The 144,179-nt window shown below is 35.5% G+C and overlaps 8 protein-coding genes, 1 long non-coding RNA gene and 1 pseudogene across 12 annotated transcripts in view; 5 read left to right on the top strand and 5 right to left on the bottom strand.

Moving 5' to 3' along the window:
- Nucleotides 1-2,256, bottom strand: part of dbx1a (developing brain homeobox 1a) — a 2,952-nt gene extending 696 nt beyond the window's left edge. The window contains exons 1-3 of the mRNA XM_019107274.2: nucleotides 1,765-2,256; nucleotides 1,574-1,675; nucleotides 157-359 (exon numbers count right to left, since the gene is read on the bottom strand). Coding sequence (XP_018962819.2) covers nucleotides 157-359; nucleotides 1,574-1,675; nucleotides 1,765-2,113 — 654 coding nt within the window. The 5' untranslated portion in view covers nucleotides 2,114-2,256. The remainder of the gene's footprint in view (nucleotides 1-156; nucleotides 360-1,573; nucleotides 1,676-1,764) is intronic.
- A 30,742-nt stretch (nucleotides 2,257-32,998) lies between these two features.
- On the top strand, nucleotides 32,999-34,532 carry LOC122145769 (zinc finger protein RFP-like). The gene is given in 4 exon segments (XM_042761340.1): nucleotides 32,999-33,187; nucleotides 33,271-33,403; nucleotides 33,731-33,757; nucleotides 33,878-34,532. Coding segments are annotated over 4 exon segments (831 nt in total). The 5' UTR covers nucleotides 32,999-33,043; the 3' UTR covers nucleotides 34,405-34,532.
- Nucleotides 34,533-35,322: 790 nt separating this feature from the next.
- LOC109085358 (oxidoreductase HTATIP2-like) lies at nucleotides 35,323-38,148 on the top strand. 2 transcript variants are annotated; one of them, XM_019099920.2, is made up of 6 exons: nucleotides 35,323-35,455; nucleotides 36,096-36,279; nucleotides 36,685-36,792; nucleotides 37,198-37,335; nucleotides 37,469-37,530; nucleotides 37,694-38,148. In XM_019099920.2, exons 2-6 carry the CDS (start codon nucleotides 36,097-36,099, stop codon nucleotides 37,908-37,910), a joined length of 708 nt encoding a protein of 235 aa, XP_018955465.1. In that variant the 5' UTR covers nucleotides 35,323-35,455; nucleotide 36,096; the 3' UTR covers nucleotides 37,911-38,148. The 2 variants fall into 2 exon arrangements, with proteins under 2 accessions (XP_018955465.1, XP_018955464.1); XM_019099919.2 differs by having other exon boundaries at nucleotides 35,348-35,546.
- Nucleotides 38,149-38,790: 642 nt separating this feature from the next.
- On the top strand, nucleotides 38,791-84,641 carry LOC109085353 (protein arginine N-methyltransferase 3). 2 transcript variants are annotated; one of them, XM_042759568.1, is made up of 16 exons: nucleotides 38,791-38,821; nucleotides 39,046-39,148; nucleotides 40,133-40,215; nucleotides 40,301-40,350; nucleotides 40,439-40,544; nucleotides 41,215-41,371; nucleotides 42,770-42,914; nucleotides 44,510-44,575; nucleotides 45,102-45,223; nucleotides 48,498-48,597; nucleotides 59,272-59,350; nucleotides 63,829-64,016; nucleotides 67,117-67,203; nucleotides 75,871-75,921; nucleotides 77,641-77,728; nucleotides 84,205-84,641. In XM_042759568.1, exons 1-16 carry the CDS (start codon nucleotides 38,806-38,808, stop codon nucleotides 84,312-84,314), a joined length of 1,551 nt encoding a protein of 516 aa, XP_042615502.1. In that variant the 5' UTR covers nucleotides 38,791-38,805; the 3' UTR covers nucleotides 84,315-84,641. The 2 variants fall into 2 exon arrangements, with proteins under 2 accessions (XP_042615502.1, XP_042615501.1); XM_042759567.1 differs by lacking the exon at nucleotides 38,791-38,821 and adding an exon at nucleotides 38,906-38,960.
- A 2,104-nt stretch (nucleotides 84,642-86,745) lies between these two features.
- Nucleotides 86,746-100,039, top strand: LOC109092549 (sodium- and chloride-dependent glycine transporter 2). 2 transcript variants are annotated; one of them, XM_042759565.1, is made up of 16 exons: nucleotides 86,746-86,883; nucleotides 87,685-88,137; nucleotides 89,344-89,488; nucleotides 89,862-89,993; nucleotides 90,135-90,308; nucleotides 91,172-91,319; nucleotides 91,413-91,545; nucleotides 92,019-92,153; nucleotides 92,272-92,375; nucleotides 93,057-93,181; nucleotides 93,389-93,501; nucleotides 93,619-93,750; nucleotides 94,039-94,138; nucleotides 94,745-94,845; nucleotides 94,983-95,150; nucleotides 96,218-100,039. In XM_042759565.1, the coding sequence occupies exons 1-16, from the start codon at nucleotides 86,881-86,883 to the stop codon at nucleotides 96,374-96,376; spliced, it is 2,325 nt and encodes a 774-aa protein (XP_042615499.1). In that variant the 5' UTR covers nucleotides 86,746-86,880; the 3' UTR covers nucleotides 96,377-100,039. The 2 variants fall into 2 exon arrangements, with proteins under 2 accessions (XP_042615499.1, XP_042615500.1); XM_042759566.1 differs by lacking the exon at nucleotides 86,746-86,883 and adding an exon at nucleotides 87,449-87,582.
- Nucleotides 100,040-113,852: 13,813 nt separating this feature from the next.
- Nucleotides 113,853-115,735, bottom strand: LOC109069908. Its single transcript, XM_042761341.1, has 6 exons — nucleotides 115,674-115,735; nucleotides 115,164-115,514; nucleotides 114,991-115,080; nucleotides 114,675-114,824; nucleotides 114,505-114,539; nucleotides 113,853-113,996 (listed from the first exon to the last, which is right to left on the bottom strand). Exons 1-6 carry the CDS (start codon nucleotides 115,714-115,716, stop codon nucleotides 113,853-113,855), a joined length of 813 nt encoding a protein of 270 aa, XP_042617275.1. The 5' UTR covers nucleotides 115,717-115,735.
- A 6,212-nt stretch (nucleotides 115,736-121,947) lies between these two features.
- LOC109089856 lies at nucleotides 121,948-124,872 on the bottom strand. The gene is made up of 3 exons (XR_006160407.1): nucleotides 124,542-124,872; nucleotides 124,392-124,444; nucleotides 121,948-123,290 (listed from the first exon to the last, which is right to left on the bottom strand). It is a non-coding gene; the product is annotated as an uncharacterized LOC109089856 (long non-coding RNA).
- Nucleotides 124,873-126,321: 1,449 nt separating this feature from the next.
- LOC109089855 lies at nucleotides 126,322-128,310 on the bottom strand. Its single transcript, XM_042759569.1, has 6 exons — nucleotides 128,227-128,310; nucleotides 127,731-128,087; nucleotides 127,537-127,647; nucleotides 127,221-127,370; nucleotides 127,051-127,085; nucleotides 126,322-126,600 (listed from the first exon to the last, which is right to left on the bottom strand). The coding sequence occupies exons 1-6, from the start codon at nucleotides 128,267-128,269 to the stop codon at nucleotides 126,493-126,495; spliced, it is 804 nt and encodes a 267-aa protein (XP_042615503.1). The 5' UTR covers nucleotides 128,270-128,310; the 3' UTR covers nucleotides 126,322-126,492.
- Nucleotides 128,311-131,331: 3,021 nt separating this feature from the next.
- On the top strand, nucleotides 131,332-132,822 carry nitr3r.1l (novel immune-type receptor 3, related 1-like). Its single transcript, XM_042759570.1, has one exon. The coding sequence runs from the start codon at nucleotides 131,813-131,815 to the stop codon at nucleotides 132,563-132,565; it is 753 nt and encodes a 250-aa protein (XP_042615504.1). The 5' UTR covers nucleotides 131,332-131,812; the 3' UTR covers nucleotides 132,566-132,822.
- Nucleotides 132,823-141,865: 9,043 nt separating this feature from the next.
- LOC122145770 overlaps nucleotides 141,866-144,179 on the bottom strand; it is an 8,632-nt pseudogene continuing 6,318 nt past the window's right edge.

Here is a 144,179-nt window from a genome sequence, read left to right on the forward strand (position 1 = left end):
GAAGTTGAAATAGAAAGTGTATAAAATGTGCCTATAATTTATTTTATATATTTGAGTTTTGAGTTTAGCGTAAATCATGTGAATTATATCATATGCCTATTTTTATTTAAATTAGCCTATTAGATGAGTATAATATTTTTCCACTCTTATATTCACCTGTGAATCTTTCAGTCCGAGTTTCCCTGCGAGTTTTTTCCTTTCTGGCTTGCTGATGTATTTTTGCTTCTGGAACATTTTCTCCAGAGCTTTGCGCTGCACATCAGAAAACACTGCCCGGCGAAGCATCCCTCTTCTGGGCTTCCCTCTCGCTGCAAGAGGCCAGGAAAAAGTTCCAGGAATGGGCACAACCGATGAAGGCGCTGTTACAAGAGACAAGTACATAAAGTAAATAATGCATTCATGCACACATTCATGGGCACCACAACACTTTCAAAGAGTTTTATTTTGTTTCGCCCAGGAGGCTAAAAGTTAACGTTGCGTTACTAAGGGCAATTGGGTGTTGCTTTTCCCAGGGACAATTTAGAGTGCTGAATGATCAGGGAGAAAGAAATCTTTTCTTCATTATAATCATTATTTTGAATTTATTCTCTTGAAATGTTTTGAGTGAAATGGCACGAGGTGACTAATTAGCACATGGGCCGGTTCCACGCTGCATTGGTATGGTAAAAAGGCAGAGTATCCTTTTCTATGAGCCTCCCACTGAAGGACAGAGGAGTTAATATACCGTGAACGGTAATTGTGTAGTAATGAACTGGCTGAGAAAAGACTCCGGACAGACGGCTAAGGCCATATATTATTGCCACAAAAGGGAGATTTAGGCTACACTTTCAAACTGAACGCAACTGCATGCCGGAATACTGATGACCGGGGACCGCGTTTTTTGCCCTCAAATAATTTTCATTAAATAAACACGAAAAGCAGTTGAGAGCGCTCAAGTTGTTTTGTAAAGGTATTCAGCGCGCGCAGTGAAAAGAGTCGTGCTCTATTATCATTTTGCGTCGATATAAGAATAGACTATGCCTCAAAAGAGCATTTTTAAGCTCGTATTTTAAATAGCCTGCTATGTAGAGCGCGTCCAAACCGAAGTGTGTCTCGCGCGCAGTGAGCTGAAGTGGATGTTTGGCAACTGCAACTATACATTTTCAATGCTTTTTGTCGGCGATTTTGTCGATTTTTCTGATTTCTCGCTCTCCATTCTAAACGCACAGCTCTCGATATTGTTCTTTTGCAACTCTTTCCACAAACACCAATCACACTCTATGCGGTCTTGTGAGAATATTGAAACCGCTCAATGGCTCCTAATGGGCAAATTAGTCCATGACTGGTAAACGCCCCTCTGTCGCTGGTTAAAAGTCTATCTTTGGCGGGTTTGTGGGTGGTTTGCCCCGGAGGGAGCTGACTAGATTGGTCATGGTGCTGACAGCATTGTTGGAAGTCAGCAGGCCGAAATGCTCCCTCACTGTGGGAAAGACCTGCGCCCAAAGCGCTAGTAATTTGAGGACTTAAAGAGGAGTGTTGACTGAATTCAGACCACTTAAATGAACTCTACATGCATTTAAATCTGAATACGCACCAGGGAAGTATGAGGAACGGACGAAAGGGCAGAATGAACCATCAAAATAAGGCACCGAGAATCCTTTGGGAAGCATGCCGTGAACGGAGAGTGGAGATGTGGCTAAACAGAGAAGCAAACAGAAGTTAGTACTGTATTAACTTTGACATTATTATTGGAAGTAGCCTATTAGGTTCGTTTAAAACACTCACCTTTCTTTGGTGACGGTGCCAAGATGGCATTCACCCCAAACTTGAGGTAGGTTGGATCCTTGCTAGACACTGGCGTTTTTGGGGAGCAAGATCCATGTTTCTCAGTGATGCTGGGGCTGACTCTGTCCAATAGCCTGGAGTGATCCGGGATGGAAAGAGGCGTTGCAGTAGGAGGAGAGGCGCATGGCGAGTGCGCGTCCTGGTTCAGGTAACCGCTGGGTCTGTTGATGCGCAGGAGGTCCTCCACCAGAAAGCTCGGGTGAGCCGGGAAAGGTGAATGCAACGATGCTGCAGGATGCATAAATGCTGAATAAATTGCAGGTGGTGCAAAAACACTGGGGATCATCATTGTCCCGACTATTTTAATGCGAAAATACAGCTGCTCCTGTTAGGATTAGAAAAGTCTCTTCTGCCAAGATCTGAACTGAACGAGAGGCGATTTGCTTCTGGACGTCTCCGTTTGGGAAGGGGTCCTTTATATCTAGGCCCCTGTAAGGGTCCTTTGAGGACTGACAGCCACAACAATGAGACTCAATAAAGTCCTCCGCTTGAGTCCCATTGAATGATGCCTCGGAGGTGCCTGATTGGTCCGATAGAGCAATTTATGATTGGATTAGACTTCATAAGATTTGAATGGCCGGGGCATGCCGCTTAACAAAGAAGATGTGGTCATAAATTTTGCATATCGACAAACTATTTACTTATTTATTTACAGCACAAGTGAGATTATCTAGCCAAATTACTCGTGTCGTAAATATATAGGCTACTCGGTGTTTGCAAATGTATTTTTAATTTACGACACACAATATAAACACAGAGTAATTTACAAAATTGTTTATTTTTTTAATGTGAGCATTGTTTTCGGATTCATATCAGTGACTAAATATATAATGCATTTTTTAAATAGAATTGCTAGAGTCTGAAACGTGCTTAGTAGATACTTTATACTTAAAAATTTAAAATTTAAAATAAAATAGGCAAATGCTCTTTAGGTTGTGCGTATAGACTGTGTATTATATGCACAGTTCTTATCCTGTTTTATGCCGTTCCTTTGGCTGTCAAGAACCTCTCGATTAAACCCCCATTTAATAATCATTTATGCTGTATGCTGTATACTTCTACTGAAATCCAATCTGGGCTCTGTCACGGAGTACAGCTTTAAATGGATTTGTGTTTGAATCGCCATGACAGATGTGTTAGATATATCCCCCGTGTTTGAAACCGGGCAAGTCTTCATTCACGTTTGCTGGGGCCCTCACTTTAAACACGCTCGCGAGACGTGTGCAGCTCCGTTTGAACCGTGAACTGTCAGCCTCAGCTGCTCGCGCCTCGCTTTCTTTTACCCTCACAAAGATCTCTGACACAAAAACACACCGATCTCTGTTTCTATAGACGACTAGGCTTATTCTGCCAGTTTAACCGCTTGAATAAAAGTGCATATGTGATTTGAAACGCATGTGTAAGAGGTGCGTTTAAATTCGTATTTAACTGATGTGAGAGTCTGGACACACGCAAGTTCTTCTCGTGAAAGGATGACTCAAAGCTTCATATTTTAGGGTTGAGCCTATCAGATAATTAAGACAAAAATAATATAATAAAAAAGAAATAATAATAAAATAATATAGTTAACATATATACAACGACACGCTGCTGCTCAGTGACCGAAAACGTTCGTTCGTTTAAAACTCTCATCTCCGGCGTTTATCTTCAAGAATCTTTTTTATTTATTAATTTATTTTTTAATCTTTTTTACTACGTGTTGCAAAATTCTTGAAAGTTTCATGTGTTTGTAACACGCTTTTATAGGTTTCACTCCTCCAAGCTTAAACTCTTTTTGAAGCACTCAAGCTTATGGGCCTCTATGCCTCTCATAGAGCTTATTTTGAATGTAGTAGATCGTATTTAATTATAACAACTCACCTTTTAATCTTTATTTTTAAACTTTAACAGTTCAGATGTAAATATCACATATAACAGTAATAGATAGATAGATAGATCTTTATTACATTAATATTACATTAATAATGTTTAGCATGCTTAGTTTAACTATATCAAACTTTATCAAATGACTCCAAATTGCCACCAAGATCATATTTATCCCTTAAAGTTGTCTGTATCCTTTTACCATTAGGATACTTTTTGTGAATCATTTTAACTGTACCTGTAAGGATTTCCACCAAGTAAGATTTGTCAGTTAATTATTATTATTTATTTATTTATTGCTCCAAAGTACAAAACACACGCACACACAGATGTGTTTACAAAGTTATCTAGTTAGGGACTTCCCATAAATTTCTATTGTACTTAAATTAAGCTAATTATAATTACTAGACCAACTCTATCCAGGACTTTTAGCATTTTAAGAAGTGAATACAGACCTTATTTACTCTCCTTACAAAATAATGATTCCTTAGGGTATATACAAAATGAGTTTATTTGAGAGTTAGCAAAGTTGTGTGGACCAGCTTTTTTAAAAAAAAAAAAAAAAGCACACACACACATACACACAAGCACATAACCTAAGCAAAAGTGATGAAGCAAATTACCAAAACAAAGCCTTTTCCATTATGTTAAATGTTTTTTATATAACTCCATATTTCTGTGCTCAGGAAAATCCTTCTATTGTTGTGGACTAGCAGATGGTTAGCTGGAAACATGGCTTAGTCTCGATGACCGAAGCTAATTTCTAATAGCTGTGGAAGCTTGGCACATTTTTTTCCTTTTAGCAAAGGCTAAAAACAGCTGGTGGGATTTGATTAAACCCATTAAATGCACATTTCCAAGACATTATGCCCCTCCGGAACACCTTAAGTGCAGACAGTGGAGAGGGGAGCAGCTACGGTGCCGTCTAGATTCTTTACACAGTTCGCTTATTTCACAACAATTTACTAAATAGATTAACTTGTGCATTATCTGGTGTCAATATTGCCTAGTTAAGAGAAGGGCTGAGTAAATATATTACACATGCATGAAGGGTTCTTTTGGGATAGTTTTACTGGGTGTTGTGTCTGGCAGGTGGTTAGGTTTTACTCCTTTTTTTTATTAGATTGGCTTGCCTTAGACAAACAGGAAGTCTTCAATTTTTGTGCTTCGTAAGTGCATTAATTCTTCAAATTGTTTAAATCTAGCAGGACAAATAGAATTTTTAGTTCTTTGAAATTAAATGTTGAAGTTACATTCCATACAAGCTTCATATATTGTGAATAATCAGTTGATATAGCAGGCTGTTTCTACCAAAGCGTGATTTTTTTTCCTTATTTTTCTAAGCGTTCAGAGGATTTGCATTGGCAAAAAATATATAGAACCGCTGACAAGCATTAAATTGATATTAACTCGGCATTTAACATAACCCTACAAAAAACGCACATCTACTGAACAAAGCCTTTAGTACGCCTGGTCTCGGTCCACCTGTTCTTTGATATGTCAGGCAGCCAACCCGCGTTTGGTCACAGCAGGGATTAACGTTTTTCTTTGGCCTTCAGTCTTGAACCCTCCATTGGTTGTCACCGTACGCCGTGTCTGCAGGTTTGGATGAAGAAAGGACTGGGAAGGCAGATACAATTTTTCTGAGATTATTAAATTCAGATGTCCCTCCTATTTGGCTGGCTGCATAACAGGTGCTGTTATAATCCTCTTTACATGGAGGTATTGTTCTCCAGACTCAAAAACAGGAACAAGCCAGGCTATTCACTGTTCTACAGGCCAGTTTTTTAAATTTCACTGACAGCTTAGGCCGTCCCTGAAGCAGGTCTTTTGTGCATAACTTCTGTCCATGACTGAATGCAAATTTAATTGCTCGTTGATGACAAAATGTTACTGATAGAGTTTGACTTTGATTTTTTTACATTATGTAACTTAACATAATTGTTTATCAATCCAGAAAGCATAGAAACATGTTTTATTGTGTTAAGTGGCTACAGCACCTTTTTTTGACTGAAAAACGTCTCATCACAAGCCAAATGATTTTTCAAAGTTGTAAATAAAACAAAGATTATTAGATTAGCTACTTTTTACAAGGAAATACTATTTCAGAGTTTTTTCTTCAATTTTTTTTACATTTAATTCAATGTATTACTTGCTGTTTCTTTGTATCAGTTGTAAAATTTTTCAGGAATTTCTGAGTGAGAACTCTTCTACAGCAGAATGTTTTGTTTTTCAGTGCATAAGAGTCTGATGTGCTCCAGTGTAGACTTTGTGAGTGATATATCAATATTGCCTCATAATAATTGCTTCATTTAATGCTTGTGGTGTCTGCTGATGCAGAAATGTATAATTTATTCTCCAATAATGATGATTGCGTCCCAGCAGAATAACTGGAGAATTAATGATTGCACAGAGCAGGATTTAAAAGACAGCATCTGCCAAATACATTTCAAACATCTCAAACAGTTTCCTGTTTTAATTTGTGAACTGTGTCCAAGTAGGTGGTAATGTTAGTGTGGATGTGTCTGTATGGATGAGGCCCAGGAGAAACGGAAAGCCACTTAAGAGAAGGACAGAGGGACTCCAGCGCCTGTTGCCTGGTCTGCGCTGACACATTTAATCGGATTTTGAGTGAGTGTGGGTACTTATGTCAGTCTGCGTTTTGTCAGAGCCGCAGAGTGCTGGCTGGTCACAGTGCCTTAATCTCCCCTGCTTTACCTTCTAGAGGGAAAAAACCCCAGAAAGCCTCATTTAATTCACATATAATTCTCACTGAAGCGCTCTGACGCATTAGCATAACAGCAGGAAAGCATTGCCTTTTCAGTGTTTTTTTGTGAATGTGTGCTTGACTGTCCTTTCTAGTAAGGCTTGGTGAATGTAAGTTTTACTTAATAGTATAGAATTTTGCATGTTCTGAAGAAAAGGTTAGTGGTTGTTAGGGTGTTGCTAGGGTGATCTGGGTGGTTGCTAAGTTGTTGCTTACTGACACAAATAAAAAAGCCCACCTCTTAAGTCCTATATCTATCTATCCTTGTCAACTGAAACATTCAAGTACAGTATCTATCTATCTATCTATCTATCTATCTATCTATCTATCTATCTATCTATCTATCTATCTATCTATCTATCTATCTATCTATCTGTCTGTCTGTCTGTCTGTCTGTCTGTCTAACTATCTAAAGATCTAACTATCTGTCTGTCTGTCTGTCTGTCTATCATCTGTCTGTCTATAATATATCTGTCTGTCTGTCTGTCTGTCTATCATCTATCTATCTATCATCTATCGTTCTGTCTATCAATTGATCGGTCTGTTTGTCTGTCTGTATCTGTCTATCATCTATCTGTCTCTGTCTGTCTGTCTATCTATCATCTATCTGTCTGTCTATCTATCTATCTAGCTATCTATCTGTCTGTCTGTCCGTCTATCATCTATCTGCCTGTCTGTCTATCTGTATCTGTATCTGTCTATCTATTTATCTATCGATCTGACTTTCTGTCTATCATCTATCTGTCTGTCTATCTGTATCTGTCTATCTATTTATCTATCTGTCTGTCTGTCTGTCTGTCTGTCTATCTATCTATCTGTCTATCTGTCTGTCTGTCTGTCTGTCTGTCTATCTATCTATCTGTCTATCTATCTGTCTGTCTGTCTGTCTGTCTAACTATCTAAAGATCTAACTATCTATAAAAATTGCTATATTTCTGTGTTTGTATTTATTTTTTTATTTGTGTGTCTATCTATCTGTCTGTCTGTCTGTCTGTCTGTCTGTCTGTCTGTCTGTCTATCTGTATCTGTCTCTGTCTCTATCTGTCTATCTGTCTGTCTGTCTAACCTATCTATCTATCATCTATCTTTCTGTCTATCAATCGATCGGTCTGTCTGTCTGTCTGTCTATCTATCATCTGTCTGTTTGTCTATCTATCTATCTAGCTATCTATCTGTCTGTCTGTCTGTCCGTCTATCATCTGTCTGTCTGTCTATCATCTATCTGCCTGTCTGTCTATCTGTATCTGTCTATCTATTTATCTATCGATCTGACTTTCTGTCTATCATCTATCTGTCTGTCTGTCTGTCTGTCTGTCTGTCTGTCTGTCTGTCTGTCTATCTGTATCTGTCTATCTATTTATCTATCTGTCTGTCTGTCTGTCTGTCTGTCTGTCTGTCTATCTATCTATCTGTCTATCTGTCTGTCTGTCTGTCTGTCTGTCTATCTATCTGTCTATCTGTCTGTCTGTCTGTCTGTCTGTCTGTCATAGATCTATCTATCTATCTATCTATCTATCTATCTATCTATCTATCTATCTATCTATCTGTCTGTCTGTCTGTCTGTCTGTCTGTCTGTCTGTCTGTCTGTCTGTCTGTCTGTCTGTCTGTCTGTCTGTCTGTCTGTCTGTCTGTCCGTCTGAATTCAATGAAAAAATATGGTGTAGGATTTGCAATTTTTCACTCAGAAATATCTTGTAAATTTCACAAATAATTACAAAGAAACAGCAAGTAACATTTTTACTTAAACATGAACATTTGAGAAAGAAGGACTGAAATAACATTTTCAAGTAAAGTGTACTCCAATAATCTTTGTTTAAAATCATTCCATCAGTAAATTTTGAAAACAACATTATTTACAAGTAGCAAGCTTCAGATCTTCTTTTCTTATACGCCGTCATTTTCATTTACCTGCACCACAAAAGAAGAAAAGTGCAACACACAAAATCTGTCTATTTACCAAAAAATGCAAAATCTTTTTTTTTTTTTTTTTTTTTTTTAATGGAAGAGGATATGAACTTTTGAACCAGGATATGGACAATTTCAGGTTAAAAGCTGTGAGCCGTAATGAACCCTGCGGTCACTGCACAACATTAGATTCACGGGCGGGTACTTTAGTCAGGCTAACGGTCCTAATGAGCTCTGACTGACTTTGCACTCGGGCACAGCAGTGGGCAGCCCCCTGATGACAGGACGCCAGTGTGACCAAAGCTCTGCCTGCTTTACAGCACAACAGTCATTCATGTTCATGAAACTGGTCATGTGCATTGACGCAAGTTTATATTGACTGATCTTGTTACGCATTGCTTTAGTCAATGGCCTCAGTGATTCAAGGGTTACCAGACGTCACTGGTAATTACCATAGAATGATAGGCCTAATATGTTTAAAGTGTTAAAAAAGGATATCTGTTTTGCTTTTGTTGATCTTTAGTTTTTAAGTCCATTTCCACCACACAATTAAAAAAAGATAATTGTGACTTATTATATCACAATTCAGACTTTAAAAAGAAAGAGAGAGAGGGAGAGAGAGAGAGAGATAGACTCTGAATATTATATTATAGGTTGTGCACATTATGTGTGATGTTTCTTACATATACTGTTTTTGTTACTCCACGTGACCTCGTGAACTGTCCTTAGGGGACAAATAAACTGTTTGAAATTGAAACTGGAATTCTGGAGTCCAATTTTGACTTTTTTCTTTGTATTCTGAGTTTATATCTTTTTTTTTTTTTGTTGTTGCTTTTTTTTCTGCCACAAAATAATAATAATAAAAAAGTATTTCTTTTAAAAAAGTACTTATTTTTTAACACATGGAGGAAAGAAGCTTCCATAATTTTTGATCTTGCATTATTTGCACAAGCTTTCTTGCTACATTAGGCTGCACTTTGCTTTTCCATTTAAACAGTTACCAATTACCTTATTAAGAAACATTTATTATCATTATTATTATTTTATAAAGTTATCTTTTTAATTTTTTTGTACTAGGAATCTTCTAACAGTATGCCATGACTCTAAAGTATTGTCACTATCCATGACTTCTATAGTTTCTATACTGAGCTAATGATATTTTTACCATAACAGAAATATTACTGCATCAATGAGGTATAAACTCATTCTCATATATAAAAAAGGGTATAAAACAATTTTTATGTTCAAATAGGTTTTAAGTGGACCTTGTTACGTCAGACATTTTTACATGCATATGTCACTTAATAGCTCTCGAGATGTATATTTTGGACCATGCATTTTGTTCAGAGATAAATATGTCGACAATATGTGACTCTATCTTGAAGTATTGCTGAAGTATATATTGTAGATATTTACTTTATTGTGACCCACTCCATAAATCTTTTAACTGGTTTCCTTTTTTTTTTTTTTTTTACATATCTGCTCTCATTACCAGTTCCAGTTTGCTTTTTTTCAGGTCTTTTTTAATCCACTTTATCCCAATAGGTGAATTGTTTGAATAATCAGTGGAGTTTCAAAAGGTCAGTGGTGTTTTTTTTTTCTTCTTTTAACGTGTCCTTATCCTGGACCTTAGCTCACCCCAAATACTTTCCCATTGGCATCTCTAAACACACAGGGAAGGAGATTTCATGGAGCTTGAAATGCACAGAAGTTTGGAAGCGAAAGAGAGGGAGCGACCCTAATCTGAGGCAGGCAAGCTGACTGTTGTGTCACAGTTCAGTCTTTGAGGAAAACTTAGTTAACTTTATGAGCTGTATCCAATGTTCTCATCGCACTGTGACACAACATCATGGTGTAATCACCTGTTAGAAACATGACATTGTTTACCAAAGTCATGCAAACAATGTTACTTTATGTTAAACTATATGGCTTCTGCCAAAATAACCAGCACAATCTGCATTTCCTTCAAAAAATTAAAAAATGTAGTTCAAATAATTATGGAATAAACAGAAAACAATATAAATACATATAAAATAAATAAATATATAACAAATTATGAATAATGAACAGAAAATAAAATTTTCATTTAAAACTTGAATTTACAAGCTCAACACTGTTAGTGCTGTTATTTTTATTTTTTGTCTCAATTTCTAATTTTATTGTGCCGTTTTATTTATTTCTTTAGAAAAATAATAGAACATTCGCTCTCCACATGCTACAGGATAGTCCATCAAAAAATTAAATACACAAAATAAATAAATCTGTCATCATTTACAGAATTAATTTTGGCTTGAACTAACCATTAAAGGTGTGATTTATATGCTAAGTTTTCAATGAGCGATAGTAATAGTGATGATTTTCTCATGATATTTCTAGCAGCAGATTCTTTCAGCAGAGTATCTGTCTCCCTGTTCTTTGTCCCTCGGCCTCACTGAACAGATTTTTGAAGGCTGTGTGTGTGTGTTTGTGTGTGTGTGTGGTGTGGGGGGATTCTGGGGTTGTATCAAAGTATCCAAACACTTCCCTGCTTTTGCATAAGAATGTGAGCCTGGTGCCTCTGATTTCTCTGAAGATGCCCGTGGCACTGACATCTCTAATCCCTGAAATATTGTCCGGCCTGTCTGAATGGCAGTGCATCAGAGCGCAAGTGTAATTATTCTCTAATACGTCTGAGGCTATTGCATGTTCTCACACATTTACTGAGAGGATTGAGAACAGCCTCTCTGTGGAGATGAATGGTGCTACACAAGAACAACCTGCTACGCTCACACGCTACACACTTAGCCTTTGTAAACTTTGTAAACTTGCACGTTGAGCACTTTCAGGTTGCAGTTCTGATATCAAGTAAGCATTTTTAAAATGATTTTCTTAACACAGACTCAGATACATGTGCTTCAGAGCACATAAAGTGAGATTTGGTTTTTATTTTCACTTACAACTGCTTGACTGAATTCAGATTTTCCTCTCAGCATGAAGTTTTGACAAAGATATTTTTCTTAGTCATCTTTACACAGCATAAGCATGAAAACATTTTTTAAAATTGTAATAATATTTCACAATATTTATGGTTTTTCTCTATTTCTGATCAAATAAATGCAGCCTTGATGATGTGCATAAGACATTTCTCACAAAAACGAAAAACCTAATTGACCAGAAACTTTTGAGCAGTAGTGGAATTTGAGATTTAGTTGAAAAGACATTATAGTGGGAATTTTCTTTAATCAACAGAAAACAAAATGACAGAGTTTTCCAGTGATGTTTGCATGTATATTGCAGAGTTTCAAAAGTGCAATAGCTGAAGAAACACCCATATATACCATGAAAAGGTGCAAGTATATAGATTGTTTATTGCTATAAACATAAGAGTATATTTATTTAGAATTTACAATTCCAGAAAAAAGAAAATGAAATATTTAATCATCAATATAGAAACATGAAATGATAAAAATCATGTAAATGATAAATTCTGTAATTTATGCTCCATTATATTTATACATAACTAAACCTGTATTTAATATTCCCCATAACAACCTTTAACAAATCAACCCTAAAAAAATGCAAAGCTGAGCTGTTTCTGTCCATCGGCTTCTATTAGTAATAGCAGCAAGATTGTGTTGCGATCATATGTAAACAGCAGCATGGAGGGGTTTTCAGGGCAGTTTTGCCAACCAATCCTTCTTCTTGAAGCACTCTCTTTTTCCCCTGGTCTCTGAACCCAATAATAAACCCAACACTGCCACAAAGAGCCTCAGTTCATTAGACTGACATAGAGCCCTGAGGAGTCTTCAGCTGACTCCGGCCATTCTTCCACACAGAGTGGAAACTAATGACAGTGAGCCTGTCCTAATTAGACAAAGAAGGCGGCTTTAAAATTGGCTTCTGTCCCATTATAAAGCACACCGTCATTGTATCTAATGGGATCCCTCCATTGACACCAGGAGTGTGAGTATAGAGGCTTTCCAACATTCAAGTCAATTGTGACCCTCATCAGACTGAGGTTGTTGATTGGAATTGTTCAGGGGTTAATCTGCAGGAGAGGAGCATGATGGGAAAGTGAAGTTTCTAATTAAGGCCCGTCATTACCTTTATGCACACTTTCACAGGCTTTATTGTGGCACAAGTGTGCTGAAGTGAATTTGAAGTTGGGTAATCTACGTTTTATTGAACACAGACACTGCAAACGTTCTTCTTGGCTCTTCTAATTAAAAATTCCAAGGGCCTGAGTGTAGGACAGTTGCAACTTATATGTGAGCGCATTTGCAACATTACGCTGATAAATTTTGCTTCTTCTTGAAATGCGATAACTTATGAAAACCTTGTTTACATGATATTTGAAATGATCTTTTTATTCCCTCCAATTTTGGTGTCCAAACATATGCAGAATAAAGGTGTTTACATGCAGAGAGAAAATGGGTTACTGGGCAAAATATGTGAAGTATTTACATAAACTTTGTTGGGTAATTATTATTTTTTAATTTGGTTATTTGTTATTTATTTTTACAACTTTTGCAGTCTGGAAGAGTTTTACGCTAGTTGGTGAAAGTCCGAGCAAGTCTGCAGGTTTTTTGGTGTTGGAGTAAACTGATTTTTCAAAAAATCATGTTGTGATAGTTTTTGTATAACATTATATTACCATGCATATTTTTATTATTTAAAGACTAAAACAACCCAAGTATAGTTGATATTTGAGGTTTAATGCTATAGAAAAGCAATAAAAGTTTTTCAGTAGTGTTATTAGGTTATTTTCATATAAAAATATGGCACGCAGTTGCTTCAAACAATGGAATAAAGTTATTTAAAACATCATTCAATGTAAATTGTGATAATCGTAGTCAATTATCGCAATTACAATTTCAAGGGAATAACTGACAATTATTTGTCAATTTTGTCATAATCTTGCAGCACTAACTTTGATTATAATTATTCATGAGATCATACAATTCATTATAAGGTGCATTACAAGGCATAATTAATTCAGTAAAACTACTTTTATAATGCAGTATATTTAAAGGCTTTAAGTAAACTGTAACCAATACATCTTCCATGTACATAACGATTTCAATACCAAGTTGGTCGCAGAAAGTCCTTTTGAACATTGATAATTATTTATTTATTTTTCACCTTAAAAGAAATATGTCCCACAATTTGTGTGCATGTCTGAGTGTGATTGCATTACTTTACTTTCATAAGTCAGATAAACTCAATCCTCAGACTCAAGTCCACAGAAGAACAAGGGGTCTCTGGGATATATTTGGCTCAGTCGTGCAGGTTGGGGGATTGGATTAGGGCGAGAGTGGCCGGGAGGCGGGCCGTCAGGAGTAAGTCTATTCAACAGTGTCTGAGGACCGCTATTGTGGACTTGAGAGTGAGTGTCAATAAGGGGGCAATCAAGCATGGGGGCAAGGGTTTTTCAGAGGAGCCATCCCTATTCTGCTCTACCTGTGACAGGCCCTCATGTGCCTTCCTCAAGCCTCGAGGAGCAGCTGAGGACAAAGAGAGAGAGAATAACAATCCTGCTATGTGCCGCTCATCTTAAAGGATGTCCGTGGAGAACGTGACCTTCCTCACATTTATACAATACACATATATGCTCATTACTAAACACAGCCAAAATTCATCAAAATAAGCTGTTGCTCACGTGCAGCACAACACTTTTCTCTCTTTCCTACTGTTTTAGTTCATTTCAAACACAATAAACTAGATTTGCGTTTTTTTTTTTCTGAAGAAAATGTGAGTGGCACTTGCTAGTATGCATGACTGACTTTTAAGTGTTATTGGTGTTGGGCCAATAAGTAAACTAGCTTGATATATTTAAGCTAATGAATTGTTTCTATTGATAAACACGTTATAGAATTTTCCATTTAACTTGTATTAAGGAACGTTGACCATAGGCTTGTGTATATGTTCCAATTGTTTGATTGTCAGATTGTTTTCGACTCTACATGATGTTCGTTGTCATTTGAAGCAGATAGAGATCTGGACTTCTAAGGTGAGCATTTTCATGTGTGTTTGTTTGTGGTCAGTCTTATTGTTTATGTTGGTCAGTGTATCGATTATTGGCTTCTAAATATAGATAATTTCCTGCTATTATATTGGCCAACATTTCCATATTGGATTTACAATTTTACAAAATAATATTAATTATATATATATATATATATATATATATATATATATATATATATATATATATATATATATATATATATATATATATATAAAAAATATATATATACATATATATATATATATATATATATATATATATATATATATATATATATATTACTTTCTATTCTTAAGAATGCTGAAAAACATGTATGATGGATTCCACAAAAATATGAAGCAGCAAAATTGTTTTTAACATTGATGATGATTCTTTAGCAGTAAATCAGCATATTAGAATGATTTCTGAAGGATCATGTGACACTGAAGACTGGAGTAATGATGCTGAAAATTCAGCTTTGCATCACAGGAGTAAATTAAATTTTAAAATATAATAACATAGTGAACATTTGTTTTAAATTGTAATAATATTTCATCATATTACTGTTTTCCTATATTTTTGATCAAATAAATGCAGCTTTGGAGAACATAAGAGACTTCTTTTAAAATGAAATAAAATATCTCACCGACCCCAAACTTTTTGAGGGTAGTTTATGTCCTCTTCTCTTTCAAAAATTGATTGATTGCTCAGCAGATAACAGCTCCTCAACAAGCTGCATGATTTATTCATGCCTGTTACATGAATGGTACAAGTTTCACACAAATCTCAGATTCTGCAATAAGTTCGACAAACTGCTTTTAGACCTATTGTCCAATTTTCTGCATGTTAAATTACTCAGTTGCACAGTTTTCACAGTTAATGCTTGTGCGTTTTGAGTATGCTTTAATGTCTGAATGATAGTGAAAGATGTTATTATTATATCGTTTCATAAACATAAGCTCTCCAATAGAGTGCTCAACATACAACTGTGCATCTGTTTCTTGATTATGTTTTCTTTCATGTGTGCAAACATGAGGCATCCCATGAAATTCATCTTTGAAAAATTATTCAGAGGACAGCGTGAGAGAAAGTTAAATACACCTGTGCATATGGCTTGATTCCTCTTAGTTGTGTTACATCTGGTGTTGAGACGGAACCAGTTTAACTGTGTCAAAGCAAGCGAATCATAACACACACAGACACACACACACACACACACACAAGCATTTATATTTGGCATTTTTCTTTGAAGCATTAGTGACAAGTCATGATTTGTAATCATTGTTTGTTTCATTTGGTGAGGGGCTGTATTTCTCTTTCCCTCTCTTTCTCTTTCTCTTTTTTCCACACACTCACTTGCTCAGCTGTCGCATGAGAGGAACGTAAAGGGGGGAAAGACGTAGCTTCTCTCCCTTTGAGTCGGGTCACCGAAAAGAGTCACTGAGACAAGAGCGAAAGAAAGAAATGTGCGATTTAAAAGAGATTTAGAATTTAAAAGAAACTGTTGAAAAGTGTGTGTGTGAGGGGAGGGGGCCGAATTATCATTTATATATCGCCTCAAGAAGCAGATAGTTATAATCTTATCAAATATTTATAATCTCAAATTCATGGTTTGTGATCTGAAGATCTCAGAGTTCACAGTTCTGGTTCATTGAACAAAACTTATTTATATGCATTTATGTGCATTTCCCCCCAAACTGATATATAGATTTTATCATGCCAGAAGAATTAAGTAGATTGTAAAATGTAAAAAAGTGGCAGTTTTTATTTATTTATTTATTTATTTTTTACCTTAAAGAGGTTAACCTGAACCTTAACAATTACTTTTGTTGATGTAAACTAATACAGTGTTATTGATTAAAACACATAATTGATTTTGAATAAAACCAGTTTAGATACAACATTTTTGTTACCTGACCATCTTTGTTTATATATTTATTGATTGACTGATTTACTTATTTACTTGAATGAATGATTTCACTAAACTGTTTTATCAAAAACAACCTAAAATGTTTTTTAATGTGACAAAAGCTGGTTTTATTCCTATCAGAATTAGCATTTAATATGAATGAATCAATCTGAATCCATTGCATTTTAATACAATTATTTTTAAGAGCCAGATCAGGTAGAAAATTGTAAACAGCTAGCTCTCAGTATGTACTTTTACAGTCTAGTCTCCTTAGTCTCTTCTCCATATGTCGTGTCCCCTGTTATTGGGACGAATGGACATCTTGCCACCAAGCTGGTTCTTAATTCTCCATGTCAAATACAATGGCAGCAATTATATGCTAATCAGTGCTGGCCTGCCGTAGCCCTCTCGCTGCAATGTGCCTCTCTGTGTGTCTGAGCTGGTACCCGTGAGCGTGTTTAGTCACGGCCTATTACAGCACCATTACCACGGTCACGCTTTAAATCAGGCTTTCTCCACGCAGACGCTAGCGCTTTCAGCCTCTGTGTTCAAAATCATATTAATGATAATGATATGTAGTAATGATAGGTAATAGTCATCATTAGGACGATAGTGAATGTAATTGTATGTAATGAATATGATGTTTCCAAAAACTGTTTTGGCTTTTTTGCCATTCTGAATCTGTTTTTTCATGTAATGTTGCATGCACACAGATTGATAGCTTAGCACATCAAAAAGATGTGCATTGATGTTTCACATTTAGTTTCTAAAATATTCTATATTTTTGTAAAAACGAATTGAATGGCTTTAAATTTTTTAATATCCTTGTATTTGAGATGTACTTAACTAAGCACACGGCTGTGTTTTGGGATGTGAGGTAAATGCATATTTTTATTTTTTATCTAAATTGGCAACAATAACACATTGTCACTGGGACATATATACCGTAAACTTTGCATGACTTTAGAATAGAGTAGACTATTAAAATACTGAGAACTGAGTTCATTTAGAAGAAAACATATATAATTGCAATAGAATTCATTACTTAACATGCTTTTAAAAAATGGACATTGATGTTTGAAATAACATTTCAGTAGTGTATATTTACTTTATTTGATATGTTCTGTACATCAAGGTTATTATATGTAACCTAACCTAAAACTAAAATAATAAAAAAAAAAAAAAAACACATATTCGCTACTTTAAATAAAATAAATTAAAAAAACTGAAATAAAAAAAAAAAATTTCAGCTAGTTGAAAAAGTAGTTTTTCATTTTCATTTCGAAATAGAAGATTAAAATAGAAAGACTGAAATAGTATTTTTTTTTTTTTTTTTTTTTTTTTTAGAAATCTTTGTTATATTCATTTTTTGTTTTAGGTTTGAAAAAAATTTTTAGAGTGTAGAAGTAGACCAACAAGTGACTGAATAATATAATGCCTTTAAGGTGACATTTGGTTACCAAAAACAAAACAACAAAAAAAAAACTGTGATTTGTGTCCATGATAATACAAATCCTTCCCAGAAAGTGCCCCCTGTTTAAACCACCAAGAGGGTTTTGCTGAAAACTGTATGTTTTATCAGTCTTTCTAATTTTGATGGTAATAAGGGGAGCAAATTGCTGTTCTCACAAAATGCAGGAAAACCAAAAGTTTGCCGATTAGCATATGTGCTGCATGCTGGCATCTCCTTCGCTCTCTTCAGTCATCGAAACAGCGCAGGCTGGCCCCGCTTTTAGCCCGGCACACACCCACAAGCGCTTCAAACGCACAAAGCAGAGCCCAGGCTGAATGGTCACTTTGACAAATGAATTGTTTTAAAATGAAGCTCCCTGTCTGTCTGTTGACTGCACCTACGCCCCGATCTCCCCAGCACCCCCTGCAAAAAACTTTAACACACCCCCAGTGGCCGCACCTCCCACCCCTAAAAGCAAAGGCCCCTTTTGTTAACCTAATGTGCATTTACCAGTTGCTTTAGCTGGAGACATCTGCTGTGTGCAACCAGTCAATATTGTGAGGCCAGTTCAAAGCAGCCAGTTCATTATTCCTGTCAGCTTAACAGGCAAAAAGTGGCAGACTGCGGGAGTGCTGGAGCACAATGCCAGGCACAATGAAGGGCTCATTACGCCATGATTTATCAGGACAAGATGCCCGTTTTCACCTCGGGTCGGCACCGGTCTTTAGGTCTGCCCCTTTCCGCATCGCCACCCCTCACAGTGAGATCTTCAGAGAGAGATGATATTGTAAAAGGTCACACTGACGTGGAAAGCACAGTGGCTATGGTGAAGTGTGTCCGCCGAGGGTGGCAGCTCGGTTGGAGGCAATGTCACTCTTCAAGGCTTTTATATCAGGCCTGTGATTTTAAAAGACTTTTTATGACATCTTTGTATACGACTGGTCTGGTTCTTATAAGCATTAGCTGCACATGTTTGTCTTATGAACTCAGACTGTTTACTTTTGTTTTGTAAAGTAGCCAACAAACTTTTCTCTTTTACAGGTAACTTAAATGATGTGGTAACATCTAAATAAACTGGTTTGGATATAGTCAGAAATAATTTATTGTGACTGATTCAACATTTTTAAGGCTCAGATTGGGCAAAAATATATTTTTTTTTTACTTTTGTTTCGTAAAGATTTGTCTGTGTTGCTAAACTTGCAACAACCTTTTGACAAAAGGGTTAAATTACATTTTCTAAGGTCTTTAAATGATCAGCATGATCAAAACGTTGTTGAAAAACAGGTTGTACGTCTTTTACATGCCTTTTTTCATCTGATTGATAGTTTATACTTTTTGGAAAAGTAAAATGCCTTAATTATAAAAACTGTAATTGTAAAAAAATCATATATATATATATATATATATAATTTTTTTCTACAATTACAAAACATGTTTGAGCAGTTGTAAAAAAAAGAAATGTATGATCCTATTTTTCTAAAGATAATCATATGTATATGATGATTTTAAGAGTTAATATGTCACTGGATTAAAGCAAGTCTTTGATTTTATCAGACAGGACAAAGTCAACTTCTTCTGCCTCACTATCATTTTGACTCTCTAACACATTATTTTTATGTTCATACACTGGGTTAAACCATAGAAATTGGTACTTAAAGACATGATCCACCTCTGCCCTCTATGAAAGCCAAGTATAGGTTTCATAATGCTCAGAGGAGATCATGTGAGGTGTTGAGTATGGCTCATTCATGCATATGCAGTGAGATCATAGCGGCTCTTCTCCCTTCAGCACACTGCACACATACAGAGCCTAATTGCTATTTAATGTATGGAGGAGACTAAATAGGGCAGAATAGAGAAGATTCAGTCTCAGCTCATGTGGCGTTTTGTTAAGACGCCACGGCCACACCTCTCTCTGAATGAATTTGCCTAAATCACAGCGTCTCCAGAGGCCTGCTGGATAATGTACCAGCCAAGCCTGGTAAACTGTTTTGTTAACAATGCATTATGAAGGCAAGAAAGGGAGGACTAAAAGAAAGGAGAGAGGCAAAAAAAAAAGAGGTGGACACTTCTGAATGCCAAACAGTTGGGTGGGTGTGTTGGGCCTCTCTATTCGGAAGAGCAAGAGGTGACACCCCTGTCTCATCGCTCCACTCACACACACATATACGCACGGCCCATTTGTGCCAGGCTCTGCTTAGTCACACCACCTGCTCTATCCATTTTTCGAATACACACTCGTTCACAACCACGATGGCAGCGACAGACAGTGTCCCACTCAACCACAAACCCCCACCCCGTCCGCCGGCACCCCGGCTCTCTGTCCTGTTTTTACCCATCATGCTCCTCCCCGAGCACAGGGTTCAATAGAAGATGACAGCAAAGATTGAATGGCCGTCACGGAAAAAGCAAAAAGACATAATGAAACGATCAATAACTCTGAGATCAGAGGACTGTTTAAAGTCTGTTGTGTGTGTGTTTGAGTCCTTATGGGTCATCCGTCATGGTTAGTGTTTCCTTGTCATGACAGGTTATAATAAATGCTCTTTATTTACTCAGCAGCATCTCACCTCTGCTTCAAAGGGGGATTAAATGTATCCCAATCTGACACAGAATCATATTCATTTTATGAGTGCCAGCAGAGTCTGAGGTTTATAATGACCGTGATTTTGACTTTCATTTGATTTTAATAATTTATTATAATTTTTTTTTTTTAGAAAATAATATTAAGCAAGTATGCATTAAACTAAAAAAATGTGAGAGTAAAGACTTTTACATTGTAACATAAAAACAGTATTTCAAATAAATGTTGTTCTTTGGTTTCCACAAAATTACATTTGAAAATGTAAAATAGAAAATGGTTATTTTAAATTGTAAACATAATTTATTTATTATATATAATTTAAAATTTTAAATACTGTATTTGTGATCAAATAACTACCTTGGTGAGCATAAGAGAATTCTTTTAAAAAACAAACATTTTTTTTTTTTTTTTATGGTAGTGTAAATTATACCCTGGTTTTGCTTCAGGAACCATAATTTTTATTGGTCATCAAATGGTAGCACAGTACCAAATAAAATTTTGAAATATAAAATCTATTAATATTACCTTCGACTAACAATATGCACATTTTTAACACAGTATTGGTGGAATAGGATAATGCACAATTTGTAACAGATGACAAAATTGGACGTCAACAACAAAATATACAGTATGGGAATTGTTTTTTACTTAATTTATTTTGATATCCTAACATGATTCATGATAATATGGTTAGTTGCAGTTTATTATTTACTATTATTTATTATTTATATTAGCATTTTTCACCTGCTGCTCTTGACCCTAACCATCCTGCAATCCAATTTATGGGCTGCAACCCACCATTTGAGGACCACTGTCCTAGACAGCATAGGTGGACCGGACCTGTTTTATACTCCAAACAACGTTGTTTACACTAGACACGTTTCTGGACCAACATCCCCTTCTAAACAATCTTTAAATTTTTTGATTATTTTTAAAAACCATTTGAAATGATACAGTTTGCAACAACATTTTTTTTTTCTAAATTATAAAGTACACAAGGTTTACTTGTCCTGTCAAAACTCTGGCTGATCTCTCCCAATATCAGTCCGATATCTAATTCAACAGCCACCATTTAGCGTCTCACCATGTTCCACACTTGCGCTCTCCCAGGACAGCTATCCCCAAAAGGACTCGAGCCTCTATGAGGAGAGTAAGTCTCTCTCTGATTAGCCATTAGCCCCTGCACCGGTAGGGTTTAGTGCCCCAGCAGTGCAGCTTCTGCCCCCCTCCCCCTCCCATGCCTGTCATTGTCTTTCGTCCTTTCTCTTGACTAATTGGCACAGAGGGGTATCTGACAGGGTTGCAGCCTGTGGGAATAGCCATTGATATCTGATCTGTTGCTCACTTAAAATCAAAATCAGACTAAACTGCACTGTCGGGCCTATGAGCTCCCGTGAGGATGGAGATCTTGCCAGCAGCGGCTCAAGGTTTGGGACACTGATGTTAACACTGCAGACAGCACATGAGAGATGAAAGCATGAGGACGGACCATTTTCTCAGTGTCACTTATTAGTTGGCAACATATCAATGTCCAGATGATGACTGAGTGACAAGGGAAACCTTGATCTTATCTCACCTCTAGAACACGTAAATGCTGTCATATCTTGTGTAAAAGCTTCATCATGTATTCTTACCCTACACTTATATTACATTTTTAATATTACATTTAGTAGAGAATATGTAGTACTGTTGTGGAATTTTTTTTTTTTTTTATGAAAATTTCATATGCTCACTTTAGGGTTGTTTTGTTTTTATTATGTTTTAGAGTTAATTAATATTATTTAAAATAACTTTTTTTATTTTCAGATATTTTAAAATGTAATGTATTCTTGTGATGGCAAAGCTGAATTTCCAGCATCATTACTCCAGTCTTTAGTATCACGTGAACCTTCAGAAATCAGTCTTATTTACTGATTTTATGCTCAATAAATATTTCTTATTATTATCAATGTTGACAGTTGTGCTGCTTGATATTTTTAATGAAAAAAAAAATCAGGATTTCAAGATTCTTTCTATTCTTTGACAAATAGAAAGTTCAAAACTAAGCATTTTTTTAAATACAAATAATTTGTAAGATTATCAATGTATTTACTATCACTTTTCAATTTAATCCATCCTTAACATTATTAACATTATAGCTTCAGTTATGTAGGTGTGTGTGTGTGTGTTTATTATTTCTTTTTAAGGATTAAACTCTTGCATGTACCATCTGTCAAATGTAGTAATTGTTCTAAAGTACTCCTTGTTTGTTATTTGTATTTGCTGAAATTTCTTTCATCATTTATTCATGTCGTTCCAAACCTTTATGATCTGTGGAACATAAAAAAAAAATATTTAAAAAATGCTGTTTATTTTTGTCAAAATACAAGTCAGTGAAATCCAATGTAATCTTAAAAAAAAATCAATGGTTAGTAAATACAGAACTATTTATATTCTCTGCACTCTCAGAAATAAAGGCACAAATGCTATCACTGGGGCAGTAGCTTTTCAAAATGTACACTTTGTACCTTATTTACCCCTAAAAGATGCATATTGATACCTTAAAAGTACATAATAGTACCTTTAGAAATGGTACTGCACCAAAGAAAACTTTTGTACCTTTATTTTCTGAAAGTGTGGTATATTCTGTTATTCACTCAATATAATGTCTTCAAATCAAACTTGAATAATTTCTGAACTTTCAATTTTTTATTTTTTTTTTCAAATATCATGTGGAATTTAGTGCACATCTACAACTCTGATGATAGTTTTATGGTGCTTTTTGGAGCTTGACAGACCCAGTCCCCATTTAATTTGACCATATAGCAAAGAGCATTCTTTATTCTTTGGCGATCCAAAAGAAAGCAATTTACATGTTTGAAATGACTATTTATGATTAATTAGTTGATTTTCATGACCGAACTGAGTGAACTATCATTTTAAGAACCATGTAATATTGTTGCTGTACTGATATTGATCTAGGAACAATGTAAAGGTTGCAGGATCAGTCTCAAGTAAGGGTGAACCAGGTCTTACAGATAACTGAAATCACAAAACTCTTTATGGCCATTGCACTTTTCTAATGTTATATCACGTGCATGTATTTCTTCCAATTTTTGGTAGGCTTATACAGTAAATAAGACCAAGTGGCCTCATTGTTTCCTCTAGCAGCCCAGCATCTTTCTCTTTTCATCTGAATCGTATCCATCCAAATAAAATTTGTAATAAAAGTTCTCATCCCATTCTTGCTGTGGCATCTCTCTATCATCCGTTCTGAAAAGAAACGGAGAACAGAAACCATTGTGAGACTGAACATCACAGTAGGTCGACTCCTAAGCAAACATCTCGGGCCCAACGACTTGCCCATCTTCTCCACCTCTCCAATTAGGTTCAGTCACGGGGGTGAGAGAATGTTTTAAAGCCTTCTAATCTCTAGCACACACACGGCCCTCTTACTAACATGGGCTAGAGATAATCATCGAACCACCCAGGCAGCGAGAGTGAGAGTGTGGAGGAATGAAACGAGCCCAATCCCTGCAAACCTTCCTCATCAACCAATAAATGGAGAATATGCAAATGCTGATTTGGTAGGAGGAGTACTGTAGGGTTTATAGGGATTAGCGCTTGTTCGGCTCAGCTCCCTGCAGAGCTAGCACACTAATACAGGTGTTGGTAAATTGTTGTTAGCCTCCAGCTAATTTGGTTCCTTTCACTGTGGCTTTGTGGTAGCAGCCTGGCCATTTGTAGTTGTGTTTGCTCTTTGGCAGGGAAAAATCTCAGGGCTGTGGTGGGTCTGATATGATCCTCCATTTGGTTCAGAGTCCACACTCTCGGCTACTTTGGATCATCTTAAAGCCAAAGTCTTGCTGAGAGGCCATTGCAAGACCTGTAAGATGCTGATTCCACCTTTTGTTGAATAAAATCTCGTTTCTTAAATGCTAATGCTCATGAGCTTTGTTTAGTATGAATTTTGGCAGAATATCTGACAAGTGTAAGGAATGGTGCTCACATTTCGTAAGTAAAACTGAGAAACCATTCTTGCTCAAATCAGTCATGACTGATGTGGGAAAGAGTGTAGAGGTTAGCGACTTAGTATGTTCACAAAGCTGAACCTCAGAGAACATCGGCAGTTCAAAGAAGTCATTAGGATAGTCCAGACGTGCGACAAAAGGGAGATTTGAAGTCTACAAACAGGACTGATGGACAAAACCTAAATCAAACATAGATATCCTCTAAGAAGCTTTCTCTTATTATAGTATTTCATAGAAAACAAAAGGCTCAGTGCTTACTTTTCACTTGGGAAAATCTGGGAATCTCCCAAGCCCTAAAAGGAAGATCTATCTATCTATCTATCTATCTATCTATCTATCTATCTATCTATCTATCTATCTATCTATCTATCTATCTATCTATCTATCTATCTATCTATCTATCTATCTATCTATCTATCTATCATTATTTTTAATGTATCTTAAATGGTGAGTGTTTAACCAGAGCCGATCCTAGACTTCTCGGGGCCCTACGCAAAACTGTGTCAGCCGGGGGTGGGGGGCAGGGGGTTTAGGGTGCCAGTATGGTTGTGCTGCTCTGAAACGAGGTGTGTTCAGGCGCATTGCTGACGCATTGCTATTTTGAGGTAACTAAAAAAGACTGCGCCATTTACCAACAAAAACCTGAACATAGTCAATGGTGCAGTAGTTTTTTTTTTTTGTTATTTAAAGAGCGCGTTAGTATAGGTGGGTGCACAGCGTGCGTTCATGCTTATTACACACACAGGAGCACAAAGACATGCAAAATATTACAAATTAAAGGACTGCAATGTAAAAGATTATTATTGTGTATGCTACATCAATTTAAAAATGCCTACATGTCATAATGGATAGTCATCGCATGTATCAGAATTAGGCTACCTATTTGGTCGTGCACGAGCAGCTGTTTCATCTCTGGAGACATGTTCAGTCTTTGCACTTGGAAATTCCGCCGTGTAAATAGCAAATCCGCCATGGCACGAGCAACTGGCTCTTAAAGGGAATGTGAGATGAGACTCTGATTGTAGTGGGGTATGAGTGATTATGAACGAATGAATGAAACGAATGAATCACGCTCGTGGAAAGCGGTTGAGAAACAGTGTCTCTTCTCGATACACTTTCAGCTCACTTTCACCTTTTTTTTAGTCTCGAGCAAGACTGTATGACATTCACAATACATGATTTAACAGATTTTTAACAGAAAGGCCGACAGAAATGCCAAATTCAAAAACTAAACTAAAATTAAATCGTCTTTGAGAGCAAGGGAGCCCCTGGTGTTTCGGGGGCCCTACGCAGCTTGGTTATTTTGCGTATAGGGAGGATTGGCTCTGTGATTAACAAATGGCTTATATTGGATACTGAGCATTCATTCCCTCATTACTGATTCAGTTGATGTCAATGGCATATCAGATCTCTCGATTCCGATGTCATGCATTTGCATGGTAAGCATATATATTACTACAGTATGTGTCTACATTTTGTAGAATTAGGGTTTGCTTTTGCATCTTTCCTTCAGATTCACAGCCTGAACTATTTTTTACTCATGATGTTAGGATGTGATTGATTTTTAACATTCTTTTATTTGTGTTTTATTACTTACATTCTGTTATATTTCACTATATTTTTATCTATAGTTTTTTGTTTGTTTATTTTATTTATTAATAGTGTATATAAAAATATATTATATTTTTAATTACTATTTGTGACCCTGGACCATAAAACCAGTATTAAGTCACTGGGATATATTTGTAGCAATAGCCAAAAAAACATTGTGTGGGTCAAAATTATAGATTCTTCTTTTATGCCAAAAATCATTAGGATATTAAGCAAAGATCATGCTCCATGAAGATATTCAGTAAATTTCCTACTGTAAATATATCAAAACTTAATTTTTGATTGGTAATATGCATTGCTAAGAATTCATTTGGACAACTTTAAATGCGATTTTATAGGTATTTAGATTTTTTTTTTTTTCTCATTTTTTAGATTTTTTTATAGTTGTTCAAATAGTTGTATCTCAGCCAAATATTGTCCGATCCTAACAAACCATACATTATTTATTCAGCTTTCAGTTTTGAAAAATTTACACTTAAGACTGGTTTTGTGGTCCATGGTCACATTTAAGAAATTTTTCACTCAAATTTGTAGTACTGATAATATGATAATTATTTTTGTTTATATATATAAATCTATCTATCTTAGCTATTTATATACTTTTCTCAATGCACTTTCATAAAAAAGCCCTCGCTGTGCCAGTACCTTTTCAGAAGGTATGAAAATTTAGGTATTAATACCTTTAAGGTGAAAAATATATAAGTGGTAAATAAGGGTAAAAAAGGTACAAAGATGTACCTTCTGAAAATGTACTGCCCCAGTGACAAGTTTAGTACATTTATTTATTTTATTTTTTTCTGAGAGTGTACATTTTCAACAGTGGAAAATGTGAAAACTTTCTATTAGACAAACGTTGTTCAGTACCTCCCCCATAGCAGAAAATAACTTAATGTAAATTCAATTGATGAAGCCGCCCCTACAAGAAAACTTGGCCAGCCCTTGCTGTAATACACTTCACCCCTCTCCTCCCATTGTAAGCTAACGTATCTGCCCTTAACACAGCATGCCAGACAGATGTGCTAATGCATTTCCAAGTATTAGCTGAACCTGCTGTGGCCTGGCAGGGGCCTCATCTACGCTCCCATCTCCCTCTGTGTCGAGCTGCTCTAATCTGTTTGTTCATTTAATTACGCCATTGTTTTGGATAAGTTGGCAGGAAGCCTGGTCAAAGCAGGTCTGAGACCAGCTTAGCTGATGGCATTTGGGCCACAAAGGCGAGCTGAGCTGCATTGATGCTAAGCCTGAATCAGCCACTCTGCCAGCACAGAGACTCAGTCCTAGACGAAGCTACCTGTTTAATGAGGAATGGTGAGGTTTTTTAGTTATGCAATTAACTTCACAAAAACTGTGCAAAGGAGCCAATATTTTCCCTAAACCTAAATGACGTCCACATTAAAAATGGATGAATAAGGATAAATACGGTACATGGGACATTTTACCTATATATATATATATATATATATATGTATATATGTATATACGTGTATATATATATATGTATGTATATATGTATGTATGTATGTATATATGTATGTATATATGTATATATGTATGTATATATGTATGTATGTATGTATGTATGTGTGTGTGTGTATATATGTATATATGTATATATGTATGTATATATGTATGTATGTATGTATGTATGTATGTATGTATGTATATATGTATGTATGTATGTATATATGTATATATGTATATTTTTTTTCACGCATATTGCTTGTAATATAAAATTGTAATAATGCTTGTAATATATATTATATTGAAATTATATTATATTAATTAAAAAAGGTATTAAAAACTAACTAAATTTAATTTAATGTAATTTAATTTATGAAATTTGTTTATATATATATATATATATATTTGTTTATGCATATATTCATGTAATTTATTATAATAAATTAGTTTTCAAGTTAAAGTTTTTGAATAATATAGAAATTAGCATTAATAATAGAATAAGCATTATTGCAAATTGTTTAATAGTACATAAATTGTTTCATATTTATTATAATATATTACAAGGAACTATACACTATAATATATTAGAAGCAAATAAATATTTATTTATATGTATATATTTATTTATTCCTCTTGTAATAAGAATATATGTAATAAAATATAATAAATGTATTATAACAATATAATTTATTATAATAAATTAGTTTTTAAATGAAAGTTTTTGAATAAATATACATTTAAATGACATCAGGTAAAGTGCAAAATGAATAATACAAAACACTACTCACTGCCTGTTCTATTTTACTGAATATTACTTTACTGATTATTCTCATCATGTCAAAATATGATGTAAAATACAGCATTCTGCTAAATACATACATACATACATACATACATACATAAAAATTGACAAATATATTAAAATCCTTTGCAGATCTTGGTCTGAAATGTCTCATTGGGCGTTAGGCCAGCCGCCGTTAAGATTATCTGACATGCAAATGAAAAATATAACAAGGCAAACAGTCAAGTCTAATGATGTCACTCCTGTTCAGCTCTGGGATTGTGAAGCCTGTGATTTCTGCACCTCTGGGACCACTGAAGAATTAAGCCCACATTATTGGACAGGCCTTTTTTGACAGTAACTGACAGTTGCTTTTGACTGTAAAGGGTATTGAGCTCTAATTAAGCTAATCCTCACCCGGGGATCAGCTGGGATCGCCCCGCAATCCACAGTCCCTCTGTGGCAGCTCCCCGGTTCTGTTCTTGAAACCTCCCCGTCCCTGCGCAACCACTTGCCACTTGATTCGTCCTGACGTCCCAAGCCTCCCACCTCCTCTTTGGCCCCTTGCAAGCTGCAGATCCTGCAAAGGTGCTACAAAGAGGAGCAGATTGTGCTGTCAGGCTTCATTAATGGCCATCATTAGCATCACACTCAAGAGTCAGTGGCTCTGCTGGCTAAGCCCTCTGTGTCAGTGGGCAGGTTTCTGTTGGCCAGGATATGGGGCATATTGCACTGCAGTGGAGCATTAGGCCTCCTGGCTCTGTGTATTCTGGATTAGACATCCATTTTTTATCTTAAGGATCTTAGGGTTAAAACAACCTCAGAGTCATTTGGAAGCTTTTAATACTTTTTGTGTGAAAATGCTACATTAGATATGATGAGATATTTTAAGTCTAATTTAAAGTTTTAGGGTTTTGAAACATATTAAACAAATATGTTTGTATTAATAATAACATGAATATGAAATATCTAGGACACAAATTTCTAGGTCACTATTCAGCTTTTTAAGTGATGCAGTCAATAAAGCAAAAGAGGGACCAAATAATATATATTTTTTAAAATAATTAATAAATGTTTGCATTTATACTCAGGACCATTAACTTTTAGAACCCACAGTATAACACATTTTACATACATTTAAATTACAATTTATTTAAAAAGCTAAATATTTAATTGACAACACAGCATGCCAAAATTTAACTATAGACCTACTTTTCCATTTTATTTATTTGTTTAAATTGTTCATTTATTTATTTATTTATTTGGAACACACTGTATAAAAGACATTCAAACTTTTTGTTGTGATTAAAATAAATTTTAGTTTAAATTCTAGTTTTTAAAAATGTGAAATTTGATTTCTATTTAATTTTAGTTTGTAGTTTTGTAGTTAATTTTAGAAAAATGAATTAAAAGGTCAACATCAAAACATTTAAAATCAATAAGCTTACATTTCCATTTATTAATTTACTAAGTCTTATTCATTCATTCATTCATTTACTTGTTTGTTTGTTTAACAGTCCTTCCTTCATTCATTATTCATTCATTCATTTGTTTTTGTTTAAAAGTCTTATTAATTCATTCATTATTTACTTACCTACTTAAATATTTGTAAATATGGTTGGTACTACTGACTTTATGTAACCTTTTCGAATGTGCCACCTGTAAAGAAAGTCGTCAGTCAAAAATATTAAAATGTTTAATACACTTACCTACACTTAACAGTTCCCACTAGCTAAGGTTTATCTGTAGCCTTCTGTTTCTTAGAATTATTCATTGTGAAGTGTAGTTAAAGATCTGGTTTTGCTGAGTTAGAATTACAAGTCAAATCTATGACTTCAAGAATTCAAGTCCACATATCAAGCTGTTTTGACATTTAACAGTATGCCTTTAAAAAGTGTTTTTAATGACAACCCTCCCCTGAACCTCAGCATGGCCTCAATCACATTTCCTACATACGTTCATCCGATCGAAGTCAGACCACAATGACTCAACATGTGTGTATGACAGCGGCCTACACAAAGCCATCTCTCCTCCGCAGGCTGCCACAAACCCCCACTAAGATGGGACAATAGGTGGCCCTTTTGATTCCACTCAGTGGTAATTAACAGACTATACTCGGCCGGCATCTCCAGAGCTCACCGCGGTCGCCCTGTTACCGACAGGACAGCAAGATCGAAGGCTTTTGTCTTAAGTTGCAAGGGGGATGTGGATTCCTTCATGATGCATTTTGCCATTCTTTCCTCTCCTCGACGAGATTGGTTTAAGCTCAATAATAGAAAAAGAGCAGCTTTTCAGAGGGAGGTTTAAAGTAAAAAAAACCAGCAGGGAAAATTAATTCATTGCACAGGCAGATCCAGATGCACTGAGGGTTGCTTTCTGAATAACACTTCCTTGTGCTTTACAGTCATTTAATTCTGCAAGAATAGCTAAGGAATGAACTCTGTGGCTGCATATATTAAAATATGGTTTATTAGACTTGACAAGCTTATGCAAAAACATTCTTCTGTCTTTAAGAAAGAGCTATTTTCTGTTTCCCTAATTATTTTAAAGAAGGAATAATGAAAGCTGATATCAATAGCCTTCTATAAATCTCCACTGCATTTGTTCAGTAACATCTGAAAGAGGATTGTCAGCTGACATATGAGTCTATTCATAGCGGTTTGAACAAGAGGTGGAATTTAAACAGTTGGACAATAAAATCTGCTTTAAAGGATCGGAGCATATGGTGTGGCCTCATCAGCTGTAGAGGAAAATGGTTTCATTCACAATTTTGATATGTTTAATGATACAGTATGGTGCAGGTTTGCTCCATTTGAACACTTGAAGACTCTCTAGTGATCTTATAAAATGTGTTCATGTGTGAATTGCACTTTCTGGTATGAAAGCGTTTCCATGGCTTTACTGAAATGAAGCACAAACAAAACAATAAACAGAAGGAGGTAACATTACTGGATGTATTTCACCATCAAAACCACTGGAGCATCTTCAAAACCGAGTTCAGAGACAGTGATCTTGGATTTATACTGGCACCTACTGGTGAGGAAAGGGCATCACATAGAAGTGCTTTTATTTACAGATGCCATTGTAGAAAGGGCCTATTTGCAGCATTAATTCCTTTATTTCAAAAACATAAATGGCTGGTCATATGATCTCAAAATGTTGGCCGGCCAGCATGAGGCAACACTTCATGTGGAGCTAAACTAATTCGTTAATCTACGCCAGTAATATGACAACTTATTTTATTTTTTTTTTTCAGAAAGGAGAAAATATAGGAGGACTGAGAGTTTTCAGTGAAAGTGAAACTAAACTGATACAACAACCTGGAGGGTCTTTTGAAACACGATGATTTTGGACAGTAAAAGTGAGCACAGCTGATAGTCCCTGACAGGTACGTGATGAAAACAGAGTTTCATTAAACATGTCTGACTGATATAGCTTTTTAAACATTATACAAAAGCATACCACAAGGCATACAAAGAAATCCGGCACTTCAGATTATGAGAACTCTAAAGCAAGAAGTGATCCGGATAAGTCAGACCTGTTAGTCTGCGAACTCTTCAACTAAATGCTGAAAATACAATTGCACTGATTTGACTGAACAATTTGAGGCCTTTAATAAACCAAATACTTTACATTTGATGCAATACAATGCAGAAATCTTAAGTTTCTGTAAGTTTCATGCTGGGAAATGAGATATGTGCTGTGACTTTTTTTTTTTTTTTTTAGAAAGAGTAGAGCAATGGCAGGGTATTTACCAACACCACCAAAACCAGGAAAGACCAAGAGATGGAGTCTGGATGAGACTCCAAGTCTGTAACCCATAGAATGAATTAGTGAATTAACAAATGCTTACAGTGAGTAATAATAGTTTTTCTTCCCCCTCTGCTGTATAACTCAATCAAGCTAGATTGTGTTGTTTTACAGTATTTTTTACTACATTAACTACATACACAACATCTTGGAAATCATGTATGAGACGCTTGAACCGTCAGTGAGTCGAAAGGCCATCTAGCCCATGTTTGTATAAAAAAACTATCAAAAAGCACAGAAATGTTCCACGACAAAATATAAACCATAATGACTCAGGGTGCTTAGAATATGATAGAACTGTGATATAAAACTAATTTACTCTAATACTAATCTAATCTTTCTTTCTTAATAACATTACTTGTATATTCAGTATTATAACAAATATATATTTAGTTATATAATCTGCATTCCAGCTGAAGTTCTCTGTGATGCCTGTGAAGAAACAAAGCTGAAAGCCCTGAAGTCCTATCTGGTGTGTCAGACCTCTTACTGTCAAACTCACCTGGATCTTCATCAGAAACTGCATTTAAACAAACACAAACTGATGGACCCTGTGGAGAATATAACAGACTATATATGCCAGAAACACGAGAACCTGGAGCTGTTCTGTAGAGATGATTAGACGTATGTGTGTGTGTTTTGCACTGATGGAGACCACAAGACTCACAACACTGTTCATCTAGAGGAGGAGAGTAAAGAGAAGAAGGCATGAGTTGCTAACAACATTAAAAATACTTTAATAATCTGATTTAAAATATCTAGCAAGTAATTAAATGTGTCTGTGTGTTCCTGTTTGTCTGTAGACTCATATGATGAAGACCCAAAAAGATGTGCAGCAGATGATCCAGGACAGAATCAAGAAGATTCAAGACATCAGACACTCAGCAGAACTCAGAAAAGTGAGAGGATGTTGATTATATTTAATGGGTAATGTTTAGATTTGCCTTTAAAAAAAATCTGATTATTTAAAATAAAACTATATTTTGCAGAAAAGCACTGAGCAGGAGAAAGCAGCCAGTGTTGAGCTCTTCAGTGATCTGATTTGCTCCATTTAGAGATGTCAGGCTGAGCTGCTGGAGATGATGGAGGAGAAGCAGAAAGCAGCAGAGAAACAGGAGGAAAAACTTATTCAAGAGCTGCAGCAGGAACTCACTGAGCTCAAGATGAGAAACACTGAGCTGGATCATCTCTTAAACACTGATGATCAGCTCCAGCTCCTACAGGTCAGTGTCTCTCTGTCTGCTCACATTACAGGACAACACTCACACTCCTCGTGCTGAGGGATTTCTCCTCTCTCCTGCTGTAGATCGATCCATCCCTGTACAGTCCTCCACACACCAGGAACTGGCCTGAGATCAGTATGAAGACTGATGTGAGTGTGGAGGCTCTGAGGAGAGCTCTGACTCAACTGCAGCTAGACCAGAAACTCAATGAATCTGGTAGGTCAATATAAATACAGAACACAAAATTTATTTTGACAGCAGTCATGCTTTATCTAGCGAATTTTCAGCAGCTATTACTCCAGTCTTCAGAGAAACATGATCCTTAATAATACATTGTATAATATAATATCTCATCATTCTTATCTGCTGTTTTGGTGCTCAAGAAACATTTCTAATCATCAATGTTAAAATCAGTTTTCCTCAGTATTTTTACATTTTTTCCTTGCTAAATAAAAGTATTAATGACTTATATGACAACAAAAAGGCATCTTGAATGTGGTTTGTCCACACCTGTTGATGTTTTATTATTATTTGCCTCCACAGTGTTGAGAGTGATGCAGCATTATACAGGTAAAATTCAGAGATGACAGCTGACCATATAATCACTTGTACCAACTAGTTTTTGTTAAACATTTAACACATCTAAATCTTTGTACTGTCAAGATTCATATGCTCTGATCTCTCTCTCAGTGGATGTGACTCTGGATCCTTATACAGCTCATCCATATCTCATCCTATCTGATGATGGGAAACAAGTGACACATGGAGACATCAAACAGAAGCTCCCAAACAACCCGGAGAGGTTTGATTACTATCCTGGTGTCCTGGGAAAAGAGGGATTCTCCTCAGGGAGATTTTATTTCGAGGTTCAAGTGTAGGGAAAGACTGACTGGAATTTAGGAGTGGCCAGAGAATCTATTAACAGGAAGGGACTGATCACAATGTGTCCTCAGAATGGACTCTGGGCTGTGGCACTGAGGAATGGGAATGAATATTGGGCTTGTGCTGGTCCATCTGTCTGTCTGTCTCTGAGAGTGAAGCCGCAGAACGTGGGGGTGTTTGTGGATTATGAGGAGGGTCTGGTCTCCTTCTCCTCTCAGATCTGCTCTTTCACTGGTCAGTCTTTCACTGAGAAACTCTACCTATATTTTTGTCTATTTAGTAAAGGGGATAAAGATCAAAACTCTCCACCCGTAATCATCTCACCTGTTATCTAAACTTAATGAACATGGAGTTTTACATTTCATGAAGAAGCCATTGTGTTGATGATATTCTTGTGCCTAGAAATTATAAGGTTATGTATCACATGATTGTGTACTATTGTTGTCCATGCTGTCACACAAAGTAAATTTTATTTGTTTTTGTTTTTTTCAAATGTTTTTTAAAGCAGCTTTACAGAAAGTCATGATGCTAACGTTTATTATATCTTAATATTTTTTATGCCTTATAGTTGTAATTAGCAGATTAGAGCTGGGGGGCAATAGTTTACATGGTCAGTATTGTTGTAGTTGATAATATATTACTTTACATTCTTAAAAACTAAAACCTGTTTACAGAAGTAAGAGCATTAATATAAATTATTCATGCAATTATTTGCATAACTGGATCAGTGAAATAATTGCATAAAGTGTCCTCCAGGAATATTGTCACCTTTGATATACAGGACAAAACTGTGACAAAAACGGCTTTATTGTTTATCCTCTTGCTGTTTTATTCAAAAAATGATATGTGGTTAAGAAATGTATTGATTCATCAATATTTTGTTCTTTTTTTCTGAATTTCACAAGTTTAACGTTTACTATATCAAACCATGCCATTTAACTACAGATTGTAAGAGTGTAAGGTGACCAGTGGTGAGGTAAGGTGAACCAGTGGTTAAGTATAGCCACATATCTATGCAATTATGCATAGAGAAACTCGAAAGAATAAGCTCAGAGTAAGAAAACAGACACAAACCTGCACCACCACCACATTAGCAGCTCTCCGGGCACAGCTTTGTTTTGACCGGTGTTCATTTGCTCTGCCACAGTACTTTAGTATCGTGATTTTCAACTTCTGAAGTATTCAAGTGCCAGTAAAACCAAATGCAATCGTGCTCGTGCATATGATTTTCCAAACAGCTGTAAAGTTCGCTGCAGTGTGTGTAGGCGTTCCGCGCAAGCGCAGTGTGAAACACCGGACGCTATAACAGGAAGAAGCTCCAGCGTATCAACTACCAAAGTCGTCTGTTTATCGAGCTTGGCATGAATATATTTGAGAGTAACTGGGGTAAAACCTTAAGCTTCTTCACTGTTTTTGTTGTGGCGCTCGCCGCTGTTTTTTACTATCTTGAGAATTCAGAGATTGACGAGATCCCGAGGTGAAGTATACGGACCACTATACGTTCACTTTATTACTATCCTACTATGCAATATTGTTGCTTTGTCCTGCTTGTGCTGACAGTATTTATTTTTTCTGCAGTACGTGATCTTTTTGATTCTTGCTCACAGTATGAACGGCCACACCTCATAAGAAAGGCAATTTTCCCTCTTGATTGTATTTAGATAAATAACATTATCAGATAGAGAAAAAAATAAATAAATACAGAAAGCATTAACAGGTTAGACCATTTGAAATAAAGAACAAAATAAAAAAGAACATAAAAATAATGGGAAAAAAATGCACGCATGATGAAATATGCTGTCAAGTGGACGTGACTGGATGTAATTAATAATTCAATTCAGTAAAGTTGCTATTAATATTTCTCAGCAGCACCCTTGGTGGAACCGACTGTATTGTCACGTGATACTTGATACTTTTCTCAGCATTACAGTTTATCACAGTAGGCTACACCTGTGCAAATTCTGCACTGTCATGGTGTTGTTGCGAGATTCAAACAGTTCCGCACGCAATCATTTTTTCGTTACAGAATGGATCTGAACGCGATGGAGGAGAATTACCGGCAGAAGAACAGAACGTGCTTCATTCTCGGCGCTTCAGGTGAGACTGGAAAGGCGCTACTGAAAGAGATAGTGGAGCGCAACATCTTCTCCAACATCACTCTCATTGGACGAAGGCAGTTAACCTTCGAGGATAAAGCTTATGAAAATCTGGTAATGTGTCAAATGTAATGTCACTGTAGTACATGTGTTTGGACACTTAAATGGATAGTTCACCCAAAAATTAAAATTCAGTCATCATTTACGCACCCTGAAGTTGTCTCAAACCTGTATGCATTTCTTTTTTTCTGCTAAGAAAAAAAAAAATCCACGAAAGAAGATACTTTCAAGAATTTTGGTAGCCAAAGAGTTGACCCTAGCTATTGACAGACTGAATTTTCATTTTTAGGTGAACTATCCCTTTAAAGAAAGACAGCACAAGCAGTAACTGGTTCCTATAAATCAAAATCTAGCATTTTGTCGTTTAATGCAATTCAACTTAAACTTTTTTTTTTTTGAATGATATCAAGGATTTTATTTTTTATTCTGACTGTTTATTGTCCCTCTTGTTCTCTTCAGGTGCAAAAGGTGGTTGATTTTGAGAAGCTTGATGAGTATGCCGAGGCTTTTCAGGGCCATGATGTTGGATACTGCTGTCTAGGAACAACCAAAGCCAAAGCAGGAGCTGTATGTTCAGACTGAGCGTTCATTTTGTGGACTATATAAATGCATGAAGGATATTCTCCTGATCCTTAGTGAGGAGTTTAAGCTATGGATAAATTCAATTATAGTCTGTATTCATTTTTTTAACTCAATGCATTTATAAATGTAAGAAAATATTTGTATTATATTATTTGTATAATAAAAAAACTGTTTTTCATGATGAGACATAAAATAAATGCTAACTAAAACTCTAATTGGCAATGGAAGTAAAGAACACTAGCAGCTGATGAACAAGACTATTTAAAAAGAAAATCACTTTATGATGCCTTTGTGGAGAACACTTTGTGCACGTTTACATTTCATGTTTATTTCCTTTTAATTGCATACTAAAACACAGCTTTCTGTGCATGCATTTTGTTTGGGCTACAGGAAGGGTTTGTGCGGGTGGATCACGACTACGTACTCAAGTCTGCAGAACTTGCCAAAGCAGGAGGTTGCTCACATTTTCATCTCGAATCCTCCAAAGGTGCAGACAAAACCAGCAGCTTTCTCTATCTGAAAACAAAGGTATTATTAAACCCGTGCATAGATTTGTTAAAATTACATCACTTACTGGATTAACAGTGCATGGAAGGACAAGCTTGTATTTTGATGTCATTCAAGCCAATCCTTGTCCATTCCAACATTGCTGTATTCACAGGGACAGGTTGAAGCAGAAATTGAAGATCTAGGGTTTGAGCGTTTCTCCATTTATCGACCAGCGTGAGTCCTATTGCTTTATTTTTCTTAAATAAAATCTGTTGCATTTTCTCTGAAGTATAGTTTGAGGTCATACATCTTTGTGTATGTTGTGCATGTCTGTCTTTTCAGTTATTTCTAAATCATCATTTGTTCTGTAGTTCATACGTGATTGTTTTCTTTCTAGGGTGCTGTTAGTGGACAGAGAGGAGAGCAGGCCAGCTGAGTGGGTGGCCCGGAAATTTCTTTGTGCATTCTCCTCTGTTTTTCCTACAATGTCTATTCCCATCACAGCAGTGGCCAGAGCTATGGTTGTCAACACGCTGAAAGATGGAGAGCAGAAAGTGGAAATCCTCGAAAACAAGGCCATATACAATCTTGGGGAAATTGGAGACAAAGAATAAAAAAAAAATACTTTTATTCTCACACTTCTATAATTAAGTGCAATCCTGGCATGATTCTTCAGCAAGATAAGCCAAAATATTGTTTTACTGGCATTGAATTATTATCATATTAAGCATTTTAAAAGCATATTCGAAATATAGTACTGCTTTACACTAATTTAAGGGTGATATGTACTGTGTTTCTGTATGCTTGATTTTGGATTCTGGTGCTTTTTTTGTTATGTCATTTTATATTGCTCACGAAAAAAATTAATTATATCCATACTTGAACACAACTATTGTGTGTACATAATTATATCATTTTATGTGTAATGTCTGAAAGTGGGTTAAAACACATCATAACACAGAAACTGTTAAGCAGCTATACTGTTCATCTGCATTCAGACTATTAATTTTTAAACTTGGCAGCTGATATTTTATGTTAGCATCCAACTTTATGATTCCGTAATTCTTTTAACAAGCATTGAAAGAGTTCACATGTGTGCTTGTCTAACTTATCCATAAAAAAATAAATAAATGAAATTAGAGAAATTCCACACAAAAACTGACAATACTACTTTACACACTAGCCATACAATATAAATATAGTATTATTGTAAGCCTTACAATAGCTATACAATATCAAGTGAGTCCAAAGTTTTGACTGTAGGTAGTGTTATTGTAAAACTACAAAACGTAAAGAAAGATAATGACTTTTTGATGTTTTGTTACTAACAAAGATACACAGACACAAATATATACAAAGGATACAGAAAGATATTAGATATTTGACAGCCTAAAAGGCTTACACTTTCTGCGATTAATAAAGAAACAGCGACCTCAGATGGCGACAGAGGGGAATTACACCAAATAAGAATGACCCGGATGAGAAAACTGCAACTCAAGAGACTACAACATGGCAGCGTACAGAGGTACACGTGAATGAATGGAATGTGATGTACATGTTTGCTTTAACTCGTTTAAACTGCGTAATGTAACGATTTGAATAGTGCATCTTAATCTTAGAGGAAATGTACTGCAGTTCGGCATTTTCAAATGGAGTAATTAACGGTGAACTCCTGTACAGTAGTTCTCACCGGTTGTTTGGAAGGTGTTCTATTTGTTATGGCTTATGCAACTGTATCTTGTGATGCAGATGATGATGTGCCCGAGCTGTCCGACAGTGATGAAGAACAATGGCAGTCAATGGAGGAGGGATCTGAAAGCGTAACAGTCCTGTGTTTACTCTGTGACAGCAGGTAACATTCAGTGGAAACCATTCATGATGATGCTTCCAGAAAGAAAACTGAAAGACTGGAGACAGTTTTGTGGATTGCGATCTGTTTGTTTCAAACGTTTTATGGCCAGAAACCTCCAAATATGATAATACACAGATCTATATGTTAGCCCTTTATACTGTGTGAGAAAATGTAGCATGTTATTTCCAGATGTAAATAATTTGCTTTTATATAACCAGAAGAAATGATTAAATTGTCTTAGATATTATCTTATTATCTTTTTATCAACCCACTATTAGTGTAATGTTAGATGTATAAACCAAAAGAGAAACATTTTAACATTTCAGTTCAATTTAGATTAAATGTGACAATAGTGAGGAGAAACACAAAAAATACAAACTCCTTTTAAAAAAAAACTAACTCTTTTACAAATACAAACTCTTTTTAAACTCATGGATGTCAGGAGGATGCACATGTGAACCAATTTTATTTCAGTTTGGTTTATATACTGTCATGTTTCGGATTAGTTTTTTTTTTTTTTTTTTTTTTGTAGTTTTCAATATAAGTTTTGTTTAATATTTTGTTTTCTTTATACTATTAGTGCTTTTTTCCTTCTTGAATATTTCTTTTAGGTTGAATATATTTTTATTTCAGTTTTAGTTTAGATTTAGTTTTAATTTCAGTGCTTCTAATTTTAGTTTGGTTAAGTATTTAGTTAAGTATTTTATTTCAGTTTTATTTCTATTGACATACATGTTTTAATAATTTTTATAAACATGAACTATTGTAAATGTTTAGTTTGCAATAATAACCTGAACGCTTTGAATATTTATATTCTGAATATTTATTTAAAAGTAGCATAACTGTTTAAGGCTTTAGTGTTTTTTTTTTTTGTGTGTGTGTGTGTGTGTGTGTGTGTGTGTGTGTGTGTGTGTTTAACAGTTCAAGACATTCACTACTAAAGATGGGCCTATGATTTGTTTTGTTGTGTCTCACTTTAAACAGGACTTTCACCTCTGTGTCTGAGACAGTACAGCACTGTAAGAAAGATCATGGTGTGGATATTCCAGGTCTTGTCCAGAAACACAGTAAGTTTTACAAACCAAGGACTGCTCAGTGTGCTGAATGATGCCTGATGTCTCTAAATATAAATCTGGTTTAATTCCTCACTAGGGCTTGATGACTATGGCTACATAAAGATGATAAACTACATTAGAACTACAGTAAGTATCTTTTAACACACGCACTTCAAGTGTATATTTGTGATAAGATGACTTGACGCCTGAAGACTAAGCTGTGTGTGTTTTGTAGAAATGTTCTGCAGAGAGTTTGGAGCTTGCTTCAAATGGTCCATTGCCATGGGACAGTGATCAATATATGAAACCAGCTTTACCAGATGACCCATTACTGCAGATAGGTATGAGAATTATGCTTTTTTTCTTATTTATTGTGACAACTTTTTTCTATTTTAATATATTTTAAAATGTAATATATCGTTTTTTTTTATTTATTTATTTTATTTTATATATATCTTTATTTGTATTTTCTGTAGATGTGTGATATTTTTGTTTTTATTTTTTGACGATATAAAGATTCACACAGCCAAGATTTGCTATATAGTATATATTGTATTGCTTTACATATGCAGGTAAAATAGGATGTACTATATAACCATCTTTCAGTATATTCCTGAGTGATAATATAGTTTTCTATATTAATATACCAGCCATTACTTAAGTCTTCAGAGTCACATGATCCTTCAGAAATCATTCTGATTTGAGTTGCTGCTTAAGAAACATTTCTTGTTATGATCAATTTTGTGCTGCTTAAGTGTTTTGTGAAATCTTTTAGGATTCTTTGATGAAAAGAAAGTTCACAAGAACAGGATTTATTTGAAATCAAAATCTTTTGTAACATTTTAAATGTCTTTACTGTCACTTTTCATGAATTTAATGCATTCTTTGTGAGAAAAAAAATCTTACTAACTTAAGAACTTTTGAATTGTAGGGTATGGTAACATATGTGTAAATGGGAATCTTTCGTATGTGTTTGAAACACATTTGTGCTACTGGCTTACATTTTGTCAGACGTTGAAGAGTTGATTGAAGACGCAGATGTGACGATGAGTCCCGCGGCTGGTGATCAGGTGCCTCTTCTGCTTCAGAGAGCCAGACAGGCTGAAGACAGAGCTCAGAGAGCTGAAGAAGCCCTGGCCCGGGCCATGGACGATCTGCACAAGCTCAAGTCAGTATAACATCAGCCTCACTCTTCATATGCACTGAATCACTGTGATTCAGATTTCAGATTTCAGTGCTTTTTCTCAAAGTATGAGCAAATAAGTGTTATTTGACAAATAATATTTATGCAACTGTAGTCTCTTTTGTTCAATTGCTCATCTTTAGTTCGATCGCTTATGCAATAGTTATTTATTTTTTATGAAACACGGTGTTGCTTATGCCATCTTAAACACGCCCCATCTTAAACACGACTTTTGACAGTTCCAGGGCTTTTGTGAAAACTTCAGATTGTACTTATGCGTCTTTGTATTCCTGCTCACAGATGGTCAGATTGTACCCAGTGCATTATGGGTGTTGAAGTTTTACTTTTTTTGACACAGCAATTTTTTCGCTTTTCTTTAGTCATAGGTTTAGTCAGCATAGGTTTAAAAAAATATATTTTCCTGCATAGACAGACAGTTTTTATTAAAAACCCATCTTGCCAACAGTGGATTATCCCTTTTAAAGGAATTTAAATTTAAGAAAAAGAAAGGAAAAATGGGTTAAAGGGACAATTCATCCAAAAATGTAAATTCTGTCGTAAGTATGGCAGAACAACCAAAATACGTTTTTTTTTTTTTTTTTTTTTTTTTTTTTTTAAATAAGATAATGGGATTCAGTGTTGTTTTGACCAAAGTATTCTCCAAAATATATTCTTTTGTGTTCTGCAGATGAAAGAAATTTTTAAATGAAAAAATATATATATATATAATTATTTATAATTAATTATTGTCAACTGTTGTTACAGTATGTCACAAATTCTGTCCATAGAGCTGAAGTTGTATCTGAAAGGTCTAACAAAGATGCTTGAAAATCAGTAAAAAATTTGAAGGTTGATGAAAAGAACAAAATCCAGAACCCAAGATCAGTGGCAGTTAATTTAACGTAGTAAATTCATTGCAACACTTTTTTTCCTCTCTTTAGTTCACATCTTCCTTTATGTTAGAACCAAAACCAAATTATAAATTTTTGAACTGACCTGACCAAGCCATTGCAATAATGGCACTGGCCATAAGCATTTTTTTAAGTTAAAAATAAAAAATAAAGACAGAAAAATTACCTTCAATCCCCGATTAATTTGAAAGAATCGCTCACTCTGAGTGTAAGCTCTGCAACTCTAATAGATGTGTAATGTATAAGTGGGTCCAGCAGGGTGCAGCATAGAGTTCGGTTTAAAAGACTCACTGAAGTGGATAGAGGTGCAAAAAAAGAGGCGGGGCAATAGAAGTTAGTAATGGGGTAAAATTCCACTGCAGTGGTTAAGATTTTGAGCTAGCACTCACATGCACGTGCACGTGTGCTGGTGGACTGACCAGCCTTCCTCTGTCTTAATATGTGTGTGTGTGTGTTGTTTGCATTGCCCCAGATTGTTGGCACAAGGTTTAGTGCTGAATGCAGACACAAGCCGTGGCCCTTCACGCTCAGGGGCCATTGCTGAGTTGAGAGAAGAAGAAGACGAGGCCTACTTTAGCTCTTATGGGCATTACAGCATCCACGAGGAGATGCTGAAGGTACGTCTGTCCCCATCTAACATATACCTGCGGCCTTATTTGCTTGGGAAGGAGGTCACACTTTGTGCAAACTCCTTAAAAAAAGATGCAGTGGTTCGCTGTATGCAGCATATTTTCATTATTCGCCATTATTTATTTTCCCACATTGCAGTTTTCCAGATTTATTATTAGGATGTCATTGTTTGAGTGCTGTAACTGCAGTAAGGGAGGTTCAAGTGCGGAGCGTTTGGATCGTCAGCTCTCATACTGCAGTACGTCCTGGAGAGGGCCAGTGATTGGTGCCTCCTCCAACTTGCATTAAACGGCGGTTTGCGTCAGAGTCGAAACTCTGCAGAGGAGAGGCGAGCTGTATGGTGCAACGCAAGCTCTGACGCCTTTTACTGTCCACCGTAAAATGATGCCATTTACCGTCACAAGTCAAGATCTTTAACCCTTTAAATAATGCAAAACTTTCCATGTAAGGAAAGTTAAGTGAACTTTTCTATCATCTGCTTTTTTTGTCTGCGTCAGAAGGTGCACTCAAATAAGTTTGATTTGAAAAATTTACATATTTTAAATATATTTTCCCTTCAGAACATCAAATTCTACAGGAATGCTAATGGAATTTCTGGCATAATTTGAAAGCATTTTTAATGGATGAAAGTGAAGAAACAGAAAAAATTTCTTTCTTTCTTTCTTTCTTTCTTTCTTTCTTTCCCTCCCTCCCTCCCTCCCTCCCTCCCTCCCCAAACTTTTAAATGGTTTTGTATCATGGTTTTCACATACAGCAAAAACTGCATATTAGAATGGTTTATAAAGGACTAAGAGACACTGAATACTGACATTAGATATAGACATAGATTTGCCATTACATTTTAAAATATATTAAAATAGAAAAAAATAGATATTTTAACTGTTATAATATTTCACAACATTATGTTTTTATTGTATTTTTTTATTGTATCAGATAAATGCAGACTTTTTTTTCAGAAACATGAAAAAAATTGTCATTATTTTAGAATTTGACAGTAGTTTAGAAAAATGTTCAGATTAAAAAAAAAAAAAATGTTTAACCATATTACATGTGCTGGTTTGAACCGATATAAATGTAATGGCTCTGGTTTAGATTGTAAATAGCTTCCAGCATCATGTTCTGGGTGTTACTTATCCTGATTGGCAGGTTAATTAGCCATTTCTGGCTGAAATTCTGCTGGCAAAGCAAGAAGTGTCGGGACCAGTTTCATTTAATTTTTCATCTCCACTCCCAACAACAGCAACCTCCTCCCCTCAAAAAAAAAAAAAAGAAAGAAAGAAAAAAAAATCATTACCAGTCACACATCCTTTGAATTGCTTTCTAATTCAATCTTGACTCTGTTAAAAATGAGATTTTTATTTCATGCTGCTTAACGATTGTTAATTTGATTTCCAGCGTGCTCTTTGACTGTCAGCTTTAACTGTGGATAAGGTGTTAAAATGAAATTTTTGCTCTGAATGATTGGATCGTGTTCAGCGATTTCTCTCTCGCTGGGATGTGTGGTCTCTGTCTTCTTAATGGAAAGTAGAATGGTGACACTGTGTCATTGCTTAGGACTTTGGTTGTCTCTTTTTTTCGACAGGACAAGGTGCGCACTGAGAGCTATCGAGACTTCATGTACCACAACATGGATGTCTTCAAGGACAAGGTGAGCATGGGCTTCCTGAAACCCAGCCACTTTGGTATTTTTAAGTGTTGTAGAAAAAGCTATGACAGAGTAATGATTGCAATGACAGGGCTGATTTAAAAAACCTCGCATTATACCAAGCTGCAGCATTTTTATTTTTTTTAAAGGGGGGTTCTTATGTGTCAACTGCAGTGTGCTGATAACAGGATAATGGTGCTTCAGCGCACACACATAACATACACCACAGCTCATATACAAACCATTAATTTTGCGCTGACATTGGCTAGATCAGCTTTAGCCGGCCATGGTTGAACATGGATACCGAGGTGACGCGCTGAGCTGGAAAGAAAAAGGTGAAGTGGGGGTAGACGACGAGAGGCTTATCTCAGGCATTGTGGTCCAGCCAGTGGACTTTGGCAAATAAGGGTTAGACCCTGTCAGTATGATAAATGCCTCAGGTGCCATTATTACACATCTGCATGCTTAAGATGGCACAGACAAGCTGGCATAGCGCAGAAAGGTTACGCGCTGCTCCTTTAACCCGCAGGTGGTGCTTGATGTGGGATGTGGTACAGGAATCCTCTCCATGTTCGCTGCCAAAGCGGGAGCCAGGAAGGTCATTGCTGTCGACCAATCTGAGATCATCTACCAGGCCATGGACATTGTCAGGTGAGTGAACATCGCACTGAAGAAATTAACAGGTTCTTGAGTATATTAGAAAGGCCCTCTTTGCATACGTTTACTTGTTTTTATTAAAAAATGGTTGCTTTCTTTTGGAAAATAAAATCATCTTGCCATCTTGTGTTCCTCTTTGGTGTTTCCTGAAGATCTCTTCTGTAAATGTTAAGTCTTTTTATGGCTTCCGAAGTGTTTTCCGCTTTATTTTTTTCCAACTTCATCCACTTTGAGACACTTCTTATCTTCCTAGCAAACAATCCAGCTTCCTCTCTGTAAGTTTCGCCAGTGTTTGCTGGGATCAGCAATAAGAGTTTTTCTGTTTTTATCAAAAATTTTACTGGCCCAACTACAATAAAAATCTTTTAGCATCATATTTTTATATTTGCGTGAAATACTTTATATAATTTTTTTTACTTTTATTGTTTTCATCAAATGTTGGTTTTCTTTACAACCTTTTATGATACATTTTATATTTATTAATTATTTATTTATCTAATTGTATTTTCTTCCCCCAAAATTTTTGCAACATAACGTAAGCCAATAAATTAATAGAAAATTGCTGGAAACTGTGGCATATGGTGCAATTACTGATTTTTGTTTTCTTGATGCTTTCATGACTGTCTCTAGTCAAAAAACACTATGGAATGCATCATAGAAAACCAAACAAAAGCCATAAAAATGGATGTACAAGATCAATTAATGTAAAATTTTAAGTGACAATGCGGAAATGGCCTAAAAGGGGAAGTGGCAGTTTTGTCAACTGGCCTGAGAAACACTCTCACACCAAACCCGGGCCAGCAAGCTCTATTATAACCCTGCAAACTAGTCCTCTTTTTATTTGTCTCAGTGGTTGACTTCAATGTACTTACGGGCTACAGTCACGTTCCTAAAGGCCTGTCATTTACATCCACCCAGTCGACTTCCAATCTCCTCTACTTCAATCCCAGCACAGTGTCTCACACTCACTCTAAACATACAAATGGTCTCCAGTCTGCCCTATCTGCTTCCTTTACGACCTATCTGCCCATTAAAATTCCCTCATGTATCACCTCCGAGGGCACTTTCGTTTCATCCAGAAGCAGAAATCTAGTTTTATTTGTTGGAGTTGTGATGTGTTCACCACATGTGGTGTCTCTGGGAGATTTTTTTTGATTATGGTTATTGTTAATACGTAAGTGTGAGGAGTCGAAGCAGGCAGGAGGATGAAAGGAAAATGAAGTTTAATTTTACAGCTCGCTGGGCCGCTGTTGGGCCGAGGCCTCCTACGTGCCGCCTGAGTGTGTATGGGTTTTACAGAGGTGGTTTTCTGAAGTGCATGATGCTTTATTCGGTTTTATAGAGGCGAGAATGAAGTATCTCAATTTAATTTGTAATTGAATGTTAAATATATACATCAAAAAGCAATATTAAAGGAATTAAACACTTTGATAGCAATGCATGTACAATGGAGAGTTCTCCACAGACTTTTAAGTATTGTTTACTCTTACATTGTATGATTAAGCATTTTACAGTGACTAAAATGAGAAAAATCACAAGCAATTTGTCATGATAGAGACAACTCGATAGAGTTTTGAGAGTAAACCATTGTTGTGCACTGTAAAAATGATTTTTCAAAGAGATGATTTGAGTACGTTTTACAATAAAACACTATTTCAGTTTTTCCACTTAAAAATTTCATGTTTAATTCCATGTGTTACCTACTGTTTTTTTGTAATTGTTTGTGAAATTTACTAGAAAATTTAAGTTTTCATACCAGTTTTTTTTCACAGACGTGTAATTGCATAAAAGTGTTTACTTTATTATTTAAAAAATCATGTTTAATCAATTTGTTTCTCATTTCATCATTTCAATCATGAAATTGACTAGCAATTTCTGGAAAATGGAAATTGTTTTAAAGTAAATCCTGCACCAAATTTTATTTATTTATTTATTTATTTATTTATTTATTTATTTATTTATCTGTGTATAAACTGATGACTGAATCAAAAACTTGTACATTCTGGAATATTTAATATGGACTATTTCTGTAATGCAGGTGCATTGCAAAAATGTTGTCTTGGACTTGATGATAAATTCTTTTAGGTCAAATAATATTTACAAAATATTTGAGATCTACAGTCTTCCTGAAGAACTTAAGGATATTTGGTGGGCAAAAACAATCAAGTTCCTTTTTAAATGTATGTTATAACATGTTTGTCTGTGATCTAGAAGTCATTCTAAATCAAGAATTATCTTGTTTTTCACAAACCTAGTTGTGTTGCACTTGGATTGTGTGAAATGTTGCCCTGGCTTTTTGTTCCATGAGTGTCTTTATTAATATGTTAGGAGCATTTACAGTAGAAATCCAGATAATCCTTACATGGTCTCTACAATTTAGGTACTTATTCCCTAGATTACACCATTTAACACCAGTCATGATGGTGATTTGGTGGATAATCCAGTCTGTCATCATCACTTTACAGCTTAAATCCAATCATTAGTCCCAGAGGATCAATATACTTGGATCATATTCCCTAAACCAAGTACCATCCACTGGAGGGAAGTATTAAAGTGTCCCAAATCCCCCTCCTCCTCCTCTTTCTCCCCCTGTAGCTGACATTGTCCTCTAAATTAGCCCAGTAATGAGATTAGTGTTTCCTAGCTCAAGACAGTCTGCTGAAGGAGGAGCAGATAGAGGGAGCGCTACAATGGGATTCTGGAAGAGTGTGATAGCGCGAAGGTGCAGAGATAAGGATCGCTTGGGCAGAAATGCGCTCTGCAGGCTTGAGTAATGACTCTGTCCCTAGTAACATTAGCTGTCATGATAATGGAGTATTTAGAGAGATTGATGCTCAGAGTTACCGGTCAAAATGGGAGCGATCATTTAAATAAGGTGGGGTGGGGGGTAGTTGTTCACGCACGTTTACACACATGCACACAAACACTCAGGTGAACGGTAGTTTGCTGACTCTTAGTGCAAAAGGTCATGGGAGGAGGTGCTGTCAAATTGAGGAGATTGAATCCCAGCCAAATTAGCGTAATTATCAATTATTGTCTCAAACGAGGTGTTCAAAACTAGTAACATGCATTTTATAATTTACGTATTCCATTTTTTCTTTTCTTTTCTTTTCTTTTTATTAATTGGAACACTTGCAAAAAAAAAAAGCATATTTTGAATAACGAATTTTGTATTCATTTAATTTAATTTAGTTAATATAATCATAACATCTACTATTGCTAATTAAATGTTAGATAAAAAGTTTGTTATTTTTTTTTCTTTCTCTAGATCAAATAAACTTGAAGACACCATCACACTTATCAAGGGCAGAATAGAAGAAATCGACCTTCCTGTGGAAAAAGTGGACATCATCATTTCAGAGTGGATGGTGAGTGGATGCATTTTGTGCATTTTTCAGTTTGTAAATATTAATATGCTTTCCAGAGAGAAGAAAAAATTATTATACATACACTTTTTATTTATTTATTATTTGTTTTTTTTTGCAATGGAATGCACTGCTCATTGAAGCAAAATGGCTAGCTTTGCCTTTAAAAGTATGCATTTGCAACAATTATAGTTGGGTTTGACCCAAAATTAGACATAATGCAGTTGGATGTGTTAGTGTCTTTTTTTCTACCCAGTCATTTATTTCCCTTTTTCCAAAACATGCCCAGGTGTTTGAAAATGAAAAAGATGTGATGATGTATTGTTGATTGATACAAGATATATTGCAGGCATAATTCATAATGGCATAACTTTCATGCTCATTTTAGAAGCCAGGCATCACTCCTCATTTATTTAGACATGACTGACCATGAGTATGAGAAGCAAAACTTCTAGGAGACACACATTAAAGGAGTAGTTCACGAAAAAATTAAAATGTGCTCGCCTTCAGGCCATCCTAGATGTAGATGGGTTTGTTTCTCCATCAGAAGAGATTTGGAGAAATGTAGCATTACATCACTTGCTCACCAATGGATCCTCTGCAGTAAATGGGTGCCGTCAGAATGAGAGTCCAAACAGCTGATAAAAACATCACAATAATCCACAAGTATTGGAATGAAGTGAAAAGCTGTGTGTTTTTAATAAACAAATACATAATTAAGATTTTTTTTTTTACTTCAAACTGCTGCTTTCGGGTAAAATATGAGTCCTCTTTCTATAATATTGCTTTCTCCAGCGAAAAAGCCATCTCATCTGAATCAGGAGAGAAATATGCACAGATCAAGCACTGTTTACAAGCAAAAACATTCAAAACCAGGTTTCTCCACTTATGTGAACAACCTAACAAGCGCTTTTGAAAATAAAAGTGCTAAATAAATAAATAAATGCCATTAATGTGAAAAATATTTAATTGTAAAACAGATAGTTCTGGATCTTAAAGGGATAGTTCATCCAAACATGAAAAATCTGTCATTATTAAACCCCCCCCCCCCCACCCTCATGTTGTTTCAAACCTGTATGACTTTCTTTCTTTTGTGGAATAAAAAAAAAAAAAAATTTAAATAATGTTGGTAACCAAACTGTTCTGGTTACCGTTGACTTCTATTGTATTAAAAAAAAGACTGAAATTTCTCAAATTATCTTCTTTTACGCTCCACTGATGAAAGAAAATCTTGCAGGTTTGAGGGTGAGTAAATGATGACAGCATTTTCATTTTTGGGTGAACTGTCCCTTTAAATCTGATATCAAACACTGCTCATCCTTTGTAAAATAGCCAATGTAATAGCCAGTACGTCAATTAAATTCTACATTATTATTCAAATTCTTATTTGGCTGAAGAATTGTTTATTGTGATTATTCTTAGTGATAAATGTATTATTCCTATTGCTGCTACTTGAAAAATGAGGAGGTTTCTGGCTGTGCTTGATTCCCTTTATAATAATGTTAAAATGACTGTAATGCACGGCGTCTTGTGGATAATTGCTTTGATTTCTATCCTGGCAAGACGGAGGAATTGGTATTATGGATTTGACAGTGAGAAAGGCAATAAAAGCTTGTATTGCGCTGCACTCCTTGTTGAAGTTCCCTTAATTTGTAGTCCATTAGGAAAGGGGAAAAGTAGGTCATAACTCGAGCCACCTAGCCACAGGCTGAAAAAAAGGACATTGGAGAATTATTCTCTAAATTTGGAAACTTCCAGGACTTCCCATGCGAATTCCACCTGCATGTGAATTTCTGCTGTCTATGAGATTTTTTAGCGCTTGCAGGTTAATTGTGAAATAATAAATGTTTTTTATTTTGTCCCCTTTTATTTGCATGTTGGGGCTATAATTCAACAAACTCTGTGCCTGAGGCAGCGGCAAGTGTGTGTATGATTTAACAGTATGTACCTGTGTTCGTATGTGTGTGTGTGTGCAATGCTTCTGACAAAGTAACCTGAGATTTGGGTCACTGGAGCACATTATTTTACGATTACAACTCTGGCTTGCTAAATGGTGTAAAAATCCTGCCCTTCATCATCTGTGCAATGTCGTCCTTTTCATTCTGAAAACGTCTGAAGTGTTTGTGCATTGCACCATTTCCTTGTGAAAGCAGGGGAGCGTGCAGCCGTCTTCTGAAAATAATTTTTCAAAATGGTATGGAACAATAGTTTTACAATTACCTTATTGCACAGAGTTATAGGAGACACATGTCCACAGAAGAAAGCAGTCACCCTGGTCCAGCACCTCCGATATCTAACTTTGATGTGTTTGTCAATCCAAAGAGATTAGATGCTAAATCGGGTCAAATGGTCGTGAGCAAAGTATTGCTGTACCTTGATCCATAAAAGCTTTCATAATAGACCATAAAAGTAAGGTACAAGATAAGCAATGAAAAAATAGGTGTAGGATTTACTTTGCAACAGTTTTCAATCAGAAATTGTAAATGAGTAAATTACATAAATAATTACAAAGAAATGGCAAGGAACACTAAATTAAACATGACTTCTTGAAGTAGAAAGACTTCTCATAGACTGAAGGTTTGACGTTCTGTGCTTCACTAACTTGCAGTTCTGTGATTCCTCATTGGATGCCTTACAATAAGTCTAAAATCTGGTAAAATGTTACACATTGCTCTTTGTATTGTTGTAAAATACATTCAGGAAAAACAAGTATATATTTATATAGAAATCTAAAAGACATTTCCTTTAAATGTATAGCACAGTTATAAAGGCAGCAACCTATGATAGGACAGAATAAGAAAGGCTATTAATAATCTTTGATTGTGCAGAAAAGCATTATAATGCTAAAGGCGCCAATATATAGCGCCACAGAGCACTTGTGTGCAGAATGATGAGCTTGAAACAACACGGAGTCACAGTGCGCAGGCTGCACAGTCCTCCGAGTCCACGTAGAAAACGTTTTGGTGCTTTATAATGTTTTTGTGCCTTTCGTGGGGCTCAACAATAACACAGAATACGGACAATATCGGATTTGGATCGGTCTTGTCTGACCGATACCCGAGCTGCAAAAAATGCAAGTATCGGAGCCGATACCGATCCTGAGTATCGGATCGATGCATCCCTACTTCTAGGGAAAGTTTTCACTTTTCTTTATTTTTTTAAATGTTATTAGTTTTTACTTTTAGATTTTTCAGTTTTCAATGTAATTTTAGTTTAAGTTTTAGTAATTTTGTTCTGTGTTTTTGTCTTTTATATTTATTTAATATGTTATATATTTTTATTAGTACATCATTCTAAACTAAATAATGAGAAATATTGCTTTGGCAATTTACTGAAAACAAGTTAATTTTTTTTTTAATTTTTATTTTATATCAGTTTGTTTTATTTCATGTAAAGAAAACATTTTTTATTATTATTATTATTATTGTTTTAGTTGTTGTCTTAGTTAACTATAATCAACCTGCAAAAGAGGAATAGTTTGCTTCAGATGTCTACCGAATGTGAGTTTAAGGTAGCTGATTTTAAACATTCAGCAAATCAGCAGGATTTTCTTTAAACTGTTGCTTCAACATAACCAGAAAGAGAAAGCGGACCATAAATATTGTGATCGTAAAGATCCTGACGCCTTCAATGATGCCCTCAGTAGCAACACTGAGAATGCAACACTGTGTGTTTTAATTGAGAATATTTTGCCTTTATGTGCTTGCCTTTTTCTGCATTCAGTTACCGTGCAAAATAAAAATAAAAAAACACCTTTTGTCACTTTTCCAGTTAAATGTTACAGTTAATGAACAGAATAGTATGGGAATTGACTCTTGGAAACTGACATTTGTGCACCTGTTGTCCAAAATATCTCATTTTCTTTATTTTCTGTCTTTTTGAGTGTCAGAGAAAGTTTCTCCCAGGTGGTTGACTGTCCTACTTTTCGGCTGTCTTGAGTTTGGATGTGTACGTGTAAGCACGAGAACGAGAGAGAGAACGAATCGATAAATCAGAGAGGGTAATTTTCAGAAGGACGAGATGTTGTCTGGCAGGGAGAGACGGGTCTGAGCCGCTGTAATGTCATTTCATAACTCACACAATTGATCTGTACTTTAACACCCAGCAAAACAAACCGGCTGGATTAGATTAAGGGGCAGAAAGAAAGAGTGGGATGGTATCTGCCACTGGATAGGTGGAGCAGAGGAGAAGTGAATTAGAAGTAGGCTAAATAAAGGTTATCACAGGATGATCCATCACATCATGCTATGGCTTTTCAGTCCGCGGTTACACCTAAGAGGAGAAACGATTGGGCAGTTGAGGGAAACTTTAACATGTTTTATAGTTCTTGAAATAATCTTACAAAATTCCAACCCCATATAACTTTTTTCTTCTGTAGAACACCAAAGGAGATGTTTAGAAGAATGTCTGAGCTGCTTTTTTCCTACAATGAATCTTGATGGGGATCAGGACTGTACGACTCCAAAAAAAAAACAAAAATAAATTCAACATTAAAAACATTATAAAAATAGTCCATATGACTTCTGCACTATATTACAAGCAGTCTTGTTATTGTTTAATAAACTATTAAAAAAAAACAGTTATACGTATTATTAATTGAATAATTGTAAATAAAACTTTTACAGTATATTAAAAAAAATCCAGTTAGTTGCCAAGGCAACATTTTTAAATTTCATTTGAAGTTGAAGTTGAAAAATAAAATTAGTACAAATTAACCTGAAATAAAATGAGTAAAAACTAAAAATATGGTAAAGAAACACTAAAAACAAAAACACACAACAAAATGAAAAAAATAAATTAAATAAATGTAATATACACACAAATAGAATATTAATGCTAATAGAATACACACACATACTATCATATAATGTTATTGTTAACACTTCTTTACAATAATTTAGTTCTTTCAGCAGGTTGTAGTTCACTTCACATTGGGCATATATGGTGTGTTTGCAGCAAGCCAGATGTCATAAATATAAGCAGATAAAGGAAATGAACGATATGTGTCTTTTAGTGATGGGGACAAAGGTCTTGTGTAGATGACTTCAAAATTCTCTGGCATTAGTTAAAGATCAGGGCTGGAGGACGAAAGGTTGCAGGTTTGAACCTCTCAAGAGGCAGACATTGAGCTATCACCACAGTGCCCTTGAGCAAGGCACTTAACCCCAGGCTGCTCCAGGAGGATTGTTCCTGTTATAAGTTTATGGTGGTGTACTGTAGAGCAGCTTTCGTGTGAAAGTCATGGAAATGAATAATATTGTACAAGCCCTGTTCCTTTTATGTTCTGTGGAACATAAAATAAGATATTGGCTGTTTTTTTTTATATTATGTTATTTTTATATGTTAAAATGTTTTTATATAATGTTATTTCATAATATTGTTATCGTATTTTGATTTTCACTGAAGAAAGAAAGAGAGTTTATTAGTGCCTGCCAACTTTTTCAGCAGCATTGGTTCCAGAAGTATTTATTTTCAGTGATTTTCCCCATAGAAAAAAAAAGTCTTCGCTAAAGCATTATAAGCCATGGACCAAACCAACCAGCTATCAGGCGAATCACAACATTACCAACGTTGAAGCAAAAAAGCATTTGAAAATCAGACAAAAAAAGACAAAGGTACAAGACTGTGTACTTCACAGCTTTAGTGAAGGAAAGAACAGAACTACAATCCCATGAAACAATGCAAATGACAATCAAATAAAAAATATGGTAAAATTTAAAACTATGATTATATCTATAGAAACAATATTGTTTCAATAATAAAATTTGGCACGATTTGCTTGCCACGTCTTCACGACTTATGCACAGCATCATGGGTACTGTAGCTTTTCACCAATTCCACTGTTAAACACAATTAAAAATTTAAATAATGCAAAAAGATGGCTTCAACAAAAGCATATACCATCGATTAACAACCTCTGAGCTCATAGTAGCTCTGTTTTTAAAGGTTTGTTGTTAAAAATCCGTTTCCCTATGGAGAAAAGGAGTTTTTACTTCCAGAACCCGACTGTTGCGCAGATTTGTAATGACATGGAGGTGAATAAACGTCACTCAACTCTGATGTGGTAGACTGCAGAAGTGGATGTTAGTTGTACAAACTTTAACTTGCTCAACAGATGTTTACATCATCCCAGCATCCTAAATGATGTTATATAGAATTTTTTTTTTGTCTGGAGTCGAAATTAACTTAGCGGTTTGAACTTTCAACTTAAGGTTGATTTGAAGTATGTTTTGATATTTATACATTTGGGAAACAATGAGCTGCTGTGTGTGGTGATGGTCAAGTTGAATTAATGGCAGATCCCATCTTGGGCCTTATTATCTCTTGATAGCAGTCTTACTTGTCGCAGAAGAGGACAGCTGCAATCATTCACTCCGTCCACAGCCTACAGCTGCATGCCACACACACACACACACACACACACACACACAAACATACATACACATACTCTGAAGTACCCAGACATGCTTGCTGTTTGAACAATATGTATTAACTACAGAGAAATGAATGTTTTGTTGAGGTAAATTGCAAAGAAATCCCGCTCTTTGAGCAATAGGATTCTTCGTTTCCTGATGTCCTCAGATTTTGACTCCATCATAGTTTCCCTTTTCTTCTATGTTACACACATTTAAATTGTGTTTCCCACAGTGCTTACCTGGATCTGTCACCGATCAACAATGAAGCTCTCAAGAGTCCTTTGTCCCTCTAAAATTAATCGTGGAAACATGGGGCTTGCCTCATTTGAATACGCCTGTAAAATATGGAACATTTACTACTCGTCTGTATTCATATGTTAATCAGGCTCTTTCACACACTTGATCCACACCGAGCAAACAGTTTTGCCTCTAATGTTTTGATTTATGAAAGTGAAAGTGGAAAAAAAAAATATTCCACAAACTATGCTTTTTTTAACAATAGCGTTTAGTGTATGTTATGGTCATTTATCTTAATGTCTTTTAAGTGTTGCCTGTACACAACGCATCTTTTTGTTTGCCTTTAATTTTTTTCATTAGATGGAGAAGTAGAAACTTTTTAATTAAGCACAGACTGTTGGTTTTATTCATCTTGTGCTGTCTGTGCTCTTCAAGCTGCACCGAGCTGATTTCATTTTTCAATAATCATCAACGAGATTGCACATTTTGCATATTAGGGATGCTCCAATATTGGAATTCAGGCTGATTATTATTATCATGTTATACATGATAACTGATAAACGAGCAATATTAGGAAGCAGTGATGATAAACTGATTATTTTCAGCTGAATGTGCACAGCTATGCTGTCCTTACTCTGACATGATCTTTAAGGGACAGTGCTTTTAATGAGAAAATGTCCTTATCAGGTTCATTCTAAAGAAGTAATTATTTCTAATAAAAAAATGTTCTTTTGAACTTTCTATTGATGAAAGAATCCTGAATTGATGAAAGAAAGTTTCCACAAAAATATCAAGGCAGCACAACAACAATATTGAAGGTTGATATATATGTATATATGTATATATATATATATATATATATATATATATATATATATATATATATATATATATATCTATATATATATATATATATATATATATATTTATATTTTATTATATATATATATCTTAATCAAATGTATATTTTTTTGTGTGATATGGTTATGTTTCTCTGAGTCTGTCTCAGTGGAGAAAATGGTAAACATAGCAGGGAAATTATTACGACGTTAGTATTTATTTACTATATATTGCATTGTGAAGTAATTAGGTGAGTATTCAGACATTGCATACATTATACCATGTAGTTTGAACCATGTGTTTAGTGTTTCTGGCTTTGGATTTATAGGAATGAGTGAGTGAGAACTAGATTACACAGCCCCTGGGAGTTGGATTGATATTGTTGTGTTGTAATTGAGAGGACTGTTCACTGAAAGCTCATGACGTTGGCAGAGATTGAAAACTGCTGATGCCACGTGTTTACAGAGCAGAGATGGTCACTCTGGGCCAGACTAACACTAATCTATGATGTTCACAAGAAACAAATTACAGTCAAATGATCTAAAACAGAATCTTGACTTCACTGACCTGTTTCAATGGTTTTTTTTTTTTTTTTTTTTTTTTTGAGAAGCACTTTTTTTTTTAGCACAAGTCATCTTCACATTTAATCTTTTGTTATGTGAACTGTAATTATATTACATATAAGGAATTCTCTGCTCCAGATCTAAATGGAAAAAAAGTAGTGTTCTTGTATGTGTGTGTTTATGGGGTAATTTGTTTAATGTGCATGAATGCTGCTGTCCAATTTTCATTAGCATTTCATTAGTTGCATTCATGTAATTCTGCCCCAGCTCCACATGGCTTAATGAATCGATCTGCATTTTGGCCACATTCAGCCATTGATGTGGCACTGACTCTCTTTACCACCAGTGTTTTATTGGATCTCTTTGGGATTTTACCTAGTTATGCACAGATAATGTGCCTGTGAATACTTACATTTTGCATGGACTAGAAGTTGTGGGATGTCAGCTTACGGAAGAATTTATAAAAAACAAAAAAACAAAAACAAGTATTTCAGAAACCAGTGTTTAGACTATATTTCAGGAAACAATAAGGGGAAATAATGTTTCCACGCACCATGAAAGAGGCTAGCAATTGCAGATTAATTCTTTCGCTACTAATAAATGATCAAATGCTTGGTGGGAGAAAATAAAAAATATCTTTATTTTAAGATTACCACATTACACACCAGTGTTGGGGTGCTACTAAAGGCAGAGATTCTTTTCACTACTTTTTTCAATATTTTAGTAGAATCTCAACTTCTTTCAAAACAATGTAGCTTGTCAAGTTTTATTTAATGAGTAGTGGTGTAGCACGTTAAAATGCTACAGTGGTGTTTTTAATGTCACATTGCGTTCTCAGCAACATTTACTGCCAGTATAAAAATTTTTATTTATTCTATTTTTTTTTTTTAATAAGTTTTATACGGTCACTGTAATTGAGATATTTATATAAATAAAAAACTCTTTTTGTGCCAAAAACATTTGTTTCTTATTATAGATTATATTTATTAAAATAATTACAGATATTTAAAAATATTTTTCCTTAAGCAGCTTTAATGTAGTTACTGCTACTTATTCTAGTAGCTTGACAGATAGATAGACAGACAGATAGATAGATAGTTTATTTAAAAAGTATTTTTATTAAGTCTCTAAAGCTCATCAAGGCTGCATTTATTTGATCAAAACAGAATATTGTTATTTGATTATAAAATATTATTTGATTATATGAAAAAATAATTTATTCCTGTGATGCAGATTTTTATACTTTTTTATTTTTAGAATTATTTTATAAATGGATAGTTCAAAGGACCTTACTGTCATTTTTGAGAATTTAATGCATCCTTGCTGAATAAAATTAATTTCTTATTTATAAAAAAAAAAAAAAAAAAAAAACTTGCTGACGTCAGTATTTTGTATGGTAGTGTGTATATATGTACACAACATCCCCCCTTCTCTCTCTCTGTCTCTCTCTCTCTCTCTCTCACTGCAGTGGAGGCAGCCACCTGTGAAATTGGGTTCTAAATTACACCATGGAGAAGCTTAGCCATCACTCTAATGCTAAGTCTGTTTAAAAACGACCCAGAGAGATCCAGTACGAGTCACAGCATGGCTTTTGAGGGTGCTGGTCCAGTTGACCTCAGCCTATGAGCACAGAAGTGCCTATATGACCTTTTACAACTTCATGACAGGAAAACATTTGTAAATCAGCAAATGCCTTTATAATTACAATTAGTGCAGAAATTAATTGGAACCTTTGTTAAATATCTAAATATTATTATATGGTTGTAACTTACCTTATTTTTTTTATATATATTTTTTTCAATATGCCAGAACTAAATGTCTAAAGGAAAATGTTTTATGCACGTATGTGCTGTTGTTTATACACTAATAGACACATTATGCAAGACAGGCACATGCACACTTTGATGATAAAGATCTTATTGTTCTTATTCAGTTTTAGACTTCCACGTAACTTTTGCACTAAGTATTCAAAAAAGCTAGTTTCTACCCAATTTGTAATTTCATTTTTAGTAAAAAAAAAAAAAAAAAAAAAAAAAAAAAAACCACACAGTTTTAACCCACTGAACACCATTCAGAATTAAATAGAGATTGTATTTTTCCCCCAGATTTTATAATGAATTTGAATTAAAGTAGCAAAACAGGATTTAGGATTGCAGTTTGAATTCAAGCAATTTATTTTTAAATTTACATTTTGCAATTTAAAATTAACTGTAATTAAAAAAAATAAAAAATCACGTAACCCTATTTCAATAGCTTGAAAAGTAAGCTTCATCAAGACAAACTTTGAATGATGGCTCAACAAATAAAAAATAAATTACGTTTTTAAGGTTACATGAATTTCTTTGAATTATATATACATATATACTGTATGTATACACACACACACACACACACACACACACACACAATTTTATTAAAATTTTGATTATCCATCCAAATCTCAACAAACTGCATGATTTGATGACTGTAGGTATGATTCAAGTCTGTAGCATTAAGTTTGAAAATGCTCTAAAATGTGTTTCAATGCCACAATATTACATGAACCTGAATGTGATTTCTGGCATTCTGAATGTGTGTCTTTACACATTAAACAGTTTTCCCCCCATTTTGTCATTTTCTAGGGCTACTTCCTGCTGTTTGAGTCGATGCTGGATTCTGTGCTATACGCTAGGGATCGGTACCTCGCAGACGATGGTTTGGGTGAGTCATGTGTGCTTGTTTCTGCTTTTTAACCTTCTCGTTATGAGATTAGGGGTATCTGAGAGCTCCTTGGCCAGATCTACCAATTGTTTTTTTTTTTGTTTTTTTTTACTGATGGGACACAGTGAGTCCATCCCTCCCATCCCAGGTTTTATTTCCAAGGTCTATCAAACAGAATTCATTTATTTTAATAGGAGGATTCCATACAGACTGAATCAGGGCTGTCCAAAATGATGAAAGATGAGTAAGCTTGTGTGTTTGTTTCCCTTGCAGGGACATTTTTAGGAGATGTTATTATTAAAAAGGTGTGATGTTGATCATTGTTTTGCCTCCCTCTTTATCCTGACCATGACCATTGAAAACGTGGAGGCGTGTTAAAGTGCCTTTAAAAAAATAAACACACACACACACACACATTAAAGATTATTTCTATATAATCTGTATTTTATGTATGTATATTTTACATTGTTTTCAAAAAGGTGGCATCAAACAAACCATGAATGTACTGTATATCAATACATGTTTTCTATATGCTTTACTTTTTTAAGCAGGAAGTTCAAGAATTTTCTTTTTAGTTTAGATTGTCAGGCATGTAATAAATAGTATTTTTGCAACATATTTTTTGTGTGTTAGAAAAAATAATCTGTTTTTGTAACTCCATGGTTCATAAATGCACTTTTTTTCTAGATATGGCATTCGGTTTGAAACATTATTGATTTATATATATAAATTCAACTCATTATAATACAGTGCAGTTTAGACTTTTATATTTGTAGAAGTCATGCCACCACGATCATTGTTTCCACGGCAGTTTTGTAGAATCACCTTTTACACTTGCGTAGTTTACAGCATAATGCTCTGCATGTTTTCCAGGTGCTCTCTCTTATCTCACACCCTGCATGCTGCTTTGCCTTTTACTACATATTGATTTGCGTCAATAAAACATAAATTAAACCAACTGCTGAATAACTAAACAGTCCTTGGGCACTCACCTTCTAGATACCAGAAAACAAACATATTTTTCTTTCATTGTTTGGGAAACTAAAGTGCGCCAAAGGTCGTGGACAGTGTTCAAGTGGATGTTAAACATTCTGCAAGTGTCTTGTGGCTCTGTGTCATTTTCTTGTCCACCGTGGAGTTTTAAGTGAACAGATGCTGAGGAGGTTCATGGTACGCAGCACTGTGCACATGCTGACTGGATGAATTATATCTTCAAGCCAAGGATCCTGACACAGGAGATGTTACACTCTCCTGATCTTTATGGCATCATGGGATTGAGGATAGGTAGGGTTGGGAATTTAACGGTTCTAGTTATGATTATGATTCCGCTTAATGACTCCAGTCTCTTTTTTATTCTATTAATGGTTCTTTTTGTACTTTTCAAGGAGCTCTAAATAATTAATAACTAGTATGTATTTAGATAGATAGATGTTTTTATTTGATCAAAATACAGTAAAAGTGATTATTGTTACAATTTAAAATAGCTGTTTTCTGTTTTAATGAATTTAGTCCAGTGTCACATAATCCTTCGGAAATCATTCTAATATGCTGATTTGCTGCTTAAGAAACATTTAGTTTTATTGTTATGCAGCAGAACTCTTTTCAACATTGATGTTTTTGTGGAAACCATGATAAATTTTTTTTTTCAAAACAATATTATTTATTTGAAATATAAATCTTTTGTAATAGTATACATGGCTTTACTGTCGCTTTTGATCAATTTAATGCATCCTTGCTGAATAAAAGTATTAATTTCTTTAAAGAAACAGGAAAAACTTTGGGAAAAAATGATTTTGACACATTTATTCAAAAGTGGCATATAGTAGTCATTAATTTGTGTATTGTGACCACATTGATCTCACTGTATTGTATCATTGGGTAGTTTTCCTTTTTATCAAAAGATTATTTCTATATAATTAAGGTAATAAGGTATTTTTATGTAAATATTTTTTTCATTAATAACAAAACTTTGAATTAAGAAATATTTTTATAGTGTAACTTGATAGTAATTTAAGTGTTTTAAAGATCCTTTAAAGTATTTAAACTACTTAAAGTCTATTCACTCTACTAGACACATAGATAGATAGATAGATAGATAGATAGATAGATAGATAGATGGATAGATAGATAATATTAAAACAATATATTTTTATTTTCAAATATTCTTTAAGTATTTATAAAGATCATTTAAAGTATTTAAACTATTTCAAGTATTTTCAAAGTATTTAAAAAATATTATCAGTTATTTAATAATAAAAAAAGGTCAGCTGCCATTACAAGAAATTGCTTGTGAAACCACTTTGCGTTCCTGTGTTAGCATATTTCCAATTTAAGTAGGAAATTTAAGAAAAAATAAATAAATAGCCAATTGGCTTTATTTACGTCAGAGCCATGAACTATTTATACTTAATAGATGCATTTGGTATTAGGGGGAGGGATATTGTCATTCTAGTGGGTATTTTATTGGTCAAAAATATGTTGTATGTAGGATAAGTCATCAACATTTTTCCAGAAAAAGAAATGGTGAATATTTAAAATCCATATGTATGCTAGGAAAGCCAAAAACAGGAGAGGCACAGGCTGAATGGCCCAGTGAGGCAGCACGTTTCTATTTTTCAGCTCAGTCGGAAAGCCTGAAGCCATGTATAACTGGTGTGAAGCAGATTGATATAATCATGTGGCAGCTCTGCACTGTGTCAGATCAACATTACTTACCCCTGCCACTATAACCTCGTTTCTCCCTCTCTCTCTCCTTTCATCTCTCCTTTATACCTCATATTATTAACCTTTCTCTTCATCCCGAAACGTGGACCGCGCTTTCGCTCTCTCATCACTGGATGCTTTTTTTCCACCCCCTGTTCCCACTACCCTCTTCACGGCTGCCCTCAAGAGGAGCTGGAGGGGGGTGCTTGACAAACGGGCCATGAGCACCGAGTCGAGAAGGACGCAGATGTCAAAGCTATGAATCTTGGGACACTGCCTCCCCCTCGTCCCTCTTCTCTCTCTCTCTTTCTCTCTCTCTAGCCTCCACTCCCTGCTCAGGTGCGGGATGGTCCTGAGTAGCACCCAATCAGCGCTCACCTGCATCTCCCAAGACAATCACTCATAGCTCTACTAATCAGAGAAAATGAGGTGACAAATCCACTCCAAGTGTGTGCGTGTGTGGTTTTTCACCCTATGGGACACTCATAGGGTCACAGCGAAGGCTTTAAGGAACAGGCTGGAGGTTATAACTCACCAGTCACGATCCTGTCACATGGGAGACGAGATTTTTATTATGGTCCGTGAGAGTGAATGTGCACCCTTAACCCTTGATTAAAGGTCAGACAAAGTTGGTGAAATATAGTCCAACATGGATTTCTCTCTCTTGGAGCTTGTCTAGAACAGAGTTAATGGTACGGTCTGATCTGAACATCAGCTCAGCAGCTTTGAGTTTGTGTCTGATTGCCAAACGTTACAGACATTAAGAACTGATGAATGCAGAGTTTTTACGATTATGACCATCAGCTGAATTTAGATTTTTTTTGCCAGAAGCATGTGGCTGGTAACCATTAACATTATCACACAGGGACATTTACAAGTGCTGGAAACGACTGAAACATTGCTGAAAGAGACAGTGGTTTACCATTTCATGATAGATGTGCTCATTATAGCACATTTGTGTAAAAGATGAGGTCTCATACGCCCACACAGTGACCAGCCGTCTGTTATGCTTTAGCTATCAATTATATAAACCCACAATTTTTGTAAGAACTAGACATATTTTTAGTTTTTAGTCATGTTGTTCTGCTTCGGCTTTACTTGAAATGGTCTTTGGTTTGGTTGGCTTTTCATCTGTGTATTTTGAACACATTTACAGTTAAATTATACGTGTTTTGATTAGTGCATTAATCTTCCTTATGCCTTGTCATAATTGTGGTGCATTCAAACTGCTGTTTCCAAATAGTTTTGGATGCTTTTCCTCCTTTTGCCGTCTTTGATTCGTGCCAGTGAGTTTGTTCAAACATTCAAAGCTGGTATATTTAATGACAACAAGTTAATATGCAGTCAAAGTTTACAAATCTAGGACATTTAATTGGAGTCATTTAGAGTTTAATGGACTCGAACCAGCATCCCTGGGAGCAGAATGGCCCAGATATGTCTAGATCATATGAGCCAACCACTGCACCAGAGATCTGAAAAGCTGCACATAAATCTTTTAATGGATGTGACATGGCTTAGTGGTTGAAGTTGTGGACCGGTGAGCCAAAGGTTGTGGGTTCAAACCCCAGAAGGTGCGATTTAGGAGCTCAATTCAGGATGGCTGTGGTAAAATATGTACTGTGAGTCACTTTGGATATGAAAGTGTCTGTTAAATGAAAAATGTTCTTGTCATGTGATGTATTGACTCATGAGGGCTTCGTTTGACTGTACATATATCAAATGTTAGCCCCGCAGTTTGTCTTTTACTCACTTTCATGTATCATCTTTCTTCTCAGTCTATCCAGATCGCTGCAATATCAGCCTGGCGGCAGTGGGGGACACTCAGAAACACAGTGACCGCATTGCATTCTGGGACGATGTGTATGGCTTCGAGATGAGGTGTATGAAGAAGGCTGTGATACCAGAGGCGGTCGTGGAGGTGTTGAAGCCTGAGACGGTCATTTCAGAGCCTGCAGTGATTAAGGTAAGGGGAGAAACTGTATTGGGGTCTTTCTGGAAAAGTCTGAAGGGAATTATCAGCGAAATGATTAGTTAAGTCTGAATGTTCCCTTGGGGATCAATGAAGTGTGTCATCTATCAAGATTTAATAGTGTGTCTTCAGGTAAAACATACTGTCTTATGTGTTTGTGATGTTCCTCAAGTTGAATTGGATAAAACCGTGGTAAATGAACATGTAAATGTTTATATTAATTTTAACCCCCTGAGACCCTGCATCCTCATATGAGGATCTTATATTTTAGTGAATTTCTCTGAGACTATACATGCCACATGCCACATCCTGGATGTCCCGTACATGAATGTCCTCTCCTTGGTCTTCAAAAATGTCAAAAATATTAATTTAGTGACACTCTTATGGAAATATAATAATATTTTGTAATTATCATTTAAATCTGACTAATTTTTAAACTGTATGTCATAAATCAACATCTCAGGAAAATGTTATGTGGTTTCAAATCAAAATATGACTTTCTGTTACGAAACAGGATGTTGATTTCATACATGTCCTCATGTGAGGACACCGGAACTAAAGTAATGCTTTAATTCACAAGGATGCATTAAATTGTGTTTTTAAAGATATTTATTTCTATTTGAAATTAATGCTGTTCTTTTGAACTTTCTATTCATCAAAGAATTTGGAATTAAAATGTATCACAGTTTCCATAAAAATATTAGCCGGATAATTTTTTCATCATTGATAATAATTAAATGTTTCTTGAGCACCAAATCAGCATGCTAAAATGAGTTCTGAAGCATCATGTGACACTGAAGACTGGAGTCATGATACTGAAAATTCAGCTTTGCGATCGCAGGAATAAATTACATTTTAAAATGTATTCAAATAGAAAACAGCTTTTTGAAATCGTAATAATATTTCACAATATTACTGTTTTTACTTTATTTTTTTTATCAAATAAATGCAGCCTTGTTGAGCATATGAGACTTATTTCAAAAGCGTTTTTAAAAAACTTAGATCCCAAACCTTTGAATGTAGTGGACCTTAATTCTGGATTTAAAAATGATAGTTTACCCCAAAAATGAAAATTGTCATCATTTAATGTTATTCCAAACCTTTATGAATTTCAATAAAACAACAACAGGGAGTTTTTAGAAAATTATTTTCCATACAACAAAAGTGGATGGTGATTTATACTGTGGTGCATTAATTTTTGGGTGAAATATACTTATACATTTAACTAATCTTTTACTAATCCCCTCTTTTTTACTATATAATGGCTTCTGTCTTATTGGATTTGGTACAAATCATTAGATCCCTAATTAATTGAGTCTGGGCTGGACAGAAAGCCAATTCCCTGTGTTGTGTCCTTGTTTTGAGACAGCGGGAGGAGGGGAAAGAACAAAGGTAGGATCAAGGCAGAAGATGAAGAGAAGGGAGTGACAGATCATGAGAGAGTGAGAGAGACGTGAGAGAGGAAGTAAAGCTTCATAGAGACCCTCTGTGACAGAATGGCTGATTGATTATTCTAATCCTTGTTTAGCGTCCTCTTTCGTAAACTTCATTACTTACCATCGCCATGGCCTTGGGTCCACTTTTTTTAATGCTGCTGCTTAATGGAGTTTTTCCTTAAACCTGCTTTAGTGTCATCCATCTCACTATCTAAGTTTTGTTTAAAAAAAATATTTAAGTGAAAGATGCCACCAGTGAATCTGAATACTGTGAAATGAACCCTTATAAAGAGAGCTTCTGTATACTAGCATTGGGAAGTGTGATAAAATAGTAGATCCATATTTTGACTAGATTGAACAGTGTGTATTTTTTTTTTATTATTATTTATTTCCAGTATACCTTTTTTTTGTTTTTTGTTTTCTTCAGAAAAACTGACCAATTTTTGACCAATACCCATATAGTATGTTTAACCATGGGAACTAAATTTCATTGTATTCCCTGACCTTGATCATAAAATGAAAATTCATTGCACAAATCAATCTTTTCCTGTCTGTGCAGAAACATTGCACATCTATCTTCCATTATCTCACTGATCCACCCCAATAACAGCATTTAATGGTGGTCCGAGTTCTATTAAATTAACACACTCTAGCATGGAATTCTCTTACAACGTTTAATGACACATCTTCCACTTAAACTTGTCACATTCACTGCATTATTATATTTAAAGTTTTTTTATCATATTATCATGCAGATATATGTAATTATCTTAAATTACATTATTTAATAATATATTTATAAGTTTAAAAAAAATAATGTCTAAACATTAAACATTAAACATCTCCCAAAAATAAAAATTTGCTCACCCTCAGGCCAGCCAAGGCGTAAATGAGTTTGTTTCTTCATTGGAACAAATTTGGAGAAATTTAGCATTACATCACTTGCTCAACAATGGGTCCTTTGCAGTGGATGGGTGCCGTCAGAATGAAAGTCAAAACAGCTGATAAAATATCATCATAATCCACAAGTAATCCACACGACTCCAGTCCATGTTTGTACGGAACAAATCCATTAAGATGTTTTTTGCTTTCTCCAGTGAAAAAGTCATATTGTCTAAATCAGGAGAGAAATCTGCTCAGATCAAGCACTGTTTACAAGCAAAAACAGTCCAAACCAGTTCTAAATAAGTATGTTGGTAGATTTTGATGTAAGAGGACAAAGGGGATAGACATTTTCACTGGAGGAATTATTATTATACATTTTAGATTGATGGATTTATTACAAACATGGAGCTTTTCACTGCACAGTGTTAACTGATGGACTGGAGTCGTGATCTGTTTGGACTCTCATTCCGACGGCACCCATTCACTGCAAAGGATCCATTGCTGAGCAAGTGATGCAATACTGCATTTCTCCAAATTGTTTCTGATGAAGAAACAAAATCATCTACATCTTAGGATGGCCTGAGGGTGGGTACGTTTTCAGCAAATTTTCATTTTTGGGTGAATTGTGCCTTGAAGTTAAAACACTATAATACAAAAAGTTATTAACAACATAAGACAAAGCTGACTTTATGTTATCTTTGTTATATAAAATGGAATGACATGACCGTAATATTTTTTATGAGACAAATATATTTTTTGTGACCCCTCTCTAGACTATTGACTGTGGCACTGTGACTGTGTCTGAGCTAGAGTTCACTGCAGACTTCAGCCTGAAGATAACGGCCTGCACCTTCTGTACAGTGAGTAGATCCAGCTTCCAACACACATTTACCAACAAACTCACAAACAAACCGTGATTATTGCCTGTCTTACACACACTTCAATCTTCAGAGCTAATCAGGGTTGTCAGGTGTGAAGATTAATTAGGAGTGGGAAGATGGATTGGCCATTTGATTGTCTGGCATGGGTCAGGGAGCTCAGACATCAGTCTGGTTTGATGGACAGACAGGTTTTCTTACAGGTGAAGGTAACGACAGACAGCAAAAACTTTACTTTAATTATTCCATGGCATAAGTTCAACCAAAGGTCTCCAAGTGTAAGATCAAAACGAGTTAAAGTGCATTGCAGGAATATTTTACTCAATCTCATGTCATTCTAGTCCTGTAAAAAAAAAAAGGGGAAAAAAAAGTACATTTTGAAAAATAGTCATGCAGCTCTTGTCCCACTGAATAGCTACCATTGTGGCCATGTTTGTCAAGCTCCAGAAAGGACATAAAGCTTCCATAAAAGTAGATTGTATGACTTCTGAAAAATGACAAAAGTTTGCATTAAACTGTTCAAAAGAGACAGTAAAGACTTGATAATCTTACAAATAAATGCAGTTCATTTTTAATAATTAAAGAACCTAAAGTTTCCTAAAAAATATTAAACCGCACAATTGTTTTCAACATTGATAATAATAAGAAAAGTTTCTTAAGCAGCATATCAGCATATTACATTGATTTTTGAAGGATCATTTGACACTGAACACTGGAGTAATGGTACTCAAAATTCAGCTTTGCATCACTGGGATCAATTATATTTTAAAATATATTAACATAGAAAACAGTTATTTTCAAATTAGCTTATATGTAATTAATATAATATTAATTGTAATATAATTGTAATGCTTCACAATAACTGTTTTGCTGTATTTTTGATCAAATAAATGCAGGCTTGGTGAGCAAAAGGAAATTCTTTAAAAAACAAACAAACAAACAAAAAAAAAACTTACTGACCCCAAAGCTTTGAACTGTAGTATATATTCCAACTCCTCTGAAGCTGTACAATAGTGTTGTGTCAATAGTTACTAAAGTTCATCTCCACTGTAGAATACATTTGTCGATTTAGCTTAATTGAGCTGGTGCAATGCAGTCATTTATGACACATGCAAGAACCAATGCCTTTTGCCTTTAAAAGGGTCATTTGGACTATTTCTGTGGTGCTTTTTGGTTTTCGTGGATTTTGAACAACCTGTGTTGAATGAAGCAGAGCAGCATGAACATTCTTGAGAGTTTCTTCTTTTGTGCTTCTCTAAAAAGTAACATCATACAAGTTTAGAACAACATGAGGGTGAGTAAATTCATTTTTGTGTGAACAGTTCCTTTTGAGACAATATGATCCTTTTTTCTAGCTTTATTGTTTGCAAGGTCATCATTCTTGTCAGGTGTATTTTCTGGCGAGAGAGAGTATGTGTGTGTATTTGTCAGTGAAAGAGTGAGACTTGGTGAGAGACGGAACAAAAAAGCAACTGAAATTTCAAATGCAATTTTTCTTTTGTCTCCCGGTTTTGTCCAAGCATTATTGTTCCTGCTTCTTTGTTATAACTTTTATAGATTAATCAATACTGTATTATTATCTCCCTTCCCCTCTCTGATTTACTCTGGATTTAATTGAGTTTATAAACATCATCTCATTTTTCTGCTGCTCTCCAGTAATGGAAAAACATGCTGATTTCCTCCCCGTTTAAAAACTTCTATTTTTAGATATTAGGCAGGTACAAGCAATTTGAAGTTTTTTTTAAAAACCTTGAATTTAAAGAGGAAAATTCAATTTATAGTCATAGATGGGATTCAGTACCATATTTTGCACTGCTTTGTCATGTAATTATGGAGGCACCCCAAAAATGAAGGGAAAATGCTGTCGTCCCCATGATTGAGTGCATGGGCTTATTCTCCTGCCGACAGTCCATTCATCACATCAGGCTGCCTAACCTTGCATTAAATGAACAGCGCTACCCTGCGCTCTCGTGCTCGGCTGGCGGAAGACAAATAACGCTCGCTCTTACAGTTGCACTGGTCCTCAGCTCACGTTGTCCACAGGGATGAAAGTCTCTCCTCCCTCTCTCTCTCTCTCTCTCTCTCAGTATCTTTCTTGCTTTCTCTTTCACCTCCCTCCAGAAAAAATACATTTTCACTCTTAAATGTGTCAGATTCATTTAGATAAATTCAGTATGTATCTTTAAGCTCACTTTTGGCCAAAGTAGTAATAAGTGGGGTAAGCAGTGCCACTTGTTTACTTTAGTTCCTTTTTTTCCTTTTTAAGTTTGCTTTGAGAGAAATTATTAAAAATTAAAATTTACATTTAATTGTTATCTCAAGCAGCTGTATATGATAGGATCTTTTAGAATACGGTCATGTGACAAAACTTATGCACAAATGATGTACAGTAAGCTCGTGTTAAACTGATCAAAAGTGACAGTAAAGACAAAATAAATAAATGCTGTTCCTTTGAACTTTCTATTCATTAAAGAATCCTGAAAAAAAATATCATTTTCCACAAAAAGATTAAGCAGCTCAACATTCCTAATAATAAGAAATGTTGTTAAATAGCAAAGGATCATTGTGACATTGAAGACTGGAGTAATGATGCTGAAAATTCAGCTTTGCTTCACATGAATACATTTTAAAACATATTAAAATAGAAAACAGTTATTTTTAAAATTATAATACATATGTAATTAATATAATGCAAATTGTAATAGAATTATATTTCACAATAACTGTTTAATATTTCACAATAACAGTTTTTACTGTATTTTTGATCGAATAAATGCAGACTTGGTGAGCATAAGAGAATTATTTTAAAAACATAACAAAATGTACCAAACCCAAACTTTTGAACTGGTGGTATATATTCCAAATCCTTTGAAACCACACAATAGCGTTGTGTCAGTAGTCACTGAAATTCATCTTCACTGTAGAATACAATTGTCGATTCAACTTTATCGAGCTGGTGCAATGCAGTCATTTGACAGATGCCAGAACCAATGGCTTTTGCCTTTAAAAAGGTCATTTGGACTGTTTCTGTGGTGCTTTTTGGATTTGTTAAATCTTGAAACACCTTTGTTGTAGGAAGCACAGCAGCATGAACATTCTTTAGAGTTTTTTCTATAATGCTTTAGAAAATATGTTAAAAAACGCAGCTAACATTGAGGACCTAGAGTTTGTATATTAGGTATAAAATGTTCATGGCACGTCTAGTGCATTGCAGTTTAAGCACATCTGAAGATGGTTTTGCGTAATGTTTGCGTCAGTGGTGATTTGCCCTAAGGACACTGTTACATCAAGCTGTGACAAGAACAATACTGATAATGATCATACAGTGTGTGGGGGAAAAATAAAGAGGGATAATGCTTGTTTTCTCCTTATTTGTAAAATGTCAGTGCAGACAAAGCAACGGGTAGAAGTTAGTTATAAGGACTCTAAGTACTAGAAGTAATTAGCAAGTCCTAAGTACTTTTAAAAATGTGCTTAACTTTAATTGGAAGTTATGATAGGATGTTTAAATGGTGCAACTTTACAGTGTAAAACAATATTTAAATTTCAGATTAATTCTCTTTTGATGTACTTTTGAACTTTCTATTCAAGAAGCATCACAGTTTCCACAAAAACATAAGCAGCACAACTGATTTTAATATGGATAAAAGTTTCTTGAGCACCAAATCAGCATATTAGAATGATTTCTGAAGGATCATGTGACACTGAAGACTGAAGTAATGGCTGCTGAAAATACAGCTTTGCCAAATCAGGAATAAATTACATTTTAAAATATATTAGAGTATAAATCAGTTATTTTAAATTCCAATAATATTTCACATTATTACGGATTTTTGTGTATTTTTGATCAAATAAATGCAGCCTTGGTGAGCAAAAGAAACTCGGAAAAACATTTAAACAATAGTGTAAGTGGTTGCACAATAAAATGTTAGTTATTAACAAACTCACTCTATTACTCATCCCCTTCCAGTATCCATCTGTTATAATTCATTGTGTGCATCATGTATATCATTTCTGTTAAAAAGTGCAGTGACATCCTGAATTGTGCTAATCCTAAATTTCTGATGGCTTCAGAGACTGACTCGACATTTCCAGTGAATGAATTCTGAGGCAATGTTGACAGTAGCAAAGCTCTATATAAACAAATCCCTGGACTGGGGAGCTGCTGAGACTCATTGGGTGAAATCAAGTCAGTGGAGTTTCAGTATAGATGATCAGTGTGGTACAGTAGATGTTCATTTTATGCAAATTACACATCCTTTGTACATACAAGCTACTCTTTTTATTTAGTTCTTGACCTCCAGTAGTTGTCGTAAAGCAGTAGTAATCATAATTTTGCAATTTTTTAATTTTAGAGTAACTATTAAGCTCTGAATCTAATCAAGCCTATTTTTTACTTTCTTATAATAAAAAATGCCCTAAAGTAATCAAAAAGAGGTTACTGTATATGCATGGTAATTTATCAGCAGGGACGTAAAGTTTTGAGTACAAGCAGTTCTTAATGTATTTGTCTATTGGCATGATAAATCATCCAAGCCAACTTGTTTTAACAGATCAGTATGTACAGGAGTGCTTAAAATATTATTGAGAGATTTGTGAGAAACAAAGATTTTGGGAGAAAGACGCTGATATGTTTTGGAAAACGTGGCTGTAAAATCAAGTTAACCGTGTCATTGCCATACCAAGTGACACATGTTTTGCATTGTAATGTGCTCATAGGGGGCAGTCATGGCCTTATGGTTAGGGAGTAGGACTTGTAACCTGAAGGTTGCGGGTTCGAGTCTCAAGTGCGGCAGGAATTTGTCGGTGGGGGGAGTGAATAAGCAGCTTCTCTTTCCCCCTCAATACCATGACTGAGGTGAGACCCTTGAACAAGGCACCAAATCCCCAACTGCTCACTCAATTATTCTGTTAAATGAATGAATGTTTTTCTGTGTAAGGGGAGACTAATAATTACACTAATGTGAGGCTGTTTTAATAATGCTAGTCCCAGCAGAGTCAAACTAGAGCTGTGTTGTCAGTAGTGTACAAACCCAAGCTTTTCTTGATGTCACATCATTGTTGATTTTACCAGGCTGGAGGAAGGAATTGCATTTGCCCAAATGCCCATATGGCAAATCCAGTCCTGGATTTTACAGTACATTTTATTGTCTGGACTATCTATTTTAGGTAAAATGTTTTTATTATACATTTTTAGATCAGAAATTGTAAATGTAGATCATATAGCACCAACCAGTGGTTCTTCCATTGTTCATTAACACTGTTGAATATAATGGCAGGCTCAATCTTTGTCACTTATTTGTACAAATTACCTGAAATAGCATAAATTTATTTTTTAGTTACCTTTAAGATGTCTCCTAGAAGAGAATCAAGAAAGGCTATATTTGTTCTGTTTTAACTAATGATAGGCTACCACTTTTCTTCAGCATTTCTGCCTCACTCTGTACTCCAGTTCACTCTGGTGACTGTGAGTGCTCCTGCAGTAATGTCCTTCCCCTCTAATTAAACCCTGTGTATTTGCTTCCAGTGCGGCGGAACGTCAAACTCCGAGGGAAAAGCAGAATAACAGGAACGGGAGTTTCGTTGGCATTGGTGTGTGATGTGTATAGAATAAGGGGAGATGCTGGGTGGAGGTGGGGGGTGGGGGGGTTTGTGGAGAGCTCGAGGTGGTCGAGTGTGACGCCTCGCACGCGTGAATAAACCCCATCAAAAGCGCATTAGCTCTCCCTCCTCCGCAGTTCGCCGCATAATTGTATCTGGCTGCACCACGCTCTGCTCCGACATGATAGCGCTGGAAAGGGCTTGATGATGAATTGCTCCCCATTGGTGTTAGCGATGATGATAATTATTAATTTTCCCCCGACCTGTTCTCCAGGTAGACTCGTGCGCCGCCTCCTGGGCCGGGTAACAGCTTGCGTGCATCACTTATCTCGGACATTTCCCGGGTGTGAAGGCTGAACACTTTGATGAGAATAAAAAGCCTCTGTTTCCTCCATTTGTCCCCCTTTCCCTCACGGAACTCAGGCTTTTGTGTCTGCTCTTTCACTCCGTCCTGGTACGTTAACAGGGTGTTTTATTTCTGGCAGGGAGTTACTTGGCTCTGACCCCCGTGTTTTCAGTGCGCATCCTCTTTTGTCGGGTCCATGTTTCTGTTGAGATTTTTGGGAAATTTTCGCTGACAAAAAGGATGAACCCGTTTAAAGTAAAACGTTTGGACATGCAGAAATTTTTGTTTTAAATAACTGACTTAGATTTATGGAAACTACAAGGCAAAAATGATACATCACCTGCTGTTTTATAACAATTATGATTAATTATATAAAATTATGGGAAGATTATAGTTGAAAATAAAATGTTGCAATACAGCAGTAGTGAATTAACACATATATTGGTTATATTAAAATATAACCATATAGTAATATAATTCATTATAATCCTTAAATTGATAATTTGTATTTAATTATTTAAAAGGAAAAACGGCTTTTAAAACATACTGTATATATAAACTGTATATATAAATATTACATTTACTGTATTTATGAACTATTTAGAAAATATACTGTACACACACACACACACACACACACACACACACACACACACACACACACACACACACACACATATATATATATATATATATATATATATACATATATATATATATATAATAAATCATGTTAACTTCCACTGTTTTGCGTTTCTATTTTTAATACTGTTTTGTAAAATTGCCTATTGTAAACAAAGCCCATTATGAAGGAATCACACCGAAGAGAAGTTGTTTGTGGATGTGGTGCTAAACCCTTGATTATGTTGCTGTGGCTTTGTCCTCTTAAAGCTATTTTAACAGAAGAAGAGGAGGATTAATAGTTAGGTGCTCTGCTTCGGTTTATAGGGGAGGGAGAGAGAGACACAGGCATTAATCCAGAGCTATATATCTCCCCACAAGGTCCCTGGGATACTTCAGGCAGAATGGCTCACATTATCACTGCAGTGTCCCCTGGGAGTTCACAGGGTGACTGCGCTCTGTTTTCTCTCTGTGTGTGTTTGTGTGTGTGTATCCATCTGTGAGAAGGTGTGTGCAGTGACACAGCTCAGCCATTCATTCAGGGATATCCTCCTCAATTCACACCTTTCATGACTAAATAAATACTTTATAAATATAAATTACTCATTTCAAGTGAATTGATGTGTTTTGCTATTTGTAATTGTGAACAGTTGCATATGGGAAATATTGTACTTGGAAACAACGTGAGTCATCAAAAGAGAAAGTTATGAAATGTTTGTCTCCAATCTATCATATTTATGAGCTGTTGTCATCAGTGACAACAAAGTTCATCTCTGGCGTGCCAAATGACTCGCAAATCCACTCTTCCTAACGAATCCAATAAGCAATTAGCCCGGGTTTGGTAATTATTGCTCCACATAATGTCTGGTAACGTTCATTACAATCTGTAATTACACTGACCTGACTTTTTTTATTTCTGTCACATCTTCAGTGACGTCTCTTGATCTCAACTGTCATTTCCAATAAAATGTGATTTGCTTGGATTGTGTTAGATTTGTATAATGCAATGCTGATTCAAAGACTGTCTACATTTATTTACTAAAGCAGCCTGGGACAGAAAATTAATTTATAATTTAACTTAATAAAGCAGCTTTAAAAATGATGTATGATTTCACAAGTTATTTTAAGGTATTATGTAAATTTGTAAGTTGTGGGCAGATTTTATTTTATGTAATGTAATGTAATGTAAAATAAATAACATCTCTAGATCTCAACTGTCATAAATAGTGAATTGGACCAAAAGTTAATTTATAGTTTAACTTAATGAAGCAACTTTAAAATAATGTATGGTTTCATAAGTTATTTTAAGGTATTTTGTTTGGCGCTTTTTATTTTATATTATTTATTTTGTTTCATTTTTATTTAATGCACAAGGATGCTTTGTAAACAATATTTAATTTGTAAGGTGTCCAGTAAATGGCTGATTTATTTAATTTTATTTTGTTTCATTTATTTATTTATTTCAGAAGAGTGAAAGCTAAAAATACTCCCAATTTGGTTAAAGAAAAGAGAAACTCCAGTAAACATCTTACTTAAAATTTAGTCACCCCCTTTCTTTTTCTTTTTTTTTTTCCTATTGTTGTCTTGCTTACCTCTCTCTTTATGCCCTGTTTTCTCTTTATCAGTGTATTCTCTCTCTCTCTTTCTCTTCTTGATTGCACTCTTTGTGTGAGCGAGCAGACCCTCGCGTTGTCAGCTGCGTCAGGATTAAAAGCTATTAGTTCTGCATCATTGCCACTACAAGTATGCTCCTGAGATTGATAGAGTTGCTCTACTGTCATTGGGGGCAGGTTGGGACAAAAAAGGGTAGTTTTAATTTCCATAATATTGGGTATTTTATACTTTGTGTGTATTAACATAGAAAACAAACAAAAAAGGATTATTATTCATCACTAGACTATTTAATAAAATTATTATCTTTTTTATATGAAGCGCTTCCACAACACTGTGCTTTTTTTTTTTAATCACTTGTCAACATGTCTGTTTTTACCCTGTTTTGCTAATAACTTCCTGCTGGCTGAACACGTGTGAGCGTTTACCAGAATGTCATGTTCTAACCTCTCTCTCATATTTCATTCCAGGCCATCGTGGGCTATTTTGACATTTTCTTCGACAAGAGCTGCGGAAACAAGGTAAGCAATAGTGCTGTGCTGTTTAACAGCGAGCAATTGCAGTCACGCCTTGCCGTCTTTTGGGCCCGAGGCAATCGCAATGCAATCGTCAGCCTCTCAAACCTAAATGCTGAAATAAGCATTTGCCTTCCTCCAGTGGCCAACTGGAACAGGCAATGAAATAAGCTAAACCCATCAGCCACTGGGAGAGCAATCGTGCACTGGGTTCTGATAATGGGAATTTAAGCAGGTGGATGTGGAGGGGTCTTGTGTCTTTTGTCCTGTTTTTGATGTTTGAGCACAGCATCTGAGTTTGTGCTAATGATCTGGTGGATAACCGCATCAGATATGTTTGCTTTGGCCTGATTTGGTTTAAAGGAGCAATTGGTTTGTTTATTGACCTGGGAAAGTTAATTTTGCATTTTATTTTGGCCCATTTTCTGTCTCTGTCATCTTAATTCTTGTTTACCGTCAGTGGTAATCACAGATCATTTTGTTATCGTCATGCCATAAAGATTATAGTTAAGGTCACAGTATGTTTTTCCACTACTCTCTAGTTTCCCTAAATTCAGTCTCTATTGTCACCCTGTAATGAATTTGTAATTAAATAATTTGCACAATTTTTTTTAATTGAACTTTATACTGCCACCTATTGGCCTGGATGCATGGAAGCTTATTTTTGTTATTCCAAAATAAAAAAAGGTAATTGTGACTTTTTATCTCACAATTCCGACTTTTTCCTCACAGTTGTGAGTTTATATCTCACAATTTTGACTTTTTACTCACACTTGTGAGTTTATATCTCACAATTCTGACTTTTTTCTCACAATTGCATGTTTGTATCTCAAGTTAGACTACCTGCGAAGTTACATCTCGCATGCAGATGTTTTTCTCAGAATTCTGACTAAATCTTGCAATTCTGTTTTTTTTTTTATAATCTTGCAATTCTGACATTTTTTTTCTATCAGTTGTGAATTTATATTTCACTATACTGACTTTTTTCAGAATTCTGAGTTTGCATCTCACAATTTAGATTTTTTTTTTTCATAGAATTCTAACTCAGTGTTTCGCAATTCTGTTTCATTTGTTTCTGCCACAGAATAAAAAAAGTTAAAAAGGTAATTGTTACTTTTTAACTCACAATTCTGACTTTTTTCCTCAGAACTGGGAGTTTATATCTCCCAATTTTTACTTAATATCCCACAATTTTGAGTTTATGTATCTTGCAATTGCGAGTGGAATAAATCTAGATTGTGAGGAAAAAGTCACAATTACCTTTTTTGTTTTTTATTCCATGGCAGAAATAAGCTTCCATATAGATTCAACATCACACAAAAGCAAGCATATTTAGTTAGTAGGGCAGACAAGTTTATCACCAGTAATTGATTTATTCTGCAACCAAAAGTTTCCGATAATTAGGGGCTTACTGAGATGAAGTGAGTATTATTTGGTCATGTGATCTCATCTTGGCAGTCACGCTCCTTATGTGGAATGAAACAGCTCATTTGATTTTTATGTGTAAATATTTTTGTAATGTAAAAAAGAACTACCCAAATATTATTTGTAAATATTTATTTGCATTAATCCTCTTTAGTCAGGAAGTTTTCCACTTATTTACAGAATCAATGACTATTGTTTCTAATCATTCACTTTTTTCAAAATAAGTCAAGCAGGGCAAGAGCATTTTCCTGTTTATCTGAACATAAACAGGTTTTTAATGCAGCTATGTTTTAATTTTAGGTCATGTTCTCCACTGCTCCAGGCTGCACTAAGACTCACTGGAAACAGACGGTGTTCTTACTAGAAAGCCCCATCCCCGTCAAAACCGGTTTGTACCCTGTTCACACATGCTTGCTACTTGTTTTAACTTTCTCCACACTAGTGTTTGCATGTACTTGTGTCTGTCTTTAAACTGTGATGAGATCTGACAAGTACATATGCAGCCATTACCTTTCTTTAAAACACAAAAAAGATGTGTCACAGGGAGGTGTATCTTATCTTTCTTTACCCTGACAGTTGATTCTTAGACGGTGACACAGGTTATCCGTCAGTCATTGAGAGATAGACACATGATGGAGCAGTTCTAGAGCCCATCCACATAAACCATGCAGTTTGTTCTTTCTGTTGATAAATATATATGATGATATATATTGTGTCTTGAGAATCATTCCTACAGGATTTTGAGAAAACACATCAAGTCTGTAGACAGATTTATTTAGGGGCATTGTTTTTGTGATCCATATGTTTTATGTTGTTCTAACACAGTATATAAAGTCATGATCCGCACAACAAAAATAGTCGTCTTTTTGGGTTTTATTTTACATTCATCACCAGTTGAGGTTGTGTGCAATCTGATTATATGGTATTATCAAATAAAACCAATAATCAATTGATTATTCAACTTTATTGTCATTGCACATGTTACAGTACAGTACAAGGCAATGAAATACAGTTAGCGTCTATCCAGAAGTGCATTTGTAGCGGTTATTTACTTATATACTGTACAGTTGATAATAAATGTGAATGGGTAATAAAGTATGAATAATCTGAATGACAGAAGCAGTAGATAGAAAAAGGAGGGGGTGTATACAGTGAGTACAGTAGTAAGGAATAGTACAATGGAGAAAAATTTTGTGTACATCAGTTATGATATAAGGTTATAGCCCAAAGGATTATTTCTAAAAATTATTTCTTGTGAGCCATTTTTTTTTTTTTTACCATTTAACACATTTTTAGATATGCTTAAAAAGCATTTAAGAGTACAAACAGATAAGAGATGTTTTTTTGTTAGATAACAATTAGTTGCCACTGAAGCTTAAATATTTAAAAATTAAACTGTAAAAAGTATTTTTTCAGTTTTTAATTAATTAAAAACTGTCTAAGTTGAATCATGTAAATAAGCAAAATAATACAAAAAATACATTATATATGTGTATGTGTGTGTGTATAATTAAAAACTTTTAATTAAATATTTATTTGTTTAATTCATTACATATTTTGTATACAATGTAAAAAAATGTTTCATATTTATATTAGATTTTGTATTATGATATATTTGTAAATATGATATATGATAAACATAAATTTTAAAAGGTTTATGCTTTTATTATATGTATATATTAGCCTTTATTCATTTTTCTTGTTTATATTAGTTAATTCACTTATTAATAATAATATTAATATAATTTCAGTGGTGCTACAATTATATTAATTGTACAAATATAATACAAATGTAATAATTGTAGTAGTGCTTTTTTGTCCATATGAAGAGGTTTGGTTCTTCTAAAGAGGACTCAAGTCTGAAAACACCATAAAACAGCATCATTGATCTCAGCCAGAAACAGATTCATTTATATGTACATTTCTGTGTCATTTTATTTTAATATTGGTTTATCTTCATATTATTTATTTATAACTGGCTATTGCAGAATTGCATGAATATCAATCCTCTATTGTTTAAAAGAAGCAAATAATGGGAGGAAAACCAAATAAACAATGAGAGGGAAGTGAATCAGAACCTGAAAGTTATTAAAAATGATAGTGCCTCATGTTTAGGTATAAGAGCAACGCAGATCATCTACACTTAGATCAAGGCTCTGTATGTCTGTAGATGGCGAGACAGTGTCCCGGCCGTGCTAACAGATGAAGTGTGTCTTATCATAATGGGAATCGGAGAAATGTCATCTGATGCGCAGATGGATGAAGGTGCTTTAGCCAGTTTCTCTGATACAGCACACTATTATAAATGACTGTGTCCTAACTGTAGCTGTCCACGGGCATTACCATGGACAGTCCCTGCTGAAGCCGTTCAATGATAAGAGTGCCGTCCACTTGAAGGTCCGCTAACACTACTTGTGCATTGCTGATACAAGTGTCAGATTATAATCAGAAGGCACAGTCGTGTGATTATATTGTTTGGCATATTTGACCATTTTGCAGTAGCTCCAGAAAAAATCCTAATCTATAAACAGCATCCCTCACACTGGAGATTTATAGGGACTAACCTTGAATAGGTTATTTGTAGTTTATATTTTACTCACATGCACACTAGCCTAGCTCTACGAGTGACCTATTGCCTCTGGATTAGCACCATATGGGTTTAGCGTTTTCGTCTTCTGTTTGCTTTGCTTTTGTCAAGACCATATATGTGTGTGAATGAAAAGAAATGGGAAAAATTGGTATAAGAGAAGCATGTTTGAAACAAGTATTTTATGTGTTTTTGGGCATGTACCATGATAATACTGTAGTATAATTTGGAATACCATGTACAAATTTTTTTAACATTTGAATTGCATTTGATTATAAAATGCTATTTTGTCATTATTCAGTACCATGGTAAATTACTTTTCAGATGTTTGGGGTTAATAGTTTTATTCAGCAAGGACATTAGTCGATAGAATGTATTCATCAAAGAATACTGAAAAAAATTACAGTATATTGGTTTTCCATAAAAATAGAAATAAAAATTAGAAAGTGCCTTTGTTCAGTCTATACTCATTTTTCAGTTGCATTTATGGGTTAAAGTAGTGATTTTAGTTTATCTTATTGATTTATTACAGTTATTATATTAAAAAAAAAAAAAAAAAAAAAAAAAAAAAAAATGAATGCATTTAATCATGGACTGCCAAAACCGCATTTACTGTGAGCTGGAAGCACAGGATGAGTGAGGAGTCATTCACAGATGACGCAAGACACGAAACTCGCATCTAAAAATTCGTTTTAACTTGATTTGGCACTTAATATGTTATGATTTAGTTTTAATGATTAAAATAAAAAGATAAGCACCATACTTTCCTGTAATGTATCCTACAAAAATAGGAAATTAAGAATTACATTTTACATTATTCTCACTTTACTTATACATGATTTGTAACTTGTGAATTTAAATTGGATTTCTTTTCTAAACAGTAACAGTAATGTTTCTTGTGTTTGGCAAGCTGTCATTTGCATAAATAAAAAAAAATATTGTTAGAAGAAAAATGCTTTCCTGTTAGCTTCTTCTCTTGTTTGTGTTAGTTTTGTAATTACTTTTCAGAAGTGTGATGAGAGGGGAGGTAGACTATTCAATGCAAATGCAAAACGCCCTCAGAAACGCCTTCAGATGCTGTCGCATCAATTAAAGCAGCCTTCATTTGTCATGATTTAGTTGGTTTTGCCGATCAGTAAAAGGAAAAGAAGAGAATGTTTCCTTGAAAAGCTTCATTTGTCATGCGTAACCAACATTTGAGCTCGTATATAAAAGAGGTCACCCTGTGTTAAATGGTCTTGGGACATTTTGAGGGTAGAAAGTGCATTGCACATCACGTCTGCTCTCCAAATAAGGTATTCTACAGCCGATATATTGGTAATAGACTTTAAGAACGAGGCTGCTTATTGAATCAACCATGCAATGCTTTTTGTAGTGCTTTAAAGTCACAGGAAGTGCAGTCCGTCTGCAGTGTGAAAAGGTCCTTGAGGTGTCAGAACAAGGTTCCTTAAGGGGGAGGTGCGATTATTTGATAGACGGGGGCACCGTGGTGAGCTGGTGATTCTGAAGGCCTGTTTTATGTATCTCCTTTACAGGGGCCACAGATTTATGAGGTTATGCACTGTAGAGCGAGAGAGAAGTTTTATAAAGCAGCTTTTGTATCTTGTGATGGAGTGTTTGGGAAGGGTTTCTGAAAATTGCTATGATTGGACATTAGATACATTTATATATAATTATAAGTCCATGCTGCAAAAATAATCTAAATGGTCTTTAAGTGGATAGTTCAGCCAAAAATGAAAATTCTGTCATCATTTAACTCCAAATCCATTCCAAATCTGTACAACTTTTTCTAACCATGCAATTAAATCATTAAACAAATTATACAAACAGTTCTACAAAATTTGTGTTGCATATAAGAAATTAAGTCATACAGGTGTTCAGAGACATTAAAATGAGCAAACAATAAAGAAGTTTCATTTTCAAGTGAACTTTCCCTTTAAATTAAAGGAATACTTCACCCAAATAATGAATATTTACTGAAAATATACTCACCAGCAGGCCATGTATCAGAAATGTATCATTTCATCACTTGTTCACCAATGGTTCCTCTGCAGTGAATGGGTGCCGTCAGAATGAGAGTCCAAACAGCTGATAAAAACATCTCAGTGATCCACAAGTAATCCACACGACTCCAGTCCATCAGTTTATGTCATGTGAAAAGCTGCATGTTTGTAATAAATAAAATATTAATAAATCATTAAGGCCATTTAATTTTTAAATGTTTAACTTTCGCTTCTATACAATAATACATAATAGTCCATAATGCATAATAACTGTTTTGGGATGTTTGCTTGTAAACAGTGCCTAGTCTTTTCATATTTTTCTCCTGAATCAGATGAGATGGCTTTATCACTGTAGATAGCAATATTATCGATAGAGGATTATTAATTGTTAAAGTTTAAAAGAAAAATGTTATTACAAACATGCAGCTTTTTGCTTCACAAGATGTTAACTGATGAACTGGAGTCATGTGGATTGTTTGTGGATTATTGTGATGTCTTAATCAGCTGTTTGGGTTCTCTGACGGCTCCCATTCACTGCAAAGGATCCATTGGTGAGCAAGTGATGCTAAATTTCTCGAAATCTGTTCAGATGAAGAAACAAACTCATGTCTTGGATGGCCTGAGGGTGAGTAAATGTTCAGCAAAGTTTCATATTTGGTTGAATTATTCCTTTAAATAATTGTTTGCCTAGACTATGATGCTTGTTATGTACATTTGCACACCAGCTTGTTGATTAGCAGTCATGTTTCTTCAAGGAATTCATCAAGATGTTTTACGTTGTCTCATCCATTTCTCGTTTCAGCCTCCGTCACCCTTGGTTGCATTGGCATGTTTAATGCAAATGGCAGTGTGATGTATGACGGCTCTAGAAGCAGCCTTGTCTCCTTCATTTAATTAACGTGCACCAACAGCTTCTTTCTCATAGATCGCCAATCTTTTTCTCGCCTCTACTGTCAGAATAAAATCTTGCAGTAACTACATCCCAAACTGCTTTACTCTGAGATTTAACCTGGAATTGTAGGGTCAAGTAATTTCACTCTCTGTGTGTCTTGGTTCACTCTACAGACCTCTGTGCATCAAAGCCCATTGGCAGTTACTAGGAAAGTTTTGTGTGATGCACATAGCCATTTTCTGCAGGGCGCTGAAGTTTAATAGATCTTTCTATCATTTGTGCTCATACTAGTCAAGAGAAAACCTACTGTGTGTGCTTTTACTTTTGGTAGGCAATATGTGATCTGTCAAGTCTTTCACTGCACAGCTGATTTTAATTAAAGGATTTCTTGCTAGATCAATTGTTTTACCAAAAAAAAAAAATAATAATAATCAGGCTTCAGCTTTTTATTTATTCTTTTTTTTTTGCGCTATTGAACAAACATTTTGATGATTTCTATTCCTGACATAGTAGTGCATGACTTGTTTGCCAAGCACTTTCTAAACGCCCGTTCTGTGTATTATAAGCATGTAGGGTTGGGAATCATTAGAAATTGTCCAGTTCTAGTTCTGCCTTCTAGTTCTAGTTCTGTCAACAGTCTTGTACTTGCATCCAAAAATAACTTTTTTGGGGGAAGGAAAAGTGAATTGTGAAAGAATGCATTTTTAATGATCTTTTAAGGGGATCATTTGACAGTAAAAGGTAGAAGAAAACCAATGTGACAGCTGCAGTGCGCTGTGATGGTCACATCTGAATTATCCCCATCTCCTCATGTCAAAATGCTGCAGTCAGCATATTTTTATCTCATGCAACCTGCAGCAAAAAAAGAAATGGCGGGGGGCGTAGGGCTTGTTTGCCAAATGGGTAAATATTCATTTACATCTGGCAGTGAAACGTGAAGTTAATCAAAGTGATTATCTGGAGTAATCATCGTCATTGTCTTCAGGCCTTCCCGATCAAATGTGCCGCCTGTATTCCTACTGTAGTCGCACTGTAGCAAGCAGCAGCTTTCTCTGCCATCTGGAGCCAAGCGGCATGTCATCCTCCCCTGATTCGCTCTCAGCTTTTTAATCGCATCTTTCTCTTCTCAGCTGGTTTCAGTTTTGTTCAGTGAGAGGCGGTAGGCCTTTTCTATTTTTGTTATTACACAGCTCTGAGTTTTGACAGAAAAGTGTCAGTTCTGGCTGAGCTGTATGGTAATAAAAAGTGAATATTGACTCTTGTATGTAAACGCATGCCAGGAAAGCTCAAATATCTTTTTTCAAGCTGGTGTGAAGGCATGTCACCATGAAGATTGATTTGTGTCGAATTCTGTTTTTCACTCTCTATTTTTCCTTGTGCAGGAGAGGAACTTCCAGGTCAAATCACAGTGCATAAGAACAGAAAGGACCCCAGAGCGCTGCTGATCACACTTGACGTCGCTGGCAGGAAGCAAACCTACAGCCTCCAGTGAAGAAGTTGTTTTACTGGGGGGAAATGGATACTGGGAGCAATCCAGTATTTAATTACTGAAACATCATATAAAAAAGTTTTTCTACCAAACGGCATTCATTTGTGGATTGCACATACAGCTGATGCTGTCAATGTTTTTTACACAAGTTGTTCTCTCTGTGACAATTAACAGGACCATACACTGAGTCAACAACTTGAGCTACTAATGAATGTCAGACTTTGTTTTAAACTTCTTAATGTTCATATATTATGCCCTGGAAGAAATCTCATTTCCCATTTGTTTGAAGAATGACTACGTGAATAAAGTAAAAGCTTCCATTAAAATTTATAAGAATGGTTTTATGTTTACCATGAAAGTAACACTAAAAATTCATAATATAGGCCTTAACAAATCCACTGCCTATCTGCTAATGGAAATGTTTGGCATGACTTTGTTGGAGTGAGCTATATTTGGGGTCTGCGATAAAAAATGCTATTTAAGAGAAGTCACAAACAATTTTGCCTCAAGTATGATTTAGTATAAGGCACTAAGTACCATCTCACTTCCATGTGTAGAATTTTCCAATATCCACACTTAAGGTCTTGCCCCTTTAAATGCGCGTTCACGCTGCAGCGAGTAGGTGTGCAGTGTCCCAGTTTTTTTTTTTTTTTTAAATCCATCATGCTAATATGAAACCAGTTTTTTTAAATACTAGACTATTGTGTTATATATATAAAAAAATGTCCATAGGAGCGAAACTGGTAATCATTCTTGAGACTTTTTGTTTAAGGCACTTTAATATTCCTATCTTAAGGGCACGTTTTATGTTCTTTTAACAACAAATACTAACAAGACAAATGACCATCGGCTGATGCATAATCTTATCTTAAGCAATTAATTATAGGGTGAAAGAAAGTAGAGAGAACTGCTTTGTTTTGACGTAATTCATTCCTTATCAGACCCAATATGTGCACTGTCATCTTTATGGCAAAGCAAACAATTTCGGAAAATACCCGAATACAAAAAAATTATTAAACACAAGACAGTTCCTAATTTGAAACTGAGATGAATAGCTTGATAAATTGAATTATTCGTTAGGTAAGTGTTAAACTCGTAGGTCATTGAAAGACTAGGCTAGCCTACATGTTTTTACTGTTGGTTCTTTCTAACTTAAAGCGTACAGTGTTTCCCTTCAGCGTGCTTTAAAGAGAACAAATAAAGGTGACACGGAAAGAGAAGCAGAAATCAATTACAATTATTCTCTGTTGACAAAGCAATTAAACCCAGAGCGAAGAGCTAATGCACCCGTATAGAGGCTTATCACAGGCGGCCGCAGATTTATGATGGTCACTGCAGCAGCGTGCATGCATAGAGTGATATCAAGACTGAGGAACTGAGCGAGCGGAAGACTGAATAACAACTTGCCGACGTTATTACATTTCTTGATTAACTGGTTGGTCACTTTATATTAACTTTAATCAGAAGATGTTATTACATAGTCTTTAACAGCTCAGTACATTCAAGTGGGAACCGACTTAAATGTATACATGATCTGTTTTTGGTCTATATAGACTAATGTGTGTTCAAGTCATTATTCTTACTTATAATAATTATTATTTCATAAAGATGCTATGTTCAATTCAGTGCTTCTCTGTTAAAAAAAATCATGCTGCTCCGGGGTATGATGCTTGGATGCTCAATGGTTACATGGCTAAAAATAGAAAATTACTCCTCCTTTGTCTTGCGTAAAAGTTTAACAAATGAGTGCCTCCACAAACCTCGCCCACTTTTCACACTTGAACAATATGGGTGCCGGTGACGCATACGGATACGTGTGCGTTCGTTTGACGTGTGAACTATGAACCATGAGATATGCCATTACTCAAATAGCCTACTATAGAAAATATGCTGCACAAGTTTTTATAATGGTGTTTCATAAAATTCCAAAGCCAACTGCTTGTTTGTAGACAGTCATTCATGTAAAATATAAGCAACTTCGTTCAGAAATCATATTTCCATGACCTTATCTAAATTAAAAAAAAAAAAAAAAAAATCCAGGCTTGACGCAGATCTGTGCATTGCGTGTAAATAACCTAACTGGGATAAGATATAATTAAACACATAAAATGGGCCCGTTATCTATTTTTAATAAAATTGTATGATGAAAAGACATTAGATTTATCTGTATGCATAGGAGTTGGTCAAGTATGCAGTCCCCACGATGTCTGCGTCTGCAGAATGTTCTGCGTGCGTCAGATGAACATCTTTACTTAGTCCTGAGGGACAAGTTTATTAATCAGTCACGAGCCAGTCCGTCCCCAAACGTAGTCTCGCGCTGCCTCGTGTGTCGCGAGCTCACGTCTTCGCTTGTTGCCCCTTTAAAAATCAGAATTGAAGGCCAATGATTTATCAAAGCCCTGTTATCAAGAAAATGTCATGCGAAGGGTACCTTGCCATGTACTGACGCAAACCCGATCTTTTCCACGGAGATATAGAAAGCTTTGCACTTTGCACAGCCAAACTCAGTCTGCCTGCAGTCTTTCCAGCTGTTTTCTGCTATTAACCCACATTTGTTGACTCTGCACAAATGGTAAGTACAGCACATGCATTACTTTACGCTTTGCGTGTTTTTGCTGTGAACAGTTTAGCTACAAATTATTTAGAACAGTTTAGGGAACAAAACAGTATTATTTACTAATGAACGAAGTGTCGCTATCCACGGTGCTGAAACTTTATGGCAGTCGTTTTTACGCCTTTTCAATGGCAATATTAGTCTATACAGTATATAAGAAACTACCACTTAAAAAAAAAAATAATGCAAATGTATAACCTTAGTAGTCGTGATATTAATAGAATGACAGACGATTTATTTGTATTATTTTTCTTTTCTCTCGGTATGCAGATAGCAGAGTATTTTAACATGTTTTTAAAAGGGTTTTAGGACAGTGCTCTCCTACAGTGCAATGTAATTGTTGGTGCAATGTTCCATGTTTGCACTAACGTTACACACTTACACCGGGACTGGTGCCTGCCGCAGGGGGGAAAAGCCTTGGCCGAGCCCGGCAGCTTGTCCATAAAACCAGGGGATGTGCCGGGGTTGAATGACAGGAGGTAAATGAGGCGTAAAATTAAAGAATCTTTCTCTAATGGTAAAAGCAAGAAGCAAACAGCTACCGTCCGTGAGCTGAAAATCAAAGAAGTGGAGCAGACATGTCCAGAAACGGTCTAGCATAAAATACATTGCAGAAGTTATAGGCTACTGTGATAGCGTGAACATTTTTGCCTAGGGGTAGGTTTATGTAAAAAATGTTGGCTCACTGTTGGCGTGAAATAGCATTTAATTATTACGTTAATGATACTGATCCTGACTAATGTGTATTTAACGTTGCAGGATTTTTCTGAGCACGGGGAAATGTTGAGACAACCGTCAAACAGTATTCCGCCCCAGCCGTCTGGGGGAGCGGTTGGAGCTACAACTACAAACAAACCGCAGAACGGGAACCCGGTGCCCCAACCGCCTCCTGTAAACGAACGGAAAACTTTTTGTCCTTCGGAAAATAAACCGTGCGAAATGGAAGCCAATAAAGCATACGGGACGTTTAAAAACGCCGCACCTGGACCCACGTTTTCTCCCGTTAATTCTGCCGCTCGCAAGGATTCCGTCGGTAAAATGGATGGTTCGACCGGTAAAGCCACGTCGGACTTCACGTCTAACAACCAAAGTGCTGTAAGGACCGCGGCGGAGCATAACAACACCAGCGGTGACTGGACCTCCATGAGCCAGACCACCATCATCCTGGGTACAGATGGCAACACATCTGTTCTGCCTGGCACGGTGACCGGGGTAAGTGTTTAAGGGACGTTTCATTCCGGTTCAGCCAATCAGCCCTAAGCGTAAAGCTTTCAAACGGGGTGAGTCTTGAGCAAAAACAAGATTCTGCTTTAAGATTCTGCTTTTTTTTTTTTTAGTTATTTAACCCACTTGCTTGTAAAAAAAAAAAAAAAAAAAAAAAAAAAAAATTTTTAAAATGATGATGATAATAAGGTTGGCGTTTCTAGAGGTTCTCGGCCGAAACTGTCATTTGGCGCCACCACAAGCACGATTATCCTTAAAAATATATATATTATTTTATTGTAATATTTAAATGTACACTTAGTGACGAGTAGTACGGTTATTTGGAGCAGCGTTCTGTTGCTATGGTTACCTCCTAGCCGAAATCTATTCGCTGGCGTCTATTTGGCGACAGGTAAAAATGCGCTGTGACTAACTTGTAGTTTTTTTTTGTAGGATTTTAACGTTTGAAACATATAGGCTCTTATATGAAACTCCCGAGCCTTCTGTATGGACTTCCCCATAATTTGAGCCGTTTTTACTGTTTAAAATAACGGTTTTGTTTCGGCTATATATGCACTTCAGGAGTAAAAAACAAAAACGGCTATTGCCATTTGTTATATAAGTAATAGAAGTGTTTTGGACAGAAGGGCATTGTTCAGTCTCTCAAAAGTGTGCAGCGAAAAAAAATCTGTTTCCAATCTGGAAAGATTTGAACAGTCATAGTGATTATTTCTGACAGCACAATACTAATTATACCTCTGTTTTCACGAGCAGGTCGAATAAGAGGATCAACCTGAATACATCTATGTAGGCTGTGTATTAGGATACTGCATTGAAACAAACCCCCCAGATCAAGAGTTACAACATTTGCTTAATTTGAAATGAAGCTGCTGAGCTGTGCATGCATGCCTGTGACTTGTGTGGTTTATTGTCCTCAGAGATTGGTTTCTGATGGCTGGTCGTGTTGCAGGATAATGTGTTATAATGTGTTACATAAGAATCTGCTTATGGGACAATTCCCTTTGGGGTGTTTCATCAGAGGCAAGGGCGACCCCTTTATTCCCTGGACACGGTTGTTGGGGGAGCATTTCGATTTTTTTCGATAATTTTAATGATCCATAATCTGATGATTGTCATAACAGTTAAAAATTGAATATCTGAGAATGCAGCCCGCATCCGATCATACTAAATGCTTATAGTGAACTGTTCTTTCAGGATGATGATGATGATGGAGGAGATGAGAATAAGGCCCGGGGGAACTGGTCCAACAAACTGGATTTTATCCTGTCCATGGTGGGATATGCCGTGGGTTTGGGAAACGTGTGGAGATTCCCATATCTTGCTTTCCAGAATGGTGGAGGTGAGAAATAATTAAGGGACAGCATACTAGAAAATATTAGGAACAAATTTTGTTCTACTACAGATCGATTTTTATCGAAAACGAGTAGTTTAAAAGTCCGGAATGTCAATTCATAATACACACATACAAGCTTTCGTTAGAGGCAATTTTATTTTCTGCTATAAAATTAAAAATTTGTTACACGGAATTTATTTTAATGTACGAATTATACGGGTAACGAAAAAGTATTATTAGGTATAAGCCTAATATTTATACACAACAATAGTGTAGGCTATATATGTTATTTTATCATTATTTAATTACTCATGAGTCATGCCTTTTTGTTTTTAAACAGTGGCTGTTCTCTCTCTTTTTTTTTTTTTTTTTTTTGTAGGTGCATTTTTGATACCTTACCTAATCATGTTAGGCCTCGCCGGAGTACCCATATTTTTGTTGGAGGTGTCTTTGGGTCAGTTCGCCAGCCAAGGCCCGGTGTCAGTATGGAAAGCAATCCCAGCTTTACAAGGTAAACTGACGTTACTTTATTAATTGATCTTCCGTTATAATGAGCAATGTTTGTGTTACATTAGTGTTCAAGAAATGGTAATCGACTTTCCGCCTGCGTTAAGTGTAATTTCTATTATCTGGTTTCATTTTGTTATTATAGGTTGCGGGATTGCCATGTTGATAATATCTGTCTTGATAGCCATATACTATAATATTATTATGTGCTGGACATTGTACTACCTGTTCGCTTCGTTGAAGGGGACACTGCCATGGGCCACCTGTAAAAATGAATGGAACACCGTCGAATGCAAAGACAAAGACATGCTGCTTTTGGGTAAGAATAAGCGTCTCTCTCTCTCTCTCTCTCTCTCTCTCTCTCTCTCTCTCTCTCTCTCTCTCTCTCTCTCTGAGTCCACCCCCCAACACCCCTTCTTTTTTCTAACTAAAATGCGCAATGCGCAACCTGTATTTCAGGAATTAAGTAGCCTACCGCTCAATTTAGGTTATTCAGTGTCATCCTGCTCTCTTTATACCCAAACGCAACTGTTTCTTCTCATTATGCCAAAAGTTCTTATTTGATGACTTGACAGATTTTTATTTTTTTTTGTAAGCTACAGAAACTGTAAAATCAAGTTATTTTTTATTTTTATTGTAGTACCATCGTGCAGTATGAATAGTTTTTGTGTTTTTATTTTATTTAGGATTATTGTGTCACACTGAAACGTGCCATTAGTGAAATAAATGCTGTTTGCTACTTATCAGAATGAGTTTTGCTTGAAATCTAATTTGAATAAAATTTCTGATGTTTTATGATGCATTTGAATTAATCTTCTGACATTTTTACGTTTTAATTCGTTTTAAAACGCTTTTCTCAATGTCGTGCTTTTGGTGAATTCAGCAGAAAATCTGCTTGCTTGACAAATTTACTGTAAGAGTTGGTGCAGTGCCGCAGTGAGATGCGCTGCCACCTCGTGGCCGGTTTGAGTAGCGCCACTACTACCGACTGAATCAAAATTGTGTGCATTATTGCAGTTGATTTGTGTTTAAATTTGTGTAGGCCTATTTGAACGACGTTTGATTGATTTCGTGCACGTAATTTGTTTAAAGAATGTTTTACAACTAGGCAGTGTATGACGATGGAAAACAGGGCCTTTTTTCACGTTCATTCCAAGTTCTTTCATTGTTTCTTCTGGCCAGACTCCTGTATACTAAGGGACAGAAACATCACATCAATCAAGAACACTACATTCTGTTTATCTGCAAATGCTGTCGGGAATTTAAGTAAATTCTTAAATGTCACAGCGGACAATAAAACCTATGTCAGCCCTAGTGAGGAATATTTCAAGTAAGTGTGCTTTTCCAGTGATATGTATTTAGAGGTGGTGCATGTGTAATTTTGCAGATTAAATTAATGCTAATCACTCTGATTTCTTGACAGGTATAATGTGTTGCATATTTCGAAGGGTATTGAATACCCAGGTGACATCCGCTGGGCCCTGGCTGCTTGTCTTTTTCTGGCCTGGCTTATTGTTTATGCCTCTTTGGCTAAAGGGATCAAGTCCTCAGGGAAGGTAAGAAAACAGGTTGACCATTTTCTCTCCTTACTTTCTCCCGTCTGTACAGTAACTGCTAAAAGAGAAATGTACAGCAGGCCTCTGTCTGGGCCAGTGCAATGCTGACTTCCAGAAAATTCCTAGTACATTGGTACATTATTACTTTATAATAATTATAGTACATAATTCCCAGACAATAACATAGTACATTGGGCCCTATTTTTATGGACCTTTCTTAGTGTAGACAGTACCCAAACTGTAAGTAATCTGCAAATAAGTGGAAATAGTACTGATATCACAAAGTAAATATGTGTTTATTGATTTGGCACTATAAATATTAGATGGGTTAATAATGCTTTCTAAGGCTGTAAGATAAGCAAAAGATTGGCAAATAATTAAGTTTTTATTTCATGGATAAATTGCTAAAGACTAGTATTCTCTTTGAGTGATAACTGTTTTTCATTGTATATTGTATATGTGTCTTTTTTTAGGTGGTGTATTTCACTGCTACATTCCCCTATGTGGTGTTGGTCATCCTGTTGATCCGAGGGGTCACTCTACCCGGAGCCGGTTCTGGGATCCTTTACTTCATAACACCCAAATGGGAAAAACTCAATGATGCCAAGGTAATAAAGGGAATGGTGTATTTTTATTTATTATATTTGACAATACAATATTTAATATATTGTCCTCCAGAATTCTCTGTCTATCTTTGTTTCTTTCTCTCTTTCACTTTAACTCTAGGTGTGGAAGGATGCTGCTACACAGATATTCTTCTCTCTGTCTGCAGCATGGGGTGGTCTTATAACTCTGTCGTCCTACAATAAGTTCCATAACAACTGTTACAGGTAACCAGTGCTGTCACTTTAGAATGCACTACTGTTCAAATGTTAGGGGCAGTACAATTCTTTTTTATTTGAAAGCAATTTTTATTCATCAAGGATGCATTAGATTGATCAAATGTGAAAGCAAAGACATTTATAAGGTTACAAAGGATTTTTATTTCAAGTAAATGCCATTATTTAAAACATTCTATTCATCAAAGAAATGTAAAATGTGCAAATGTATCAAATGTGCAACTGTTTTAAAAACTGTGATTAATAAATGTTTCTTGAGCAGCAAATAAGCATATTAGAATGACTTTTGAAGGATCGTGTGACACTGAAGTCTGGAGGAATGGCTGCTAAGAATTCAGCTTTGCCATCAGGAATAAATTACACGTTAAAAACTTTTAAAATAGATTTTTTTTTAATAGCAATAATATTTCACAATATTACAATTTTTTTATTGTATTTTTTATCAAATAAATGCAGTATAATATTTGAATTAGCAAATGTAAACAAATGAGTCTCTGTAATCAAGAGGATAAATATTATTCATATTCATTTCCAAACTAAAACTGCAAAATTAACTGTGCTAGGCATTGTGCACATCCAATAGACACCTCTGCACAAAATAACACCTGTGTCTTATGAAAATTATTTATGATGTGGGATTACATGATGTGCTCTGTCTCTGTTGTTTTACAGGGATACTCTCATTGTGACGTGTACTAACAGTGCCACAAGTATTTTTGCTGGTTTTGTCATTTTTTCAGTTATTGGCTTCATGGCTCATGAGCTCAAAGTCCCGATTGAGAGTGTGGCAGATGAAGGTATGTTGTACGAATGGATGTGTTTCTGGCTGGTTAACTATGCTTAAATATGTTCAGATGTCTGATTGTGTTTTTTTTTTTTTTATTTATTTTTTTTTTTTTTAGTGAAGATACACAAAACTCATCACATTTTAATTGGTTTTTCTATCATCAGAGCTAAAAGGCATTTTATCAGTCTGGGTCTGTTAATATGCTCTTTTTGTGTAGGTCCAGGGATTGCATTTGTGGTCTACCCAGAGGCTCTGACTAGGTTGCCCTTGTCACCATTCTGGGCCATCATCTTCTTCCTCATGCTGCTTACACTTGGTCTGGATACCATGGTAATGGAAATCATAAATTGCATGATTTACAGTTTTTTCTTTGGTTGTAATGTGATTACAGAATAAAATACAATAAATACCTGAATCACTCTTGTTCGCACTTTCATTCCTCTCTAGTTTGCCACCATAGAAACTATAGTGACATCGGTTTCTGACGAGTTCCCCAAGTACCTGCGCAAACACAAGCCTCTGTTCACTTTGGTTTGCTGTTTGTCCTTTTTTGTGCTGGGTTTCCCCATGATCACTGAGGTAGGAAGTTTACTCTTATTCCTAACTTCTAAATCTTTACCTTTATAGGATACTTTAATTAAAGCAGCTCTCTGGTAAAAAAAAAAAAACCAAACAAGAACAAAACAAAAACCAACTAACGGGAAAATAAATAGACCACAATGGAATTCCGAAAGCAGATAATTGGAAAGGTCTAGAATGATTGTTAGTTGTTTTTTTTCACAAGGCATACATTAAAGTGATTGATTTTTAGATTAGGTTTAATTTATTTTTATATTAAAGTGTGCATATGTGTGTTTTCACACACAGAGTGGAATGTACATGCTTCAGCTGGTGGACACATTTGCAGCCTCTTACTCTCTGGTCATCATTGCCATATTTGAACTGATTGGAATCTCATACATTTATGGTGAGTTTATGAAATCATGATCATTTGTTTTTAGATTTAGGGCTCCAGGAATTTCTTTTAGTGCACAGCAGGAATCAGATTTTTAAGTAATGAAAAAGAAAATGACAAATAATTAAACAAACAAGCAGGCAGCAATGAATAGGTTCAAGCTGAAAGGCAGGCTAAGCCTGTTAATCCTTTTTTAAAGTTATTAGTTAGTATACTGTAGGTTTTGATTAGTTTAGCAACATTAATTTATAAGATTTATAGTTAATAAATAGTAATGAATATTTAGTTGTTTAATTAATTTAAATGAACAACTATACAGTTGCAGTAATGATGTATCGGATTCTTTTGGATTATTGTAGAAAATAAGCTTTGTGACCCAAAAAGCTTATGATTCTTATATGTTTTGTTCATCATAATGATCTTGAACAAAATGAACTAACCAAATGAAGCGTCACCATCACTAAGCTTTGGAAACTCTTTCAGTTTTTACATAAAAAAAAAAGTATTTTCCCTGTAAATGTGAGTTAAAATGGTTTGCAAGAGAGATGAAAACAGAAGTACTAAAATGCCCACTGACTTTGTTTCTTTCTTTGCTTCCTTCCTGTATTTGTGGAGCAGGTCTACAGAGGTTCTGTGAGGACATTGAGATGATGATTGGTTTTCAGCCAAACAAGTTTTGGAGAATCTGCTGGGCCTTTGTCACACCAACCATTCTCACAGTATGCCTACCTTATTCCTTTTATGACCATTCCTGCAGATAGCTGTGACTCACATTCAATGCTATTGCATGCACACCATCATCCATGTTGGTTAGTACTGCCACTGACCCTCTCTTTCCCTCTCTCTTTCTCTCTAGTTTATTTTGGCACTCAGTCTGTACCAGTGGAAGGTGATGACATATGAGGATTACACTTATCCGACCTGGTCTATGGTTCTCGGCTGGCTTATGGTCATCTGTTCTGTCATATGGATTCCCATCATGTTTGTTATTAAGATGCACCTTGCCCCTGGTTCATTAATTGAGGTAATTAAGAGATGTTTAGGTTGTTTTCTATTCGAGTGTTATTTAAAATTGCTCAGTGCTGCTATTTAAAAAGTAAATGGGTAGTGTATTAAAATTTTAGGAAAAGTGTTCATTCCAGGTCCTTTCCTCTTTTTTCCCCCAAAGTTTTTCAGCATTTTAATCACCTTATGGCATCAAAAGGTCATTGTAGTTAGTCATGTGGCATGAAAGCCAGTGTTATTTTAATATCACTAAGATAGTAGTGTAGTTTTTACTAATATTTTGAATTAGTTTTAATTTTTTCTAATTTTATGGTTTAATTTTAATTTTAGTTACATTTTAATAATTGTAGTGTGTTTTTGTCCAAAGGTTTTTTTTTTTTTTTTTTTTGTAAATATGTCTATATAGTTTATTCATTTTTATTTAAGTTTTGTCACTGTTCTGCTGGTGTGCCCTAGTTGACCACCAGATGTCACTAAAACGATAATGAGATAACAAGAAGGGAAGGGTCAGACAATAGACAGAAGAGCACATGGCTCCAACAACAAACAACAAGCCATGTGCTCTCCTGTCTATTGTCTGACCCCGCCCTTCTTGTTATCTTATTATCATTTTAGTCACTCCACCTGTGTCGCCCCCTGTGCTTCATCTCTCTCCAGTTCCCTGACAAGTTTTAGGTTGAGTTTTTTCTTTCTTTTTTTTTAAAGTATACTGAACTTAACTGAAGAAAAATGTTGCTGAAATAAAATAAGTGTAAGGATTTAAAAATTCATTTCAGTAAATGTTAATTTCAAGTACTGAAAATGTTCTTTTTATGGTTTTAGTTCTAGTTTTACTATAATAAATAAGCACTCAATTTTTGCATGCATAATTATAAAACAATTATCAAAATCCCCATGGATATAAAACATGTTTTATGCGCATGAACAATGTTAACAACAAAATAATGAATCAAAGTGATACTTTTTCAGTAATTCTACGAAATTCCTTTTTTGTAAAAGATCAAACGAACATAATTAATTAATCAATATCTAGGATGCAAACGAAGCACCCAACATGCAGTTTAAACGGCTTCTCGTTCTCTACAGCGTTTGAAGTTGGTGTGCTCTCCTCAGCCTGACTGGGGTCCATTCCTGATGAAACACCGTGGGGAACGTTACAAGAACATGATTGACCCTCTGGGCACCAACTCTCTTGGCCTCAAACTTCCCCCCAAAGATTTCCAGCTATCAGCCCAATATCAATAATCCTCCTCAATTCCCAGAGGCCTCTGAGGGTGAGACCAGCACTCACGTCAAACTCTTTCTCCTTTCAGCCTCCCCTTTTTTCCATAATGTTCTCTTTCAGCCATATTCCCCCTCTTCTGGCACTTTTAGAGGGGTCTTTCAGGTGGAAAGCACAGACAACTCCCTATGATTTTGTTGTTTTCTGAATAATTATTCATAGTCAGTCTGAGAGTGGAGGACTTTCGTTCACATTCTGATACACCGATCCCTGAACCTTTTTCTCAGAGGCAATATAGTGATGCAGTTGCAACTGTTGAGGCAATATTTGACTGATTGTTCATCATGCAGTGGTTGTTTTTAATCATGTTTTCATTCTGAATTGAATGCTGATGTTAAAAAGAAAAGAAATTAGAAGAATAACATTTATATTTCTTGTCTATTTGCTTGTCATCTCTTAAATGTAGCAGACATAATGAGATAAACTGCTGAGTAGTGCACAGTGAACTAAAACGTTTTTCTGGTATCGTACTATCGCTCTCCACTTGTGTCCACTCATAGCCGTATGTTGTGCCTCAAACTTCCTCTATTTATAAAATACTGCTTAGTATTGTGCTAATTAAACCAATCGTACTACATTATGGAGGGAAGTGAGCACATTTCAGTCTCTGTGAATTATAAGCTCTCCTACTCTTTTACTAACCTGTCAGAAATATCTCTACATTGTAATAGAAGCCAAACTCATAGTGTAGGCTCCCAGTAGTATAGATCCATCCAGTAGTATAGATCCAAGTCTTCAAAGAAAACTTAGCCATGCAAAACTGTGATAATACCTTTCAGTGTTGTTTAGAGTAGTACTCAACGGCCAACTAGCAGTTATATATGTATACTAATATTTAGAGTATGCTTTCGAGTTTGTGTCGTGATCTGTTTATAGACTTTGTGAATCCTCCTATTCTTATGCAGTACGCAGTTATAGTGGAGTACACAAAAGAAAAGTAGAGGAAAAACAAGGAGTGTGGTATGTGTGGCAAATCAGAAGTCTCATAAAAAGTGCATATTTTAGAAACTTATTTTCACCAACTGCTTGCAGAGGATATGTAGATTAAAAACAACAACAACAACAACAACAAAAACAAAACAAATGTTTTTCCATTTGAAATCCTGTGCTTGGGGACCACACTCCTTTTTTTTAATGTTTTGCACCTGTTTGTCTGTTCATCTTCATGAAACAGGGTCTCAGGTATTACTCCATTCCATCAACCTTATTAGATGTTCGATGCTTGTGGAAACTTGATGTGATTCGCATATAACTAGGGCTGCACGAAAAATCATATTTTAATTGAGGTTGCGATTTCTGCTTCTCTCGATTTAAGCTTTATCGCCTGTGATATTTCCCCCGCTGGTTATTATCCTGAAAACCTTTCAATTTAATTTAGCATTTGCATTATCTTGCATTAGTTTAAATGCTCCAGTCAGAGTATTTTTTCATAAATCAGTACATAGTTTACTTAATCTTTCCAACCATGTGTACATGCGCTCTCTACATTACGGAAAAAAGTACAGATGAGCTGAAAACACTGAACATTTAGGTTGGAGTTTAGAGATCTCTACTGAGATAATCTGCTCAAATAAACGTGCAATACAACCAGTCTGGTTTCCTTCAAGCAGCCGAAAGTGTGAGTTGACTTTCTCTTGATATGTGTTTATGTGAAAGTGTAATTTTCTGGTGAAATGAAAATGTTTATATTTTGAGCAAAGAAACCATTATCGTGCAGCCCTACATTTAACCAATTCTCTATAAGATTTGTTAAAATGCACACTTTCAGAATATTATGCCATAATGACAATTTGAATCCTTATATATCGTATAATTAGTGTTCCATTTCTAGCTACTGGACTGTAAATATGGTTACAGATGAAATGCTTTCGGAGTATTGCTTTAGGCAGTTATTATTATTATTATTATTTCTGGTTAATTGTGCTGATCAGTCAAAGCACTACAAAAAGCACTTTGATTAAACATTACATAAAAAATAATTGGTTGTTCACCACCACAATGAAAAAAAGCCATAATAATAATAATAATAATAATAATAATAATAAAACTACTTTTTTTGTTAGTTCAACATGAATACTTAAATGATTAGTACTATGAAAATGATTTATTATGTGAAAAGAGCCACACTACCCACGCAATGCAAGTAATAACACTGAGACTTTGCCTGGGAGTAATGTGTTTCAAAAGCCATGTAATATGCAGATATTACACTAATCACCTTGAATATAAAGCATTTATAAAACAGAAAAAGAAAAAAGTTATTTCTTAGTATATTAGTGTCACAAAAGAGATGTTTTTTTCTGATACATGTTTAATCTATGTAGTATATGTGTGTATGTGTGTGAATGTGTGGAATAACATGCAGCACTTAATGTTTAGATTTATACTTATCCAACCATCCAGACATGGTCAAATGCAGCCTGGCAGTTTTAGGTTTTCATAGGGCTTGGTTCCTATACATTGCAATTGCATCGTTTCATCTGTATACACAAGAGCTGATTTGTACTCAAATAGAAGCTCTGGGTTACGTAGCACAACAAATAGTATACAAAGCACACGAATAGTAGACGGCTGCTGCGATCGTTGTAATATTTGAGGTTCTGGATGGAGATTCTGTTAGTTCTTGTGTTGCTGTACATCTGTCCGAGGGCCATTGTTACAAGCCCTTCACTTAACAAAAATTCTGTGGGAAAAAAAAAAAAAAATAGGTAACAGTCTTGCATGTGCTGTTTGTGTTGCTGTGGATTATTTGTCCATGTATGCTTCCCTTTCACGCTCCTTTTTCCAGAATGTGTCCCTCACTTAGCAGCTGCAGCTGAGTTTACCACCTCTCCCTACCTACAGGGCAGCACTGGGCAGTAGGCAACCAAAGAAGGAGAACTTCTCAAAGGGTTCTAAAAAAAAAAGCTTAAAAAAGAACATATATTCTAAAAGAAAAGACACATATATATACACAAATAGCCTATATGAAGAAATTAAATATATTATTCTGTGTATTTAGGAGACTGAGATACTGCCACTCATCCTTCATTAAGTGGTCATTATTGATGTGTGTCAATATGTTATATGACATCTTCAGGTAACCTTTGGCCTTATAGATGTCCTTTGGTAGTAAACTATTATGTGTATTTCAGAATAATGATACAGAGTAGCTTCTATCAGTCATTATGTGGTCAGTCTATATTGTAATGTATGTCGTGTCATTTGGCACTTTACTGTGGACCTATCGGAGCATAGGTAAAATTTCTTATTACTTGGGTAATGTCATATATTTCTGTGTGTTTTACATGAGGGAAATCTGCCTATGGATACAGATATGTACCTCCAATGGATCATGGCATCATTTGAGTTGAATTGTAGAGTATAAATATGAAAAATATCTAGATTTTAAATCCTGTGCCGGGAAAAAAAGCAAAATGTATAAAAAGAGGAAAATAAACCTATGTAAAGGCATAATTTATTTTAAATGTCATTAATCCTTGAGGCCCTACCTCAGATTTTGTATTTATGTATAGAAATGCAATTTGAATCATAGTATCTTTGCCAATAATACAATAAAAGACCATATTTATCATAAAATGTATAACCACTTAATCAATAAATAAATGTTAATGTTTTCAACTCCAGTTGTGTTCTTATATGCCTGAGGTGTTTTGAGTATTAATTTGTTTATGTGCACACATACAGTACAAATTTACACATGCTTTACACTGGGTGATGTGAGACAGACAAAATTGTTGCAATTTTAAAGAAAGATAAAAAGAATAAGAGTGTCAGAAGTTCCATATCAAGAAGAAATGTGAACAGAAGTATCTTTGAGTACACTGAAAAAAAAAGACTTTCAAAGTTAAAACAAAACAAAGATTGCTGGAGTATGTTTTACAAAGAAAATACTATTTCCGTCATTCTACTTCAAGATTTCACATTTAATTAATTATGTTACTTGCTGTTTCTTTGTAATTATTTTTTTCAGTGTACTGAAAAAATATCAACATATTCCAGTTAGGTTAGTTCAGTGTATAGGCCTATATATATATATTATATATATATATATATATAATATATATATATATATATATATATATATATATAATATAGATATATATATATTAATTCTAACTATTAAACTTGATCCAGAACATAATCAATGATGCCAGCTACTGGACATATTAACCATTTGGTGGTGACAGAGCTCTACAGTTTTATATCATATTGTTACAGTTCTATGTTGAATTTACTGTTACTGTAGTTCTTCTCCTCAACACTAGGGGCAACGTCCTCGAGTGTGAGGGTGAGGACTTCAATATAAGCAGAGAGCAAGTGAAGTTAAGGGGGGTGGAGGCTCTGGCAAAAACATTTGTAAAATTCATAGCTCTACAAATCTGACACCTGATGCAAGGAAAAGTAGAGATGAAGTAATGAGAGAACACTCTAACATACTAATGGAAAAGGATGATTTTAATGGAACACTTAATGTTCCCTTTTCTTTATTTGAGCTGAAAAGAGCGTTGGTAGGAGCCAGAGCAATGTCCCCTGGTAAGGATAAAATATGTTACAAAATGGTTGAAAACTTAAATCATCAAGCGCAGTCGTTGATCCTGCAGCTATATAATAAGGTGTGGGAGTTAGGGGTATTGCCGTCAGCATGGAAACACTCTGTTGTTATCCCAATTGGGAAACCAGGGAAAGATAAAGGTGAAACAACTAGCTATAGACCTATCGCACTAACATATAATTTTTTTAAAATAATGGAACGTATGGTCACTGTCAGGTTAACTTATATCAACTATGGATCCGGTGATATGTTTGGAGGATGAAATTAGGAAGGCTCAAGGTTAAAAAGGAACTGGTAGCTGCTGTCTTCTTTGATGTGGAGAAGGCCTATGATATGTTATATTGTTATGAGGGTGTTGTTATTGTTTTTGAATTAGTGTGAATTGGTGGTGGTGGAAGAATGTTGATTTTGATTTTTATTTTTGTGAGGGATATAGAGGTAAGAATTGGGGTATCTTACTCCAATGTTTACTCTATAGAAAATGGGGTACCACAAGGAAGTGTATGCAGTCCTATTTTATTTAATACCATGATTAATGAGTTTTTTTCAGAGGTTGATGCTAGCCTTGGGAGGTTTTTATATGCAGATGATGGGGCAATATGGGTAAGGGGTCATAATGCAGCATTTGTTGGAAAGAAGCTACAGGCAGCAGTCAGCACTGTTGAGAAATGGTGAAACAGGTGTGGTTTTCGGTTTTCCGCAGACAAGACACAGGTTATTTGTTTCTCTAAGAAGCATATTAATCCTGCAATACAAGTTACTCTTTATGGGCAATCAGTTAAGCAGGTTGAAAATATAAGTTTTTAGGTGTGTGGATGGACCATAGGCTGACATTTGGAGATCATATACAGAAAAATGTTACCAAATGCAAGAAGGCAGTCAATGTTATGAGATGCCTGGCAGGAAGTGGTTGGGGTGCTAGTATGAACTCTCTTAAACATATTTATATTGCCTTAATTAGATCAACATTGGATTATGCATGCATTGCATTTAGTTCAGCTGCAAAATCTCACTTGCAAAGCTTGACCTGGTCCAAACACAAGCCCTCCGCATATGTAGTGGTGCATTTAAGACTTCTTCAATTCCAGCTCTCCAGGTGGAGGTTGGTGAGATGCCTTTTCACTCTGAGACGTCTTCAGCTTGCCATGGTTTATTGGGTAAAGGTGCAGGGGCATAAGCAGGGTCATCAAACCAAACCTGTGTTAAACTCATGTTGGAAACATGGAAGGAAGCAATTTAACAGTTTTGGATGGGTGGGAAATAGCACAAGCCGAGAAACTGGGACAAGTTAAATTAACTTACAGCTGTACAGTGGCGTTACCTGCTATTCCTCCTTGAATATTTCCATTACCAGTTGTGGATCTTGAAATCGCAAAGATATCAAAACAATGCAAGGAATATGGTGGGATGAACAATCTGGTAAAACAATATTTAGGTCTCAAGTATTATAATAATATTCAAATATCTACAGATGGCTCAAAAGTTCCAAATACAGGAAAGACGGGAGCAGCAGTATATATACCACATTTTCAGAAATCAATATTAAAAAGAACATTAGATCATTTAGCAGTTTACACTGTGGAACTTTTAGCTATTTTACTAGCACTCACGTGGATAGAGGAGGTTGGGCGTAACCAATATATCATCTGTTCGGACTCAATGGCATCGTTAATAAGTATTGCAAATTGCAAATCTGTCTGTAGGCCTGACTTGATTTATGAAATCTTTCATAGTTTTATGTGGGTCCCATCTCATGTTTAAATAGAGGGTAATGAAACAGTTGATCGTATGGCTAAAAAGACTCTTAAGTCAGACCTGCAATGGATAGTTCCAGTGAGTAAAACAGAAATGGAAAGTGTCATTAAAAAAGACAATAAGTTATGGCAAGGACAATGGGAAAAGGAGACCAAAGGTCGTTTTTTATATAAAGTACAGAAGCAAGTGACAACAAGGAGGCAGGCTGGTTGGAAGCGAAGGGGAGAAACGGTGATCACAAGACTAAGAATTGGACATACAGGTCTCAATCATAATCTCAGTCGCTTAGGGAAACATGCAACAGGACTATGCATAAATTGTGACAAAAGAGAGTCTGTAGAACATGTTTTGCTAGAGTGTGAAGCATACAGCACAGAAAGAACCATATTGTTAGAAAAAGTCAAAGAATTAGGATATACACATTTGTCAATAGAGGGTTTACTAAGGGGGGTGTTAAGGGGGGTGGTAATACAAAAACAGGGGTGCTTCCTCGTTTCCTCATTCCTCTGTCCTCCATCTGATGACCCAGAAAACTATCAAGCTCAGCCATCTTGAAGGACATCTAAATTCTCGAACTGCACTGCAAGGAGGCAAGGACCATGGAGTAGGGAGGCTTTATGAGGAGCTATGAGTGAGGATACACAGGTGTATCCTTTGCGGAAGTGTTTGAGCAACTAAACCTGATGCACGTATAAATTCTCCTCCCCCTTCACATCTGTGGTAGTAATTGAAATTTATATTTTACCTTTGCAGTTCAAATAAACCATACATGTCATATATTTCAAACAGGGCATCTTGCTTTATTAATATTTATTATGAATGTCTTAATAGACTTTAACAACATAAGGGCAGATCCCTTTAGCACAGCTGATGACGTTTTGAAGTTACGCTAAAGGGACCGAGATATCATTCCACTTGATTCAATTTCTCCGTCCTCACGGAAAAGAAAACGAGGATGCACAGAAAAGAATTGAGAAACACCCCAGGATGTTTGAGTTAGCTCACTGTTTTTATCCTTTATTAGGCCAGTGATGGAAAAATGTGTCTCTTTTCTGCTGATTCCCTGAGCCTTATGTTTAAATTTTATTGTTTGCAATAAGTTCAACCGCTTAATGCATGTAGGAAATGCCACTGGATTATACACCTACTGTCTGTGGATTATTCATTGACTGATTCATAGTGAAAGTTGCCATTGTTGGAACGCTTGGGAGATTATTATTGAATTATTGGCGATGGCCAAACTACGCTGGAAACAGGTTTTTGTAGAGCGCAATTCATGGACTGTTTTAGATGAACTTATTTGTACATATTACGGTTAGGGGGTGAAAACGGTTGTTTATGTGTGAAGACTGCTTTTTTTGTACCCACTATGACACTTTATCATATTGGTATCAAAAGCTCAATGGATTGTATCCCACATTTTTGTTGTGTCTTTCTTCAAACTGAGGTTTAGGAAAGTTTATTACAATATTGTTTGAGGGGTGATGAAAATAAGTAATGTTGGGAAATAAAAGACTCTGCGAAAAAGTATAGGACTCCTTTCAGCCCATCAAAGGTAAAAGTATTGTGGGATTTTGCAGTAGAAACATTTATTGGAAAACATTTGCTGTTGTCTTTTCTAATGAGGATAATTAATTTTGAGTCACACTATGATACTTTGACATTTCATTCAAAACATTTTATGCCTAAAGAAATGAGTACTCTCATGTGTAAATGCTGTACACTCACATATGACTCGTATCAATGATTCAGTGGTTTGGTTCAGATGATTTAGATTTTTAACTGTTTTATTCATTACCACTACGTGACCGTTTGAGTCTCAAACTGTTTCTGTGCAGGGTCTTACCAAGAAATTTAAACATTTTAACAACTGCATAAAAAAGAAAAGCAATGGTAACTGTCATCACTCTGCAATCCAGTGTTGTCACCTTAAATGAAGGGAGGTGCGAAAAAGCATTTTAGAAAATAGAGTGTTTGTGGTTGTGATGCAGCACAGGATGTGAAAGTTGAGGTACGGTTCATCAATGTAGATGGAAAGATTATGAACACCATTATGTTCAGAGAGAAAAAAAAACACTAATAACGTAGCATGTTACATCAAATATTAACTCATAATCATAAACTGCAATTAATTAATTTAATTTAATATAAGCTCTTCTATTACTAAATTTATTAGCTCTAATATCTCAGTTAAGTACAGAGATTAAGTGTAACTGATAGAATGCAATGTTTATTTGTCCAGCCAGCAAATGTCAATCTTTGTGTCTTAATATTTTGAGCCCATGTAAGAAAAAGTAGCTTTTAACAGTAACTTAAAGGTGCAGTAGGAGATCTCGTAAAATGCTAACTTTAGCCTGATAGGTCAGGTTAACGAAAACATATAACTGGGAACATTACAATATACAAACATTTTTAATCTGAGCCTCTGCGTACAACCTCCGATGACGATTTTTATATCACGCGGACCCTAGCAGACGCATGCACACTCACGCACTTGGAAAGTATAAAACCAGCTTTTTTTGTGAACTAGGCTACAAAAGAACCAACTGCACATGTGTGGAACATGTCCGCCAAGCGGACCACCAATACACTTTCAGTAGTATAAATACAAGTAGTCCGTGTCTGTGCTGTCTGCAGCTGTCCGTGTATGCGTCCAATCCGAAGTATAACCGAGGCTTAATATTCCCCACAACACACTGCACATCATTGTGCAAATGCATGAGGAGAGTTCTCGGCATGAAAGACCCATGACTGGCAGATCAGCATGCCTCTTCATTTCTTTCCTGTACAGTAGGTAATCAAATTAAACAAAATGTGGATGATGTTAACTGTGACGAGATGATTGACAGGGCAGTTTAAATGGTGACAGAATGCTTGTAACTAAGCAACAGAGTAGTCCTTTAAAAACACAGTGCGAAATTCCAAACGGCTTTTTTTTCACTTCGGGAAGGGGACGCCATTTTTAGGGACCTTCCAAATGAAAGTGAACAACTGAATCCCTTCACGCAGGGCCCTTCTATTTGTGAAGGGAACATGCAATGGTCACTTCATGGAAGTGATTTCGGTTTGTGATCATGTAATCGTCGGTTAGGAGAACTCGCGTTGCATTTTAATTTTTTTTTTTAGATTTCGACTTCATATACAAACGCAAGTAGAATAGGATAATTAAATTGGTCTATTTTAATATAATATACAAAATATTTTTTGTCAGTGATAAAAATATGATTTAAGATGGTAGTGTAAGCAAGTTCAAGCAAGTTTAGTTTGAAAAAGTATAATTGTAAGTAAGTCACAATTAGACAATATTTGAATAAGATAATAATAAAAAGAAGATTTGCAACAGCTGATGGAGTGCTGAATGCTGCACGCACATGCAGCATTGTCAAGGTAACATTTGGTCAGTCATTTCCTTCGCCAATGGAGTTCCAAATGCTTATACTAGACCGTAATGCCCTGCACCCTTCTAAGAACACACTCCAGGGCCTCTGCCCTTCTAAGGGAGTAGGGCATAGGGATGCTCACTTCAGAGGAGACTATCTCGGCACAGGATTGTGGGTATTGCAAGTAATTCTACACATTCCTGCAGGTTCTACGCTTATAACACGATAACAGATGACGGAATGTATAATTTGCACATGCTTTTAAGTCTTTCCAATTTAAACATTCGAACGTACAAAAAATGAAAGAGAACTCTATGCACTCAATGCGACTACAGAATTGAATTATGTTTTGCACGTTATTATGCGTAAACGGCCAAATACATATCAAATTATATAATATAATATAATTGTAAAATATTAAATTTTTATTTTACTTTACTTACTTTGCGGCCAGTAAGATTTCTAAAATGTTTTTGAAAGTAATCTCTTATGCTCACCAAGGCTGCATTTCTTTGATAAAAAAAATACAACTCTTTATATGTGTGTGTGTGTGTGTGTATATATATATGTATATATACATATAAAATGTACTCCTGATGCAAAGCTGAATTTCCAACAGTCATTACTTCAGTCTTTAGTGTAAATAAAGTTCACTCTGGTTTTGGACACCACTACAAATGGCTGTCCCCTCAAATAGTGCCCTATTTAAGGGTATAATAGCAATTTCAGGCACAGCCAAGGTCTTCAGACTCACCGGCTGTGTTCGAAAGCTGTTGTTGCTGACTTGTTAAACACAAATGACCACAAACCACAACTGTGTCACAAGTTACAACCAGAGCAATATTTATTATTATTATTATTATTATTATTTTTAGCTCAACTGTCACAGAATGAAACTCACAGGATTGTGTGATATCAAAGGCAGCAAAGGATACATCTATGCTGCCTTCAAAAATCAAATGAAGGCATCTCAGGAGACAGGAAGTGAAGCTAACATTGGATTCAGGCATGCATTGATGCCTTCCTACCTTGGAATGCAATCTCCGAAGGCAACAATTTTCAGCTTTTGGATCCAGCAACTACAAACTTCCAGGCAAGTGTGTTAAAGCTGGTCGGAGCTAATGTATGTAGGATACTGGCCCTCCAGAAGCAGGATTGGACATCCCTGCTGTAGGTAATGTGGTTTTGGTTTTAAAAACAACATTAGTTGAAAGCAAATGAGATTAACATGTGATATTACACATGGGCTTTAACAAGAACGTTGCATTGAGAAATATGGAATGAACTTACAACTTCTTTTAACTTGTCTTTTCTTTTAATTTAAGTAAATTATGTGTTAGCATGTTAAAGTACCATATCCTATTTACATGTAGGATATTTTGAACCACTGCAAAAAACTGTTTGTGGAGGTTTTCCATATCACAGCTGTCTGCACCTTACTTTGATGCTTGGGTTTCACGGCAATAAGACGATGTATGGAAACTTGGTAACACTTTATTTTAGGGTCTCTTAACTAGTTGCTTATTAGTTTGCATATTACTAGAATATTAGCCATTTATTAGTACTAATTAAGCACATATTAATGCCTTATTCTACATCCCTAATCCTACCCAATACCTAAACTTAACAAGTACCTTACTAACTATAAATAAGCAGCAACTTAGGAATTTATTGAGGGAAAAGTCATCGTTAATAGTGAATAAGTGTTTCTAACGTATTCTAACGTACGTGTTACCGGAAATTTTTACCAAGTCAAGTCATCTTTATTTATATAGCGCTTTATACAAAAAAGATTGCGTCAAAGCAACTGAACAACATTAATTAGGAAAACAGTGTGTCAATAATACAAAATGACAGTTAAAGGCAGTTCATCATTGAATTCAGTGATGTCATCATGCAGCTCAGTTCAGTTTAAATCGTATCTGTGCAATAATTTGCAATCAAGTCAACGATATCGCTGTAAATGAAGTGTCCCAAACTAAGCAAGCCAGAGGCGACAGCGGCAAGGAACCAAAACTCCATCAGTGAGAGAATGGAGAAAAAAACCTTGGGAGAAACCAGGCTCAGTTGGGGGGCCAGTTCTCCTCTGACCAGACGAAACCAGTTCAATTCCAGGCTGCAGCAAAGTCAGGTTGTGCAGAAGAATCATCTGTTTCCTGTGGTCTTGTCCCGGTGGTCGTCTGAGACAAGGTCTTTACAGGGGATCTGTCTCTGGGGCTCTAGTCCTGGTCTCCGCTGTCTTTCAGGGCTGTAGAGGTCCTTTCTAGGTGCTAATCCACCATCTGGGCTGGATACATACTGGATCCGGTTGACAGCAGTGACCCTCTGACTTGGATACAGACTGGATCTGGTGGCCATGGTGACCTCGGAATAAGAGAGAAACAGACTAATATGAGCGTAGATGCCATTCTTCTAACGATGTAGCAAGTACATCGGGTGTTATGGGAAGTGTTCCCGGTTCCGGTTTACCTAATTAATGCAGCCTAAAAATCCTTTAACGGATTTGGATATTAGAAGTGTATTAGTATGTTATGTGTAAGCCACAAAGATGGGTTAAAGAGATGGGTCTTTAATCTAGATTTAAACTGCAAGAGTGTGTCTGCCTCCCGAACAATGTTAGGTAGGTTATTCCAGAGTTTGGGCGCTAAATAGGAGAAGGATCTGCCGCCCGCAGTTGACTTTGATATTCTAGGTATTATCAAATTGCCAGAGTTTTGAGAACGGAGCGGACGTGGAGGACTATAATGTAACAAGAGCTCGTTCAAATACTGAGGTGCTAAACCATTCAGGGCTTTATAAGTAATAAGCAAGATTTTAAAATCTATACGATGTTTGATAGGGAGCCAGTGCAGTGTTGACAGGACCGGGCTAATATGATCATACTTCCTGGTTCTAGTAAGAACTCTAGCTGCTGCATTTTGGACTAACTGGAGTTTGTTTACTAAGCGTGCAGAACAACCACCCAATAGAGCATTACAATATTCTAACCTTGAGGTCATAAACGCATGGATTAACATTTCTGCATTTGACATTGAGAGCATCGGCCGTAATTTAGATATATTTTTGAGATGGAAAAATGCAGTTTTACAAATGCTAGAAACGTGGCTTTCTAAGGAAAGGTTGCTATCAAATAGCACACCTAGGTTCCTAACTGATGACGAAGAATTGACAGAGCAGCCATCAAATCTTAGACATCGTTCTAGGTCATTACATGCAGAGCTTTTAGGTCCTATAATTAACACCTCTGTTATTTTCAGAATTTAGCAGTAAGAAATTACTCGTCATCCAGTTTTTTATATCGACTATGCATTCCGTTAGTTTTTCAAATTGGTATGTTTCGCCAGGCTGCGATGAAATATAGAGCTGAGTATCATCAGCATTACCAACAGAGACCTAAGCGTACTTAAGGCTGCTTGTTTATTCTATGTTACTTTCAGAAACAAAAACTGACTGCAACTTGAACGCTGTGCATCAAATTCATCATCTTCTCTGTATTTAGTGGCATAAGTCTGTTTCTAAAACCATTAGTCAATGTGTGAAAGGAACTAACATGGAATTCATGCAGTTGCACACTTTAACAGTCCATTGTGACAAAATTGCATTGACAGAGAGACTTCAAAACACCATACTAAAGATAAGACATATTACTATGTTAGATCACCGTTAAATAATGGCGTTTGCTTAGAAGCAAAGGTGTCAAGTTGCATTGGAGTACAGTGGTAGACAATACTTTATGCATTAAGAGTAATATTGTTTCTCTTCCTCAGGCTAAGAAAAGTGTGTAAAAATAGGGCCCAATGCACTGTATTAATATAATAAAATTTTCAGTATTGATTTTTTCACAGCTGTTTTACCTATCTTTTGAATAATATGTTGCATTGTGTTGTGTTGTAGGGTTAAAGAAATTTTCTGTAAATTAAACGGATAATGTCCTAGCAGAAAATTATCAGAACTTTTTCAGTATTTCTACAGTGTTTATGCTGGCCAGAAGCCTGTAACATGTTTTGAACTGCAGATAAGTGACAGATCCTTTTAAACATGAGTAAAGATTTTGATTTTATTAATGAGTCTGGCCTGGGAAATGCTACTTTTTGAAAGTTGATTTTTTTTTTAGTTGTTGTTGTTTTGAATCAAAATACACTCATTTATGATAATGCAGCTGCTGCACAGAACAATAACAAGCTCTGAAAGCAGACAAATCAAATTTGAAATACTGTGGCATTAAAAATGTTCTGTTTATTTTCATTGCTGTCTCATAATAATATTCTCAACTGAATTTTTTTTATTGAAGTTATTGTCATCTGTGACTTGTCACCTCACTTAAAAGCAAGGGGTATTTTGTTTGTGGTTATGGAAGGTAGTGTGAAAGGCATGTAGTGTGATGGTGTTTGTGTGGTGGAGCTGCAGTGAGGGCTGTGAGTGATGAGCTGGGGGTCAGTCTGGTGGGTGGAAAACAGTCAAACTGTGATGCTCTCGTGCTAACAGGTGCACACACTGGCACACAGACGTTTAAGAAAGTCTTTATGTGATTTTTTAAACATAGTTTACACACATTTAATCAGATTTAAACATCGTTTTATTAACATTTTCTTTCAATTGTCATAGGTAATATCAATATTCATAATGATCAGGCTATACTGCTGCTGCTCAGTACTAAATTGTTGTCAAATGTGTGCACAGTAATTTTAATAATTTGTACAGCTGTGTTTCAGTGTGTATATTTACAGCTTTGTAATCTGGTCCTCTGAAGTTCAGCATGTCTCATTCTACACTGAACAGCTTCTTCCTGTCAGGGTCTGTATAGGAAATGATATCATTCACAACCCCTGCCTCTTGAGAAAGGGCCTGCTTATATCTTAATGACAGGAAATATAAACACATCTCAATTAAACTTCTTAGAATGTTTAAATGCATTTGATCTTCACAACTTTTATTGCATTGGAAATACTAAACATTGCAGAGCTCACATACACTTTAAATGTATGGCATAATGGTGTATCAATATTAAAGTCTTTATGAACATATGGCTTTTAAACATTACAGCAGGCTACAATATTTGACATTGTGCCATTGTTGGACTATCTAGTAGCAGAATACACAACATCTGTATCCTCTGTATTTCTGGCTGCTCTTGTGGATTTATGTTTTGAGAGCTGTAGAGCAGCATACACTGATGAATGAGGCTCCTGCAACAGATTGAAAGATGACTTGACCTACATTTAAAAACAAATTAAATTCAAATTATTATTTTTTTTTTTTGGTGTGCCTTATTTTTACTTCTAATATTTAACCATATTAAATTTCTCCAAGTCATAGCGATATTCTGCTCAGGAGTTGCATTCTCACAAAATTATTTCAACCATGCGGCCCTTTTTTAAAGACATAGTTAGAGCTAAACAGAAAAGGCCCTCAGGCTGTATGCAAAACAATCATAAGAAACATTCTATATTTCACGTGAAGAATGTTAGACGTAAAAGTAATATTTAAAAACACTGATATTAGAAAAGTTATTTTATGGTTTATAACTATTCTCATCAAAACTCCTTTGAATAGCAGAGATTTGCATGTTTAAATCTTTTTGTACACTGGTGAGCCTGGTCTTTAATTTCAACTGTACAATATTTTTTTTCCAATACATACTATACATGCTGCAGATCTTAGAAGACTACTAAGTAAAAAAATAAATAAAATAAAAATAAAACTTTACTTTTTGGTTATGGATTCAAATTGACTTTTTACACATTTAGAGAATGGATATTTTTATTTTAATGATACATTACCTCGTGATGATGTGTTTCATGGTGATCAGCATCTGCGGCAACTGAAACAGACACTAAAAAAAAAGGTTTAGCATTTTTATTTACAATTATATCACTGCACAGTTATTTATACAAATGATATCAATACAGCAATGTAAGTAAATCTTTTGAGTGAATAGATGTACTGTTACCTTTTTCTGTGTGTTTGTGTTCTGTATCTTAAAAATGAGCTTGGTGAGCGGAATGATGATGAGTATAACAATAACACCTCCAAAAATAAAGGTCAGTTTATAAAAGATGTTTTCAGAACAGTCTCTTGTAGAAATCAAGCTCTTCTTGAGGTCTGTTAAAATTAAATCACATTTTACTTTAACAAACCAACATTCAGAAAACCATTTAAATAACTTTTGTGTAGTTCCTCAAAAGCATTTTTGTATATGAATGTTATGAGTGTTAAAGAAAGTCAGATGATAAACACATTTATTTGGTATTTCTGTTTCATTTTGCAGTGGTGTAACACTCCTTTCTGTGCGTTAAAAGAAGACGTCATTTAGCATATTAAAACTTATCCACGTGTATTTGTATTGTGTATTATGCAATATATTTTTTATATTTTGCTGCTACACCTAAAGCAAAAAATTCCTCTTCAATAGTGGTACTCATAAGGACAGATTACCTTTAATGTCTAGATTTGTTCCATCACTAAATGTCATCATCCAGCTGTCCCAACCACAGAAGTACAGACCAGAATCAGAAACATCCACGTTTAAAATTCTCAGGGAGGTGTTTTTGATGTTCAGAGTCATCAGAATACGATCTTGTTGAAAACAGTTTAAATAACGTTTGTGTATTTCCTTAAGCTGGTAGCTTATCATCATGTATACAATGGCAATAGGTACAGAACTGTTCGTTTGCTTGAACCAGTGTATGTTGATTCCAGTTTCTGAGGTGTGTTGACACCAAACAGTGACGTTCTCTCCTGGTTGAGCTGACAAATTGACTGTCTAAGATGATCTAACAGCTGTAAGCAAGCCTAAAACCCACAGAGAAATAACAGTGTTTTAATATTTATATTTAAAACCCAGATAACACACAATAAAATGCTCCCAAAAAAGTACCAAAATACTCACACCTAATGTTTACTAATGATTATTGAATTAATCATTCATTAATCTTGCATAATTTAAGTAATTATAGTGCAGTAATGCTTACCCATGCCACAGATCAACAGCGCTGAAATGATAAAATGAACCATTGCTGTACTGAATCAGACTAGAAACAAAGAGGAAATTATGTTGAGGAAATCAATGTGCTTTTTAATGTGAATGGGTGTGGCTTATGCTTACATCAAACTATGACAAACCTTTCAATCAGCAGGCGAATCCACGACTACTATTGCCAGTTCAAAATAAGAAGTTTCATTATTGATAAGATAATGATGTGATGTTTTCTTTACTGCTTTCGTTTCCTCATAGCACTTTTGAAAATAAATTGTTCCAAAGCAGGTTTACAAAGAACTAAGATGCATGTTTGACTCTAATGTATCTTTGAACATGTCTTTTATTGATTATTTCTGAATTATATCATTGACAGACATTTTACCTGGCCCACAAATTGTTAAACTTGATTTTATCCTGATTTTAATTCTCTGAAGGCCCAGGGTTTAATGGAGCATGTGACACTCAGTCGGGACTGTAGATTTCCTAATCGTTTGACTTTAAGTTTATGAAAGTGACTATGCATATCTACTATTGGTTATGATCAAGAAAAAACTTTAAATGTTATTAGTTAACACTACAGTCTATGGCTGATCAAAACTGGTATGTTTGGGAGCATGAAATCCTTTTATAATGGCCAGTGTGACACTTTAAACTGCATCCAAATTGAGATTCAATATATAAAAAAACTGGTGTTTATTTGGAACATAAATTTAAGGACTTTGTGAACTGGAGAGTATACTTGAAAAATAAAACTCAAACATATTAATTTATTACCTTTGGTTTATTTTGGCTATACTAGTATAGTATACTATAGTATCAGTGTATACAGCAGTTGTATCCTCAGTATGTTGTCCTGCTGTTTTTTTTTTTTGGTTTGAGAAATACACAGCAGCATATTCTACTGAATCATTTTCCTGCAAAGAAGGACAAACATGTATATGTCAAGATTCTAATCCAGGCGGTCATATAACAACTTTTATTTTTATTCTGGAGCCGTTGATACTGGTTTACTTTTCCTTAGCCTCCTAAATCAATTCTACAGCAAAAAGTAGAAAATGCAACTATTCACATCCTTAACAGCCAACAGAATTAGAAATAATATTGTTCAATCAGAATCGTAAAATAATAGCTGATACCACACACACACACACACACACACACACACACACACACACACACACACACACACACACCCAAAACTATAAAAAAACCCTCATATAGCAGTAATTAATGACTCACAGACGAGGCAGAGCAGTAATTAATTTATAAAGTAATTAAATATTTTGTTCTTTAGGATAAAAAAAGAAAGTGTAATCTGGTATAAAACAAAGTTTTGCTTGTTTTCATGTCTATGGTGAAACTGGGATTGTTTTTAAATAGTTTTTCTTAGTCCTTAGAATAAAATAACTCTGTGTAATTTACCTTGTCATCATGCTGTTGTGCTTGACATTCAGCGACTGGCACAAAACAGAGAAAAAGACAATCAGTTGCTCTGAAGATAATGCAAGATTTAAAAATTATGTCCAAAGCAATTTTTATAATGTTCATTCCACATTTAGCTTAATCTTTTTAACCGCATGAAAAGAGTTTACCTTTTTTATGCTTCTTTCTTCTGTGTTCCCTGATAATTGCCAAAATAAGAGGAACGATACAAATAAAAAAAATGATTCCACCAAATAGGAGGGTCAGATTGAAATAGATGTCTCTAGAACACTCCTCAGACACGGGTGATTTCTCATGATCTGTAAAGGAGTGGATATAATTTTAATGAAACCTTTTAAGCGATGCTACAAAGAGCACATTATATAATTATTTTCCCCTATAATTTGATTAGAGAGATTAAACAAGAACATTCATATATTAAACACCTGTAGTTTTAACTTTAATATTGAAAGTAAAATAACATACCCTTTTTTGGGGATCCTGTGTAATTTGGCAAGTCATTTATCATTGTGGCATTTACAATGGCATTTGAATTGTGGTGATTCTCAGCATGTGCTGTTAATGACAAAGTGAGAAAAAAAGCGCTATAAACACTAAATAAAAATTAGAGTATAGTGAGAGAGGTTCAAAAACATTACCTTTTACTTCAAGTCTGGTTCCATTGCCAAATTTCATGGGATAATCTGTAGCTCCACAAAAGTAGAATCCAGAATCAGAAATGTTCACTTTCTTAATTGTTAGGGAGGTGCTTTTGCTGAACTGATCCATGACCAGGTGATCTTTTGTGAAATTGTTGAAATAATTTGGCTCAACCTTCTGAAGACTTTTGGTGTATAACATATATACAATAGTAATGGGTACAGCACCGTCTGATTGTTTGAACCAGTACAGATTTCCAGAAACATGGATATTGTGTGAACACCACATAGTGACACTTTGTCCTGGATGAGTTTGTATACTTGCTGTTGAAAACATAACTCGGAGAAAACCTGAAAATCATTAAACAAGAAAACTTAAACAATAGCACACCAAAAAACAATATCATTCAATTAAAATAAGTGTCTCCCCATTTCAGTAACACCTAATTTTAAATTTATAAAGTGTTTCTTATCATAGTATTGTAGTTCACAGTGGAAAATAATTCCTACCCGTCCCAAAGAGCAATAAAGCTGCAGCTGAAATATGTGACATTTCTGCACTGAGTCAAAACAGAGCTGAAGAGGAAATGAAGGAGGCGATATCGATGTGTTTTATGCATAAGTAGGAGTGGCTTTTGGCACAGCCAAACTATGGTAGACCTATCAATGAAAAGGCCAGTCATGGTCAGACCTGTACATGGTATACCTGCACTATTTGTGTGTGTGTACTCATGTTCAGTGTTTATAAATGGGCAAGTGAAATTGAGGTACTTATTAAATGTGATGTGAAGTAGGCTGTTGTTGTATATTTGAAAGGGGACTAGGAGTTTTTTTTTTTTTCTGGTAGATTTATGTAGACATACCAGTGGATATCTACAATACGTGCTTGGCCATGTGTTATATTTTCAGCTCATTATTGTAATCCTTTTTTTAAATTAATTAATGTTGTTGTTTTTTTTTTTGTATTGCATCTAAATGAGATTTTTACATATTTGTTTAGAAAAACCTACTGTGTATCTTCTAAAACAGGTTGCACATCTGCTGGACTTTATATGATGTTACACTTAGTGATGGGCATTGGACCTATCCAAAGCCTGTACACAGGCTTGCTAATGCACTTTGCAAGTCAAATTAAGTATTGAATACTTGTTTTTTATTTTACACTGTATTAAATCCTTCTCATATGCAGTTTAAAGTTAAAATATATAATTAGCAAATTTGAATAATTATTACCACCCCTCACTACAGTCCTCATTTTGTCTACAGAAACACTTGGCCAGATGGTGGGTAGGCCTAGATTAGGAAGTGATGACATGAAGTCTTTGAATCACAAATGCTAATGCATAATGCTCCTAAAACATGCAGAATCCTTTGCACGACTAAAGATCCACCATTTACCATTTCAGACACACTGTTGATAGCTAACAGATGTGTGGCTGATGGTTAAAAAAGGGGAGGTCTAGAGCTATTTCATGCATTCTGAGTTATTTACACTGTTAAAGTAAGTTAAAGTTCTCATGCTAAACATGGCCAGAGATACAAAAAACGATTTGGACATATGACGTAGTATTTCTGTGCCAAATACACTCCTTCTGGGTTCGAATAAGTTTCGGAAAGTTTCTTCAAATGGACTTCCTTCTCCTGGAAGAGCGCGCACACACAGCAAACAGAGCTCGAGGAAGAGCACGCTCATCAACGTGCTTCATTCAGCAGCTCTGCACAGGACTTGCTCGAGAAGGATGTCTTCAAAGAAGTGTGTTTAGTTGTGAGAAAAAGATAACCTTGTTCAGCTTCCCAAAGAACCCAGCGTTACGTGAACAGTAGATGCAGTTTGTTTTATTTCAGAATCGAACATATAGTCCCAAAACAAGGGACACAACAAAAGGTTCAATAAGAGCAAGAGGTTCAAAAATATAAAAAGTAAAGACAAGTACATCTTTATTGCATGCATTAATACAGGTTACTGTGGAATTTATCAGTTTAGCTTCCTGACCACACTACAAAATCTATAACCATCTAAATCTATAACCTATAATATATGCAAGAAAACAGGTAAACAATTTCAAATTTAACCAAAATTTAGATGAAATGCAAATTAATGAACTCTCTGAAAGACATGGTGTTTATAAATTTGGCATAATGATGGAATGGAGGATGGAGCTCATTACGCAAATGTGAGAAGATGTTAGAATGGGGCTCTCCATTCATATACAATTGTTTATAATGTTCATAATCTGTAGAAGGCTATATTGTGCGATTTGTTCCATTGATTTATTATATTGTTGTGTTGTTAACAAGATAGATTTTAACATGTCACTAATTATCAAGACATAGGCATATCAATAGGATACCATCTGTGTACGTGAGTTTAATTATCATATTATAATATTATAAACTTCAGCCATCATTTATTGTTTTGAACAATATTAATTTTAAAAAAGCCAGTATCACCAGATTTTCAAGTTCACCAAAGGTTGTCTCATGCCTAATCGATCTCAGGACTCTATACACCAGGCTGGATTGGAAACATTTCAGTTCTTGAACTGCATTTTGAGACAAACTGCTTCACCTTTTCAGTTTCGATTCTCAGCAGTAGGGGGAGATAAATAGACAAACTGTACAGTCCAGTGAAACTCTGCTTCAGCTGGTTCAGACAGACTTATATATTATAGTCTTATTAATTAAACTTTAATTTGACTAAGGACAGCTTAAACGTTTTTAAATTGTACATTTATGTGTATATGTGTTTATTGTTTGTTTGTTTTTTACATTAATATACAGGTTCAAGTTGGCTCAAAAATATTATATTTTTTGTGTTCATTGCTGTATTTCAGTTTTGGTTCACTGATCAGTAGGTGAATAATATAAGAATAAGGCTATCAGCAAATTAAAAGGCCTTTTTATAAAATGTTTTTCCACCAATGGATTTAAAACCTTATGTTTCTTGAGGAATTATCCAGTGTTTGTAACTGCATGCTGCGGATATTAATAAAATCACTATAAATGAAAAAACAAACATTTTGATAAGACAATGGCATTCTTTTTATTAGCACTCGGATACATAAAATATAACTAATAAACACATACAGGACAATATAACCTATTGCAGACAATATCACAGAATTGTTATTTGACACTATAACCTCTGGCAGTGGAATATACGACGTGTGTCAGAGCTTCTTTCAGTCTTGTGTCTGTTTTAGTTTCTTCCGTGGAAATGTTCTGCTTCGTAGCTTAATTCCTCTGCTGCACCCTGAAACCAACACCAAAGTACTCTATACATAACTAAATATAAACATAAAGAAATTCAGCAATATTGTTTATTTAAATTTTACCTCATTAGCAGGAGACAAAAAAAAATGTGTTGTTTGCAATGGCTGGGTGTCTGCAAAGAATATGAACCTTTTCAGTTTCAGTATTCAGTAAGATACATTTTAAAAGTATATAAAATATTAAAATTGACATTTTGATATGTTAATTTTTACATGTATGTTTTGCAGCGAGTGCTCCAAAATAATCAAACTTCTCTCAGTCATATCTCAATTTCTAAAATCAGAATTCATCATTTTACAATCATTTTTAAAATTCAGATTTAATTTAATCTTCATCATAATCAGTGTCAGTAATGCTCTTATAATCAACATTATGAAAGTGAAAGTGACGTGACATACAGCCAAGTATGGTGACCCATACTCAGAATTCGCGCTCTGCATTTAACCCATCCAAAGTGCACACACACACCATGAACATACAACCGGAGCAGTGGGCAGTCATATATGCTGCGGCGCCCGGGGAGCAGTTGGGGGTTCGGTGCCTTGTTCAAGGGCACCTCAGTCTCGGTATTGCCGGCCCAAGACTTGAACCCACAACCTTGGGGTTAGGAGTCAAACTCTCTAACCACTAGGCCACGACTTCCCCAAAAATTTTCATACAATATGGTCATCAGTGAATATTCTTGATATGGAAATGTATGGAATTTTCTTACCAGAGAATGTTTCTTGTCATTTTTGTACTCTCTTACATAGAAGGATGTATTTAATCCTGAAATTAGAGAGCTTTTACATTATTTAGATGTTCAGCGATTTTTTTTTTTCTTCAGGATTCAATTCAATTCAAGTTATATAGTGCTTTTTATGATACAAATTGTTGCAAAGCAACTTTACAAAAAAATACATTTCTGCGATATTTAGTAGTAGGTTATCAGAGGATCAGTGGAGATATGTCGGAAATGCATGGAAAAATCAATTAAAGATGTAATCAAACAGACGAGGAGATTTAGTATGACTGCTTTTTGCTAGGTTTTCTATACCTTTGCAGTATTTGATGGCTTTGCATCTTTTATGGTTAATAAAATAAAATAAAATAAAATAAAATAAAATAAAATAAAATAAAATAAAATAAAAAAATAAAACAGGTCTGTGTTATTTGATCAACCATATTTATAACCAGTCATTGTTTCAATAACATTATGCTCACACAATTACGTTTATATGTAGTATGTAGTCTAGAAATACAGAGAACGTTTAAATATTGTAGCTCAACCAGTAATGAGCTGTTCCAGATAATTAAATCTGTCATGGCTGTTGGACACACTTTGCATGCTTTTTGATACCTAATCTATTATGTAATCCTCAGAACATGTCCACTAACATGAGCATTAAAACATGTCAACTAATGAACTGGTGCCCCCTATGTGCAATCATTGGAAAAACATTATGTACATTATGGGATTGAATAAATATTAACATTTGATATTACAAATGGACTTTGGCAAGAACTTTGCTTAAAGAAATATGAAATAAGAAATTAACTTTAAACTCACGCCTTCTGTTAGTGTGTGAAAATACCATATCCTATTTGCATGAGGCACATTCTGCCACATGCAAAAAAAAAAAAAAAAAAAAAAAAAAAAAAGGGAAAATGAAAAAAAACGCGTATGCATGGTGATTCATTTCTGGCATTAAAAACTTTGTGCCACAACATCCTTACAGTTTACTTTCATTTTTTTACTTTGCATGTTTGGGGTGGAGCATTTCAACTATCAGCGGAAGGAAAGAGGATGTAAGGAAGTGAGTCATACTGAGAGTAATTGCGTCATCTGTAAAAGTCTGCAGTAGTGTGGGAGTGATTGTTTGGAGAACCCTGCGAGGAGGAAAGATGGGTGTTTGTTCAAACTGCTTTTCTTGTGAGTGACGTCTGATGCGTTGTGAAGTTCGTCTTGAATAGGTCCAATGACAATACTGTACAACTACTGCTACACAGAGATGTTGATGTGTGCAGGCAGACTCCTTCTGTGATGGTCACATATTTGAAGGATAGAATTTGAAGGGAACGGTAATATATGCACGTTTCACTTTAAAAGAAAAAAAATTGTCAGTGACGCACCGAGTCAGGAAACTGCATTTTCTACTGCAAAATATAAGTAGGCCAAACTAGCCTATATAAATACCCTGAAACATATGTGCACATTATCAGCAAACGGCATAAATTTGATTTATTTAAAGCAATTAAAATAGCCTACTATTTGGTCAGTGCAAAAGAATGAATCAACTCTTTCCTAAAAGGTTTCTCTGAGAAGTATTTTATACAATTTTGTTTTTATGGATGCTTTTATATGTTTATTCTAAAACATAACAATGATGATTTTTAGCAATGTAAATTGTATGGCAGAAATGGCATCTACAGTCCGTATCTGCTTAATGTCTTTTACCTTTGATGGTGTTAAACATAGTGTCACATGGATGGAAATATGCATGGAAATTATATGCAGATGAGGTTATGCATAGTAAAACTAGGCGTTGTAAGCTCCATATATGGTGATTTTGGGGAGAAGTCGGGGTGGAAATGCACGTACGCACAATCTTTCTCTGACTGGGATTTATTAAAAGGTTTTTTGCAAAGGTTCTGGCGTATGAATGGTTTTATAAATCTGAAAAAATCTAGCTTTCATGCGTACGTACACTTTTAGGATGAATTATACGTAATGTTTTATAAATGAGGCCCCTGGTGTCTGAAAATCATCATGACTGTAAACTTGTGACGCAATTCCTACGTGGACCTCAAACCAAAACTTAATTTGAATTGTTTCCCCCCCCCCATGCTTAGTGTCTTTTATTTATTTATTTATTTATTTTGTTTGTTTCTTATTGTTCAAACTTGTATTTTTATTTCTTCTTATCCCATGGACAATGGTGGAATAAATCTTCCCTTTGAACAGTATTATTTTTTGACTGCCTATGTGATTTAATGTTGTAACAGGTGTTGTTTTAGTTTGCTATCCTGGGTTAATTTAAATTTTGTCAGGGTTAAAACCTGACTGGAATCCATATTTTCATTATTAGAGTTTATTTATGCTAGGGCAGCTGCCATCATTACACATTATAATTAAAAATGTTCTTGAATTATCACTATTTATAGAGGGTTGCTTGGTAATGCTGAAGGAGAATCTCTAAATATAGCCAGATCTCAGATGTCTGCACTTCAATTTGACACTTGGGTTTCATTGCAATAAGACGATGTATGGAAACTTTTACCCACAGAGACCTAAGCTAGCTTAAGGCTGCTTGTTTATTCTGTTACTTTCAGAAACAAAAGGTTGACCGCAACTTAAGGGCTGTGCATCTCTTCATCATCAATTCATCATCTTATATGTATTTAGTGGCATACGTCTGTCACAGTGCATTGTGACAAAATTCCATTGACAGAGAGACTTCAAAACATCATACCAGAGAAAAGTCATATTACTATATTAGATCACCATATGACTATAAAATAATGCCACTTGCGTAGAAGCAACGATGTCAATTTTCAGTGGAGCACAGTGGTGATTTTATTAATGAGTCTGGCCCGGAAAATGCTACTTTTGAAAGTTGCATTTATTTATTTATTTATTTTACACACACGCGCACACACACACACATTAAACATTAAAAATATGGGAATTTGGGAATTGTAATTTCTGACAAGGATAAATGTTTCGTTTCATTGTTTGTGAATAAATTTATTTTTGCTATATTTGCAAGTGAGGATAGTGTGCAGGATTTATTTTTCTTCTTTTAGTTGTATCTTTTTATTTATTTAGTTAATTATTTTTCTCCCTACACACTTATCGATTACCTTCAGGTGTGCAAGGGTAGGCATAATTGTTGAATGTTTAAGGATAAATATTTAAAATTTATTTTGTCTTATTATTAATATTATTTTCATTCAAGTTATTGTCATCTGTGGCTTGTCACCTCACTTAAAAACAAGGGGTATTTTGTCTGTGGTTATGGAAAGTAGTGTGAAAGGCATGTAGTGTGATGGTGTTTGTGTGGTTGAGCTGCAGTGAGGGCTGTGAGTGATGAGCTGGGGGTCAGTCTGGTGGGTGGAAAACAGTCAAACTGTGATTCTCTCATGTGCAAACAGGTGCACACACTGGCACACAGACGTTTACGAAAGCCTTTATGTATTTTTTTTTTTTTTACACATTTAAAATGGACTTAAATATTGCTTTAATAGCATTTTCTCTAAACTGTCATAATCATGAGTAATATTATCAGTTTTGATAATGAATAGGCTATATGCCTGCTGCTCACAAAGTACATTGTTGTGAAATGTGTGCATAATTTTAATAATTTGTTAAGCTGTGTTTCAGTGTGTATATTTACAGCTTTGTAATCTGGTCCGCTGAAGTACCCATCAGCACGTCTCATTCTACACTGAACAGGTTCTTCCTGTCAGGGTCTGTATAGGAAATGATATCATTCACAAACCCTGCCACTTGAGAAAGGGCCTGCTTACATCTTAGTGGCAGAGAACATAAACAGATCTAAATTACACTTCTTAGAACTTTCAAATGCATTTTATCTTTGCAACTTTTATTGCATGAAAAATTCTAAACATTGCAGACCTCAAATACACTTTAAATGTATGGCATTAGTAATATAGCATATAAATATTAGCGTCTTGATGAACATATGGCTTTTAAACATTAATGTAGGCTACAATATTTGACTGTATGCTGTTGTTGGACTATCTAGTAGCTGAATACACAACATCTGTATCTTCTGTATTTCTGGCTGCTCTTCTGTTTTTTTTCTGGTGTTTAGGGAACTGTAAAGTGCCATAGACCAATGAATGATGCTCCTGCAACAGATTGAGAGATGACTGTAATGACATTTAGGGTGCTTTCACACTTTTTTCCATTGCCTGGTCCGTATCCGAAAAATACATCATTATTAGCGGTATCACTTCTGCAATTTGGTACGATTGCATATCAGAAGCAAACCATACTACGGTTCAATTGAACCTTACCCCAGACCACCTCTTTGCACACCCGAGTTCAGAAGACAGCGTTCACATCATTCAAACATACCGAACTCTGGTGTCATTCAAACCCGGGTGCGCACCAAAAGTGCTAGTGTGAAAGCACCCTAATGTTAATTCATATGTGTACAGAAGAAAATCATAAAACCAAAAAAAAACAAAAAGGCTGTATACACATTCATATAGACCTATTAGCATCCGAATACATTCTCTGGTGTTAGAATTTACAATTCATTGCTAATTCTGATGTTGGGGACAGCTGAGAAATAGTCAGGGAATTTGGATTTTTCTAGCTGATATTGTTGCTGGTTTGTACCCCTCACATACAGAATGCAACATACTTTATACCCAAGCTTTACTTTATTACTTTTTTTGCTGTATTTTTACTTTTAAGAATGAACCATATTTAATTTCCTTAAGACAGAGCTATGTTTCGCTCAACAGTTGTATTTTCACAAAACGATTTCAACCATGCAGCACCTTTTAAAGACATGGTGAGCTAAACGGAAAAGAGAAGCAGGCCCATAGACCATATGCAAAACAATCTCAAAACACATACTGTATTTCACTTAAGAATGTTATGTACATAACAGTAATATTGAAAAACAAGTTTTTTTTTTTTTTTTTTTTTTTTTTATAGTTTATAACTGTTCTCATTATAACTCCTTTCAATAGCAGAGCTTTGTGGATTCAAATCTTTTTGTACACCAGTCAGCCTAGTCTTTAATTTTAACTGATCACATTTTTTTTTTGTTTTTTTTTTTTGCCATTTTACATACTCTTCCAATACATATTGCAGACCTTAGAAGACATAAAAAAAAAAAAAAAAAAAAAAAAAAAGAAAGCTTTTTTGGTAATGGATTTGAATGCAATTTTTCCATATTTAGGGAATGTAAATTTTTATTTTAATGAAAAGTTTACCTCATGATGTTGTGTTACATGGCGTTCAGGATCTGCAGCACCAGGAACAGAGACTAAAAAAAAATATTTTATTTTTTATTGGATTTAAAAAATAATAATAATTCACAGTCATTTGCCAAAGTAAATCTTTTGAATTTAATAGACTGTTACCTTTTTCCTGCGTGTTTCTGTTCTGTATTTTAATAATGAGCATGGTGAGCGGAATGATGAAGAGTATAACAATAATACCACCAAAAATAAAGGTCATCTTATAAAAGATGTTTTCAGAACAGTCACTTGTAGAAATCGGGCTCTTCTTTAGATTTGTTCAAATTAAATCACATTTTACTGTAACCAACCACAGGTTAGATAAAAGTATTAATGCAAGTGAATGTTAAAGAAAGTCAGATGATAAACACCTTTATTTGTTATTTCTGTTTCATTTTGCAGTGGTGTAACACTCCTCTCTGCGCAATAAAAAAAGACTTAAAATGAATGAGTCATTTAGCATATTAAAGCTTATCCACGTGTATTTGTATTATGTATTATGTAATGTATTTTTTATATTTTGCTGCTAGACATAAAATTCCTCTTCAATAGTGGTACTGATAAGGACAGATTACCTTTAATGTCTAAATTTGTTCCATCACCAAATGTCATCACCCAGCTGTCCCAACCACAGAAGTACAGACCAGAATCAGAAACATCCACGTTTAAAATTCTCAGCGAGGTGTTTTTGATGTTCAGACTCATCAGAATACGATCTTGTTGAAAACCATTTAAATAATGTTTGTGTATTTCTTTAAGCTGGTAGCTTATCATCATGTACACAATGGCAATAGGTACAGAATTGTTTGTTTGCTTGAACCAGTGTATGTTGATTCCAGATTCTGAGGTGTGTTGACACCAAATAGTGGCGTTCTTTCCTGCTTGAGCTGACAAATTGACTGTCTGAGATGATTTAACAGCTGTAAGCAAGCCTAAAACCCACAGAGAAATAACAGTGTTTTAATATTTATATTTAAAACCCTGATAACATACAATAAAATGCTCAAAAAAGTACCAAAATACTTTCAAAGCATATAAAACTATCTCACACCTAATGTTTACTAATTATTATTGAATTAATCATTAATTAATTTTGCATTATTAAAGTAATTATAGTGCAGTAATGCTTACCCATGCCACAGATCAACAGCGCTGCAATGATTAATTGAACCATTGCTGTCCTGAATCAGACTAGAAACAAAGAGGAAATTAAGATGAGGAAATCAATGTGCTTTTTTATGTGAGGGGGTGTAGCTTATGCTTACATCAAACTATGACATACCTGTCAGTCAGCAGGCGAGTCCACGGCTACTATTGCCAATTTAAAATAAGAAGTGTTATTATTGATAAGATATTGATAATGATGTGATGTTTTCTTTACTGCTTTCGTTTCCTTAGCACTTTTGAAAATAAATTGTTCCAAAGCAGGTTTACAAAGAACTAAGATGCTTGTTTGGCTCTAATTTATCTTTGAACATGTCTTTTATTGATCATTTCTAAATTCTATTATTGACAGACATTTTACCTGGCCCACAAATTGTTAAACTTGATTTTATCCTGTTTTTAATTCTCTGAAAGTCCAGGGTTTAATGGAGCATGTGACACTCAGTCGGGACTGTAGCTTTCCTAACCGTTTGACTTGAAGTGTATGAAAGTGACTAAGCATATCTACTATTGGTTATGGTCAAGAAAAAACTTTAAATGTTATTAGTTAACACTACAGTCTATGACTGATCAAAGATGGTATGTTTGGGAGCATGAAATCCTTTTATAATGTCCAGTGTGACACTTTAAGCTGCATCAAAATTGACATTCAATATAAAAAAAACTGGTGTTTACTTGGAACATAAATTTAAGGACTTTGTGAACTGGAGTCAGATTAAATTAATATCAGGAGTCGAAGTAAACTGCAATGCAATTTTAATAAACTTCACCATTATGTACAGCAATGCAAAGAAAAGACAGATCTCTGATAGCCTCAATAATTACATTTCTTTAAACAGGTATACTATTTAGCTGTTAAAAATAAACCATAGGTAATAAATTAATAATATGTTTGAGTTTGTTTTATTTTTCAAGTAGTATCAGTGTATACAGCAGTTGTATCCTCAGTATGTCGTCCTGCTTTTTTGGTTCTTTGGTTTAAGAAATACACAGCAGCATATTCTACTGAATCATTTTCCTGCAAAGAAGGACAAACATGTATATGTTTATCATATAACAATTTTTATTTTGATTCTGGAGCCTTTGATACTGGTTTACTTTTCCTTAGCCTCCTAAATCAATTCTACAGCAAAAAGTAGAAAATGCAACTATTCACATCCTTAACAGCCAACAGAATTAGAAATAATATTGTTTAATCAGGATCATAAGATAATAGTTGATACTACACACACACACACACACACACACACAAAACTATACGAAAACCCCTCATATAGCACTAATTAATGACTCACAGAAGAGGCAGAGCAGTAATTAATTTATAATTAAACATCTTGTTCTTTATGATAAAAAAGAAAGTGTGATATAAAACAAAATGTTGCTTGTTTTCATGTCTATGGTGAAACTGGGATTGTTTTTTAAATAGTTTTTCTTAGCCCTTAGAGTAAAATAACTCTGTGTAATTTACCTTGTCATCATGCTGTTGTGCTTGACATTCAGCGACTGGCACAAAGCAGAGAAAAAGACAATCAGTTGCTCTGAAGATAATGCAAGATTTAAAAATTATGTCCAAAGCCATTTTTGTAATGTTCATTCCACATTTAACTTAATCTTTTTAACCACATGAAAAGAGTTTACCTTTTTTATGCTTCTGTCTTCTGTGTTCCCTGATAATTGCCAAAATAAGAGGAACGATACAAATAAAAAAAATTATTCCACCAAATAGGAGGGTCAGTTTGAAATAGATGTCTCTAGAACACTCCTCAGACACGGGTGATTTCTCATGATCTGTAAAGGAGTGGATATAATTTTAATGAAACCTTTTAAGCGATGCTACAGAGATCACATTTTATGTATTTATTTTCCTCCATAATTTGATAAGAGATTAAACAAGAACATTCATATATTAAACACCTGTAGTTTTAACTTTAATATTGAAAGTAAAATAACATACCGTTTTTTGAGGGTACTGTGTAATTTTTCTCTGATATGAAAACAGTTTGCAAGTCATTTATCATTGTGGCATTTACAATGGCATTTAAATTGTGGTGTTTCTCAGCATGTGCTATTAATGAAAAAGTGAGAAAAAAGAGATATAAACAGTTAACAAAAATTAGAGTATAGTGAGAGAGGTTGAAAAAAAATTACCTTTTACTTCAAGTCTGGTTCCATTGCCAAATTTCATGGGATAATCTGTAGCTCCACAAAAGTAGAATCCAGAATCAGAAATGTTCACTTTCTTAATTGTTAGGGTGGTGATTTTGCTGAACTGATCCATGGCCATGACCAGGTGATCTTTTGTGAAATTGTTGAAATAATTTGGCTTAACCTTCTGAAGACTTTCGGTGTATAACATGTGCACAATAGTAATGGGTACAGCACCGTCTGATTGTTTGAACCAGCACAGATATCCAGAAACATGGATATTGTGTGAACACCACATAGTGACACTTTGTCCTGGATGAGTCTGTATACTTGCTGTTGAAAACATAACTCGAAGAAAACCTGAAAATCATTAAACAAGACCATTCATTGATATCATTCATTTAAAATAGTGTCTCCCCATTTCAGTAACACCTAATTTTAAATTTATAAAGTGTTTCTTATCATAGTATTGTAATTCAAAGTGGAAAATAATTCCTACCCATCCCAAAGAGCATTAAAGCTGCAGCTGAAATATGTAACATTTCTGCACTGAGTCAAAACAGAGCTGAAGAGGAAATGAAGTGGGCGATATCGATGTTTTATGTATAAGGAGGAGTGGCTTTTGGCACAGCCAAACTATGGTAGACCTATCAATGAAAAGGCCAGTCAGGGTCAGACCCATATGTGATATAGCTGCAATACAGAATATGCTCTGATGAAGGCCTCATTGCACTATACTGTTTAGCTGGTGTTTTTTTTTTTTTTTTTGTCAGTGCTCTGAAAATGTTTGCTACTTTCTGAATGAATTAGTTTAGCAAATGGAAGCATTAACTAAATGTGATGTATCTTAGTGAAATTAATAATATATATTATTGATGTTATTACACTAAATTTTTATTTTTTTTCTTGTAAATACATTCCTCTGTGTGCATTAATTGTAACATTGTTTTGTGTGTGTATGTATACACGCATGTACAGTATTAACAGAGGCGTCTATTAATATCTACAATATGTGCTTGGCCATCTTTTGTATTTTTAGCTCATTATTTGTAATTCATTTTTTTATATGGCATTTAAATGAGATTGTTAAACATTTATCTATATATGATGTTACACTTAGTGATGGGCATTGGACCTATCCAAAGCCTGTAAAGTAGGCTTGCTAATGCACTTGCAAGTCAAATCAAGTATGCAGAACATATTTATTATTTTACAATGTATTAAATCCTTCTCCTATGCAGTTTAAAGTTAAAATATATTAGAAAATCTGAGTAATTACCGGCCCTCACTACAGCCCTCTAGTGGTTTTGAAAATCATAGCCAGCACCCTCCTTTTGTCTACAACAGGGTTTCTCAAACCTCTCAATGAAGTACACCCAGCACTGTACGTTTTGTATGTCTCCCTATATCTGACACACCCACTTCAGGTCTTGCAATCTCCACTAATGAGCTGAGTTGAATCAGGTGTGATAGATGAGGAAGACATACAAAATGTGCATGACAGGGGGTACTCCAGGACAGGTTTGAGAACCACTGGTCTACAAAAACTTGGCTGGATGGTGGGTGGACCTAGATTAGGGGGTGATGACATGAAGTCTTTAAATCACAAATGCTAATGCTAATGCATGTGCAGAATGCTTTGCAGTACTAAAGGACCAACATTTACCATTTCAGACATACTGTGCTTTGCTTAGACATTTTGTGCACAGCCCTCCATAAATTGAACTCTACACTGCGAAGTGATGTTATCATCAAGATTAACAGGTTTTAAATCAGGTTGCTGTAGAATTCTCCTCTTATTTTAATGTTTTCCTTAAAATTGAATCCAAAATAGAACAATTCATTGTTTTAGACCACAGACTGAATGAGTTCAGTGCTTTGCAATAATACAGCTAAATACTTACTCGTTATCATCAGTTCCAGGACTGAAATACAATGCAGTGAACTTAAAGGTGGGGTAAGCGATTTCTGGTAGCCAATGTTGACATTTGAACTCACCAAAACAAACACGCCCCTACCCCAAAAGGATCTTGCCTCTATTTTGTTAGCATGTACTTTTGCGTCCATTCATTTTTTCCCTTGTTAACCTAAAAAAAAATAGGATACGGAAAATGCGGGTTCTTTTTTTTTTTTGGTTCTAACACTAATTAATAGAATAAGCACAGACAAACTAATTTTCATTAATCAAAATTCTTATTTCATTAAAAGTTGTAAAAGGGATGTACAGCTTCTTTTTTGATGTAGATAAATGCTAAATTAAATGCCTTTTAGCGTCTCTATACACAGGCTAAAATCGCCCTCAAGTGCTACAGATGGTGCTACAAACAAAAAAAAAACAACAACTGATTATTCACACATTTTCTGTAATTAATCGTGACTAATTGATTATTAATATATTGTCAGAATTTCATATTGAATCTCCAAATGAATGTAGAACAACATAAAGATGGTATATTTTAAATATATGTTTAATGATATCTCTTTACCAAGTCTCTTTATTATTAACACATTTTTGATGATGTCTCTATTAAATGCATCTTCCTCTCAATTTTAGCCATTAATTATATCCATTCAACATTACAGTATAATTGAAAAGTGTTTTTTTTTTAACATTTATCTAGGTTCTGAAAAATATAACAACTTTTTAATTTAAGTGAATGTAAAACAATCTTCACATAATTAATCACATAACTATAAATTGTATATGCATAAACTATAAAGATGAATCTTTATTCAAGCTACAAAAGTTAATCAGCAACTAGAACAGTTGTGATTTCTCTTTTACTTTAGCGTGATTTACATTAATGACAGACTTCAGCAAGTTTCCCTTTAAAAGCTGTGCTGTCTCTTTAAAATCTGACGTGCATGATGCATATGTGTCATATATCCGGTTTTCACCCAACTCTTTACGATTATTTTGGACTTTATAACTCATTTAAGGCTATGTTTACAAAATCACTCGCCAAAACCATGCAATTTGACATAACTGTGTGTGTGTTTTTGTCGTTTGAAGTGCTACTGGCGTGCTTGTCAGCCGAACGTGCAGACTTTCCAACTGTACTGCATTTTATAATCACCTTTGTCCAGTCTGTGCTATTTAGAGTTGTGGATATCTCATAACTCCCTCACACAAGCGCTTTGTCAACGCTGCCGTCTATTGATGTTGCGGTCTCCGGTAGATTGTTGTTGTTGCATCTCTTCCTTTTGTTTTTCACCTTGTGGACAAACGAATTAGTGCAAACACAATTCAAGGCATATGTGCGATATGTATGTATTCTTCTCGCGGGCCTGGATGAAGATGATTGGCGGGCCGGATTCGGCCACCAGTTGAATAGCCCTGTCTTAGGCCTTATCTTTTTCTGTCAGTTTTATGGACAATAAAAGTAATAGAACCAGTTAATTTGTAGGTCACTGAAATTATATTAATAATTATGTTAATTGCCATATAAAAAGACCTTAAGGTAAATACATGTGCAACAAACCTCTTTCTGCTCAGTTTTCTTTAGTTAGAAAGACAAGCAAAAACATAAAATAAAATGATATGTACTATACTGGTAATATCGTTTTATATAATTATTTCACAAATTATTATAGATAATTAAAAAAAAATTTTTTTAAATCCTTATAGGTCATAAAAAGTGTTATGCTAACTAATATAGTTAATGTTAACAAATGAAAGTGCATTGTAAAGTGTTACCATAGTTTTAAATATTGATCTCTGAGTGTGTGTGTGTTTCACACTCTTGATGTTAAAGTGTAACAATTTCATTGCTGTATCCCTTAAAACCAGACTGCCAGATGGTTACTGTAAATGCATGTGCCTGCTGTGCACCATTTTCCTGATGCCACTGGGGTGGCGATTGCGCTGATGGCTTGGGCCCGTCATTGCTGCTTGCAGCTATATTTTAGCTTGTTTTCTTTGCATCACATTTGTTTTAGGCATTTGCTACACAAATACTTGAGGAGTCTGACCATCTGGTTGATCAGTGCTTTCCTGTTTGTTTTATTGCCTCACGTTTATAAAAAGTAGCCTTTTATCACTGAGCACACACAAAGACTGCATTGTGAAGATCATCTGTATAGAAATGAAGGCTACAGTCACTGTGTTTCTTTTTTTGAGTCTCTTTGGACAGAGCTTCAGTCTCTATAGGAAACACATCCTTGTGACAGAAAAAATGACCTGGAACAATGCACAGAAATACTGCAGAGAATACCATGATGACCTGTCCACCATCAATAAAGAAGAGGCACACCTGCTCTCCATAAATCCAGAAGTCAATGATGAATATTTTTGGACTGGCCTGCACATGATTTCTAACAGCTTAGAAAAATGGAGTTGGTCTGGAGGTGAGGATCAACAAATAGACTATTGGGACATTTTGGAACCAAACTATGTCATTGAAGAGTGTTGCATTGTAAAAAGATCTAATGCTAAACTGCACAATGCTCTATGCTCTTGGCCTCTGCCATTCTACTGTATGGAGGTCTTTGAGACAATTCTGGTGCATCAGAATAAGACGTGGGAAGAAGCCCTGAACTACTGCAGACAGAACTACATTGACCTGGTGAGTCTAAGATCTCAGATGAAAATGGAAGAGGTGATATATAACACTATAACATCCCAGACAGCTTATGTGTGGACTGGTCTGCGTTTTATGGTTGGTCATTGGTTCTGGGTCAGTGGTAATTTTCTTCAATATAAAGCCTGGTCTGCAGAGGGGGAACCCCAGTGCCCTGCTAGAAACCTGCGCTGTGGAGCTCTGGATAGGAAGAGGAATATTTGGCAACCCAAAGATTGTGAGGAGAAACTCAACTTTGTCTGCCTTAAGAAGCCATAAATGTTCTTCATACCACAAATGTTTCTCCACTTAAAATGATGGTTGTGGTCAGCTTTTACCAAACTGTACAGTACGCTTTTGCCATATTTGCTTGTACTATGTGTGTCATGATGATTTTTTTTTTTTTTTTTTTTTTTTTTTTTTTTATCTCATACCCAGCAGCATATATTCTGTTGTAGGCTACCCACCACATTTGCTCCCTTTTTATTATTTCATAAAAATTTTACTGGGGAAAAAAATTGCATCACCATACCTTAAAGGTGCTGTACGTAGGATTGACACCGAGTGGTTGAACTAGGTATTGCAGTCCAAATTCAAAATATTGGAGAGGGTTTTTTACACCGGACCTCTCCTCCTCAGACTTGAGGCACATGCAGATTGCCAGATTGACAACACCAAAAGGAATGAGCACACTTGACGATGAATGAAATGAAATACGTTGTGTTTTCCGCCAACTGGCAACCCGGGGTGCCGAAATACAGTTGGGTAAACTGGCAGTGGGTGGGTTTCAGTTGGGTAAACAGAGACCGACATTCAGGCACGGAACACATATTTTCAAAGGAAAATAACTAACTGTAGCATTGTTTTTCAAATAAACAAGTATATTAAATTAGCATGTTTTTTAAACAGCTGCAAACATATTATGGTATTTTTATGCATTAGTAGTAGTCAAAAACTTACACACAGCACCTTTAATCTTGTATGGTAATAAAAATCCTTATTCTAGAAAACTATGTCTGTCTGAACTATAGTCTAAATATGTCCAAGAGAAATGATGCAGTATGAGAATTTTAAGAGATTTTATATTTTACTTTTGTATATATTTTGAGAAATTTCTGTAGTCACATAATGACTAACTTGCTAATTTTGCATACGATAATACTGAATTTTTAAGCTTTTGAATGATTGCCTATTGAAATTTGGAGTTTGTACTTCTAATTTGTATGGATCACTTGTTTTCTTTTTATCAGTGTATTTTTGTACTGGGTGTGTATATTCTGTGTTGGATTTCTGTAAACATTTCTTAATCAAATACACAACTGACACCCTGATTGTTCGCTGCCTTTCTTCTTCTTTTTTTTTTTCTTTGAAAAAAATAAAATAGAGAATTGTGGCTGAGCATAATGGGGAACAGCTTATGAAACAGCTTACCATTGTCTTTTGTCATTTGATTAGCATTAAAATGTTCATATGATGGGATTTCAAGTTTTTCTTTATCTTTGGAATGTTACAAGCTCTTGGTGCATAAAGAATATATGTAAAGTTGCAAATACTAAAGTCTCAAACCCAAAGAGATATTCTTTATAAATGTTTAGACTCCTCCACACCCTCCTAAAATGCCTCATTTAAACACACCCCCACATGTCTACGTCATGATGTGGGAAGATTTGCATAACGCCACCCAAATGTTCATGCAAAGAAAGAAGGCATCACAATATGAAAATGACGTGACATACAGCCAAGTATGGTGACCCATACTCAGAATTCGTGCTCTGCATTTAACCCATCCAAAGTGCACACACACAGCAGTGAACACACCCACACCCGGAGCAGTGGGCAACCATTTATGCTGCGGCGCCCGGGGAGCAGCTGGGGGTTCGGTGCCTTGCTCAAGGGCAATACCTCAGTCGTGGTATTGCTGGCCCAGGACTCAAACCCACAACCTTAGGGTTAGGAGTCAAACTCTCTAACCACTAGGCCACGACTTCCCCACAATATGTTAAGGGGCGTAACATTTCCATCACTTGAGGCATTCGGCCAATCACAATGCACTGGATAGCTGGCCAATCAGAGGACACCTCGCTTTTCAGAGCAATGAGCTTTGTAAAAATTACCATGTTTCAGAAGGCGGGCCATAGAGGAGAAACAATAATGTACAGTATGTGGTAAATAATGTTTTTTTTTAACCTTAAACCGCATAAACACATTTCATTACACCAAATACACAAAATATGTTCTTTTTAGCAACATCATATGACCCCTTTAAGCATTTTTATAATATACTTATTTTACATTGAAAGTGCCTAAAATGTGTCTTTTAATAACTTTGCCAAAATATATCTGTTGTGCCATAATAACATTTGTTATGATGATTATTCTGTGCCATTCCTAACTTTGCTCAATCATTCAAAATAGTTTTTAAACAAACTCTAAACTGATTTTTTTCTTCACACATGTCGCTACTGGAATATAAACATTCTTAATCTTTTTTTTTTTTTTTTTTTTTTAGCCTAAAATTATACATTTATTGGATGCAATGCACTATATAGTTACAGACAAACAAAAAAAAAGGGCAAGATTGTGAAAATTAATCCACGTGATTTTTGTCTTTAATCATATGCATTGTGGTGCACTGTGATTCAGATGAAAATCATTTTGACTCAAATGTGTGTTGTTCAAGTTGTGAAATCCGCAACCTTGTGGTACTTTAACAATGTTTTACTTATATTCTACAAACTTTTAACAATTAAAATGTTTTATATTTTAATAACAAATGGCTAAATCAAACCATACAGTGATTTGCATATTTACATTTCAGAGATAAAAGTAGATTCCTTTTGCTGATTAAAGACAGCAACTGATTCAAGTTTTATTAACAGATGTGGTGAAGGCATTACATAAATGACATTTAAAATTCATGGTCATGTTTAAAAAAAATAGAAAACAAAACAAAAAAAAAACCGCATGAAAACTACACAAGTGTCTACTTTGTATAGGTGTTTAGGGATAGACCTACTGATCAACACAAGCAAGCACATGTGGTAAGTAATATCTCTTATGGATCTAATCCCCAACCACTTGATTGGCTCTATGACTCTCTCTCCTCTCCACCTGTAGCTGGTGTGTGGTGAGGGCACTGGCGCTGTCGCATCATCCAGGTGGATGCTGGTGGTGATTGAGGAGAGACCCCCCCCCCCCCCAACAATAGACAATAAAAAAGCACTATATAAAATGCATCATTCATTCACTCATCTAAAACCTGTTGTAAATTTCTATATGAACAAAAATGGCAAATAGAGATGTATACACCATGAACAAACTCAGGGAAAGCAGTCTAAATGTTGGGAGGAGAAACATACTTCCAAATTAATGGGACCAGATTGTTTATACCCATTGCAGAATAGGCCATTCAAGGATGACCCACATGTTTTTAATATGAGTAGAATATCTACCAGCATGTTCTTTTTGCCAAAACCCTTTATCCATGAAACATGTTTTATTAGGTCGTGCTTGGCTTGATTACCTTTGATTATCTTGATTCCAAAAGTGTGGATTTCAGGAACAAAATGTAGTAAAACTTTAAAACTGGCCAAATAATGTAACATTTGCATCATACAGTATATAGGGGAAGTCGTGGCCTAATGGTTAGAGAGTTGGACTCGCAGTCTAAAGGTTGCATGTCACATGTCATAGGATTTCTGTGGTAAGTAATGTCTCTTATGGATCTAATCCCCAACTACTTGATTGGCTCTCTCCTCTTCACCTGTAGCTGGTGTGTGGAGTTCGAGTCTGGAGCCGGCAGAGATTGTAGGTGGGGCGAGTGAATGTACAGTGCTTTCTCCACCCTCAATACCACAAGTGAGGTGCCCTTGAGCAAGGCACCAAACCCCCAACTGCTCCCCGCGTGCCGCAGCATAAATGGCTGCCCACTGCTCCGGTTGTGTGTTCACGGTGTGTGTTTGTTCACTGCTGTGTGTGTGCACTTTGGATAGGTTAAATGAAGAGCACAAATTCTGAGTATGGGTCACCATACTTGGCTGTATGTCACGTCACTTTCACTTTTCTTTCGTCATATGTGTTATTTATTTTTTTGCATTTGATTTCTTTAATTATTTCAGTGATAAAGTACACATTCTTTTGGTCATCATACAGTACACACAATCCACCATCCCCTGCATCGGATTAAAAAAAAAAAGGTTAATTCTGAGGACGTTTACCCATGTCTTCATGTATGTGTGCAATAGTAGCCTCATATATAACATAAGAAAATTCAAGTCTTTCCCATTAGAAGTGCTTCTGCAAACTAGGAAAAAAAAATAACAGGCAAAAGTGCAAGTACTGTAGCAAACTCTGATTTGTAACAGATACATTAATTTCAAACAAACAGCTTCTCCAAGTGCAATCTGGTTGTAGGCTGTCACACTTCCATGTGACACCGTTTTTAAGGAGATAAAAAAAAAAGTTAAAAAGTTGTTGCTTCCTAGGAGTCTTTATATTGTTAGTTATTTTCCACCTTACAGTCTTTACAACACAGTGAGCAAGTTTTATTATGCCATCATATATAGGCTACACACTTCAAATGACATAGCCTACTTTTAATAGCAAAACAGAGGAATATAAGAAAATATTTAACAGCTGTTGGCCCATTTATTTGTTACGATAGACTACCTCTGGCAAATCGGTGGCTGTAATTGTTGAATAAACATATAACACAGGAAACAATTTATAACATTTTGTGCACAAACAAACAATTATATTCTAAGCTTGCTTAATTTTGTTCAAAGCTGAAATGTAATTACCTTGTTGAAAAGTTTTTATGATCCGGTGAAAACGCACTAATAATTTCAGAGTCATTTTTAAATGAGTTTAATTAATTCTGTATATTATTGTTTAATCCAAAAAGTGGCTAGAATTATTTATGGTAGTATTTGCATTCCATTCGGAAGGGCTCATCCCTATGCCCTAATCCCTTTAAAGGGTTTACCCTCTGGAGTGAGAGCTTCGAAGGGTTGAAGGGTGTAGGGGACCAAACAACTGTTTCTTGAAGTGCCTTTCTGCAACATCATCACGTGCCCACCTGGAGGCGCCGTCATCAGGCAAAGAATTTGCGCAAAGGATCATGGGGGCCCCGAAGTGTCCATCCGTTGTACCCTTCGAAATCCTTCATTCCGAAGGGCCCTTTGAAGTGGCCAGTTTTGAGCAATTCGGTTTGGAACGACCCTTCAATATGGCGGCCATGATTGTTTTCACTCCGAAGTGCCCTTCGGAGGGCAATATATCCTGTTTGGAACGCGGCGACCGAATATTTCAGAACACCGGCGCCATGTTATGGAGACTATGTTTCGTTGTGAAAGCGAAAATACTTTGTTTGGCCTTCCAAAAGAGGACACAACTAGAAATCAGTGGTTAAGTTGTATTTACAACATTGTTCCAGAACAGTTCAACCCAAATATTCAGATGTCTGCAGCACATTTTATGGAGGACTGTTTCCTGATCCTGGGAGAGAAGACTACAATGCCGGCTGTTCTGACTCACAGTCTGTAAGTACATTTACATATGTAAAGGATTTGCCACTGATGATTCAAATGTAAGTTTTGAGCCGTGTAGACCAGTGGTTCTCATTCCAGTCCTCGCACTCCCTGCTCTGCACATTTTGTATGTTTCTCTTATGGCTGCAGACGGTTGTTCTATTCGTATGTAAGTGCCCTGCGAAGTGGACATCACAGGATATTCCCCCATTATTCCACTTCGAAGCGAATGTATATGTTCCTTTCAAAGTGCACTGAAGTGTTCGAGACGTGAATTTAAACCAATACTATGTAACTTTTTCTGTGTTCAAAATTTGCTAAATGTGTATAATGAGCGAGTACATCATAAATTCACCTACCAAACCACTTTTTTGTCTTATCCCATATCAAATATTATACATTTATATACATTTATATACATTTATAATAAGTGATTATTTTTGGACTATTGTAGCCTACCGCTGCGGAGTAACACATACCTGCGTGAATCGCCATAGACATAAACTTGGAGAAGTAGCTCCGGTTAGAATTTTCTTCCATGGGATGTGTGCGGTTATGTTTATTAACCGCTAGAGTGCCAAAATTGACATAGTATTGCTTTAAATTGTATTTATTTACAGAGGTATATGATGTCACACTTGTTTGTGTGTGAAGACATTGCGGAGCTCAAATCCATGAATGAATGTTCCAAAGTGAGGTAAACTTCAACAGATTTCCCCTGCTCGGGGAATAGGGAGCAATGAACACTGTGTAGGGACCATGTCAAGTGGAACACAGTTCATGCACAGAGCTCACTTCTTAAGAGCTAATTATTTGCATTAGGTTTGTTAACTAAGAGAGACGTGCAAAATATGCAGAGCTTGGGGGCGCGAGGACTAGAATTGAGAACCGCTGGTGTAGAGTAGCGTTTGTTGTCGTTTCTCTGATCACAAATGCAGACATGGTTTTATGTTTACGCGGCGCGATCCAACTCAACGCATAAAAACACAGTATAAGTCATTTTAATCCGTAATTATGTCCCCACTGGATGCAACAAATGGCTCGTTTGTTTTTACATGGGTTTTATTGTTTTTGTCTTGTCGCGCTGGTGTTCTGAATGGGACACGCATCACAGTATGGCAAGGGGTGTAACATTTCCGTCACATGCTTGAGGCATTCGGCCAATCAGATCTCACCTTGCTTTTCAGACCAATGAGCTTTGTAAAAAACGATGCATTTCAGAAAGGCGGGGCACAGAGGAGAAACAATAATGTACAGTATGTGGAAAATAATGTGTTTTTTGAACCTTAAACCGCATAATAGAAATTTTTTTATTACAAATAATAAAAAATATTGTTTTTTTTTTAGAAATATTATGTGACCTTTTATGTGTTTTTTGAACAGTGCTAAGAATATACAACAGACATTATACAGCTCAGTGCCTTCACGCAGTTAATTAATAAACCATTTGTTATATCTGCCTTTTTCCTTATATAGCCAATATGCCAATGGTTGTAAATTGAGGAAAAGTCGGCCGATAAATATCAGCGGCCGATACATCAGTGCATCCCTAATATCAATTCACGAATTCGCACTAACATATAATATGATTGAGCAATTAGTAGCATATTTGGCGTGCTGTCCGGAGGGAGGGCTCCGAGCCCAGGATAGAGCCCGAACCCAGAGAACCCCCACCCCATCCCAAGAATGGGATAAAATTAGATTAAGAGAGGTGTTGGGGTGGAGGCAGGATATATATAAACCCTTATTGTGCTTGTTAAGGTGATTAGCTGATGAGCTCCAGCTGGGCCAGACTGATTGATTATCTGATCGTGCTACTGCTTCACTAGTGCGCTCAGAGCTATTACGTTTGCGGTCAGAAAAGTCAACTGAGCATAATTTCATTGTCAGGAGACACAATTCAACTTAAGTCAGGTGTGTAGGGAAATTTCTACCACAAGTCTACATAGAAAACACTTTATTGGGACCTATAAAACAAAGACCTGGAAAGATGCACAGACATACTGCAGAAAGCACCACAATCAACTGTCCACTGTCAATGAACACTCTTAAAAATAAAGGCTCTTTATTGGTACTGATAGTTCAGCAAAAACATTTTAACATCTATAGAACCTTTCCACTGTGCAAAAGGTTCTTTATAGTGAAAAAAAAAAAATTCTTTAGATTAATAAAATGTTCTTCAAAGAAAATAATGGTTCTTTTAAGAATTGCTCACTGAAAGGTTATTTGGGGGACCAAAAATAGTTTTTCTTTGACATCACTGCAAAGACCCACTTTTTGAACCTTTATTTATAAGAGTGAAGAATAGGAATTCAGTCTTATCAGTCTTGAGTTTATCAGTCTTATATTTGTTTGAATGGATCAGCGGATTTGCCTGGATGGGCACATGTGAATGTTCTACAAACATTTGTTACTCAAATACTAAAGGCCTCACCCTCTGAACATGACATTAATGATGAGTGAACACAAAGGAAGCAAAAACTGACAGTTGAGACAATGGAGAATCAAATATTGTTCATTATGAATGTAACAGTTCACTCAACTTACGCCGCGATACGATTCACGCTACTGATATCATGATACGATTTTTTAACAAAATGAGATTTAGAACAAATTTTAAATGGAAATATGTCCTTTTATTATTGCTTGGACAAAAGCTGAACATTTCTTTGTGAAATTGGAATATATCATTATATATATCATCTAAACTTTTCTACAGTCAGTTCCCCTCAGAGATACATTCATATAAACTCCTACCGCCAAATCTTAAAATGAGCGGGCTGCTCAATATTATGTATAGGCTATAATGTCTATACTAAATGTGCGCATTTTCAAGTGTTTTTGTGGAGTGTGGAAGCTGAATAGCAGCATGACAGTTAACATGGAGGTGCCAGTGCGATCACTTGCAGTTAAAATACTCTCATTTTTTTGTCATACAGACAAGAATAATTACATTGTTCAGATTTGTTAAGGGTCTATATTTGTTTGTGTACATTCACAACAACAGCAACAACAACAAACATTTCTGCTGTCTCTCTGAACTTGAGCGCTTCAAAAATGAACCAAAACGTTGCTTCACAGACATGAGAAATATCTCTATATAACGCAAAATGTTCAAATAATGAGCCAATTCAAACAGAAAACAAATATTCTCAGATTATGTAATCCGTATGAAATGTGTATATTGCGCATCCACTGCAGAGATAATGATTAAGTGTCATTAACTTCATCACTTTTTAGTTTATCAATACATTTTTAAAATGGTATGGTAGTCTCGTTGTTTTTTTGTTTGTACGCCACTGCTTGGAACACAGGAGAAAAAATGGGGATTGGAAATGTGATTCTAACACATCTGTTTTTTTGTATATCTCCTATATGCATGTCCCAGGATACCACCCTAGAAAGGAATTATCCAGTTGAAGATATCTGTTTCCAGGAACACTTGTTATTTACCTTATAGAGTCTTGTTTTCATCTTTTGTATTACATTTCTGTATGATGTAATGTATAATACTTATTGGTCAATCATGACAATGTATAAAAATTATGCTTGGGCAATAAACCCTGAAGAAGTTTGTGGACAGAGACTTTGTCTGTGTTCCTTCATCTTACCATGGTTGTGCGAGGAGACTGGGAAGTATCTGGCAGCACTGAGAAATAAAGAAATAATCTAACACTAAGCTATGCTTAAAAAAGACACGTTCATCTTGCACATTGCATTTATCAAAAAACTGTATTTCTTCCGTGAACTTCAACGTGACAATCTTTCATCACATTATCACTTCACTGGCTTGGCTTCAAATATTTTAGTTTGTTTTCTTTGCAGCATATTTGGTTTAGACATTTGCTACACAAATACTTGTGAAGTTCCTGACCTTGTGGTTACTCAGAGCCTTCCTGTTTGTTTTATTGTCTCTTATACACAGATGAGCCATTAAATTATGACAACCTATTAAATAACCTGTAGGATCTCCTGTAGCCCACAAAACAGCGGTCATGTGGTGAGACATTGATTCGATGAGGTGGTGATAGGTCTCCTGGGGTATCTGGTATCATAATATCAACAGCAGGTCTTCCAGTTCCCATACATTGCGGGGTGGTGGTGATGTAGCGTGAACCAGCTTTTCAATTGGGTTCATGTCAGGTGAATTTAGAGAGAGAGAAATTTTTAACAGAAATTCACCATCACCTTCCTCAAACAACTCCTTGACTATTCTGACAGTGTGGCATGTTGCATTATCCTGTTGCTAATGGCCATCATTGGCAGGGAACACAGTTATCATGAATAGGTGCACTTGGTCCACAACAATGTTCAGATACCTGACAGCTGTCAGGGATTTTGCCACTGGTACAATGGGGCCTAAAGTATCCCAAAAAAACATCACCCACAGCATAACTGGCCTGTGTCTGCCCAATATTGCATCCAGGTGCCATAGACTCTGGTTGGTAATCGTTGAGCCGTACTTGGCTGCCAACCTGATGCAACAGGAATCTTGTTTCATCAGACCAGGCCACTTTCTTCCAATCATCCATGGCCTAAGCTTGATGGTCTTGGGCCCATTTCATGCGTTGTTGGTGATGGCATGCCATAATGTAATGGCTCAACGTAGGGTGGCCATACTACAGCTACGCACAAATCAGGCAACCAGCTAGACCTCATCTACACACGCTGTTGCTCCACGGACAACACTTTAGCTTACTCTCTTCTTCTCACCTATCCTCTATGGTTTCATCCTCACTCCCTTCACTCTCTCAGTTTTCAGCACTGGACACGAACAGTGCTACTGACACTCTTTGCTCTACTCCAACCTCTTGCTTGGACAACTTTAGCCCACTGTCATCCAGACCAGAACGCACCACCCCATCTGCCCCCTGGCTGTCCGATGTTCTCCGTGAACATTGCTCTAAACTCAGGGCTGCAGAGAGGAAATGGCACAAATCAAGAATCTCTACTGACCTCAGTGTGTATCAGTCACTCCTCTCTTCCTTCTCTGCAAATGACTTCACTGCTAAAACAACATACTACCAAAACATAATTAATAACTGTTCTGACTCTCGCACACTTTCCAAAACTTTCTCTTCTCTTTGTCCTCCTCCCCCTCCTCCTTCATCAACACTTACAGCTGATGTCTTTGCAGTTTTCTTCACAAATAAGACAAGAACCATCAGTGACCAATTCTCCACACCACAGACTGATGATAACTTCATATTGACTAATACACACTCTCTCTCCTCCTTCTCTCCACTCTCAGAGATGGACGTTTCCAAACTTATACTTTCCAATCATCCTACTACTTGTCCACTTGATCCTATCCCCACTCACCTCCTTCAGGCCATTTCTTCTTCAGTCATACCTTCACTTACTCACATTATCAACACCTCGCTTCACTCTGGTACATTTCCCACAGCATTTAAGCAGGCTCGGGTAAGCCCACTGTTTAAGAAACCATCTCTAAATCCAGCACTTTTGGAAAACTACAGACCGGTATCCCTTCTTCCATTCATTGCAAAGACACTTCAGCGAGTTGTGTTCAACCAACTCTGTATGATTCTTGTACAGAACAACCTCCTGGACAGGAACCAATCTGGCTTCAAAAGCGGCCACTCAACTGAGATTGCCCTGCTCTCGGTTACTGAAGCCCTGCAACTGGCAAGAGCAGCTTCCAAATCCTCAGTACTCATCTTGCTGGATCTGTCTGCTGCTTTTGACACAGTTAACCACCAGATTCTCCTGTCCACCTGCAGAAAGTTAGACATCTTTGGAACCGCACTCCAGTGGTTTAAGTCCTACCTCTCAGGCAGGTCCTTCAGGGTGTCTTGGAGAGGTGAGGTTTCTAAGTCACAACTTCTTGCTACTGGGGTTCCTCAAGGCTCAGTGCTTGGACCACTTCTCTTCTCCATCTACATGACATCATTATGATCTGTCATTCAGAAGCGTGGCTTTTCTTATCACTGCTATGCTGATGACACTCAGCTCTACTTCTCATTCCAACCAGATGATCAGACGGTAGCAGCTCGAATTGCAGCCTGTCTGAGAGACATTAAGGACCATCACCTTCAGCTCAACCTTACTAAGACAGAACTGCTTGTGGTTCCAGCTAACCCATCGTTTCATCACAACTACTCTGGGTTCGTCGACCATAACTCCTTCCAGGACAGCCAGAAACCTAGGAGATAGTGATGTGACATACAGCCAAGTATGGTAACCCATACTCAGAATTCGTGCTCTGCATTTAACCCATCCAAAATGCACACACACAGCAGTGAACACGCACACACCATGAACACACACCCGGAGCAGTGGGCAGCCATTTATGCTGTGGCGCCCGGGGAGCAGTTGGGGGTTTGGTGCCCTGCTCAAGGACA

The sequence above is a fragment of the Cyprinus carpio genome, chromosome A7, assembly GCF_018340385.1.
Source record: "Cyprinus carpio isolate SPL01 chromosome A7, ASM1834038v1, whole genome shotgun sequence".
Taxonomy (NCBI): Eukaryota; Metazoa; Chordata; class Actinopteri; order Cypriniformes; family Cyprinidae; genus Cyprinus; species Cyprinus carpio.

Bases quoted from the DNA above. Each gene is read 5' to 3' on its own strand.
- LOC109085353 (XM_042759567.1), top strand. From the start codon at position 38,921: ATGTACTGCAGTTCGGCATTTTCAAATGGAGTAATTAACG. The intron at 42,915-44,509 runs GTACGTCTGTCC...TTTTTTCGACAG, and splicing joins TCCACGAGGAGATGCTGAAG to GACAAGGTGCGCACTGAGAG. The intron at 44,576-45,101 runs GTGAGCATGGGC...TTTAACCCGCAG, and splicing joins TGGATGTCTTCAAGGACAAG to GTGGTGCTTGATGTGGGATG.
- LOC109089855 (XM_042759569.1), bottom strand. From the start codon at position 128,269: ATGTTACATATTTCAGCTGCAGCTTTAATGCTCTTTGGGATGG. The intron at 128,088-128,226 runs GTAGGAATTATT...AATGATTTTCAG, and splicing joins TTTAATGCTCTTTGGGATGG to GTTTTCTTCGAGTTATGTTT. The intron at 127,086-127,220 runs GTAAACTCTTTT...GCTTTGTGCCAG, and splicing joins AAGACAGAAGCATAAAAAAG to TCGCTGAATGTCAAGCACAA.
- LOC109069908 (XM_042761341.1), bottom strand. From the start codon at position 115,716: ATGTCACATATTTCAGCTGCAGCTTTATTGCTCTTTGGGACGG. The intron at 115,515-115,673 runs GTAGGAATTATT...AATGATTTTCAG, and splicing joins TTTATTGCTCTTTGGGACGG to GTTTTCTCCGAGTTATGTTT. The intron at 115,081-115,163 runs GTAATGTTTTTG...TGTCATTAACAG, and splicing joins AACCAGACTTGAAGTAAAAG to CACATGCTGAGAATCACCAC.
- LOC109085358 (XM_019099919.2), top strand. From the start codon at position 35,431: ATGAATATATTTGAGAGTAACTGGGGTAAAACCTTAAGCTTCTTCACT. The intron at 35,547-36,095 runs GTGAAGTATACG...TTTTCGTTACAG, and splicing joins GAGATTGACGAGATCCCGAG to AATGGATCTGAACGCGATGG. The intron at 37,531-37,693 runs GTGAGTCCTATT...TTTTCTTTCTAG, and splicing joins TTCTCCATTTATCGACCAGC to GGTGCTGTTAGTGGACAGAG.
- nitr3r.1l (XM_042759570.1), top strand. From the start codon at position 131,813: ATGAAGGCTACAGTCACTGTGTTTCTTTTTTTGAGTCTCTTTGGACAG.
- LOC109092549 (XM_042759565.1), top strand. The intron at 93,502-93,618 runs GTAATGGAAATC...ATTCCTCTCTAG, and splicing joins CACTTGGTCTGGATACCATG to TTTGCCACCATAGAAACTAT. The intron at 95,151-96,217 runs GTAATTAAGAGA...CGTTCTCTACAG, and splicing joins CCCCTGGTTCATTAATTGAG to CGTTTGAAGTTGGTGTGCTC.